Source organism: Eumetopias jubatus, unplaced genomic scaffold (genome assembly GCF_037043125.1).
Source record: "Eumetopias jubatus isolate StellerSeaLion01/CBP00866 unplaced genomic scaffold, mEumJub1_p1.0 scaffold_9, whole genome shotgun sequence".
Lineage (NCBI taxonomy): Eukaryota > Metazoa > Chordata > Mammalia > Carnivora > Otariidae > Eumetopias > Eumetopias jubatus.
Genome location: NW_028274815.1, coordinates 136,380,942 through 136,524,816, shown reverse-complemented (window position 1 = coordinate 136,524,816; position 143,875 = coordinate 136,380,942). Strand labels below are relative to the sequence as shown.

At 50.3% G+C, this 143,875-nt stretch overlaps 1 protein-coding gene across 1 annotated transcript; it reads left to right on the top strand.

The window, feature by feature from the left end:
• The first annotated feature begins 89,912 nt into the window (after window positions 1-89,912).
• Window positions 89,913-138,601, top strand: APCDD1L (APC down-regulated 1 like). The gene is made up of 4 exons (XM_088026291.1): window positions 89,913-90,179; window positions 129,564-129,702; window positions 132,548-133,100; window positions 137,834-138,601. Exons 1-4 carry the CDS (start codon window positions 90,131-90,133, stop codon window positions 138,599-138,601), a joined length of 1,509 nt encoding a protein of 502 aa, XP_087882417.1. The 5' UTR covers window positions 89,913-90,130.
• The last annotated feature ends 5,274 nt before the right edge of the window (window positions 138,602-143,875 follow it).

Here is a 143,875-nt window from a genome sequence, read left to right as displayed (position 1 = left end):
GTGCCCTAACCCCTTGCCATTCCTTGAATGCACCAGGCACCCCAGGGCCTTTGCACCTGCTGTTCCAGCCTCTGGAATGCTCTTCTCCCAGCTATGTTTACGTTCTATTGCAATGTCATCGCTGCAGAGAATCTTCCCTGACCAGTGTGTCTCTCTCTGTTCCCTCCCCTCACATTTTCTGTGGTGCACCATCGCTGATGGATCACGGGGGTGTTTGTGTACTGGCTAGTTTCTGCCTCTTGCACACAGACATCAGCTCTGAGAGGATGGGGCTTTGCTGATGTGCTCCTTGTTGTATTCCAGTGTCTGCACACAGAGGTGCTCAGTTGGCATTCGTTGGATGAACTAATTAGCATATCAGTTTGGTTTGTGTGGTGGTTACCCCATCCCATTTTCAAGATGAGCAAGCTCACACCACCAAAGAGGAACCAGGGAGAATGCAGTGTGGCTCAAGTGCAGGGAGCGTCAGGCAAGCAGATAGGATCTTATAAGCTTGCTGGGGGGACATGCAACCAGAAGGACCAAGACCAGCTGGGAAGCCAATGAGACATGGAAGGCAAGAGATGAAGGTGGCCCGGCCAGGGGAACAGCAGGCCTTAGGATGCCAACAGATGGCAATGGCATGCCTAAGGACTACCTGAGGCTTCCTTAGGGCCCCCTGACCTTGAGGGCTGGTTCTTGGAGCTGCAGCTGTGTGACCTCCAGTGAGACACTTACCCGCTCTGAAACTCGCAAGGGATGGGGATAACAATTGTGCTACGTGATACCATTGGGAGATCCTGCCTCTGTGGTCAGAGCACTGGGAAGGCTAGCTATTGTTGGTTACAAACATGAATACGGACTTCACTTTGAAATCAAGCCCAGGGCTTGGTCCCTGAAGTCAGAGGGATGGGGCTTTGGCCGTCCAAAAAGAGCCCCCAAAGGAGGACCTTACCTTTTCAGGCACAGATATTAAGGTCGCACGGGTGCCCCAGATATTACTGGTCTTTTGGGATGGACTCACAGCAACCAAATGTATAGGAGACTGAGGTATAACCCCCCAGCCCCCGTTCACTTCTCCATTTGAAGGGGTAAATGCGACTCTTGGCCAGATTGGAATCCTTGGGTTTGCTTGTGGTCGTGAAGGACTCTGGAGACTCAAATGGGCCTTCAAAGGGCTGAAGTCGGCACAGGAGTCAGAGGACTCCCTCCAGGAGATGGAAACACCCACGGGACAATCCATGGACTCCAGAGGAGTTGGAGGAACAATTTGATTCATGACAGAATGCACCAGGAAGCATGGCCCAAGACTTAGCAACCCTCCCTTGATGGTGTTGCCTAAAGGTTCACAAGCCCCGGTTCTCTGAGCCCTTCCTTTTCTCCTAGGTCCCCCTGAGACCTTCCCTCACCCTCTTGTTCTGGCCCTGGAGCTCCCAAGTCCAGTGGTGGGAGAGAGGGTGGTAATTGGTGTGGGGTCAAACGTTTCTCTTGGGCGCCTGGGTGGCTCAGTCGTTGGGCGACTGCCTTCGGCTCGGGTCACGATCCTGGAGTCCCGGGATCGAGTCCCGCATCGGGCTCCCTGCTCGGCAGGGAGTCTGCTTCTCCCTCTGACCCTCTTCCCTCTCGTGCTGTCTCTCATTCTCTCTCTCTCAAATAAACAAATAAAATCTTTAAAAACAAACAAACAAACAAACAAACGACAAACGTTTTTCTTGTGCTACTCCCAGAATGAAGGGAGGCAGGGGCAAAACTTAAGGTTTGGGCTGGAAGGCAGGCCTGGTGCTCACCATGCCCCATGCCCCTCTTCCTGCCCTCCGGCCCCCGTCCGCCCTCTCAGGTCTTTGCTATAATGTGAAGTGAGCTCACCAAAGCCATGACCAAGCGGTGGATTTTCCTTTAAGCCTTTTGTTCTTGGGAGCCCTTGTTTGAACCAGTGTGGGGGCAGGGGCTGGACTGGGAAGTGTGGGAGATGGGGAGGGGAGCCTCCGGGGCTTTTTTCCCTGTAGCTTTCCCTTCTGCCTCCCAGTGGCGGTAAGTGCTGGTGTCCTCTGGGCCTGGGAAGGGAGTCCAGAGCAGGATGTGGCGGGACGCAGGTGGCGACCCAGGGAGCCCCCTTTCCTTCCCACCGCTGAGCAGAGTCTGCCCCAGGTCCCCGTGCATCCAGCACACACGGGTGGCCCGTCCTGGCAAGCCAGCGGCTCTTGCTCGGTGGGAACAGGCTGATTGCTGTGTGGTCTGAACATCCCGAGCCAGGGGCCAAGGGAAACCAGAGCCGGGGCCCCAGCGTGTCCACAGGGCAGAGGGCTCTGCGGCAGCCAGGGAAGGGAGAGGCCGGAGGCGGGGACCCTGTCTATTTTGGCACAGGCCAGCCTCTGAAAAGTCACAGAGAACATTTTAACCACAAACTAGCAAGACCCGTGCAGCAAATGGCCTCCTCTGCTTCCTCCCTCGGATGTCAAATCTCTTGGTTGGTTATGGAAGGGACCCAGAGAGCAGAGGTGAAATGTAGGGCTCAGCACAGGATTCTTGGGCCTTCATCCTTCTGCCACCTTCTACCCAGGGACCCATGCGGTGTGAGGTGCTGGAGATCATGATGAGCAAAAGGAAACATGGCCCCTGTCCTCGCAGAGCTCGTGCACCGGGGTGGGGAGGGAATTAAGTAATTGCTCTGGGGTGGGCATCAAGCCACAGTTCCAAGTTCCATGAAGGAGAGGAGTGGGGTACCACTAGCAATTAAAATAGAGGGGACAGGCATAGTCGGTGGGCTCAGGGAAGAGAGGGCCTTGTAAGCAGAGGAAACAGTACGTGCAAAGGCCCTGAGGCAGGAGGAAGTGAAAGAGGCTGGTAATAGGGGGCCATGACTTGGTTTTGAATCAACCCCAGGTCATTATGGAGAATGGACCAGAGGGAAAACATGGGGATCTCGGAGGAGGGAGGATGTCAACACCATCCCTCCCTCAGCCAGCCCTTTGCAACAGACCAAGCTCTCTACCAGATCCTGTGTTCATTCCCAGAGCCACAACAGCCCTGGGCGGTGGGTTTTAAACCTCCACTCATCACAGGGGTAAAGTGAGGATCAGAGCTGCTTTGGGTAGAAGCCAGGACTTTAACCCGGAACAGACTGATGTTGGCATCCCTATCCCCCTCTCCCTGGGTGCACGGAGCGGATGAGGGCTTTCTGCGCCCCCACGGGCCATCTTTCCAGATCACACCCAGCCGTGGCACACATCTCAAGCCTTTCATAGCACACAGGTGGTGGGGGCTGGCCGGCCCACTCTCTTCACAAACCCCCACACCCAGGGCTAGTGGTGACCTGCCGGTGTGGCCACACAGGCTTCCCTTTCTCTTATAAGAGGAACCCTCCTGGGCTGGTGTCTCTTTCTCCCCGACCAGCCACAGGCCAGAGCTGCCCGACCAGTCAGTTGGGTTCATGGGACCCACCTCTGACTCTCACTGTCATTTTCCTGAATTTATTCCACAGCTTGTGGTCCCCTGTGTCCTCACTTACATCTGGACTTGGGAGCAGCACAACTGATTCTAACAGCCACAGGGTCCTGGGCATTTCGTGCCACGGTGAACCGTGGGGCCTTCGAGCCGTTTCCCACGCCAGCCAGTGGGGCTCTCACCAGGGCAGTAGCCTTGAGCGAGCATATTGCTCCTCTCCGGGCCTTGGGATCTCCACTTGTTAAATGGGATTGGCACAGAACTGATCCCTAGGCTGCTCTATACAGATGTTCAGGCCGTGCACTGCACAACCCCACACACTGTGCCTTGCAGCAAACCGGGTTGGGATGAGGATCCTCTGAGCTAATGTAAACAGAGGCCCTGTACCGACGCCAGGCATAGGGGCATGCTCAGTATGTATTAGCGAGGATTGTTATTATTACTGGGCTTCCATCATCAATCATCATTATGTTGCAGTGCTGGGCTCAGCACTTTCCACGTGTGGCCTCTGTTCTTCTGACAACCTGACATCTCTCCATAAAAACCTGGAGCCCAGAGAGGTTGACTTGTGCAAAGCCGCACAGTGAGTCAAGAAGCCAGGATTTGAAGCTTGGACCCCCCTGACCACATTCCAGAGCTTTCAGCCGGGACACAGAGCTGACTCTCGGTGCTGCCCACCCCAAGTGTCCCACGCCAGCCCTGTGACATTGGGGGTCGGGGGGCACACTGTGTTAACAGAGGAGGGGAGGGGAAGACCTGCTCCCATGTTCACTCTCGGCTGGGGGAGGTCCAGAAAATGGGAGCCAAGCGCAGATTCCTAGGCCTAGCCCCACACCCTGAATCTGACTCTGGGTCTCCGAGGGGCTGACACCTTCCCTGGGTGGGGATTTAGCAAAGGAAATGCAGGACACTCAGTTAAACATGAACTTCAGATGAGCCTCGAATAACTTTTTAGCATAAGTATGTCCCCAACAGTTCATGGGCTATACTTATGTGAAGAGATTCTTTGTTGTTTATCTGAAACTCAGATTTAACTGGGCATCCTGCATTCATCCTGGCAACACTTTCCCCAGGTGATACAGGTGCCTGAGTAATACTAACTCTCACAATGACTCATCCTTTAGGAACCCAAACTGGGGAGGGGGTGCTCCAAACGGAGTCCTCCCTTGTGCACCATCCCTGGTACACGCTCATAGCTCCAGCTTGAGGAACGTGGGTGCGGTCCCTGCTCTTCAGAACACTCACACTCCAGGGTCACAACTAGCTTGCACTGAGGCTCAGGGAGGGTATGCTCACGGAGGTGCCTCCGAGAGAGGCGAGTCAAGGAGGCCCAGAGGCCGACCAGAGCCCAGGGCGGAGCTCAGGCCCCAGGCAGGCCTTCCCGGTAGTCAAGGGCCATCTGGGCTCAGACTCAGACACCTGGCATCTCCCGAGCGGGAAACAGCCCACCCTGCCCACCCCAGGATGGCTTCCCGCCCGCATCGGCCAGATGGCCCTGCAGAGCAGGGGGGCTGCTGAGGGCCGGGGAGGGGCCAGGGGATCGCGCATGGGAGCCAGCCCAGATGCCTTTACAGGGCAAGTGGTTTCATTTGAGCCTTGGAGATGGGCCCTGTTTCTGGGAAAGGGGAAAGCATGCGCATGCACAACACCCCAGAGCCCTCTAGCTGCTTCATTTCAAAGAAACCCGAGGTTTAGAAAGAATCTAATTAAGCATCTCCTGTGCAGTCTTATCTTGCATGGAATGGAATTGCTCATGAAACTTGGCTCATCGTTGACCAGGTGCTGGGGGTCAGTGGCTCTGCTGAGACGGGGCGGGGGGCCTCTGCCAAGGGGCTTCTCTTGGACACTGCTGGAACTCATGGGCCAGCCCTCTTCCCTTTGGTCCAGCATCCACCTCAAGCCCTCCCAAACATTCTCAACAGCTGCTTCAGGTGTTTTAGGAGTTGAATCTCTTCCCCAGGTCCTCGGAGCCAGAAAGCACTGGGTTCGAAGCCTCTTGACTAAATGTATGGCCTTGAGCAAGTCATTATCTCTTTCTGAACCTTCATAAAATCTGTAAAATGGAGCTGATCATTCTTTTGTTCTAGGATTGTTGTAGGAAGACATGAAACACAGGCCCATGACAGCGTCGGTACCCTATGAGTCATAGATGCTATTCCGATCAGTTTTCATTCCCTGTTGGTTTTGGTCCCCCACCCCCACCCCAAGAAGCTCCACGAGGATGGGACCTTTATTTTGTCCACTGCTGGATCACGAGCACCTAGCCTCTGGAACAGCTTTGGGCTCATAGTAGCTCTTAGGAAAATAAAATGCACCAGAGAATGAACGCCCTAGGGTCTGGGCTGAGCCGTCGTTTAGCTTCAAGGAGCTGAATGACAACCTTCAAGGAGAATGGACTGAGGCGGGATGAAGGTCTGCACAGGTCCATAAAGTGCTTTCAAAAGTGTTTTCAGAGTAGGATTGTCATCCCCATTTTTAGATAAGAAAACTGCAGCTCAGAAGGGAAGATCAAATCCCCCAGGCGGCTGAGAGGATGTAAATACACACAGGGTCGCAGGTCACCATGGTTCCCAGGACTCCTGCCTCTTGCTGTTCATTCGTGCCCTGATATCATCTACTCCTATACTGAGTAGGGCGGACCTGTGTAAACCTCCATAGAATTTCATGGAAATGACCACATGTGACTTCTGAGGCTATCACAGAAGACATTCTGCCTTCCATCTTGCCTTCTCTTAGGTTGTTCCTCAGGGGGACACCAGCAGCTGCACTGTGAGGCCACTCAGGCAGTGCTCTGGAGAGGCCCCTAAGACCACCACCACCACGTGAGTGCTCCATCTTGAAGGCAGATCTCCAGGCCCAGTCGAGCCTTCAGACATCACCGTGGCTCACATCCTAACTGAAACCTCATGAGAGATCCCAAGCCGGAACCACCCAGCTGAGCTGCTTTTGAATCATGACCTACAGAAACTACGTGAGATAAAAAAATGTTTATCATTTTAATCACTAAGTTTGGGGTTAATTTGTTATGTGGCAATACATACAACAAACCACAGTCGGGAGAATACGTGCTTGCCAGGCACATATCTGAGAGCACGTATCCAGAACATATGAAGAACTCTCACAACACAGCGATCAAAAAAACAAACAACTCAAGAAAATGAGCAAAAGATTTGAACTGGCATTTCACAAAGGATATATGGAGAGCCAATAAACACATGAAAAGATGCTTAACATCGTTAGTCATTTGAGAAATCCAAATTAAAATCACACCGAGATACATCTACCCACCTATTAGAATAGAAAACATTTTAAAATCTGACAATACCCCATGATGACAAGAATATAGAATAACCAGAACTCTCACTTTTGCAGGTGGGAATGCAAACTGGTACAGCCACTTTGGGAAATAGCGGGGCAGTTTCTTATGAAGTTAAACACATATTAATCATATGACCCAACAATCCCGCTCACAGGCTCTTACCCAAGAAAAATGAAAACTCATGCTCACAAAAAACCAAACAAACCAAAACAAAACAAAACATGTGGACATGAATGTTTATAGCAGCTTTGTTTGTAATTGCCAAATCTGGAAACAATCCAAATGTCCCCTTCAAAGTTGTGGTCTATCCCTACAGTGGAACACCACTTGTCCAGAAAGAGGAACAAACCATTGATATACACATAACATGGATGAATATCAGATGCATTCTACTCAGTGAGAGAAGCCAGACTCAAAAGACTATGGCAGAACTATACGGACAGGAAACAGACTGGTGGTTTCCAGGGCTGGGGGTTAGGGAGAGAGCTTGACCACACCAAGGGGCAGAAGGCAACTTTGCGGGGCTGCAAAGCTGTTCTAGACCTTGTTTGTGGCCGTGGTTACTTGGTTGTATGTCTTTGTCAAAATTCACGGAACTCTGCACAGAAAGGGTGAACTTTAAGTAAATTGTACCTCAATAAACTTGACCTTAAAAGAGATCCCCCAAGAAGCAAGCGAAGAAAAATCTCTCCAATGGTGATTCCAACATCCAGTAGTCATAAAAGAAAGACTAAGTTCAACCCCATGATCAAAATTGCCGTGTGATACAACAAAACCAACCAGAGGATCAAACCCAGAACACCTGTAAGCAACATCAAAAGGCAAGTGACCAATTGGTAAAGATATTTGAAATTTACATTGCAGACAAGGACCTAATATCCCTAAAATATAAAGCACATTTCAACAAATAAAAAAATAATAAAAATAACTAAAGGACATGAATGGATAATTCACCAAAAAGGAAATGTAAATTGGTCTCAAATATATGAAAAAGAGGTATAATCTCATTCATAACATAAGGAATACAGATTAAAACTACATTGAACTGCTCATGTTTACCTGGCAGATGGATAAAAAGCCAAAAGTTTGATAATTCACTATGTTGGTTAAACTTGGGGAAAACAGGCACTCTTACACATCGCTGGTGGGCCTATAACTTGGCACAACCCCCAATGGAATGGAATGGGACAACACCTACAACAAATCTGTGGTGTAGTTTGGGAATTAGCAATCCCAATCTTAAAAGTTTATTCTACAGAAGTACTTGCATGTCTGAAAACTGGTGTTCATACATAATTATTTGCTGAATTATTTTTTAGTAGCATAAAATTGGAAACAATCCAATAAAATATTATGCAGCTGTAAAAGAGAGAGAGAGAGAGAGAGAGAGTAGGAACCTACCCTGTCTGCTCAGTGATTTTTTTTAGTAGCTCTTTACCCACCTCCCCTTGGAAGTCTCAAAAGTTGCTCTTTGGCATTTTGGGGACCTCTCAAGAATCACATCCAAGTACTAATGACCAGAAGCATAGGTTTTTAAATTTGACTTATAGGTCAATCTCTAAGAACAACAGCAAAACGGACTGGTTTTGCTTACTACAATCTGTTACCTATGTAAATTTGTAAAATAATTACAGTTAGATAAAAAGTCACTGACTACTCACCTCTATGTTTTAAAATATAGGAATGAAAAAGGACACCTCCCCTCTTCTGACAAGGGTGCCCAAATTATCCAATGGGAAAAGAACTGTCTTTTCAACCACACACACGGAGTCAACTGGATATCTACATGCAAAAGAATGAGTTAGATCCCTACCTCACACTCTTTACAAGAATTAATTCAAAATAGATTAAAGATCTAAATGCAAGAGCAAAACTATAAAACTCTTACAAGAAAACACAGGGACAAATCTTCAAGACCTTGGCCTGGCAAAAGATTCTTAGATAAGACACTAAAAGTTGAGCAACAAAAGTAAAAATAGTTAAATTGGACTTCTCAAAACTAAAAGTTTTTATGCCTGAAAGGACACCATCAGAAAAGTGATAAGACTACATACAGAATGGGAGAAAGTAGCTGCAAATCATATATCTAATACGAGACTAGTATCCAGAATATATAAATAATGCTCACAGCTCAACAATAAAAAGATAACCCAATGTTTAAAATGAGCAAAGGATCAGAATAGACATTTTTCCAGGGAAGATATACAAATGGCCAGTAAACACATAAAAAGATGCTCAGCAGCATTAGTCATCAGGGAAATGCAAATCAAAACTACAATGAGATACCACATCATACCCACTAAGATGGCTAGAATCCAAAAGTCCAAAAATCGGCGTCAGCAAGGATATGGACAAATGGAATACTCATACGCTGCCGGTGGGATTTAAAATGCTTCAACTGCTTTGGAAAACAGTATAGCAGTTTCCCAAATGATTAAACATAAGATTACCATATGACCCAGCAATTCCAGCCCTATAGGTATCCAAGAGACACAAAAACATACGCAACATGTATGCAAATGTCTATAGGAGCATTATGCATAACAGCCAAAAGCAACCCAGATTTCCATCAACTGAATAACGGATAAACAGAGTGTGGTTCATCTTAGTCATTCAGACTATGGCATATTAATTATTCGGCCACGAAAAGGAAGGAAGTACCAATTCACGCTGTGCCACGGATGAACCTGGAAAGCGTTATGGTACCGGAAAGAAGTCAGACACAAGAGACAAATAGTGTATGATTCCATGCGTGTGAGAGTCAAGAACAGGGAAAACAAAAAGCAGATTAGTGGTTAGTCAGGTTACTCACCCCCTGAATGGGGGGCGGGGGGCGTCAGGGGCTAAGGGTTTAAGAGCTCAAGGTTATGGGGTTTTTTTCTGAGACGATGAAAATACTCTAAAAATGACCAAAGTAATGGTTGCATGTGTCCGTGAGTGTACTAAAGACCACTGGGTCGCACTCTTAAAATGGGTGAATTGTATGACATATGAATTATACCGCAATAAAGTGCTTTTAAAAAAAAGTGGGGGGGGGTGGGGGAGGAAAGAAGACGATACCCCCAGGTCCTGCTGGGTGGGAGACTGGAATCCACAGGGGAATGGCCCAAGTAAGGCTTCTGTGTTCAGTGGGTGATCCTGCCACCTGTCTTCCTGGCTACAAATCCATCTTCATGGTAATATTGTCAAGATGTTCCCTTCCCACATTTTTTCCCTCTGGGGAACGTGTGCTCAGAAACCAGAAATCCTACTTTTGGGGTGAATCTTGGACCACACTAGAACTCTGTAACAACCCCTAGGTATGGCCCCAGGGGGTGTGATTTGGCCCATCTGCTGGGCAAGGCTCCCGCCTTTGGTTCTGCCCTGCCTTCTCCGGAGAGCTGTTTTAAGTGCAATTATCCCAGGGAGGACATAAGGTACCAGGCTCTTTGGGGAAGAATTAGGTAATCGGATCATTTTTTCTCCTTGACAAGGAAGAGCCAGGGACAGCTGGGGGATGCTGGAGGCCTATAAGCTCTTTGAGGGGAAAATGAAATCTTCATTACAACTCAGGTCCTGCTAATGGTTGAATGGGAGAACAGATGACCTAAAGCAAGCCGCTCAAAGCATGATCCCCTGCAACAGCCACATCACCTGGAAACAAATTAGCACTGCAACCCAGAAACTCTTGAGTGGGACCCAACAATCTGTGCTTTAAGAAGCATTCCAGGTGATTCTGATGTGAACTCAGGTTTAAGAAACCCCGAACTAATGGGTGATTTCATTCATTCATCCAGCCATTCAATAAACATCTACTAAATGCTCCCAGATGTGCGTGGGATTACTGGAGGCGCAAGGGTCAACTACATCAGTGAACAAGATGTCGTGGGTTGAACGGTGGTCCCCCAAAAGACATGCCTCCCCAAATCGTGACTGTGACCTCGCTCGGAGAAAGGGTCTTTACAGACATAATTAACGATCTTGAGATGAGAGCATTCTGGATTACCTGGGCGGGCCCTAAACCCAATGTCAAGTGTCCCCGAAAGAGACAGAAGAGGAGAGACACAGAGAAGTCCATGCCAAGACAGAGGCACAGGGTGGGATGAAGTAGCCACAAGTCAAGGAATACCTGGGGCCACCAGAGATGGGACCGGGCTGGGAGGGTTCTTCCCTCTGGCCTCTGGAGGCAACGTGGAGGGGCCGACACTTGGATTTCGGCACCTCTGTCCTCCAGGACTGTGAGAGGATAAATTTCTGTTATTTTAAACCACCTAGTTTGTGGCAAATAGTTATAGCAAAATAATCTACATGACAAATAAGGGTGGTGACTCTAACAATCTTATATTCGAGTGGGGGAGATGGATGAGATTATACATAGATAGATAGATGATAGGTGATACAGATCAGTGGATGGATGGGTGGATGGATAGGCAGGCAGTGTACATAAGTGACGCAGATCATCTCACGCCGTCAAAGCACTATCAGGGCAATAAAACAGAGCGATGTACCAGAGAGAAACCGAAAAGGGAACACTGAGTTGAGACCCAGAGGACTGGCTCTAGGCACAAGAGCTTGCAAACACGAGGCACAGGAGCACAGAGAAGCGCGCGGTGCAGAGGGACGGCCTGGGGGTCAGAGTGAATGCATCAGGGGAGTGGGAGGAGTTTGGATTTTTCCCCAAGGGCCATGGGAGCCATTGGAGGCTTAGAAGCAGGAAGCTGGTAGGAAGGCACGGGGCCCGCGGAGTAGAGACCAGGAGGTCAGACGGCGTCTGCAGGTGCGCAGGTGAGAGGCTTACGTGGACTGCCTCATAACCTCATCTCAGCAGCGGCCTCCCATCACGTCTGCCTCATGCTATGCATTACCAGGAGGTCACGAGGTCCCACCCACACGCAAGGGGAGGGGGCCGAGCAACGGTGTGAGTACCAGGATCCCTGGGAGCCTGCTTAGGTGCTGCCTGCCCTGCCACATGGGAGGGAAACGGCGAGTTTTATCTGGGGTATGGTAAGTTTTAGCTGCTTCTAAGTGGTCCCTTAAGATTGTAGCATGACTGATGGTAAGTAGGTAGTTAAAAGATGAAGGAAGGAAGGAAGGAATAGATGAGTGGAGGGCCTGGCAGACGAAATGATGGATGACCCATTGCTGAAGCCTGGTTGGTCCTGCCAAGAGCACTTAAAAGACCCCTGCCCCCAGCCCCCCAAGGACAGGCTTTTTCAGAAACAGTGGCCCTGCTCCATCATAGATCCTCCCTGCCCTCCCTCTCCCCCCGCCTGCGCGGAACAAGCTCTCGGGAAGATGAGCTCAGAGGTGGGTCTCTGCCCGGCCAAATGGAAACACGGGCTTCCATCCTGCCACAGAAACGTCTGCGGGCTGGGGTCCACAGAGGGAAGCGCGGACCGCCTTGGAAGGGCTGCTGGTAGATCCTGGAACTCCACCGCCGAGCCATCATCTTCAGGCCCAGGAGCTTGAATTATGACAGAGACTCAGGAGTGGTGGGAGCTCGGAGGTCACCCACGAAGACGTTTGCACATGTGTTTTCTATCTGCAGCCTCGTTTTCCAGCGGCATGGTGCACTTAATCCAACACCCGGTCCTGCATATTACATTTTCTCTCCGGGATCATAGTCCCTTCTCATGCTCCAACCATCTTTGGCACCTGATGGGTACTTTCTTTGATTTCTCTCGGTGTGTGGACGTGCGTGGCTTAAGCCGAGCCTTTTGTGTTCTGCCCTTGGTCTTCTCTCAGGAGTCTGTGCTGGGCTGCTGCCTGGGATGGGGGAGCCCGAAGCATGCACAGTACCTGTCAGTGAGGCGGGCTCCCGGGGTTGGGTCCCAGGGAGCGGGAATGCTGAAGATAATTGGTATGGTCAGGGCAAGACAGAGGCTTTTCCAGATGAACCGGGCTACTGGGGGTGAAGATGCTGAGCTTCAAAAGAAGCTTCCCGAACTTAAGGCTATTAAGTTATTACGGCTGATTACATGCAGAGGGGCCTCTAACTGGCAGCACTCCTGTGATTTTTATGGGAACGGGGCTGGGATCGGGGAGGCTGAGATCACCGGGAAAGGCGGCCCTGCCTGCAGAGGCCAGATGAACAGGGTTTTGAATTTTTATTCTGGCAGCCCGACTAGAGTCCCAGTGGCCCCCGGGTCTTCGCGGGTGGCCCCCTTCACAGGGTGGGGGAGGCCAAGATGAAGGTCAGGGGCTGCTGAGGACCAGGAGTCTCCGTCGGCCTTAGCTGGTCTCAGCGGCGCCCCCTTTCCCCTTCGGTCCTTCCTCCACCAGGAAATGCATGTTGAGACCTGGTGATAGGAAGGGAGCCAGATGAGGAGGGCAGGTGGTCAGAGGAGGAAGCCGTGTGGACCCTCGGGGAAGGGCAGAGCCGCAGCACTGGGGCCCCAGAACCTCCAACTGGAAGGAGCTTGGGAGAGTCATTTGCATGGCAAACCTATGGCTTTTATTTAGATCGCAGGTTTATTTAGAGTTGCCTTGGGGGATCTTATGGGTTTGGCTGTTATAACAAAAGAACCCGAAAGAATAGTGGCCTACCAACACAGAAGTTCATTTCTCTCTCCTGTGTAGATCTAGAGTCACAGTCCAGGGTTGGGAGAGCCGCTCCACAGTCATCAGAGATTCGGGACTCTGCTACCTCATGACTCCGTGTCTCACACACATACCTTCCATCCCAAGATACAAAGTGGCTGCCCTGGTTCCTGCCATTACTTCTGCATCCCAGCAGGTGGGAAGGAATGAAAGGGCAAGGAGTGGGCCCACCCCTTCCCTTTAAGAGCGCAATTTTGGAAATGGCTTACGTACTTCCACTCACATCACAAGGGCCAGAATCTATCACATGGCCACAGGTAGCTGCAAGGAAGGTTGGGAAGTGTGGTCTTGATTCTGGGTGATCGCACACCCAGCTATCTTCCGTTAATGCGGAAGAAGGAAACTCATGAGTGGTTCACAGCGGGGTACGATGGAGGTTGGGTGAGAACCAGAGTCTCCAGCCCAGCCTCCGCTGGGCACACACATCCCTTGAGCTACAGGCATGGCTCCCCTCTCTTCTTTCAGCATTCAAGGCAGTATGCAAATATCCTCCTCCAGGCCGACTTCTGGGATTAATAACTCCGCCTGCTGCCCAATGGTTCAACCTCATCTCCAGCCCAGCCTTCCCTCTGGGGGACCCCTGGCTATTCTGGAAGCTGGGCATTTCTGTGCAGTCTGCCCTACCATCCTTAGGAGACTCTACGCTTCCTGAGTCAGGGATCCAATTTCTTCCTCAGTGTATACCCCACCTACCATCCCTCCCCATGGGTGGGAGAGGAAGTGGTTCTCAGAGGCCGGAGAACTGAGCCAGGCCAGCAGCCCTAAAATGGATCTATTTCAGACCTGGCTCTTCCGGCACCTTCTCCCCTGTCCAGTCTATCACATCCCCCCGAGTTAGCGCCACAAGATGACATTCTTTTTTGTTTTGAATAATAAAGGGTTAGCAGACTATGGTCCAGTGGCCAGATCCGACCTGCATTTACTTTTGTAAATAAGTTTCATTGGCACACAGCCGGACCTGTTCATTTACATATTGTCCACAGCTGCTTTTTGAGACGACAATGATGAGTCGTGGGCACCAGAGACCTTCTGGCCCCCCCAAGCCACAAATATTTACTACCTGGCTCTTAGCAGAACAGGACGGCTGAATCCAGTTGTAGGTGACTATTGCCTAACGCCCGCCGGGTCACAGGGGCCCCCGGCAAACAGCGGGTGATGGCGGTGATCGTGGCGATCACCCAAGACGGCCTTCACTCACTCTGCCCAGAGCTCACCGTGCTCCACGGAACTGGGGCTGGACACCTGACCTGAGGGACATCTGGAGCTGGGACACAGCCCCTCGGTCCATCTCAAACCGAGGACACACAGACTTGGGAGGTGGGGAGCGGAGGAGGCCGCCTGCACAGAGCGGCCAGTGAGCAGAGAGGGGCAGTGTTGGGGGGCTCCAGGACTCCCCAAAACCTGCTGTATTCTGGCCCTGGGTGCCCCCTGCCCCTGGGACCGGTGGCGCCCCCTGTCTCCATTACTGAATGGCTTGGCTCCTTCTCCCGAAGTGGCCTTTTGTCATTTTCCGCCACGGAGCCCAGGTGAGATGGTTTCACCTCCCTCTGCAGGCGGTGAACCTTCCCGGGGGCAGCCAGCCACCCCCATTGGCCTCCTTTCTCCTGCTGGGGCCCCTTTCTTGCTGTTCAAGGGCTCATTTTTCTGGAGTAGCTCAGGACATTACCCAGCTAAATGAAGAATGTGGAATACTTGAAATTTCCACTCACACACTCCTTGGAAAAAACACATTAACCTTTAAGAAGGGAATAATAGCTTCGTTTTCAAGTGACCTTATGTATTAGCTCTTGCCGAGTACTTTCTGGAGGGAGCCATGGCCCATGGCAGGGGCCCAGCGGGTGCAAAAGATAAGAAAACATAAAGCCCAGCAGAATCCTTTGCTGGCTCTGAACTGAGGCAGACAATTGTTGACCTACAACAGTGATAGCATCCCTCACTCCTGCAAGGCACCAAGTCTGCCTAACAGGACGTCACCTGCTTTCCTGGATTTGCTCTTGACCTGGGGCTGAGTGAGCAGGCGGTGCTTGGCGGACGGGCCCTCTGCTCTTTCTGTTGTAGCTCCTTCTGCCAGACCAGAAGGAGAACCTTCCTCCTCAAAACAGCCTCCCCCGGGAAAAGCTATTGCCCTGGCTGGCTCTGCTGCAGCCCCTCCTCAATACGCAGACTCCACGGTCCACATGTTGCAGAAAACTGCATAATCCACACTCTTTGGGCGGGGGGGGGGGGGGGGGGGCGGAATTTGCAAAGCATATTAGCAAAGTAAAGGCTCTGAGAAGTCCTGCCAGGAAGAAACCTGTTTAATTTTGTGGAACACCAGTTTTTTCCAAACTATTCTGGCACGAGAAGCCTCTACCTTTTTGTATTTTTTGGATAACACCTGTGAATGTTTGGCCGCATTGCTTATCCACGGAGCACGCGTTAGAAACTGCAGACCATCGGAGCATGCCTTCTCCAGGATCATTTGAGCTACAGAAAAGACCAGAGCTCATTCTTCATTCTCCAATTCATCTGTTGATTTATTACACATGCGTTCATTCCTTCATCATTCATTCATCAACGCCGGGTTCCGAGGCCAGATGCCTCTAGGAGCACACCCAGACCTGAGTGCCTTTGCTTCTCCAAGCTTCCTGGACAGCAGGGAAGAGAAGCGAGGCCCACGGGTGGCAGAATATAAAAGAAAGGCACCTACATTGTGTTCCTGGACATCAAAGGCACAACTTCCAAAGATGCTTTTTGAAGATAATTAGGGGGCAATTTCAAAAGTCCACCACAAAGGGTCCGAATTTAGACAGTCAAGAAGCAGCTTGAAGGAGAGGGTTGGGAGGAGAGAGGGAGGAAGACCGAGCAGAGAGTGGGAAGGGGGACTGGCATGAGCTGCGCTGTCAGGCAGAAGCTGTGCCTGGCACTGTGCTAAGAGCTGTGTGCACCCACGTGCCTCATTCAGAGCACAAACATCTAGAAGGTGCTTCTCAATGAGCCAGGTGCTGGGGACACCCGGGTGAACATGACCTAGCTCAGAACAAGCTGGGAAGACAGAATCTCCCCAGTAATCACAAGGAATGTGTATGGCTGCTGAGGGCGAGGCTCAGAGGCTTGCTCAAAGCCACAAAGCTGGAAAAAAACAAAGCCAGGAGTCCAAGGCAGGACCCCTGACTCCCAAATCCATTTCCCTGCTGAACCAGGAGGCAAGGGGACAAGCTTAAAACACAAACCAATCCCATTAGAAAATCAGTGATATGCCCGAAAAGGAACAATGTTGGCAGAGAGCGAGCTGAACGCTCATGATGGATGTCAAGGTGGAAAGGTGCAGCCGGCAGGCAGAGCAGACTCTAGGGACACAGGCTGTCCCTGTGGCAGCAGCATCTCGCCCCCCGCCCACCTCTCACCCCAGGGCCAGCTAATTCCATCATGGTCCAGCCCCTTCCCAGCAAGCTGACCTCCAGGGAGCGCAGGCCCTACCACCAGCCCCCTCTGCCCTCAGCCCTTTGCAAGGGGGCTGGGAGCAGCTCCAGGCAAGCCCCTCGTTCTCCATTGTTGCTCTGCTCCTTTAACCGAAAGCCACGGCGCCATGGTCACGGGAGGAGCACGGGGAGGTGGGAGACTGCTGGGGGCGGGGCTCCACCCCCTTTAGCTGCCGATGGTGCCTGGAAGCCAGGGCATGGCCACTCCTGTGTGGTCCCAGAGAGGACAGCTCAGCCCTGGTGGCTGCAGTCTGCATCCCCCATGCCTCCCGGCTCCTCCAGCCTTCCCCCCTCCCCACCGAAACCCTGGTGGGAAACCCACCCTGCGATACCATGGTTTGGACATCATCTCTCCAGAGATGGTCGGTATGCGTTTCCTCTTGCCGCTGTAACAACTTCTCACAAACTTAGCGACGTAGAACACACATTTTTTTTTTATCCTACAGTTCTAGAAGTCCTAAAGTCAGGTGTCAGCAGGGCTGGTTCCCTTCCGGAGGCAGAGAATCCACTTTCTGTCTTTTCCAGCTTCCCCAGGTGCCTGCCTGCCTGGGCTCATGCCCCTTCCTCCCCCTTCACAGCCACCGTGCAGCGCCTGCTCATCTCCCTGACTCTGATCCTCCTCCCTTGTCTTATAAGGACCCTTGTGATGGCGTCGGGACCACCTGGATAACCCCGGATCATCTCCCCTTCTCCTTAATCACATCTGAGAGTCTCTCTGCCATGCGAGGTCACATGTTCTCGAGTTCTGGGTTTTAGGGAGTGGACATCGCTGGGGGGCCGTTATTCAGCTGACCACTGAGTTCCCCCCCACCAAGGCCTCTAGACTTTCCTGGCAGCTCTGTCCTGCTGCCGAGGACACTAGCCAGGGCCTGGGGTCTGGGGGGCTGCAGGTGGATGGCCGGATGCCTCAGAGAGCAAGGGAGGAATTTTTGCCTTGCCATCCCGGCTCCCCCAGGGTGCAGGGAAGCATGTCCTGGCCACATAGTGCCGAATCAGGCTGTCTGGATCCTCCGGCCACGGAATCAGTTTCTCACCAGCAAATGGAGCCAGCCGAGTGCTCACAACAGCACCTACTCCGGTAGCTGTCAGGAGAATGGAAAGATATGAGCACGCCGCCCAGGATTCCATGGGAGCACAGTAAACATAGGCTGAGTGAACGAATGATTCTGTGCTAAGGGATTGTTGGACTTTAGGGCAAGGCGCTTCCACTGTGAGCCTCGATGTCTTCATCTGTGAAATGGGGGCATTCAACCTCGTCTCCTCCTTCGCTGAAGGCCTGCTGACACTGTGGAGGTGAGCAAGAGATGTGGACACTGGTTAACAGCACAGCCCGAGAAGTCCAGCCCCTCTTCACCTCCCCAACCACCACCAGAGCCCACTGTCTGTCTGCCCGTGGGAACCCGGGGCAGCACAGCCAATGACTGTCAGCACTGACCCCGCGCCCCACACTCTGCCCAGCATGTTACAAAGGGTCACTCAGTTCTCCACCTTCCCAGGGCTCATTCCCGTTCGCACGCCGGGGACTTGGAGGGGGCAGTACCGGCAGTGAGGCGGCTTTGCTTCCAAGCCTTTGCTTCTAGCGTGCACCCAGTGCTCCGGCCGAGCATGGTGGCCAGCAGCTGTCCGGCTCGGGGCAGGTTTGCATGACCCAGAGTGACACGGGTCAGTTTTACTGGAAGCTGGAGAATAAGGAGATAGCGATTCATTCATTCATTCATGCATTCATTCATTCACGCATTCGCTTGTTCAGTCCACATCGACTTATTGAAAGCCTGCTGTGGGCCAGCACCGGGCTAGGGGCCGGCTTTACACGCCAGGCAATAGCTACTCGAGGGGATGGGGGAAGAGCACGTGACCCCTGAGTCCACGGCGAGCCCCCCGAGCACCGTGCTCCGGAAGCCGGGCTGCGCTCTACACACACGAGGGCAGGGAGAGCAGACGGCGTTGGGGAGGACAGCAGGGTATTTGGGCCCAGCCCCGCCTGGCTCCTTCCTCTCACCGCACCGCGGCGTGGACGGCCCGCGCACCCGGGGGCCTGTAGCTGCACGAACGCGCGGCCCCCCGAAGACCAATCGATTCCGTCTGCGGCCCTTTGCCTAGCAACCCGGGCAGATTGGATTCTCGTCACCGCCGTGTCGATTCCCTGGCTGCCCCAGAAACCTGTGCTCTGTCCCCACAGTCTCAACCCGTATCTTTTTGCAAAAAGGAATCACTCTTCTCTGCCGTGGGCTTGGACCGTCCCACTTGATTTGCGTTGAGTACTACCGGGAGGTAAATCTGAGCCCCCTTACCCCCTCTCTCGAGGGAGAGAGTGTCAGGGGACGTGATTGTCCCCAGGTCTCCAGCCATTTGCCATTCGCTCACTCATCCCATGGGTACTTCTTGCCGCTGGCGCTGTGTCAGCCCCTGCTAGGCACTGGGATTCCACGCAAACCAGGGGGACCGAAAGCCCGCTCCGTGGCCTGTGCAGTGCCAGTGGGGGAGGCATGCCAACCCCAGTCCCCCAGTACACCAGTGCCTTTCCTTGGCCTTAGGACAAGCACACGCATCCCCAAGGGCTCGGGGCCCGGCCCAGCACATGGCTCCGTGTCCGATCCATAAGGCATTGAGGGCCTTCCATGTGCTGACACTCCCACCAATCCGGGGGCAGGTAGGGATTATAACCTAAAGCTCAGAGAGGTGGAAATGACTTGCCCAGGGCCCCACAGCTAATGAGTAGTAAAGTCAGGACTCCAACTCGTTACCCGATTCCAGAAGCTCACGGTCTAAACTATTAGGCTGTATGGCCTCTAGACTCCAGCTGACCCAAGAGGAGGGACTTGGGTCCTGTCAACAGACAAGAGGCCATGTAAACAAAAGGACCTGGAACAGAGGGATCGTGTGTCAACAAAGAAACTCTGAAGGGGTCAGAGTAAAAGGCGGTGAAGACCCTGCATGCCGGCGGGCAGTGAGCCATGTGGGGCTGCAACGGGAGCAGCGGATGCCATAGACACCATGCCCACCGCACGCCCGGCCGCCGTCTGCTGAGAGCAGGCCCGGGGCCCGGGCTGCCCACACCGGCTCCACCAGCTAACCTGGTCCTCACCACCACTCTCACGGCGGCTCCAGAATCACATCCATCTTCTCACACCGAATTCCCAGTAAAAGTAATCCACTGGGGGGTCACTTTTTATTGATGAGGGTTACCATCCATCATTAAGACCCATCAGAATGTAACACCATCCTTGTAAGGTGCGCCTTCTTGGAGCCAGGCCCTTCCACTTCCAAGAATTGGTTCTACAGAAATCATTCTGGACGCTCCCAAAGGCCCATAAACAGGGATATTCACGGCAGCATCGTTTACAATAATGAAAAATTGGAAACAACCTCAATGTCCCAAAGAAAATCGGTTAAACTAATGACAATACATTCACACAGCGTGATGCTGTGCAGGCAGTAAACACGGGTGCATAGGAGACCCATATTTATTGACACGGAGCCGTGGCTGTAACAAATTTGTTAAGGGAAAGCAGAAAGTCACCCAACAGTGTGTTTAGAAGGATCTCATTTTCATTGAAAAGATGTGTATAGATAGATGATAAACAGATATGCTCGCTAGATGACAGAGAGATGGTTAGAGTAGGTAAGTAGGTGGGTGGGTGGGTAGACAGACAGACAGTTGCCGATAGAATGATGGAGAGAGCCAACAAATATTTGCTGAGCATCTACTAGGCACGAAGCACTTTGCCGTGCTGGGAAACAGTAACGAACAAAACAAAGTACCCACTGGCAGGGAGCTTACGTGCTAGATACATAGAGAGACAATGGATCAGGAGCAGAATAGTGGAGTCCTGGAGCACAAGCTCCAATGCGCACACGCATAAGTGATACGGGCTTCGGGATGGATCCGGATGGTGGATAGCGGGGGGCCAAGAAGAACCGAGCATAGCCAGCATTGGTGGGTGATGGGTGTACAGAGGCTCAGTAGACTCTTCCCTCTCCTCCTGCACATGTTGGAAATTTTCCAAAATAAAGATGGGGAGCAAGTGTGGGAGACAGCTCCCCAGTGAGATGGTCCAGGTGCAAAGGTCATCTCCTCGTTCCGAGTCAGGTGAGCACTGCCCTCTCCCTGCTCCTCACCTGTCAGAGGGGGCTGTGGGGGGCACACAGAGGGAGCCCTCAGCAGATGGCGGCTGGGGTGACGTGCACATTCATATAGGAAAAGCCAGGGGCCCAGGCATGTTCGCTGTGTGGGGAATCAGGGCAACTGGATTTATTTACCTGTACCTTCTGTGGTTTTGTCAATGTTCTTGGCTAACTCGGATGATGAAGGTGTAATTGGGAGTGTGGGTACGGGAGCCCTAGATGTGTCCGGTGCAGCCTCGGGGGGCGGGGGTGAGGAACGGCAGGCCCGGGGACGGGCGACCATTAAGGGTGTGGATTTAGAGCCCAAAGACCTGTGTTCAAATTCTGGACACCAGTTTGCTGCTTATTCTCAGTGTGACCTTGGGCCCCGGAGGTTCTTCCCACAGTCACCCCTGTTCTCTGCAACACAGTATCCAAAGCATGTTCCTGGGGTGCTCCGAGGTGACAGCAGTCTCTGGGCAAGTCAGTGTGAGCACCATGCAGCCTCCCACAGCCCCTCCTGTAGTACCACCGTTCACATACAGAGTCAAGGCTCTGGCAAGTCCTGCAGTGTAGACAGCTGTCTAACTTTGCTTAAAACCATGTTTAATCCCCAGTCTGAGGCATTGCTGACTTGGGTTGAGTCCCTAGAAACGTGCCTTGAGATAGGATTGGAGGGAGAGGGATTTGTTAGGAGACATTTCAGGGGCTTGTCCTATGGAGGGTAACTGACTCACTCCTGTAGCAGGCTCTGGAAAGCAGTGGGGATCGGCTGCAGGGTTGATCCCACTAGAGTGAGGGAGCAGGGTATATATACCCTCACACTCATATGCCCCAGTCATCAGTTAAAGGCCGCCCCTAGGGTGAGGGCTGTGAATTCCCAGGCACATTCCTGCTCACTATGTTGGCGGACAAAGTAAGTTCTGGAAGGCTGAGGGGGCCCTTCAACAGAGAGACACAGGTGCTGGACCCTGGGAGTGAAAGCTCCCAGGAACTGACAAGAAAGTGGCAGAAGGACCAGAGATAGGAGCAGGTTACTGACAGTGTGAAGGCTCTGACAAGTCCTGCAGGACGAGCCACTTTGTAACTTTGCTTAATCCAAACCTATCTGGCCACGGGCCCTGCTCAGCCTCTATCAGATGCTTCTAGAAGGGCTTTTCCATGATCACAAGCACACAGAGCACAGTGAACTTGCACTCAGCCAGTCTTAACTTTTCAGCTTATGCTAATAGAACTGCTCTGTTGCCGGGTGCTGTAGGGCAGAGATGATGACCTCTTCTCTCTGTGTCTTCCAGGCCTGGCATCCCCACGGAGGAGAAACAAAACAACTCTCTCCGAGAAGAAAATGAATCAATTCACCATTTCTTTAAGCTGCAGAGTTCTATAGCTGGCTTGGGGCAGGTGGGAAAGAACCGCTCTCCCCTTGGAAAATGTGAGGCATATGTATATTTAATAAAGTACAAACTTTCTGTGCAGATGGAACATAAACCAATGACGTCAGTAGAGCCACTGGCCTCCTGCTGGAGCTGCACAGTGGCCCCAGCACCGGAGAATAGAGTGCTCCGGGAGGCCTGGGTCCCCCAGCCCCAGCAAGACTGACGTCAGTGACAGGTCATGAAGGTGAGGCCACCAAGGGCCTCTGACCGCGGCCATCCCCCCTAAATCTGACCTTCATTAAGTCCATCATGATGGCCAGTGGGCCTGGGAGCCTTAGTACAAGGTGGGGGTGGGGTGGGGGGTTAGCCAGAGAGGAAGACCTTAGAGTCTGTTTCTCTGCTCTAACCCTTTAGAATAAAATCCAAACTCCTCACCAGGCCCTGTGGGACTTAGCCCTTGCCTGCATGCATCTCCACCTCCTCAACCCTCTACTCGACCCGGGATTGATCCCTCTCAACCCCATCATTCTCCTTTCTGTGCCTCCAAACCACCAAGCTTGCTCCTGCCTCAGGGCCTTTGCACTTGCTGCCCCCATGACCCAGAAAGCTCTGCCCCACAGCTTTACCTGCAGGCTCTTTCTCATCATTCAGGCCTCAGCTCCAACTCCTCTCCTTGGGGGTCCCGACCAGCAACCTCCACCCCTTGCAATCTAGCCTCCAAGCTCTTCCATTTTCTGAAATTCTTTCTATTTGTTTTCTTAAGTATTGCCTAGAATGGGCCTCCAGGGGGGCAGGGACCATGTCTGTCTTTGCTTGTCACTGCGTCCCTCCTGACGGAGGACAAAGGAAGTGTCCAACAAACACTTGAGACAACGGAGGAAGGAGGGAAGGAAGGAGAGAAGGAAGGAGGGAGGGAAGGATCATTGACTTTGCCTCCATTGCGTGATGTGGGCTTCTTGGGTGAGGCCAGGAACAGGGGAGTAAAGGTTATAAAAATGATCTACATCAGCATGTGTGTGGGTGTGGGTGTGTCCCCCAAAAGCAAAAGTACAGAACTAGAGCAATGATTGGGTGAAGTTGTTAGAATGTGCTAGGCACGCTTCTGAGCCCTTCAGATATATTTCAGTCATGCAAGTCGTCCTCCCAACAACCCTCTGAAACAGGTTCTGTTCCTACACCCACTTTACAGATGAGGAAGTTGAGGCGCAGAGAGGTTGGGCATGTCGCCTGACGTCACACAGCCCTGGGCACACTCACGCCTTAGTCCGCCTCCCCCCAGGACGGTCCAACCACAGCCCCTCCACAAAGATGCCTCGCCCTACTTGTTGGTGTCACCCCAGCCCGACTGGCCCCCATCTGTAGCCAAGTGACTGGAAGTGAACTAGCTCACACGGCTCTGGGAACCTGCGCGAGACGAGCAGCCCCTAGAGCCCACCGCCACGCAGGCCACAGTTCTGCCAGCTTCTCTCCAGGATTTATACCCTGGCGAGTGGATGGCATGTGTTGCCCCGTGGAGGTGTGAGGCGTGAGAGGACAGGAAGGAGGAGAGGCCGGCGTGAGGGCGCGGGCGCACCTGCGCTGGGGGAGACGCAGCTCCCACCTGCCCCTTGCCCCCTCCACTGGGGTCATGAGGGAAATGTCAACAGAAGCAATTGCTAGGAGCCCTACAGAGAAACTGCCCTATTGAGTTTTTTAAATTAAATCTATTTATAATTTATACCCTGCCTGCTTCCGAAAAGGATCTGAGGTGGTTTACGATAAACGACACATAAAATGGAAAGGCTGTTAAGCGGAAAAGAGAAAAATCAAGACCACCACGCAGCATGAGGGGGCAGAAAAATCTCCCAAATGCCCAGGCTTAGGGACAAAGTGACAGATGACATATTCCAGCTTGGCTCCCGGCATCCAGGCGGCTGGTGCAAAATGGGAAATCATTGTCACGGGCCGCAGGACTCTCTGAGTGACCCGGGGATGCTCGCCCCTGCTTCAGCAGGTGCAAGGAGTTTCCCGGCTGGCTAGGAGTGAAGCGGGAAGATGCCTGGTTCTGGGGCCTGGCTGCCGGCGTTTCTCGAAACTTTCTGCTCTGCTCTTCACTGGTTCTCAGCAAACGGGCTCTACATCCCCCGGGACCGGGTGGCACCAGCCTCTCTCCTCCCTGATGGCACCACCTAACATACAAGCCTGTGACTAGGAACCTCCCTTTCCTTGTTTTACAGGTGAGGGCATGAAGGCTTAGAGAGGGTAAGGCAAGTACCCAAGGCCACACAGCCAAGCAAGGGGCAGAGCTGGGGTCTGAACGCAGGCAGTCTGGCTCCCGAGCTAACACTTGCACCTTGCACACTCGTCCCCCCATCTCTCTAAATCGGTGGTCCAGCCCATCTGGGAAACTGAGCAAGTGCACAGACTGGCCCTGTTCCTGACTTGCAGATGGACACCTGTTCACTCCTCCAGCCTCTTCAGACTGAGCCACTGGTGCGACCTTGAACACTGTGCTATTCCCACTCCATCCCGTGGAAGGTTCTTTGCTTCCTTTTCACCTTGGCTAATACCTATTCCTTCCATTACATAGAAATACAAACTAAAACGAGGTGGTAGCACTTTGTGTATTGCTGGGACCACACATCCTATTAGCCTGGATGGGGACCGTGTGGGGGTACCCAGTAAAACTCTAAATGTGCACTCAGGTCCACCAGCAGTCTGTGTCTACAGAGCCACCCCAGAGAAGCATTCACACACTTCACATATGTGCATGGAGCAAGGATGATATACCAGATCGTTACACTGTATGCCTTAACTTACACAATGTTCTCTGTCAATTGTATCTCCATAAAGCCGGAAAAACAAACACATGAATGAACCGAAAGAACAATGTTTATAATGGCAGAACAGCAGAGCACCTCAGTCTCCATTGACAGAGGACTGGGGAAGTGAGCCCTGGCGATCCACGGCCTGGAATACGACGCAGCAGGTAAAAAGAACGCGGGATTCCTCTGTAAGTTCTCACATGACCAGCAGCTCCCCTCCTAGGTATAACCCACAAGAGATGAAAACAGTTGTCCCCACAAAAACCTGTACATGAATGTTCACAGCAGCACTGTTCTCCGGAGCCGAAAGACGGAAACACTCCAAAGATCGATCAACAGAGGGGTGGATGCACAGAATGTGGCATGTCCATTCGCTGGACAATGATTCAGTCATGATAAGGAATGGCGGATTTACACCTGCTACGACACGGGTGTTACACTCAGTGAAAGGAGCCAGACACAGAGGCTACATCTTGTATGATTCCATTCACATGAGATGCCCAGAACAGGCAAATCCATAGAGACAGAAGGTGGATTTGTGGTTGCCTGGGGCTGGTGGGGGTAGGGGTGGGAATGAGGAGGGCCTGCCTACTGGCACAGGGCTCCCCTTTGTGGGACGAGGTGCTGGTGCTGGTTGCACAGCCTAAATATGCTCAATGCTGTGAGTGGCATATTTTGATTACGGCAGTAAATTTTATGTTATGTGTATTTTATCAACAATTTAAATATGATAAAGAACAGAATAAAAAAGAGTCAGTGTGCTTCACTGAAAAAAAAAAAAGAGTGTGGGAAGCCTCTTGGTCCAAACTTGGGGAGACCTCCAAGACACCGTAGGGGTGAGGAATCCTGCGTTCTTTTTACCTGCTGCGTCGTATTCCAGGCCTCGGGTCGCCAGGGCTCACTTCCCCAGTCCTCTGTCAATGGACACTGAGGTGCTCTGCTGTTCTGCCATTATAAACATTGTTCTTTCGGCTCGTTCATGTGTTTGTTTTTCTAGCTTTACGGAGATACAATTGACACAGAACATTGTGTAAGTGGAAAACATAGGCTGCGGGATAACGCCGAGAGTATGGTCCAGTTAATGGAAGAAAATGATTCAAATGTATTTGAAATGCGAACAGTTCATGCTTGATAACCGGGGCAACCTTTGGGCCAGGGTAGGGGTGAAGGGGGTGGATGAAAGGAAATCTCCACTTTGAACTCTTTGGGGAAATGTTTTGTGACAAGAGCTCACACTCGTGCCCGGTGTCCATGGATAGTTCAATGCTCAATGCCTTTCCTCCCCGTGGTCGATCCCTCCAGGTGTCCTGGCCTTTCTAGGGACCCTGTCACCACCACCCCCCATGTTCTCTCCCTTCACGCATGTGGCTAACCTCGCTGAGGCTTACTCTGTATGGCCTCCCAAGCCCCCCATAGGGAACTTGAAGTCCAGCGGGGGGACCAGCCACCACCACAGGACCATCCCTCGTTTCACTCTCTGAAGCATCAAATTCAGTGATGCTCACCAGGGAGAAGTTTCTGGTAGAGCCCGCATTAGACTTGACACAATGACACCCACAATTAGAAGTTTGTTAAAGCCCCCGAATCCTGAGCCAGACCCCAAATCTGCTGAGCCAGAATCTCCAGCCTGGGGGTTCCTCCCCAAGGCCAGTCTGGGGAGCTCAGCTGTCAGCCACACAGCAGCTGCCTGCTCTCCTGCTATCACCTCCTACATCCCTGATGCTTCAAGCAAGACGCTCGGCCTATATCCACAGCCCGCTGTAGGTCCTGCTAGGGCCCCGCTGCCTCATATCTGCTTTCCTCCCTCTGGTCCCATGTAGGTGCCTGAAAAATATTAATGCCCCAAGTTGGAAAAGAGGCCCCTGCATCAAAGCAGACCACGCTCCTCAGCCGGATCGATAACCTGTAGCTGGAAATGATTTGGGTTTGGGAAATGAACGTGACATTGGATCCCAGCTGTCAATTAGCCTGCAGACCCAGCCCTGGGCGGCAGGCCTGTTTGCTCAAGGTGATAGTCTGCTTATGGAGGTTATGAGCTTTTTATGTGACGCCCTGAGCCCTCCTGGCCTCTTCGCGGGGCCATTTGGCTTTGTCTAAATCAAGACATCTCAGCCTGCAGCCACCGTGAGGCATTCATGCACCGGGCCGCCTTTCTTCTCCTTGTAATCGAAATCTAATTTATTGGCCCAGGGATGTAGGGAGCAGCCCACGTACATAGCTGGTGTGCAGTGAAGAATATAATATACAACGTTCCCGTGTAATAAGGCTCTTTATAGAAGGCATTAAGTAGGGGCTGGCTCGGAGCGCCGACGCAGCAATGATTAATTCCCGCCTGGAAAACATCTACGTTACAGACCTCAGAAGGCTCTGTGGGGGCAGCACGGGGCCTGGCGCCTCCGTATTCTCTGGCCGCTTCTACATCTGGATGGTTTATAAGATTAGATGTGATTAAGCTCCCTGAGGGCAGGAGTCATGTTTTATAGGTCCCTCTCCCCCGTCTAGCCATGATGGAAGGTGTGCAATAAACTCTCGTTGAATGAATCTGGATGGAATTGAAGTGAAAAGTTATTCTTTGTGCACTTGCTATGACTTTGGGTTTGGCTTCCTCGGCTGATGAAGAACGGCGCTCTCCTGCCTCCGGAGGGCTGTGAGCCCCTGTGGCACAGGGGCTGGGAAGCCTGGCTCCTCCCAGAACCACGGCGGCCGCTGGGCCTGAACAAATCCTTGAGCTCCTGGGGCCTCGGTTTCCACTCAGGTCCTGTGGGGCGGCAGTCCCCTGATGAGGAATAAAGTCTGCTCGGAGGACATTCCCAGAACACTCAGAGAACGCACTGCGCGGTATCTGTCTTCCCCGCAGAACACTTGGGAGCACAACTGGAGTGAACATTCACTCATTCACCCAACAAATACCAAATCTCCTTGACTCCAAGAAGCCTACTTTTTCACCTTAGAATCTCCTTGACACCAGGATGCCTTGTAACACTGATATTTTTGATTCAGCAGGAGTCCATAAACTAAGGCCCCCGGCCCAAATCCAGCCCATTGCCCATGTTTATAAATAAAGTTTTACTGGGACGCAACCAGGCCCCTGTGTTTATGTACCGACCGGGGCTGCTCTTGCATGCTGGGGGGCAGAGAGGAGTTGCGGCCAGAGACTGTAACGCGTGCACACACATCCACAATCCGGCCCTTCTCAGAACAAGGCCGTGAGCCCTTTCCTCGGCTGTGTATAAAGTCCCCACAGTGGGAGCTGTCGGCCCTGTGGTCAGAGCCAGGCCAGTGGCTCCAGGCACAGGCAGCACGGGTTTGAATCCTATCTCCACCTTTCAGCAAGCTCCTCTCTGAGTCCCACGTTCCTGATCTGTAAAAGGGGGGGGGGGGACACGGCGAAGATTAAAGAAAATCTGTGGGCCTGGTGGTCACTCATGAATGGTCACCCTCTCCTTTCTTTAGGATTATTAGGGTTGTTTTGATTGGTCCATGCCAGACACTGGGCTATACGGGGTTGGGAATGGAATCACGGACACAACAGGCTCTCTTGGGGCGTCTGGGGGGCTCAGTCGGTTAAGCATTTGACTCTTGATCTCAATCTCAGGGTCATGAGTTTGAGCCCTCACTGGGCTCCCTTCAAGGCGGACTTTACAATGGGGGTACAAGAAATGGGAAACAGGAAAAGGCAGTACAGAGACAGAAATCCTGGGTAGAGAATCCAGGGGCCTGGGGAGCCCAGAGGCAGCACCTGGTGGGTAAGCCAGGGAGGGCTTCTTGGAGGAGGCGGGATCTATGCTCACGTATAAGGGATGCCTAGGGAGGAGCTACTGTTCAAGCTCCGAGCAAGGGTCTTGAGAATCTGTCGGTCCTGGGTTTGCATCCCCACTCCAGTACTTCCTGGCTGTGCGATCTTCACGGAGTATCTTCACCGCCCGGGGCTTCTGTGTCCCCATTTATGGGTGATGCCCGCGGTGACAGCATCTAGCACTAGTACTCGTAACAATCACAATACCCCGCCTCCCAAGGGGTGCAATAGCACTTACTTAACCAACATCAGTCCCTGATTTTCCATTTGCCTGGCCTCAGGGGTTAGGTGGGAAACAGACACACGCCTGGTCCTCGGGCAGGGAAGGGGAAGTCAATGAGTAAAGCAGTGCGTGATGAGAAATTGGGATAAATGCTCTAAAAAGCAGAGTGGCGGGATGGAGAACGGGCATGTAGGGTGGGGTGGGGCCGGGTGTGTGAAGATGGGTGTGAAGACACAGCGGTGCCTGGTCCCCAGCCCCCAACCTGGCAGCGCCCCCCAGGCCCCCACACCCTCAGCTTGGTGGTTCGCACGCGTTCACCTCACGGCCCGCACTGACCCGAGGTCCCTAGCCAGCAACTCAGCAGTGACATCCAGCCCACAGACGAATTTCATTCGCCCTGCTTGCAAAAGGTTTCCTTTTCAAAAATTTGACTTTACTGCTAAAATGTAAAACCAAGAGCTCACAAATACCCTGATTTCAACTCTTCTAAAACCCTGGAAGATCTGGCCACCCCGGGCCACTTTCCCTCCTGGGTGAATACACTAGTTGGTCATATTCTGCCCCTTTCCCTCATCTTCACACACCTGTCTGGCTCCCCTCATTCATATTACCTGCCGGCCCCTTAAGCCCCTGTGTTTGAACCCCCCAAACCAGGTGCTGACAGTTCCCTGAGGGCAGGAACCCCACCCCCCAGATCCACACCTGCCCTCTCCACCTTGCTCTGGGCCCCAGGAGGCTGCTCCTTACAGACCAGTCAGCAGGGCCCATGCCTTCCGGCTTCGGGGTGGTTCAACCAGTGAAGGCACCCACAGGAGGCTGAAGGGGGTTGGGGACTGACCGTCCAGGCTCTCTTCCAGCCACACCTCCTGCCAAGCATCCCCGCTAGGGCTCAGGTCCTCCCTGCATCCCCTCCACCCTGTGGCTCGAGGTGAGACCAGGCCCCCCATCGCCAGACTGGCAGGACCACAGCAGACCTCCTCCCTTCTCCTGAACCCCACCCACACCCACACCTTATAAAGAGTCGCCTATCAAACCTTCTCAAAGGACCTTCATTCCCGCCTGACTCTGACTCGTGGGTCTGGCACGTGGTGGGTGCTCAGTGCAGGGACACTGAATGAACAAATGCGCTCTTGCCACCGGGTTCTCCCGGCTTCTCCCTAGGCCCGAGTCAACAAGGGAGCTGGTCCTCTGTGGCCCGCATCCCCAGTCCCCGACAACCACCGCTCCCGCCGCCGCAGACCCCGAGCTGGGCCCCAGGAGTGCCTCCATCCATCCCCAAACTGTACCCCCTTCCCGCCCAGAATTCGCCTGGCCGCTTCAAATGCAAGTCTCAGCCTCTCCGCAAGAGCACAGACAAAGCGTGCTTTAAATCATGTCGGGACACGGGGCCCGTGCTCATTACCAGGTCTCTGGGAGGGAGTTACAGCTGTTGTCAGGCATTCAACACGGCCACGGACAGCCACGGGCAGGTTCCGTCAAAGGCACGGCCTTTGTTGGGTGACACGTAGAGGCCGTCTCTGAGGCAGCGAGGCCTGGCCCCCTGGCCCAGGTGAGCGATTGCCTACAGCTTTGAGGCCAGAAACAGAGAAGAGGGCACCCGTCACCCGTACCTGCATCGGGTACCTGGAAAGGGCCTTGCTCCATAGCACGGTGAGTCCTCCTCTGAGCCCAAGCTTTGCCTTCGATCAAAGCACAGGGGCTCTAAATCTCGCTGGGGTGCACCAAGCAAGCACCTACTACACAGGCACCGTGTTGTCTCGGTTTACAGAAGCATTACCTGGGGCCCAGAGATGACAAAGCTCTCTCCCAGAACGGCAGAGCTGGCTGGAGGAGGGGTACAGTGAGACCGCCCGGCCCATCGGAGGGCGCCAGCCCAGGAGCGGGCAGGTGGGGCCCCTGAGAGGTCAGGACGCTGCTGGGAGCCCCGCCCGACCTGCTGGTGCTGATCTGATGGAAGACACCAGACCACAGGGCAGTGAAGCGGGAAGCTCCCCACCCATCGCAGGTCACCCGAGCCATTAGCAGATATCTGCTTTCGGGAGGCTCCTTGGATGGCCTTGAAGAATTGATGGAGGCAGAGAAGAGGCCAGCCTGGCGTGGGGAAGATGAAACTCCGACATTGAATAACCCGAGTGGGGCAGCTGCTCTGTTTCTGTAGGAGCGGGAGTGAGGTGAAGCGTGAGCCCGGAGAACATCTTAGGGGCATCTTAGAACTGCACCCTCCCTATACATGTCCTTCCCCAAGGCATCTTAGGGGGACGCTAGACATTCTGAGATTCAAATGCTCTGCCCACACTAAACACTTGAGCACATAGTAAGTGCCAGCCCTGTGCTGGGCACTGGGGCCAGAGACAAGCAGAGTCCCTGCCCTCCGACAGCACACAGGCCAGAGAGGGAATGCAGCCGGTAGGCTGAGGTCCCACTCATGCCAAGGTGATCCAAAGAGGGCAAGCCCATGAACTCCAGTGTCCCCAGCTCCTCATAGTCCAGGCTCCGTGGGGAGACCTACTCCGGGATGTGCATTCCAAACAGCCAAGCTTCTTCAAGAAATTAAAAAAGAATGCCACTCTACTTTGCATCTTTTGATAGAACAATAAAAATGGCACTCAAGAAAATGTCTTCCCCCCCCTCCCTCCCTTCCTTTCTCTCTCTCTCCTTCTTCCTCTCTCGCTCTCTCTCTCTTCCTTCTTCTCCTCCTCCTCCCTCTCTCAGTCTAAGACCTGTGTTTAGACATTTTGGGTCTAGTGGAGATCATCATGGCGACAGAGTAGAATTTGGGGTTGACACAGCTATAGATACTGGAACATTAATGTGTCCCCAAGAAACTGTAGATTGCATCACAGGTAAGAAAGATGTGTGAACGAAATTTCAGACCCCTTTTCTTCAGTGAGAGAAACTCAGAGTCCCGTCTCCAGAACACTGCTGGTGTTCACAAGTAGCTCTGGGGGACTTGTATTTACATGGTCTGTGTTTGGCCCTGAAATAAAAATGTCGGTCTCCAGTGAGCTCTTGCTGGCCCTCGGGCACCTGAGAAACAACTCTTGTGCCCTGTTCCTCTCCTGTGCACACCTCCTTCCGAGCACCTTGCTCACTTCATCTGCACAAACCTCACTCTTGCCCCAACACCCTTTCCTTCCTCTCCTAGTTCCCCTTTATGTTGGTGGGGAGCCCTCTCACCGAGGAAAAGGAGTCCCTTCCCTCCTCCTTGCCCTCACTTTCTCAGCTACTCCTCCCGATCCCAGCATCCAGGGTTACCATGACTCTCCAGTGAGCTGGGCCAGTCCCGCTTTGTGCCTGTCGCCCTGGAATCATTTTTAATAGCTTCTCGTCCTCAACAGTGTCTGTTTGAACAACGTGTTCTTTCTGCTAATACATCACCTTTTGGTGAGGACTGTTGCTCCCCAAAACCTTCTTTAGGTAGCCCCCCTGGTATTTTTCCAGATGGCCTGCTCTTTTTCCTCATGGGGCATCTCACTCTGAAGTAAGGATTTTGTTTGAGAGCAGGGCATCTGTTTTGTTTTCCACTTACACCAGGGCGTGGGTCCTAGTAAAGCACTAAACACACGTGTGGTGGAGAGATGGATGGATGGATGGATGGATGGATGGACGGATGGTGGGATGGATGGACAGATGGCTGGCTGGATGGATGGACGGATGGATGGATGGTGGGATGGATGGACACATGGATGGATGGTGGGATGGGTGGATGGATGGACAGGTGGATGGATGGATGGACAGATGGATGGATGGATGGACGGATGGATGGATAGCTGGATGGGTTCTAGGGAAACCAGGTTCTTAACTGAGAGAAGGTGGTGACCTGGAAGGAGATGCTAGTAGAGAGGATGGATGATTTGGAGTAATGTGGGGTGGTAGTTTGGTAACCCCTGCTTTAGGATAGAGAATAGAAATTCCTTAGGTGCCATTTTACCTCAAACATCAGTTGTCAGATTTGTACACACCAAAGAGTTAGAAAATGGGCAGTTACCGCAGTCTGTGTATTTTCTGTGAAAAGATGTATAAGAAATCTCTTCTTGATATTTCTCTGTGGGAGATACTGAGGTGGGTTTTCTGACTGAACGCTAAGCCTCCAAATTGTTACATCCACAGAGAGGCCTTTTTCCTTCCCTCTTTCAGCATGTTTTAGGAAAAACAAACCACTCTTTCTGCATGGGTGAGGAAAAAAAGCAGCAGTGGACTCAGAGAGTTAAATCATCTCCATTACTCAACCGGCTGCCATCTTGAACCTTCAACTTCTCCTGGGAATACATTGGATATGTGAGTAAATGTGATTTTTGGTGGAGAGAAAATTCAAATGTGTTCTTCAGATGAACATATTGCTTCTGGACACCAGTACTGAGCCGTCTTAGAAATATTTTCCAGAGGGTAGGGCTGGGGGTGGTGAGGCCACTCTATGACTAGACTTTAGATCTTCTGCCTTCTTTCCATTGAGTTGGTGGCTTCCAAAATCACCACTGCGTAGGTAGCAGGAGGGAATGGGGTGGGGGGAGGGGCACAGAAAACGGACTTTTTGGAACTGTCCGCACATTTATAACAGAATTGTAACTGTATAATGTTATTGTATCATTTAACTGACATGTCTACTTTGGAATGTTTATAACTACCGTAAATCAAGAGGCCGCCAAGCCAGGGCAGCGGCCGCACATAGACATTCCAAGGAAAACGTATAAAATAAATAAAACAATCACACAGTATCAACATTCCATTCCTGCTCAGAAAATGGAAAATTAACAGCTCCCGCACAAATGTAAGCGCCCAAAACCGAGTCTGGGGGAGCTGAGGTGGTCCGGGCCTCTTTGTTAGCGCTCAATAAAGATGTCAAGTGAGAAAAAAGTTATGAAGGCCTTAAGAACAAAACGCTTGACCCCTGACAGCAGCCTCCGCCCTGCCACCTGGCTCCTTGGGCATTCCCCTCTTGGGGGGCACCCTGATTTCTCCATCTTCAGTCTGCGATTTCCTGTTCTGGGAAGGGAAGCGGGAAATCACGATAGCTTTGCTCTTGGCCAATTTTATGACTTCTGTGCGACTGATATCGTCTAAAGAAAAATACAGAGTTGCTATTCCCAAGGCAAAAACTTCTGTGGATTAACAAACTGCTTGAGATTTCTGACCTTAGTGATGGTTTGGGGCTTTGGCTACTTCATGTTTTGACCAGCAGTTCATAAAATATGCATCTAAATGAAGTCTGGCTCGATAAACATCTGGTCATTAAACCTATGTGGGCCCCTGGTTTAAAGTCGGTCGCTACACAATTCTTCTGGGATCATCAGCTCTTTTAGGACACTTGTGCTTGCCCTTCTTTGGCTCATCTGCTGGGACGTGTAAAAGCACGGTCAGAACAATGGGTCCAAAAACTGTAGCTGGTTGGGGTTTTTTTAAGTGTTTGCAGAGCACCTGGGTGGATCAGTCGGTTGAGCGTGCGACTCCTGATCTCGGCTCAGGTCTGGATCTCAGGGTCCTGAGATTGAGCCCCTCACTGGGCTCCATGCTGGGCAGGGGGCCTACTTAAAAAAAAAAAAAGTGTTTGCAGAACTCTTCTGCTCCATCTTTCATGTCTTGGGGCCTTTGAGGTAGGAGGCACTAGCTTGGGTAATAAAAACTATTAAGAGTTAAAAATTAATAACCACCGGGGATTAATCACCTCTTTGAGGGCTTTGAAGGAGCTTTTCGTTCTCCTAGGGGAGGGTCTCTGCTTTCCAACAGCACTGGAAGAAAACGCCAGACTCGTTTCCCCTAAAGTATCTGAGAGCATTGCGAGGTATTTTCAAACACTCTATTTTCATCTTTTTAAGTTCAATTTGTCTTTGCTCATCAAATCAGGAAAATGGACAGACTTTGGATTTTTTCTGGAGCTTGGATTTGGGAGTAAGAAGGGGGGGCACATTTTGTCCCCACCTCTTTGGTGGCATGACAGATGTTTAGAAAGTTTAAAATCAAACACACAGAAAAGAGAATTTCCAGCAGGGGTTGGCACTAATAACAGAGACCGAGGGCCCGCCACAGTGGGCGGAACGCGTCTCCTTCCCTGGACCTTAATTTCAGAAGGAAAAAAAAAGAAATCTTCAAACTCGGGTCTAGAATTCATATTTCTAGCCCAGGACAGAAATGCAGGGACACGTGCAAATATTTGACCAAGTCTGGCTTCTTCTTTGGTGCTTTTCAGACCAAGTCGGTTCTGAGAGTGTTTTTTGCAGGTCTCTGCCCGTCTGGGTTTTGAATGCTCATTGCTTTGGACTGTGAGTCGGTGAGGACAGGGCCTGGTGGAGGGCCCCGTACCCATGGAGCATCTCATCTGACAATTGGACCAATAGAACTGCACCCTCCCTATACATGTCCTTCTCCAAATGCCATGCTGTCTGCCCGCGGACAGGAAAGAAGTGGTACCTGATTAGCATTCCATTTTGACACTGAACAGACAGGGGCTTAGATTGCAGAATTCCAGATGTTGATATTTGTATTATTGGATCATAATTACATTTTAAAAAAAAAATGACTGCTCCCTGGAAGTTAGAGTAATTGTCCCTTCTTTGTCCTTCGTCTGCCTCTTCAAGCGGCCCTCGGGTGATTTATTATTTCGGAGACCCAGAGGGGACACGGCACTGCCTGTCTGTAAAGGTCATGCGGTTAGAACAGACTTTATCCGGGTCAGAAGTTACCCTCGGACACCAAGGGGAAACTCCCGGGGAAGTTAATCAACATCCAGCCCAGAGCGGCTCAGTGAGTCCACGCTGGAATCTGGGAGGGGAACCTGGCCTCACAGTGATCCGGTTTCTCCATGAGCAGATTTTTGGCACCCCCACCCCATCCCCCCCAGATGAAGAAATCATGTTTTTAAAACATTTACAGTTCTGATCCTATAGCCCCACTCCCAAATGAAATCCTGGAAATCCATTCTCCATAGAGCGATGCCTTTAACAAATCAGTTACCTTGGGACTTGGTCTTTTTTCGTCCCCCCACAGCTGGTAGGTATGGGGAAGACTTCAAACGTCTCCATGGCCAGCCGCTGTAAGCAAGCTGAGGTCCCAAAGGTGCCCAACTTGGAGTTTGGGGACTGTTTATTATGATCAGTCATGCAGAGGTAAGAGGTAAAAGGAAAAACCAGCAGGTAAATTCCAAATTGTCCCTGACGTTTCTGGTTAGGGACACACGTTCTAAGGCCCCCCCCCGGGGCCCTCCGGGGCGGCACCTCTAAGCTCGGGCAGTGGGTGAACCCATAACCCAGCTGTTCCATCCGAGGGGCTCCTATGAGGCCCTGGTGCGGGGAGTCCCGTCAGCATCAACCCGGGCCACGACTCACAATTTAGACAAATTGTAACTAGCAAACAGCACAATAGGAGGACCTGTGGGAGTACTTTGTGTCTGAGTCAATCAGCCCCCGCCCCCAGGACCCCCAAAACTTCCTTTCCACGTAACTTTCCTCTGATGAAAGGGACACAACCAGGTGGGTGGATGTGACCATGAGAAACCCGCTCAGGATCACAGTTCTTAAGAAGATGGCGGGAGGGCAGGGATGTGAAAAGTAGACGGTGTTTGGAAATCATCCTTAATCCCATTTAAAAATGCCCAGAAACACCAAACGCAGCATCTGGCCCTTCCTCCCCACTCAGGGAAGGGAGGTAGGAAAGGCCCTCCGCTCAGATCTGCCAGGCTCCCGGGGTCCGCGAGGAGGGCTCCCTGAAGCTCAGGGCTGGCAGGCTTTCATGTAACTAAGCCGGTCTTACCAGCCCCGGGCACAGGCCGGATGGAGCTTTCATGCGGCTTCCAGCACCGAGACAATGTGGGCAGAGGAACCAGCCAGGATACGTACAATTACAGTGACTGACTGTCTCCAGCTCTATATTAATCTTTCAAAAAGGCTTCGCTCTGGAGGCAAGGTATTAGGTGGCTCAGCCAACTTCTTAAAAACGTTCCTCTTTCTTTACAGAATGTCAAGTGAGATTTCAAGGGGGCATACTTCATAACCGAAGTATGTTTTCCTTAGGGCAATAAACCACGACTACATTTACTCTCCCCTGTCCCCCCTCCCCCTGCCCCGCCAACCCTCCTGGACTTCCAGCCAAAACTTTCATCTGTTTTTCAGAGAAACAAGAAAAAAAAAGAAAAAAGAAGAAAGAAAAGAAAAGAAAAAAAAAAGAAAAAAAAAAACCTGTAGGTGTTTTTTTCAAGTGCAGCGAAGGTCCCTCCTGGGTGGCAGAACGAAAGTTAGACAAACTTTATAAATCTTGAGGGAGGGCTGATTTTGGCAGCAATGAGAAGTCGAATGGATTTTTCTGTCGGCATTATTTAACGCGGGACCAAGACGGGCCCTGCCTCCCACGGCCCCGGTGGGGGGGGGGGGGACAGAGGGCTGGGCGGGGGCCGGGCCCCCCCCCACATGGGTAAAAGGACAGCATAGAAGTAAAAAGTCAGGTTCCCTGGACTCCAGGGCACCCACTGGGAAGAGCAAGAACAGGAGAGGAGAGAGTGGGGGGGCGCTTACAGGAGCTGGACAGAAACCGAGAATCGATGGGTCGACGGGATGGTGCGCAATCCTGGGGACCCAAACAGGGCAGACCCAGATGTATTTTTCACCAATGGAATAGGAGCAAGTGCCAAAGGAAGAAATTTGGTGCGATGTACGTGTGCTCTAAACTGCCCGCCCCTCCCGGGGAAATCACAACATGAAAACCACGCTCGATGGAGTTGAAGACCTTCTCCTGCAGCCTCGTGACGCCAAGGGGACATCTCAGTGGCACGGGAGGGTGGGGGCTTGCTGGGAAGGGAGCAGAGCCCCGGGAGCCCATAGCCGTGTGGCTGGGGGTCCATCAGCAGCTTCCTGCAGAGTGGCCAGGACACGCCCAAGGTCACAAAGTGAGTTAGGAAGAAACAATCAGCTCCTCTTCTGTCCCCAACAAGCAGAATCCTATAAAGAAGAAGAAAACGACTCTGGGGACTTTAACAGAGAAGCCAGACTATAAATCCACTCTCCACACAGCTGCGGTTCTTCTTCCTAAAGTGCAAATCGGGTGCCGCCCCGCCGCACCGTGATGCCCTTCAGAGGCAGCCAGCGCCCACGGAAGAAGGACCTGAATCCTGAGCCCCCAGCCGAGGGCCAGGTGGTCTGTGGCTGGACGATATCCAGACGCCACGGCCAGCCCCTGGGCCCCCCCCTTCTGCTGTCTACACCCCCGGCAGACCACCTTTCTTGGAGTTCTCTCCTTTCCTTGTGTGTCTCTGTCTCCCTCCCTGTGTCCTCTCATCCAGAAACATTCATTCATGCAACAAAGATTTCTCAAGCACCGCCTGTCTCCCTGGCCCTGTGCTACCTCCAAGGATATAACAGTGAACAAATGGACACAATCCTGTCCTCCTGAAGCTTCCAGCGAGAAGTTAACCAAATAATCGCACAAATATTTTAAATGTAAAACTCTATACAGGTACATATTTTTGAACAATACCAGTGCAGGGGTGCCTGGGTGGCTCAGTGGGTTAAGCATCTGCCTTCGGCTCAGGTCATGATCTCAGGGTCCCGGGGTGGAGTTGGAGCCCCGCATCGGGCTCCCTGCTCAGCGGGGAGTCTGCTTCTCCCTCTCCCTCTCCCCCCTCCCGCCCCCACTCATGCTGTCTCTCTCGCGCTCACTCTTTCTCTCAAATAAATAAAGAAATAAAATCTTTATAAAAAGATACCAGTGCAGAAAAGAACAGGAGGACTGGATGGTACTGAAGAGATGCTGCTTGGGGGGGGGGGGGGGGCGTGTCCCTGGGAAAGGACTTCTAGGGACTGAAGAGTGACCAGACTGGAGGCAGGAGGGGCAGGTGGATTCCAGGATGAGCCTGGGCTGGAGCGGGAGGAGGCCTTGATCCGAGGGGGCCAAGAAGACCGAGGCTGGGCGGAGCCTGGGGGCATCGGGGGGCCCTGGTCTGGATGCTGAGCACCACGTGCGCGAGAACATCTTGCTCCAACCCTCCATATGGAGCGGCATCCGGTCTGGGCTTAGTAATTGTGCTCGTTCACCTCCTGCACTGTCCCCTGTCATTGCCTCCACAGCCCCTGGGGGTAGCCGGTGAGGAAACCAAGGGTAGGACAGGCCCGGAAACTTGCCCAGTTACAAACCTGGTCAGTGGCAGAGCTGGGATTTGAACCCGAGACTTTGGGACTGCAGAGGCAGCCTTCCCCGAGGACTTCTCCTGCCCTGCACCCCTGCCTCCTCAGCAGCTGGTGCCATCAGAGAAGGAGCATCCGTGGGAACGAATGAGCAATACTTCTCTGGGTGATGGCTGGGCCTTTGTTCCTGGGCCACGCAGTGCCCCTGGGCTGAGAGAAGGAAACAGCCTCCTGGAGGGATGAGAAGCCAGCTCACGCCCGAGCCTTCAGAGCCCATAGAAGAAAAGGTCTGTCTCAACTCACTGCCGGCCCTGCTGAGAAGCGGTGCGGCCCCGAGGTAAAGTGCGCGCTTGGAAGGAGCGTGGAGCCGCTCTCGGGCATGTGAATGATGTGCTGAAGCCCATCGATAGGAGGTGTGAGCCAGCATTGATCAGAAGGAAACCGATCGTTTTGGAGAAGGGCTTGCTCCGAGGGAAGACAATATGTTAAGACTGCAAAATCAGGGGTGGGGGAAAGTTGGGAACCCAGAATCCCACTTTAAGAAGCTAGAAAAAGATGCACACGTTTAAGCCAAAGCAAAAGAGAAGGGACACTAGGGAGAATGGGAAGAGAAGTCGAAGGAGAATCTAGAACATACATCCTCACCCGCTCGAGTCAAGGTGAGCTGGAAGCTGGCTGGCTTTGCCCACCTGAGCAGGGGGCTGGAGGCGCCCCGCTCAGGTGCCCTGCTCCCCCCGTCCTTTGGGTGATCGCCAGAGGCAAACAGCCAGCTTCTGGTGCAGGAAGGGGCTGGGCCCAGGGAGTCCGGGCCGGGCAGACACACGGGGCCTCACACTTCGGACGGGCCCGCACTTGGTTGAGGGGCCTGCTGTCAACACCTTGAAATTCTTAAATATCTTCTGAACAAACAACCCCGCATCTTCATTTTGCACTAGGCCCTGCACACTCTGTAGCCGGTTCTGCATGGGAGGCAGGGGACAAAGAAGGACACCCCCAGGGGTGGACGCCAACAGTGTGTTCAGACAGCCCGGGTCCTGCCATCTGCTCGGTGCCTCCCGGTGCAGCTGGGGGAAGGGTGGACTCAGCCGGCGTGTGCGATTTCACATTGCTGACGGACGTGCTTGCGAGCCACTGGAGCACATTTACTCCTGGCTTTTGTCACCTATCTCACGTTAATACTAATTGTGGCCACTTACTCCCACTGAGGAAGTCTGCGCTTCGAAAAGGGAGCGGACGGGGAGGAAAAGAGCGCCAGGCTTCAGTGAAGCCCTCCTGTCTGGAGAAAGGCAAGAAGGCTGACACCAGAGAGCTTGAGGGGCCCCCTTTGTCCAATGTCTGACCCCCGAGCCCCCTTCAGTTCTCCTGCAAGGCAAGGGAGCTAGGCCAGTTAGCGCGTCCCTCATTTACACAGGCTGCTTGCATTCTGAGAGCCTGGACGTGAGTGGAGGAGCCAGGGCGGGGCCCCCGGGCCTGGGGCCCCCCGCTGCCCATCCACGTGGTCCAACGGGACACCTTCACCCTGCATTCAAGGCCGGGCAGAATCTGGCACGAGATCTGCCATGGGATCTCCCACCATCCTGCCAGGTGACCGCTAGGCTGGGCCCCTGGGGCACCTCTAGCCGGGCCTGTGGCTCTCTGGGGTCAAGATCCCTTTCCGCCCGCCCGCCCAGCCCCTTCCCGCCCCTCCCCCTGCTCCTGTCTGAGCACGATGCAGAGCGCGAGCCAGACCCGAGCGGGGGCGGGGGGTGGGGGGAGGCGGTCACAGCCCCAAGGCTGTGCTGGAGCCCGAGCCCCCCGCGGGAAACAAGAGTGACAGTCTCTGGCCTGGCAGATGAAATGAGATAGTGTGAGAAGCCAGAAAAACAGCAACACTGACAGTATCCTTGCTTTTATGAAAAACACAGCAGATTAGAAGGCACCGCAGGAGAAAGGCTGCTACAGAGAGGAACATGAACAAAAAATCACTGTCAGCTGACGGCAGCAGGCCAGCCAGAAAAGCGATCAAAATCAGACACCAGCGCGTCAGAAGACCCAGCAGTCGGAGACTGAGCAGGGCAAACACAGCCCGAGACCCCGAAGGGACCACGGCGTGGCCGTGGCAGACCCGCCTGGGGGCGGGGGTGCAGGACCAGCAGCCCTCCCAGCCGTCAGGCGCCAGGGCACAGAGCGGGATGCTGGCTCAAATGATAATATATTTCAGTTCTTAAGAAACTGCTAGACCTCCTTCCCAACCAGCAGTGTAGGAGAACTCATTCTTCTCATCCTCACCACCACTTGGCATCGTTGGTCTTTTTAAAATGTAGCTATTCCGGTGACTGTAGTGCATTAGGTAGCACACTGTGGTTTTAATTTTCATTTTCCTGATGATTAGTGATGCTCGACATCTTCATGTGTACTGATTGGCCGTGACGTGTCTTCTTTTGTGATGTGTCTCTTCTAATCCTTCTCCACTTTCTAGATGGCTGGTCTTTTTATTATTGAACAGGAAGAGCTATTTACATATTGTAGAGGCAAGCCCTTCGTCAGAGACCTGCGCTCAATATTTTCTCCTGGTCTGTGTCTTGTCTTTTTGTTTACTTACTAGTGTCAGAAATTCTTTTTTATTTTTTCATTCCAGAAAGTTCCTTCATGACCAATTTAATCAATCCTTTCCCTCCGCCCGTGGGTTTGCTTTTTCCAGAATGTGAATTTTGTATAAACGGAATCTATGCATTGTGGAGCCTACTGAGCCTAGCTCCACAACCTCGTCATGATGCCCTCATATCCACCTGAGGGGCTGTGCCAGCCCTTTGTCCCTCACTACTACCAAGTAACTGCATTGTGAGAATTCCTTTCGTGTGGATACACTGCCCATTCATCAGTTGACACATATCCACTATAAACAGGCACGTACGTGTTTTTACGTGCATCTGTTTTCATTTCCTCAGGGCAAATACCTACAAGAGAGATTGCTGGGTCTTACGGCACATGTAGATTTAACTTTGTAAGAAACGGCCCGATGATTTTCCACAGTGGCCGTCCTGTTTGGCATTCCCGTCAGCAAAGGAGGGGACTGCTAGTCATTCCTCATGCTCACCAGCACTTGATAAAGTCAGGATCTTTGGGTTTTGTTTTTATGCTGATTTATCTTGGTGAATATTCCACCTGTGTTTAAAAGAAAGTGTGTTCTGCTGTGGGGTGGTGTTCTGTACCAAAAAATGCCAAAGAGACCAAGGAGGTTGAACACGTTGTCCAGGTCTTCCAAATCCTTACCAGTTTTCTTCCTACTTCTATTAATTCAGGGCTGTGGCAATTTCCATGTCTAATTCTGGATTTGTCTGTTTCTCTTTCCAGCTCAAGTACTTTTGTTTCAAGCATTTTGTATCTCTTATTTCTTTGTGTCTATTTAGGATTGTCATGCCTTCTTGTGAGTTGACTCCTGTGGCATTAAAGAATGTCTCCTTTTTAGCTCTGGTAATATTTCCTGCTCTGAATTCTACTTAATACACCACTTCAGCCTACTTTGGATTTGCATCTGGACAGCCCGTCTTCCGGCATTCGACTTTGACTCGTCTGTCTTCTTAGTAAAAGTGGCTTTCTGGAAGACAGCATGTGGTGGTATCTCGCTTGTATATCCAATCTGATCATCTCTGTCTTTTCATTGGGGTCTTTTGACCATTGCATTTCATGTTAATTTAATATTATTATTGATGCAGCTGGGTTTATGTCCGCCATCTTGCTGATACATGTTAATGATTCCATTTATTTCCACCATTGGCTCACAAGCTGGAGCTCTTTATTTTACTTTTACGAACTGGCGTCTTTAGCTTATCCTTGTCTACCCCACTCACACACGATGGGATACTTTATCATAATAGACTTTCATTGCCCCTCTCATCCTTTCGTGGTCACATATTTTACTTTTCCATGTTTAAATCCCACTGCACATTGCTACTGTTTGTTTGAAGTAGTGAATTATCTTTTTTTTTTTTTTTTAAAGTAGGCTCCACGCCCAGCGTGCAGCCCAACGTGGGGCTTGAACTCCCGACCCTGAGATCAAGACCTGAGCTGAGATCAAGAGTCGGAGGCTTAACCGACCGAGCCCCACAAGTGCCCCAGTCAATTATCTCTTTAAATGATTTCCGAATGTGAAATAAATGTCTCTTCTATTTACTCACACAGTTGCCTTTCATTCCTTTTTGTTGCTAAGTTTCTACTTGGCATCATTTTCTTTCTTCTCTGGGGCCTTGCCTCAGGCCTCCTTTCATGCCTATCCCCTGCGGCTGATTCTATCCGCTATTTTTTCTTGTCCAAAAAGTCTCTCTTCTTCTGCCATTATTTTGAGTAATATTTTTGCTGGGTATAGACAGGTTGTTTTCTTTCAGAACTTTAAAGACGTCGTGCCATCATCACCCTCTGGCTTATATATGTGTTTGTGGATTTCTTGCTCCTCTTTCCATAACGTGTCCTTTTTTCCCCTGGATATTTAACGTTTTTCTTCTTTGTCATTGTTTTTTGGCACTTTGATTATGATGCATGTCAGTGTGGGTTTTGGGGGGGCTGTGTTTCGTTTTCGTTTGTTTTGTTTCGGTGTTTATCCTGTTTGTGGTTATCTGAGCTTCTTGAATCTGAGCATTTATTACATTCATAAAATTTGGAAAATATTCAATCATTACTCTTTCAAATTAATTTCTGTCCCCCCCCCCCCCCACACACACACACTTCTCTTCTTGCGATTCCCAATCCCACATGCTTGGTATTGTCACACGGGTCGTTGAAAGTCTGTTCCATTTTTTTTTGCAGTCTTTTTACCTTGTTTCATTTCAGATTATTTCTGTCTTCAAGTTGACTACTCTTTTTACTGCATTTTCTAATCTGGTGTTAATGCCATTTGGTAAATTTTACATTTCTGATATTGTACTTTTCATCTCTAGAAATTCTATGATTCCTTTGCTCTCAAATTTCTTCCTTAAATATTGACTGCTTTCCTTAAATATTGAATATACGTTTAATGGTTGTTTTAATGTTCTTGTTTGCTAATTCCATAATCCTTGTCATTTCTGGGACTATTTCTGCTGACTCTCTCTAGGTTATGGGTCATGTTGTCCTCCTTATTAACATATCTAGTAATTTTTGATTGGATGTTGGACATGATTATTATTACACTGTTGAGTCTGGATTTGGTTGTCTTCCTTTAAAGCATGTGGGGCTTTGTTTTGGCAGGCAGATGTCAAAATAAAGACTTTTGTGGACAAAGACCTTTCAAGGCTTGTGTTTAAACTTTGTTAGGGTGGGTCTAATGTAGACTTTATTCCAGGATTGGTTTAGGCCACTATGAAGGTGTGGCCCTCTGGTTTCTCTAGTGAATGCCCTAAGTGGTCACTGAGGACTCTTTACTCTGGTTAATCTAAATTTGAATGCCCCCCATCCCCCAACACACACACACACACACACACACACACACACACACACACACACACACCCCTGTGTTAGCCCTAGGAACTGTTTAGCTCAGAGCTCCTGAGTCGTTATGTGCATGGCTTCATGAATTGTCACCCTATACACGTGTATCTTAATGTTTAGCTAAGATCCAAGACCAACACACATTTCTGGATTTCTTTTACTGCATAGCCCCCTCCTCTGTGTAATCTGCCCCACACATCCTAGGCTCTTCAGCCTCCCCCAGTTCCCACCTGTGCCTCCTCAACTTATCAGGACTGCTGTGTTTGCTTGGGATTCCCCCCTCCTGCTCCACAGACAGGGAAGTGGCTTCAAGCAGAAAGCCAGGGTGATTGTAGGGCTCACCCGTCTTGTTTCCTTCTCTGTGGTCACAGTCCTGGACTGTCTGGTGTCCAGTGTTTGACAACTGTTTTTTCACTTACTTTGCCCAGGTCTCTGGTCACCGCATTTAGCCCCCGTTATCCACCATGGCCAGAAGGCGACCTTGGTCTTCCCACAAGGTTAAATCACGTCATGCTTAACTCTTGCTCAACCTACTCTCCGTCGTTCCGAAGAGAAAGGCCACAGTCTACACCACTTCCCCTAAGGTCCCGCCTGAACTGACCCAGGCCCACGCCTCCAGCCGCTTCCCTCTCCCCTCTTCACCTCTGTGGGTTTTGAAAATGCTGGTCCTCTGCCCAGAACACTCTTCCTCCTCTCACCACTTAGGCAACTCCTACTCACTCTTCATCTCTCTGGTCAATTGCTTTTCCCTTCGGGAGGCCAAGAGCACTACGTCTCCCCATTATGTCCATTCATAACACCGTACACCTCTCCTTCGAAGAACACAGATTCTACACAACATGTGGCTGCTATTTGCTTATCCTACAAGAATGTGAGCCCCACGAGGCACAGACTTCTCTCTCCCCGGCACCTACCAGACTGCCAATCCCATGGTCGGCACTTGGTGAGAATTCGTGAAGAAAGAGGCATCTGCTAACAGGCCTACCGCCTGCCCCCTTCGCCCCATTCCCCTCACCTTAGTGTGGACTCTCCCCATGTGTTGCTTGGACCACACAAAGTCTCCTTAGTGATAACCACCTGATCACCATGTCGGCCACAGCTTCACCATTTCACACTGCAGCCAGGGTGAGCCTTCCAACACACAGGACTGACTGGGTCACTCGCCTGATTAAAACTCTGCTGGTATCTGTCTTTCTCTGACTGGCTTCACTCATATATGGAATTTAACAAACAAAACCGATGAACAAAGGGAAAAAAGAGACAAACAAAAAACCAGACTTTTACATACGGAGAACAAACTGGTGGCTCCCGGCAGGGAAGGGGAATGGGTGAAACAGATGACGGGGATTGAGCCACACTTATCACAAGGGGCACTGAGTAATATATAGAACTATCAGATCACTCTATTGTACGCCTGAAACTGGTATGACACTGTAGGTTGATTCTATTTGGATACAAAATCATTAATAGTTAAGAAAAAAAAAAAAGACACCTTGCGGAGCTTCCTGTAACCTCTAGGGGGAAAAGGGAGATAAAAAATTTGACCTTCTCAAACGGTCTGTCTTTTCACCTCCCATCCCATACTTGACCCTCTGGCAGCATCAACTGAGCTGCATCCCCCAGACACCGAGTGATCGTAGGCCTCTGTGCTGCTGTCCAGGTGGTCCTTGCCGCATGACAAAACACAGATGTGTCTCTGAGGAGGTAGCATATGTGCCGGCCTTCCCCCCACCCCCCGCCCCCGTGCCAGTGTGAGTCAGAATGGATCGGACAAATCATAGGGGTCAAAAGTTGCGACAGGAGGGCCCACTACCTCTGAGCCATGCCCCCGCTCGCAAGGCCCCGGAGCCGTTGGCCCATCGCTGAAGATAACCTTCTATCAGCAAGACACCCAGGGACCCTCACTTGGCCCCCACGGGGCGACCTGGGGAATTCTGGACCCCCTGGATCGGGCAGGAGGGCCTGGGAAGCAGCATTCTGTGAGTCTGAGGTGCGGCTCTCCGGTCCCATCACCCCGTTGGGCCTCTGTGGGTTTGCCTGCACTCCTCCTAGAAAAGCCTCCCTGAGGAGGTTGTGAGGGAGCCCAGGCCAGGCAGGCTCCCGTCCGAACCCGGGCCTCTGTCTCCCTGTTGCAGCTTCTCCCGACACACACGTGGTGTTAGCACGCACTGCCATTTCTTCCTTGAGGGGGCCAGGCTAGCGGGGGTCCTTGGCAACCACCGCGGCTCCCGCGCCAAGAGACTCGGTGGGCGGGTGGCTGGAGGCGTCTTGCTTTGTAGGGGCACAGGGACCAGTCTCGTGCAGCAACTCAAGGAGCCTGAGCTGGCTCGGCCCCTCTGGGAAGGTGGGAGGCCCGATCTAGGGGGGCTTCGATGAGGGGGGAGCAGGAGAGCCATTTAAGACCCAGCAGCAAGGCGGAGGCTCCCAGGCAAAGCTGGAAAGCCCCTCCCCGCTGGCTCTGCTGTTCTTTGACTCCCTTGGAAAAAGCAATCCAATAAAGTCAATATGACCCATGGCAGGAGTTGACCTCCCCGGCCTGGGGAAGGTTCCGGATGACCAGACAGGTTCCCGACAAATCGGAATTTCTCCTGCACACGGTGAGGGCAGGTTTGGAGGTGAGAAAGCCATAAACCACTGTGGTGCCTTCAAAAAATGAGATAATGCAGTCAAGCGACACCGGCGTGAGGCGAACTGAGGGATGCCCGACACGCGATTTCCTTGGAAGGAGGTGGGCGGCAAGCCCCGCCGCCTAGGGGGGTGCAGAGAGCAAGGGAGTCACGGGGCGGGGACGGGTGGGGGGCGCGGGGGCTGAATTCACAGGCGCTTGGACTCTGGGAACTTTTCCTTGAAGCAAATGATAACTTAATGGGGCGAGAAACTTGGGTGGTTTTGAAATTCAAGCACAACATCTGCCCCGCCCTGACTACCCCCCCTCCTCCCCTCTCCCCTCTCCACTCCTCCCTCCCCCCCCCCCCGCCCGGCACCCCGATGGAGCCAAGGGCACGGGCTACAGCCGTGGTCGCTGGTGCTTAATTCAGCCCACAGTCCAGATCTGACAGCTGGGGGGCTGGCCACGAGGGGACCATGTAGCACAGCGACAGAGGTAGATTTAACCTGAATGACGGCAGTGACCAGCCACGTGGCCGTGACTCAGGTCCAATTTCTCCCTCTCCGCCTCTTGCCTTGGATAAACTCCATGTAGGTGACACCAGAGTGATTGCCTGGCTGCCATTTGAAGGCACCGTGACATATAATAAGCCACTCAAACCATAAGTCAACATTTATCTGTAGGGAGCCACATTCTGCACATCTAGAAAAGGCGAATTTTCCAGATGAGAAGGACCTTGAAGATTTTCTACTTCAGTGGTTTCCACCCTCCTGGCTGCCCAGCATCACTTTTGTTCTCTTCTCCGCCAGGCCTCGTGTTTGCAAAGATTGTGTCGCCCAAACTGCCTCCGTTAAGTAATAATTAATTTGTTTCCCAATTGTTTAATTAATCAAAGACATAAATAACTGCCAACCTGAGCTTTTAATCAGTGTGGGGGGAGAGAGGGCCAAAATGCTGACACTTATTAAGCACCTGCCATGCACCATTCGCTGGCCAGACACTCTCCCCTGATGTCTTTCATCTTGTCCTCACACAACCCTTCTGCGGGAGGACATGGAGGGGCAGAGAAGCCCGTCTCCTTGCCCAAGGTCACACGGGCAGCCAGAGGCAAAGCCAGGACCGGTTCCTGGATCTGCTTGATGTCAAAGGGTTTACTCTTGGGACGCCTGGGTGGCTCAGTCGGTTAAGCATCTGCCTTCGGCTCAAGTCATGATCCCAGGGTCCTGGGATCGAGTCTCGCGTCGGGCTCCCTGCTCAGCGGGAAGCCTGCTTCTCCCTCTGCCTGCAGCTTCCCCCCGCCAACTTATGCTCCCTCTCTCTCTGACAAATAAATAAATAAAATCTTTAAAAAAGGGGGTCTACTCTTTCTACAACCCTGTTACTACCTCTATGCTTACCACCCTGGGGTGCTGTAAATCCAGCCCAAGGCGGCCTGAAACACTGAAAATGCCCCCTGTATTGGGTTAAGACTCTTTCCACTGCAAGTGACAGAAGCCTGACTCAAACTGACCCAGGAAAAACAAAGGGAATAGGAACTGGTTGGCTCACATGACTAGAGTCAGGTGGTCCAGCTTCAGGTATGGCTAGATCCAGGAGCGCAAACAAATTTGTATACTCTCCCGACTCCACCTTATCGTGTCCTGACTCTAATTGGTTCTGCTCCTCCTTGCCCCTGGTTCCCATTCTTCCTGTCCCAAATGTCCCCACTAAATCCAGACTTAAATATGCTACCGCCTCCTTGATATCTAAAATGCATCCCTCATCCAATGACATGGCCACATGGGACTCTCTGACTCTCCTGTCCTCAGATCTGTTCCTCCCCACCTTCCCTCAGCCCAGGAAATGGGGCCCCATCCACCCTGCTGCTCAGCCCTGTTGGGAGGGCTCCTTCACCCTCATTCTGCCGGAGTCCAATATCCAGTGTCCAGTCTCCAATCCTGCAGTAGGTCCTGCCGGCTGTATCTCCACAACAGATCCCAGATGCTCCTCTTCCCTCCGGCCCCCTGACACCTCCCCCCCACCCCAGTCACGCTGTCTAAGGCACCTGGCCCCTCCCTGACTGCTGGCCCCCAGCTTCCACTCCCACACCCAACCCTCTCAACTCCACAGCCAGAGCCAGATTCCCAAATGAACCACGGTTAGACTTTGACTGCACTTAAAATCAAAACTCCTTCCCGTTGACCCCGGCCTGCCTTCCCAGCAACTCTCTGGACCCTCCTTACCTTGCTGGTGAGCCTCTCACCACACTGACATTTCTGTCTCTCTGAACACCTCAGCTCCCACCTGCCCGGCAGGCTTTGCACTGACTCCCGCCCCTCAGCTGGCCCCTTGTCATTCAAGTACCAGCTCCGATATCACCTCCTCAGGAAGCCTTCCCCGAGCACCCCGCCTAAAATCATCCCCCCCTAAAGTTACCCTCCAGTCGATCCCTCAAATATTTATTGCCACATGGAATTATCATATTGAGTTATTTGGTGGCCCGCTGTCTTCCCCCAGTTAGTATGCAGCTCCTGGGACAATGGGTGCCTGGCTGTCTGGTCAGCCTCAGCTCCCCAAGCTCAGGACCTGGGTCCAGCTACACGCTCCTTAATTGTCTGTGGACTGTTGAGCAAATGGGTCTACTGGGCAAAGGTGTGATTTTTCTGCAGACTACCAAGGATCTTGTCTCCTTCTAGATGGGCATGGGGATGTTGCCAACTTTGTGGCCCCATAGTAAAATGTTCTGGAAAACCTGCATCTGGGACCCAGGTGAAAGGTGCGTGATGCCGGGCAGCGCCTCCTTCCCAGTCCAGTGCAGCTGAAGGTGGGTGCTGGGGGCCTGCTGTAGGTGCTGTGATGACAAACACATTTCAGCCTCTGATTTTGAATGGAACTACACATTTCTGAAGCCAGCACCAAAGGAAAGGCATGCCAGCTAAAGAATTAGGCCTCGTTAGGGACATTCTTGCTGGTAACGAGGCATCTGGGCAGTAGCCTTTTATCAACACTGTAGCCATGACTCAGCCAAGCAGAGACTCGAGGAAGGAGGGGCAGCCAGACCGGCTCCCCCAGCTTGCCCTGTCACACCACTCTGGCTCTCTGTTCACTCCGGGCTCATCTGCAGGGATCCCTGGCCCTCAGTTTCTAACTCTCCATGTCCGAATCCCTCCTCCAAGTAGAAATGCCACCTCTTCCACAAAGCCCTCAAGGATTCACCTGAGAAGAGGAGCTCTCTCCCTTCTTGAGCTACTAGTACTTAATTTCCCTAAGGACAAAAATCATTTTCTACCCATAAGTCTGGTTACTTGTATGCAGGAGATAGAGTGCGTTAGACTAGAAGCTCCCTGGAGACATCGTAGATGTACCAAAGCCCTAGTGTTTTCCCCAGAGTATGGAAAGGCCCATCTGGAAGATGTTTGTTGGCTGGATGCTGCTTGCTTGGATGTACAAATGATGAGTGGATGGTTGGATGGATGGATGGATGGATGGATGGATGGATGGTTGGATGGTTGGATGGATGGATGGTTGGATGGTTGGATGGATGGATGGATGGATGGATGGATAGATGAATGGATGGTTGGATGGTTGGATGGATGGATGGTTGGATGGATGGATGGATGGATGGATGGATGGTTGGATGGATGGTTGGATGGATGGATGGTTGGATGGATGGATGGATGGATGGATGGATGGATGGATGGATGGTTGGATGGATGGTTGGATGGATGGATGGTTGGATGGATGGATGGATGGATGGATGGATGGATGGATGGATGGATGGTTGGATGGTTGGATGGATGGATGGATGGATGGTTGGATGGTTGGATGGTTGGATGGATGGTTGGATGGATGGATGGTTGGATGGATGGATGGATGGATGGATGGATGGATGGATGGATGGTTGGATGGTTGGATGGATGGATGGATGGATGGATGGATGGTTGGATGGTTGGATGGATGGATGGATGGATGGATGGATGGATGGATGGTTGGATGGTTGGATGGATGGATGGATGGATGGATGGATGGATGGATGGATGGATGGTTGGATGGTTGGATGGATGGATGGATAGATGGGTAGATGGGTGGGTGACTGAGTGGATAAGTTGGTGGGTGGGTGGGTGAGTGGAAAGATGGGTGACTAGATGAATGGACAGATTGTTGAATAAGTGGTTGAGCAGATGAATGAACAGTTGCTCACTGCCATTTTTACAAAGTTATTACTGAGGACAACAATGGCAACAGGGCAATAATGTCAGTTTAAAGCTGGGTATCCCAAAGTGATTTCCATGAAATCCCTAGTCCATAAGATGTACCTCAAAGTAAGCATTCGCACTTAATTAAGTTTGAGAAACATTACATATTTTAAGTCCCCTATGGTGTGGTCATGATGTCCATTAGCATGTAATATAGCCCTGAGAATTCCCGCAGCAAGGGAACACGTTTAGCTCAGCATACTATGTTAACCATTAGCTTGAAGACTTTGTGATGAACTCACTCACAGAGCAGCCCTCACCCAAGGTTTTTAGGGCTGGTTACCATTTCAAGCAGGTGAATGAGATGGTGAAGACCCCGGGCTCGAGGACTGGGGCCAGCTAGCTGAATGTCTGCAACATGGTGGTGGGGGACCAGGGAGGGAGCTCCCTGCTCCTGCCCATCTTCCTTACTCCTGCACCCGGGCTGTGGGGGGGGGGGCGGGTGGTTGTTGTCTCACTTTCCTGAGCTTTCACGACCCAAAACTGAGTCACCCCACTTTATCTTCCCTTTGTTACATTGGCAAGCATTCAGATGGTTTAAGCTGTAGCTATGATACAATGCCGCAGTGATAAAATACTGTCTATTCTCCTTGGAACAAGAGGTCGTGAGGAATCTGATCGTTTTTCCTGAAGAAATCATCTTACATTTCACACTGAAGACTCTCCAACCTCTCCAGTGGCTACAGCGTACAAAAACTGAAGATGCAAAGGCTCAGAGACAGCAGGAGAAACCTACCTGTCTTCCCCCCTCCCCACACCCGGTAACGGGGGTGAAGGTGGTCTGTAGCCCCTGCTGGTAGGCGCCGCGAGGGAGGGTCTTAACTGTACCCACCCTGAAACAGGGACCCTGGACTTCCAGCCCTTCCCCACCCCCGTCCCTGCCTCACGGATGTTATGCCCGTCTCTCAAATGCCCCCGTGCCTTTGCTCACGGCTCTCCTTCCGTCTGGATTGCCTTCCCTCCACTCGGCAGAGTGGCCTCTGAGCATCCCTCGGTCAGCCCAGGTGTCCCCTCCAAAGCATGCTCACTCTGACCACCCTTGTCTGCTCCCTTCCTTCTTTCACAGAGTTTCATCCATTTTGGAGTTATTACACGGCTTTGCCTCTGGTTCTGCCCTCACAGACCACACTCTCATGATGACCAGACCTTTATCTATTGGACTTCACATCACCAATTACCTGTCCCTGGCACAGAGCTGAGTATATAATAGGTGCTCAATAAAGATTAGCTGAATTGATAACTACCCCAAAGTGGCATTTCTAGGCATAACGAGCGGACGGTATTTTTAGGATGGTGCTAGCCAGCATCTCTCACAAATCTACCTGCACACAGTACCGTCTCTCCCATCAAGGTCACTCATGGGGCCAGGTGAGGTCACTGAATCAAAAACCTAGCTTTCCTCTCTCCTTCCTTCTCAACCAGCGATGGGTCTGAACATCGATTCCTGGAAGAATTTTACTATTATCCTGAAAAAGAAAATGTCCCTTGTCCAGACCCAAGACTAGAGGCTGGAGCAGAATACTCAGCAGTTGGGGCTCCCTCCGGGACACCCCGGCACGTGTGTGCAGATTTCGGTAAAACCGTCCCGAGTCCACTGCAATTACTCTGGAGAGGGAAAGTGGGCACCAAGTCATGGCCTCTAGGTCTGCAGTTGGAGATAGCTCAGTCCTGATGACTTAGATGCTGAAGCTGCTCCACGCCCCCATCCTGCCTGCTGCCCACTGAGTAACCTCATCCTTAGAGAACGCTGCTCTGTAATTAGACCCCTCCAGCAGGACGGGGCTGGAGCCACGTCAGAATTATCTCTTGCTACTTCAAAGCTTTGGGGGTTCCCCCACCCTTCCTTAATTAGATAATGACAGAGGGAGGCTTTTCTGCTTGTGGCTTTGCTCTCGCTCCTTAGAGAATCCATTTTTAGCTTCCGGAAGAGGGTAAGGGCACTAAGCATAAAAATCTCCGAAGCAATTATCAGTTCCCTGAGCCCTAGTGAAATCCCATCCCAGGGAAAAGGCTACCCGTGCCCACTCTGACAAAGCAGGGCTGAACGAGGAGCAGGGCACCATGACGTTTCTTCCAGTTCTCTCTTCTTCCTCTGCTAGCCCCACCCCCAAAACATCAGCTACTCAGCAAGTCCTGTTGTTCCCTAGACACATGAACCCCAATCCCAGCTTTGAGACTTTGCATATACAGCTTCCAACCCCTGAAAGAGCTGCCCCTTTCCTGAACTCAAGGACTCCTATGCATCCATCAAAACCCAACCTCAATATCCCCCCTTCCATAGCCCAAATTGTCTGCCAGCCCAGCAATGTGGCAAAATGGTCTTCGTACAGTCCCTGCACAAAGCCCACATCTTAGGGCTTCCAAGGGTACGTCACACAATTTGGGCCCTGGTAGTTCCTACTTTGCTCCTGGCTGAGCGCTGCAGCTGGAGTTCCAAGTCTGAGGTTTAAGCCCTGAATCTGGCACTGATTGCCCATGAGACTTCAGGCAAGTCCTCTACTTCTTAGGCTCCCAAATTTCTTCCAGTAAAATGAGGGGCCACAATCTGCCTCACAGGACCATGGTGAGGGTGGGAGAAAGGAGGAGCATGGAAGAGTTACTTGTTTAGTACCCGATCTGATTAGGGGCTTGTTTTTCCCCTCCTCTCCCCTGGTCGTCCCCCCGCTTCCTGCACCATACAAACGGGGTCTTTGGGAAAATTCCCTTGGGCCACCAGGAGAAAGCCCAGCCTGAACCCCCACGGCCGCATGGCTCCGTGAGGCAAGCTCTCGCCCCAGGTGAAGCTCTGCTGGTGCTGGGAGCAGTTGCACCATCTCACCACTCTGTTAAGACCCGATCGATCTCTCCAGCAAAACCTCCTGCAACAGCAAAACCGCGGCCAACAGATGATGGGAGGATGAATCACAGCCGCCCCCGCGTGCTCCCACGACAGGCTGTACCCACCCCTCTAAGTGCAGTTAATCAGACAATGTGCAGAGGGCCTCCCCCACCCACCTCAGTGACTTCACTTTGTGCTCCAAGACGCCACTCAGGTCTGGCCTCTTGGGGAAACCTTCCCCGAGCCCCATCCCCATGCAGCGCCTGCCAGGGCCCCCCTCGCACGCACCCCCATTGTCATGCTCTCTTGCTGGGCTGTCCGCTGACCTCTCTGTGGCCGTGAGGGTCTGGGCGCCTGGGTAGCAGGTGCAGGGCTTAGAGACCAGCCTCCCGGTGTCCCCAGGCGTCCTTAGACCCACTCAAGAGGGATGTGTTATGACATGCAGGTCCAGGCATACCCCATTTCTTGAACCCCCGAGCACTTGTGTAAGAATGAAGGTTTCTGCAAAAGACCCAGAACATTTCATTTACCTTCTCTGAGCCTCAGTATCCTTATCTGCTAAGTGGGGGTCACGATCTTCTAGCCTCTTGGGGTTAATATGAGCTGTTGTAAGTAAGGCTCAAGCGTGAGGCCTGACCGCCCCCCACCCCGCAAAAGCTCAATAAATATGCGCAAATCCCGTTACTGTTATTATCAAGACAAATGCAAATTGATACATCTCATGGGGAAAACAGGAGCCCTGGAGGGGGAAAGAAAGGAATCACTTTATTTTCATGGATGAGATGCAGTCGCTTCAACTATTACCATGATTTTAAGTGGGGGTGTGGGAACGGGATAAAAGAGCTAAGGAAGCTCTTGTCCCTTGGGGAATTTCCACAGCTCAACCTCCCACTGAAATTGCGGTTGAATTTCACTCCCGTCAGGTTCGAGCAGGGAGTGAGCAGCGCCCCTGGACCCATCCTACGGGGCAGCATTGGACCCCTTTGACCAGCGAGGACTCTGAGGACCAGAAAGGGCCAGCTGTGGGACGGGACAAAGTACTGGTGCACGACACACACAGATGAACCGTGGGGACGCAGTGCCGAGGGAAAGACGCCAGACACGAATGGAGCAAGGCTGTAGGATCCCATTTATGTGAAATGCCTAGAAGAGGCAAGTCTATAGAGACAGAAACGAGATCAAAGGTTGCTTAGGGCTGAAGGGGATGGGGGCAGGGGTGGTAGCAAAAGGCTGCATACAGGGTTTCTTTTTGAGGTGCTAAGAATGTTCCGGCATCCACTGCGGTGGTGGCTATACCCATCCGAGAATATGTTAAAAACCAGGGACTTTACATTTTAAATGGGTGCACTGTATGGTATGTGAGTGATATCTAGATACAGCTGTTTATTTTGTGTTTTTTTAAGATTTTATTTATTTGAGAGAGAGAGAGAGAGCACGAGCAGAGGAGGGGCCGAGGGAGAAGCAGGCTCCCGACTGAGCAGGGAGCCCGACGCGGGGCTCGATCCCAGGACCCTGGGATCATGACCCAAGCTGAAGGCAGACGCTTAACGACTGAGCCACCCAGGGGCCCTTAGATACAGCTGTTTAAAACAAAGAGAGACAAGAAAAGGGAAGGCATTAGCTCAAGACCACAGAGCCAGAAAGTCTCAATCCGGGTCCGCTACCTGAAGACCCTCACCCTTCTACCCCACTGGCCTCACAGACAAATCTCGGCTCTCGGCACCTGGAGAACATCTGTCCAAGGGCAGAGCCCACCTACCCCATGTCTCCCGCCCCACCAGAGCCCTGTTTGCAAAAGTGCAAGCCGACGATCCATTTCCTGATCACATAAACAGTCTGAGGATGGTACTTTCTGGAATCCCCCACCTCCACAAGCCCCAGCTTATCTGATCTGGTGCAGACGACTCTAAATAAACAGTTAGAGACTGCCCTGTCTGGATGAGCCATTTTCCGAGATCATATGAACTTGCTTTTAAGTAGCAGCTTCTCACAGACCGGTTGCTATGAGGCACTTTATTAAAAACCACCCATTTGCAGCTAAAATCCGGCTCCGACCAAATCCAATTTTCGTATCTACTGCTTTTTTAGACATAATGATGAGGACATCGTTTCTGTTTCTATGGGGAAGAATGGATTCAAAGGGCTGTTTTTCTGTGTGTTTTCTCTTTCTTCACAGGCAGGTGGACTAGGCATGTTTCAGGTTGCTGTTTGCCACAGTCCTAGAGGCCTTCAATAGAGAACAAATATTTATGCTTTGTTAGTGCACAGACGTTCTCGGCAATGTTGATTAGCGCTTGGGGCTCATATCCGACCAAGGTCAGGGGCTCGTGCCCCGCCCCCCCCCCCGCGAACTGGGCCCATTAGCTTCTCTTAGAGGGAAAGTTTCTGCTTCAGCCCCCACGCCAACCTCTCTCTGACTAACACATATTACTGACCATGCTGGAGTTTGAATGGAAGACAGAGGTGGGTGGAAAATTCTCTGCACTATGGCAAAAACAAACAACATGCCCTTTTCATAATGGGTCCTCAATGGGACCTGTACATCATGCAGCCTTTTGAGAAGCTCAGAGACAACATGCGTGGCAGTGGGAGGCAGGGAGCATGGACTCGATGGCCCAGCTCAGGCAGGCCCCGGGCTGCGTGAGGGTGACTAAGGCTTTCTGACCTTCACCTCCACCGAGGGTCAGGGCAGAACCCGCTTCAGGGGACCATAGGAGAGCAAAACAAGCTAATAGGTGCAAAGCCCACGACGCGGAGCTCGGTAGGGACCACACGCTTAATCCATGGGAGCCGGGATGACAGTAATCATTGCTATGTCCCCAAGATGGCCCACGTAATACTGACAGTCTTTCCGACTTTTTTTTTTTTTTTTCTAAATCGTCATTTGGTCTAATCATTTGCAATGAAATAGATCAGCTCTGATTTGAGTTGGAAGCTATTTCTTAGCCTTCTGTTTATCAAATCCTCCTTCTGGTCTTTCTCCCCCATCTCCTGGATTTGAATACAGTTGCAGTCACATAATACTTATTTGCAGAGACCTACTGTGTGTCAAGCCCTCCCGGGGAAATTCAAATGAGCAAGAGCAGACCGTGCTTCGGGGCATGTGAATCTCCTTGAGGAATCAGAAACAAATGTGGGATTAAGTGCAATGATGATCAGATCTATACCAAGTCCAATGGAAGGTGGGGCTGGCTCTGCACTTGGGGGAAGGGGGTAGGGAAGGGGCTTCAGAAGTAACCCCCGGAGCAAGGTTTTTAAAATCCAGAGAAGAGATGTCACAGGGACAGGGAGGAACGTCCAACTGGAAGTCCAGTGAGGGGGTCTGGAGCTCAGAAGAGAAATGAGCCTTGGCACCAGGGATCTGGAAGCCACCGTGGTCTGCAAGTCGAGGGAGGGGGCGTGCTGGGGAAAAACTAGGTGGGAGGGATGTCAAGGGGATCAGGAAAGGTGCAGGGGAGGGGGCTTCGAGGTAGGAAAGTACGAGGTTTCCTTTCCAGAGGACTAGGGGATTCTCCCTGTAGGCGTTCTGCCATTCACTGATTCATTCACTCACTCCGCATTTTGAAAGGTGACTCGTGCTGGCTCTGTTGCCTTTAGGGAGCCCTTCCGTTCCTCTCTGCCCTCAGCCTCCCAAACCAGGAGCAACCCTGGGCTGCTTGCGATGGCTTTCTCCCAAGCTGGGCTCCACTTGGAGAGCAGCCTCTGGACTTGGAGGGATATGGCTCACTACTTAAAAAAATTAAAATACTCAGTCATCAGGCTGAAATAAAACTCTCGTCTCCGCCAACAACTTCAAAATAGAGATTAAAGGCTGATCTTAAGACTTAAAGGCACCTGGTTGACAGATTTGGGTGGGAGCCTGTTTCTGCAGAATTAATAGTAACGGCAATTCGAGAAACAGGTTATAACAACAGCACTCACCAGAGACACGCCGTGTACGGAGGTCTCTGGATGATAAAGTGGATGGAAATAGCTTATTTCCATCCCCAAATTCACTAACAGAGAGCAGTTAGCCAGGGCAGATCATGGGTAATGACGCTCAGTTGTCTGTGAATTAATTTCTGGATAGTACTGCCAGGAGCTAATGCATTTTTCAGTGAAGAGGAGAATCAAGAAATCTTGGTGCTGGTGCGGATTGGTTAATCATTATATTTACATCATCTCGGTGGGGTGAGGGGCCGGCTGGAATGTCCTCTGGGGTTAATGGACATTTTGGAAAATGTAAGGATGCAGGCTTAGCAGAGCAAAGATACATAAGCCGTCTATTTCAGCCCTGGGGCTGAGACACTCTGCCTGCTGCCTCAGGACCTGCTGATTTGCTGGTTGGTCGTTCTGGAATTAAAAATGCATCTACTTTCTGATTAGCAGAGTTCAGCTTCTTTAGTGAAACTTCTCAGTTCTATTCCCTGGTCACCTCCACATTTATTCTCAAATCTCTCCTTGGAGGAGAGGTTGGTGTCAGGGCAGAATTGATTTGGCAGCTTAGTGTTACCGTGATTTATCGATAGCCGTGTGAGATAGTATACAAATTTGGCTTATCATTTTGATGTATTGGCCATACCTGATGATAAGGTATGCATTACTATAAAAATAAACTCATTGTGGCTCCTGAATGCCTTTTTATTTTTTCTTTTTGGCTGCACAGCATTCCCGGGAAATGATTAATAAGATGTTTCATTTAAGTACCGAGCAATCTAGAAACTGAGCAGGAGCACGGGCGCCCGGATGCAGGAAACCTTGAAATTAACAGGCAGCCATAGAAAGTATAAGATTAATTTCATTTTCTTTTCTTATCTTACGCTCTCTTTTTTATGTCTTTCCCTATGTAAAGGGGAGATTAATTAATCCAGGAACGATCTTTTTGTTGGCAATTTTATATTATGTTTGACTACTTAATAGAAATCTGAACTATAGCAAGGCGCCGTGCAGAAAGCATGTCCCGGAGGACAGAAGGAGAAGTCATTTTTGAGCAGAGTCGGCAGGTTTCACGGCTACTGTCAGAAGCCGTGGCTGGGAGAGTAAAGCAAATGCCATAAGGCGTTCATTCATTCATTCATTCATTCACAGATTCATTCATTCCACAGACATTCCCTGACCCCTGCCGCGGGCCCTCCCTCTCTCTGCCCTCTCCTTGAGAAAACCTTTGGGCCGCACCTGACCAAGTTTTTAGGATGATTTGGAACCGATCTGAAATTCAATTCCATTCAGTAAATATTTATTAAGCAGCAACCGTATGTTCAGCACCATCCTGGCTGTGTGGGGAATATCAAAAGGGGCGAGACATGGTGGCTGTCACCAAGGATCTCGCATCTAATTGGGGAGATGAGATATACACACACAATACAAAGCAATTATGGTAATAGCATGCATTTAAATACCACTCTCCTGTTTACCCACATTTTCATATCACTCTCTCATACATTGTTGGAGCCTCTCAACAACTCGGGGAGGGGAGGCAGGGCAGATATGATGAGTCTCATTTTGCAAATGAGGGATCAGAGCCTCAGCGGGGTGGGGGGGATGGCCTCACGTCACCCAGCCATAAATGACAGTGGCGGGCTGCCAACCAGCGTCCATGACCATTCTGTGCTGTGTTTCAACTAATCAACTACCCTGATTAAACACCCAACGAGAGGCACAGAAGATGAGCTAGAGGAGCGCTGGGACCCCTCAGCTTCGAGGTCAGCTCTCAGCCCAGTTCTGGAAGGGGGTGGGAAGGGTGACGCCCATCTCACTTTTGAAACCTGCCTCAATTTTCCACCAAAGACCCTGACGGTAGCACTGAAGAAGGGCCCCCTTCTCTGGAGCCCCCTACTCCTAGAAGAATCCTGCCCAACCCAGCAGGAGGAGACCAGGCAGCAAGAAAACACGGGCCACCCTCAAGGCGGCCCAGGGGAACAGGTGGTTGGTCCAAGCACTGGGTGTTGAGCATTGGCGCCGATCCCTTGCAGACCCCTTCTCTACCATCAGGGGTAGGCATCAATTTTAGGGTACCATGTCAGCAAGGGCACAGAAGATGCCATAACCCAGGTCTTCCCAGGATCTTGGCATGGGCACAGCAAGGGAATGCTCAGTAGAGACTTCGGGACAGACGCCTGAATGCAGGAGCCTGGCCACCCTTGCTCCCAGGAGGGTGCTTTCAGACACCCAGCCCCCAGCCTGTCTTTGCTTGGTCTCTCCTGCCTCTCATTCTGAGTAAGAAGGACAGATGAAATCAGTCCTACTCAGGCCCATTAACCACATGGATCGATAGCAAGGAATAAAGTTTGGATTTTTCAAAAATCTTTGCAGCAGACGGCCCCAGGAGACCAATTGCAGGCTAAAATATGACAAGATTCCTAATTAAATATAATTAAATAAGCATTAAGAGAGAGACTGATGCTCTCTTCCACACATCACACCACTATGTGCCCAAAGAATACAAAACTGAGAATGTCATTCTCTGGGAAACACACACACACACACACACACACACACACACACACACACACACACACATAAATCATATAGCCCAACTCCCTGGTGACCCAGGTGGGGAAACTGAGAACAGAGGGATTTATGAATTCAACCAGGGCCGTTCAATGGAGCGCCGATTACAGAAAGCTGGTCGAGAAGAGCAGAACTCCCCTGTACAAGTCCCATTTGGGGGTGATGCTGTTAGCATCTAAAAGGCCCTGCCGCTAGCATGCTGTGTGACTTCGGGCAAGTTACTCAACCTCTCTGTGCCTCTTTTCTTCCTGTAGACCCGCACCACGCAATAGAAATAAAATGGGAGTCCCATCTGGCACTTGTTTTCTAGCAGACAAATTTAATACAGCAAAAACAAAAGCACAAAGTACAAATACAAAGTAATGATGCACTTTATGTAGCACAATGTGTCCAAAATGGTATCGTTCCACATTCCAGCATGTAATCAATATAGCAAATCATCATCGGTTAAATAGGTTTGGGTTTGGTTTGGTTTGGTTGTTTTCGCAGCGAGTGGCTGCCTCCTGGGACGGCCCCGGCCCCGGAAGATGGACCCGAGAACCGCGTCTAACCCATTGTTTCAAGTTTTAACATAAACATGCCGCGAAAGCCACGGAACAGCCCCCTCGAGGGTCATTAGTGCCCAGTGCGCATCAGCTGAGCCTGTTATCAGAAAGCCGGGGTCCCCACGGTTCACCCAGACAGGGCAACGATTCATGGCTCCCGTTTGTGAAATGTCCTTTTTCAAATCCCTTCCACAAAAACAACCCTGGACACCGCCACGAGGGCGGGCAGGCGGGTGGGGTGGATTTCTTCTGTCTTGTGGGTAAAGGCACTGGAAAACAAATGGGGGCTTCTGGAGCTCACCCTTCAAGCAGTCACTGGATCCCCAGATTAAAATTCAAGTGTGGCCAAATTCTGTTATAAACGGACTCACTCCACCTGGGGCCTGGAAGCCGGGCAGATGTAACCCCCTCTCCTGGGCATACGCTGATGGAAACCCTCCTCCCTCCGTCACCCCGAGCTCTAAATCAGCCATCATCCCGGGCCTGACTCTGCCGGCCCCTCCGGAAAGCTCTCTCAATTCTGTGGCCCGAGCTTCCTAAGGCTGGTTCTTACCAGGCAATCCAAATAAAAATAGCGCTATTGATCACAAAGGCATCAATAACGTCAGCCCTAAAGCTACTCGTGCACATTTTTAATTGTCCTGTCCCTTTTTATATCTTTAAATATTACCATAAGCTTCTTGGAGACGCTCCCTCGGCTTGGGAGGGAAGAAATCGCTCTCATGACTGGGTCCCACCCGTCTGAAGGCCGCTGGGAGTGTACCTCTGCACTGTGAATAATGGTGAGATCCCTTTTTGTAAAAAAGAAAATAAAACACCAGCTAATCCCATTTTGGGCTCAGTGTTCTCAAGCGTCAGGAAATGCCGCCCAATTACGCCTAATTTCTCACTGTTTTTCCGACTGGTTCGCATCCCAGCAATTAGGCTTCATTTGCTGTAACAGAGAAAAGTAAAATCCCCAGCTGGTAGGCAATTTCCCCATGATTAAAGCATTGGGCTGATCAGAAAGTTGACATCCAATAAATTAATCAAGAAATAAGGAATGAACACCCATGTTTGATGTTTGCAAATCACACATGTGGATTGCCAGATGTTTCGGCTTAATTTTTACCAGAATAAAAACTAAGAAAAAGAAAACTGAGAGTAACCCCCAAGGGCAGGCGAGGCCCCCCACTCACCCCCAGGCCCGGAGAGCACAGCGACTGGCCCAGCAGCCTCTGGAAACTTCTCACCTCTGCTGAGGGTGAGGCTCCTCCTCACAGCTGTAAGCGTGGGCCTTTCCAGGGCCTATGCGGGTTGTGTGCAGTGTGGAGAAAAATTATCGGCTCCAAAATTCAACAAGAAAGCAGCAAAATCAAAATTAATAAATGCTTCATTAAACGCCTGCCAAATGCAGCAATGAGGCCTGCTTGCCGTTGTTGGATGCAGTATTCATGATGTAGTAGTCATAAAAACTTCATTATATTTGAGAAAACAGTTGCAGGAATTCCTACGGATGCTATTGGTTGTGGGGGAAATCACAGGTAATTGCGACTTTGATGAATTACCCACCGCCAGATAATTTAAGAAGCAAAATCATTAAACTCCTTTCAAATATTTTTACTGCAAATAAATTATAGTTAAAGTAAAGTGTGGGTGTGTTTTAATTTGTCAGAGATGGTGGGGATCGAGGTCTCCAAAGGGAAGGCTGCCTGGAGCTTACAAAGGGCTTAGGAACCACTGAAGTTAGCATTCTGCAAGTGTTGCGCCTGGTGTGGGGCCCGGCTCCCGCCCTCCCCACCACACCTGGAAAGTGCAGGTGGCACTAGCCCCCTATAAGGACCCAGAGGCCGGCGCCTGTCTCCACCATCTTTGACATTCTCATCCTGCTTCGAAGGCTTTCTCCGGCCCCCCCACCCCCACCCCCACCCGGCAGAAATGCGCTGCCCATTTCTCCCACTGTCCTCCTGCGTGCCTTCGGCTGAGGGTGCAAGCTGTAATTACATGCTCGCTTAGGCAGTGACCCTTCCAAGCAGCGCTGGAGAGCTGATTAACCACCTGGTTTGCAGGCACAGTTCAAATGGGCCCCTGGGAGGCAGGCTACAATGACTGGTAGCACGGTTGCCCAGACGGACGTGTGCCCAAGACAAAAGGATGCTCTTTGAGTCAGAACAGCTCCACTATCTGCAGTCCCACAGTCTTGCTCACCCAGCCAGAGGGCTTGAGGCTTTTAACCTCTCCCGTCCCCACGTGGAGACACCAAAGGGCGGCCCGGGGACAGCGCATGGAACCCACAGCTCCACGAATTGCTCCCAGGGTGATTTTTCCCCTGGAGTCACTTGGTAATGGCGGAAGATATGCGAGGTTGTCACGGCCGGGGGGCAAGGCGCTGCTAAGAGCATCTAGTGGGGCGAGGCCAGGGATGCTGCTAAACATCCTACTACACACAGGACCACCCCACTGCCCTGAATGATTCGGTCCCTCGTGTCAGTAGCACCACAGGGGAGAAACCCTGCCCTAGGGAACCATCCCGACCCAAGCAGCCTGCCTCTTGGAGGGTCTTTCTCGTGGGCAGGCTGGGGGACCTCACAGATTCCCGGGAGACAGTACACCCAGATCTGCAGGCTGGAGGGCAGACTGTGTGAGGTCTTGTCAGCTGCAAAGAACCCACGTTTTCGGCAGCGCTTGCAACTGGACGTATTTCTGATGGAGTCAGACCCAGATGAGGTCGTGAATCACCAACTTTCAAGGAGAAAGGGCTCTCCATTTCTAAGCCATAAATTAAGGGCCAGGCCTCTCCACGTCCTCCGTAGCTTCCAACTTTCCCCCAGTGTGTTCACGCCCATTCCGCTCCCTGAGCAACATGCTCTTCTTCCACGGTGATTTCACCTTCCAGGAGAGTTTATTCTGTCTGAGGCTGGTTTTAGATTAGTCTCTCAAATAAAATAACATCAGAAGAGATTAATCATAGCCTGAAATTGAAAGGGATGGAGCCACATCCCATCGTGACCCTCATAATTTTCCTTGTGATTGCCTGCCCAAGCCTCAGATGAAGGCTGGCCCTGCGGTGGGTGGTGATTTTTTCAAAGTGGCCCTCAGCTCTGAACCCCACTCACTGCAGTGAGGCTGACAGCTTCTCGGATTTATGAATTAAGTGGCGACCTCATAAGTATTAGTTTGGAGCCTCACAATGGAAATGGTGATAAGAAAGAAGGCTCATCAGCAACTGCACTATCAGATATAATTTGGGGGCTGTTGGTGGAATTGCCTTCTGCTGGCAAAGGTATGGGATGAGCACCCTGAAAAACAGTGACTAATTCCTGCATTAGTGTGAGCAGGGTAGATATTAACTCTATTTTCCAGGGGATGAAGCCGACACAGGAAGATGAGGCAAGGCCTGCCCCGGGCCGCAGGGAACCGGTCCTGGGTAGAAATTAGAACCCCAATGTTATGGGCACCAAATAAGAGATAAAACCTTCATCCACATGATAAATTACAGTTTGAAAACTCCCTGCATCAGTGTTGAGGCATGAGAGCACACAACCCCTGATTCGAATAAAAATAAGGATGGAAGAGAGAAAAGGAGGAGGGGCTGATCCGGAGGGAGGAAGGGAGGGATGGAGGGAGGGAGGGGGAAGGGTCTTCTCCCAGCAGCCAGCAGATGTGAGGGTGTGGGATCCATCGGCCCTATGGTAAGCATCTCCCCATCCTACACCCAGGCCTCTTCCCTCATTCCAAACCCCTTCTCTAGAAACAGGAGACTCCGAGAGGCATCCTGGAAGTGGAGCCAGTTGGCTAATTCCAGAGCTCCCAGCTCAGCTGCAAGATGCAGGAAGGACTCAAGCCTGATGATTATAAATTGTGAGGAGCAGAGTCCTGAAAAATGGCCCCTTGCCTGCTTTCATAACTTTTCAGGAAACGTGGCACAATTATCCTTTCTCTTCTCTCGCTTAAAAGTTGAACTGAAATTAATTTTTTTTTAAACGAGCCAGTTATAAAAGAAAACTATAATGCCTTGCCACAGGGTAATTCCTTCTTGATTAAAGACGGGGGCTGTTGATAAAATTGATGCCCACTAAAGCTCATAATGGATGAAGACCTGTGTCTGATGTTCATTTATGACTGGATGGCTTTTCCAGGCAGGGAATGAACATTTTGTAAGAAAGCGGCACAAAGCAAAGCAAACCAAAGTGAACGGGCAGCGGGGGGGGGGGGGGGGGTGCCCTGGGGCGGGGTAAGGAAACGGGACGGGACAGCCAGTGGTTTTTTTCCTGCCTGGAATTAATTCACCCTTTTTCTTAGTAATAGCTCCTCCATTTTACTTTGGAGGCTTTCAGTCTGTGAGGCTTATATGAGGTGGGCCTGCAGCCACCCCTGCCATGGGCCTCCAGGCACACAACCCAGCCTGGCTATTCTCTCTCAAATTCCCTGCTCCAATTATTGGGAACAAGGTGCTGTCTTTTTGAGAGAGTTGTAAAACTGGCAGGATAGAAGCCTGGCACCACTGAAAATCATCATTGACACCCAAAGGGAGAGTCTTCTGGAAAAAGAGCCACTGTTCCTCACTCTGGAGGAATCCAGGAGCTGAGAACGAGCCAGGGCCACCACAGACAGCTGGGCAGGGTGTGCACTGCACAAGGTCTTCTGGCTGAAGGGGCCTATGGCGACCAAAAGCTAGCCCACACCCTGCTCGCCAAGCCACATGCCTGGAGGGGCACCTCTTTCCAACTTGCTCAAAGGCATGAGTTGCTTATCGAGGGGGGGGGGTACCTGGAGGGCTATGTCTGCTCAGAGGGAATACCTTCTTCAAATTCATACGAAAACACCATATGGGCTAGTATTGACCTGAATACAACTGGATTTGTATTCTGACCCTAAGAGCCTCAGTTAAGTAAGCCAGTATATTGTTGATTGATGGATTAAATCAGCCAGAGCGGGGTATTCTTCAGATGCACCAGAAGAGGAGAGATGGGGATGAGTAATAAGCACCAGGACCACCTTCAAAAATAAAAGGAGGGGAAAGGTCAGGAGGTCCTCTCTGGAGGAGAATCACCCAGTGGCGAGACTGACCAGTCCATAAGGGATCTCTCTCTCTCTCTCTCTTTCTCTCTCTCTCTCTTTTCAGCAAAGCCCAGAGATGCTGTCAAAAGAGCACTGAGAGAAGCTAGACTTTTTCAATTGTACCTTGTTTTATAGTTTTGGCTTTAGAACAATGAAATTGTTTACAAAATTATAAAAAAATGAGGAAAATTTAAATGAAAAAGCAAACAATTTAAGTGAAAATAATTGCAAATAATGAGAAAGTAGATGAACCTGTTCGTCAAGTTGGTGGTTTATGGTTTGCGATGGGGGTCAGCAAAATAGGACCTGCAAGCTAGCCAAATCTAGCTTGCTGCCTGTTTTTATACACAAAGTTTTATTGGACCACAGCCCTGCCACCCCATTTACGTTTGGTCTAGGTAACTACCTTTGTGCTACAATGGCAGAGTTGAGTGGTTGCAACAGACTGGAGACGGAATGGCCCACAGCTCTGAAAGTCTTGCCCCTTTGCATGTACATCTTTTTTTTAAAAATTTTCTTTATTTATTTGACAGAGAGAGAGACAGCGAGAGAGGGAACACAAGCAGGGGGAGTGGGAGAGGGACAAGCAGGCTTCCCGCCGAGCAGGGAGCCCGATGCGGGGCTCGATCCCAGGACGCTGGGACCATGACCTGAGCCGAAGGCAGACGCTTAACAACGGAGCCACCCAGGCACCCTGCATGTACATCTTGATAGAACAAACAGAACTACAAGGAAGTCTTAAACTGTGCTTAGGAATAATAATATTGTCAGCAATATTAGTGGTATTGTTATTTTGAAACACACACGCACACGCACACACACACACAAAGCCAATAAGCAATCATTGTGATGACTGTCAGCCTAAGAGAAAAATACAAATATAAAATGAAAGTAATCAAGTAAAAACCTTGTCATCTGAAGTTTGAAATGAAAGTATCAGTATGAACACGTTCTGTCTTTTCCTCTTATCTATTTCCAGGCTGTCCACTGAAACAGCCGAGAAACAATGTCAGTCTGGTCGCACTGAGCACCCAACACTCCACAGACAGCAGTCTCTAAATACTAATTTCCACTAAAGAGAACCAGGGCTCCTTGGAGAAATGTCTGGTTCCAAGCTTGGAACAGGACATGTACAACATGGGCCTGGAACATCTTGTCACCCCAGCAAGCAGGGAAGCCATCAGACTCCCAGGGGTAGGGAGAGGGCATCAAACGAACACAGAAAGCAACTTCAAGAGGCTCTCGCTGACCAAGGATGGGACAGTGTCAACATCAAGAAGGATAATCACTGCAATCAATTAAAGCACATCAAATATGTTAAAGTCATGAGCACATAATGATTCTTAAAAAAAAAAAAAAAAGCATTGGTCACCCTCAGAGGTTGCTAGGGATCTAACTCATTATTCTGAAAACTGGTAAACATGGAGAAAGATTAAAGCATTTATCCTGCCTTTCCTACACCAACTATATTTCAGGGTAACTGAATAGTTAATGAGGAAATGTTCTTCTTTATAGAAGAGTTCCAGCTAATAAATGCAGAAAGAATAATACAATTTGAATATTGCCATTTTGCAATCCCTAGTGATATGATTGATGTCGGTAATGATTGTCACTGGCTGATAAAACCATGATGTGAGAGGCTAATGGTCTACTCGTTAAAGGATGGACCAGGCTGACAACACCGGATGTGCCTGATCAATCTTAACATCACCAAAGACAGACAGGCAGACATCACATGCCTCCTGGTTCTGATGCAATGGGAAGTTCATAATTCCACCTCTGAAGCATTCTTGTCAAGAAATCTAACGAGTCTCGGGGCACCAGGGTGCCTCAGTCAGTTAAGTGTCTGCCTTCTGCTCAGGTCATGATCCCAGGGTCCTGGGATCAAGCCTCCCGTCGGGCTCCTTGCTCTGCGGGAAGCCTGCTTCTCCCTCTCCTCCCCGCTTGTACTCTCTCACTGTCTCTCTGTCTCTCTCTCTCAAATAAATAAATAAAATCTTTAAAAAGAAAAAAAGAAAATAAATCTAATGAGTTTCGTCAAACTTCTAGATCTAACTGAAAGCTAACTACCAGTGTGCAGGAAGCACAGAGAATGGAGGACATGTCAAAGGACATCATGCATATGGAACGAGCAAAATCCAGACTATGGCAAATACTACAGGACAAATGACATGGTTTTCAACAACAACAAAAGCAAGAAAATTAAAAAGGGGAGGGAGACTCATTAAAGATTTTTGAAGACAAACCAACTAAATGCAATGTGTGGATCTTGTTTAGATATTAATTTGAACACAGAACTGTGAAAAGACATTTATGAGGCAACCAATGAAATTGGACCATTGACTAGATATTATGTGACATCAAGAAATCATTGCTCATTTTTGAAGTACAGCAATGATATTCCATTATGTTTACAAAGTCCTTATCTTTTAGAGATACATAGTAAATTATTTTTTGAATGAAATGGTATTATGTGTTGGATTTCCTCTAAAATGATTGGTAGGGAGGAAATGGAGGAGTTAGATAAAACAGGATTGGCATGTTGTAACTGTTGAAGCTGGGTGATGGGTACATGAGGATTTACTATACTTTATTCTCTATTTTTTTATAGATCCAAAAATTTTGACAATGAATAAAGAAAAAAAAGGTATCTAAAGATGGCAGGATGAAGAATCCAGAACCTATTCCACTGTTCCTCAATGTACCTCAAAAACTGACTGGTACAGACTCTAAACTCCCCATGGAAGGTATTGAAAACTCAACTATCTACAGGGATCAAATAAGAGAAACCAAGAGAGAGCAAGGAACAATTCAAACAGGTCCCTTGTGGAATTCACATTCTTGTGCAGGAAGCAAATAATAATCAGATAATTACACACACACACAATTACATACTGAGTTGTGTTTTGGAAAGGAAAGCAGAGGATCAGAGCACACAGTAGAGTGGCCTGACCTGAGAGTGCACGGGTGAGGCAAGGTGTCATTTGTCTTTGATGCTGCTCTCCAAACATTCCAGTTCTTTCCCCTTCTGAACACACGGCAGGACTGAACTTCCTAGCCTCCTGTGGGGGGTGTGGCCATGTGACTAATTCTGGCCAATGAAGTGAGAGAGGAAGGCACATGAGTGTCATTTCTGGGCTGAGCACTTAATTTCCAGTGTGAGACTTGCCAGAGCCCCCCCTTTCTCTCTGCTGATATGCCTGGTGGTGTTCCAGGGACCAGCTGATCCAAAGGACCAGAACCTGGAGCAAGGATGTAAAAATTTGAGAGCAGAGCCCCCAGCCAACCCACAATGGACATGCAGTCTGAGTGGGAAAGGAATCCTTATTGTTTTAAGCCATTGAGAGCTTCAGGTTGTTTGAGAGCTTCACTGGGCTGTGCTGACTGATACAGGGGGCTTCTCTGAGGATGTGATCTTCACCTGATACTTACAGGATGGGTAAGGATTAGCCCAGGGGGACTGGAGTCGTGGCGGATGAAAGAAAGGGACATTTCAGAAAGCAGATTATCAACAACAGATCAATGATGCTAACAAAGATTCCCATCCCCCATACCACAAGCTAAGCACTGTTTAAGCTCTCCCATCATCACCTCCTCACAGCAACTCTATGAGGGGCAATTATCATCATCATCATCGTTGTGTACATTATGTACACGTGAGGAATGAGACCCAAGGCAGTCTGGCTCCAGAGTCTCTGCCCTCAGTCTCTAAGTTACTCTGCCTTTTGTGGAACTCTGGAGCAGAGGCACACAGTGTTCAAGAGAGTCCAGTGTGGCTGAAGGAGAGAAGCCAGAGAATGGGTGGCCCAAGGGGAGGCTGGAGAAGTAAGCAGGCCAGAACACGTAGGGCCTTCCCACGTGCTGATAGAAAGAAGGACAAGCCATGAGGGTGACATGATCAGATTTCTCTCTTGAGCAGATTCACTTTGATCACCGAATCAGACACAAATGATAAAGGACATATCCAGATGAAGAATTACTACAAGTCAAGGAGAAAAATGCAAATAACCTGATACAAAAATGGGCAAAAGACTTGAACAGGCACTTCGCAAAAAGATATCCAAATGGCCAAAAGCACATGAAAAGAGACTCAATCTACTTAGCCCTCAGGGAAATGCAAATTGAAAGTACAGTAAGATACTCTGCCCACCCAGAGAATGGCAAACTAAAGAAACAAAAATAAAACAGACACAAAACCGCTGGACAATAGTAAGTATTTCAAGGGCATAGAACAGCTAGAACTCTTACACCTGAAGCCAGGAGGACAGCACAGGACCGCTGTTCTGCTTAACTGTTGGGCAATGTCTGTAAAAACATACCATACCCTGTAACACAGAGAATCAACTTCTGCCCATCAGAAACAAAACTGTACAAGAATGTTTACATAAGTTTGGGTGGTAGTAGCAAAACGGAAACAACCCAAATATCCATCAAGCCAATGGATAAATGAATCACAGCATATTCATAAGCACAGTACTATCCAGCAAAGACAATGAAAGAACTAGGGCCACACACAATAACTTGCTTGAGACTCATCTTAAAAATGATATGCAAGGGGTACCTGGGTGGCTCAGTCAGTAGAGCATCCAACTCTTGATCTCAGGATCACGAGTTCAAGCCCCACACTGGGTGTGGAGCCTACTTAAAAAAAATGTTATGCAAAAGGAGCCAGATGCAAAAGAACAGGGTCTGAATTACTCCATTTAAAGAAAACCCAAAATCAGGCCAAATGAAACAATAGTGCCGGGTGTCAAGACTGTGGTTCTCTTTGGGGAATAAGGAGGGGGCAATTTCAAAGATGGAGCAAGGTGACCTCATGATCCAGGATGAGGATCCACAGAGGAACAGAGCCCCCAGCCAACCCACAATGGACATGTAGTCTCTGTATGATGTGATATTTCAACTGGGGAAAAGAAAACGTACCTTGGCTTTGGTCAGAGGTAGAATGTGGGTGGGGCCTGGGCAGGAATGGGAGCAAGGAGACCATTTCAGAGGCTGTGGCACTTGTCAGGCGAGAGATGAGGATGGCTCAGGCTGTGGTGGGACGGCAGGAAGACATAAGGTAGATGAGTGAATGTGGACTGGATGAGACGGACCTGATGTGCCAGTGCCAGTAGAGGGGGCCAAGCACGATGCCCGGGCTTGTGCATGCTAAGTACCTCTGCCCTCCTCATTTCTTTCGAGAGGGAGCCTGTTTTGTACCTGGGCTCTCTGGCCTTTTAAGAAAAGGTTTGCCAATTCCTCATTTAACCAATCCAAGAAGAATCATTTCCAGTGTTTTTAAAATACACCGATATGGGTGTGCATCCCTGGTGGGATAAACAGAACTGATAAGAAGTCTTAAACTGCCTTTAGGAATAATAATATTGTTGGTAATAACATTGGTATTGTCATTTTGAAATAGATAGACAGAGCCAATAAGCAAGTCTTTAAATTATTTTCAGCCTAAGAGAGAAAAGGAATACAAACATAAAACCAAAGCCATCAAGTCTCCACAGTTGGGACCCAATATTCGTGTGTTGGCTGGGACATCTCCCAGCACCCGGGCCCCGAGTGGGGTCTGTGCTTATGCCCGTCCTTCTCCCCAAGATGTGCTTCCATAGCTCACCCCCTCCCCCCACCACCCATGCCCTAGTACTCCCACTCATCCTTCAAACCTCAGCTCCAAACTCACATTCTCAAGGAAGCGTCCCCAAACCCCCAGACTCTGCTGGTCCTCTATCATGAGCTGTCAGGTTACCCTATAAAGTCCCTGTTTGTCATCAGCTCTGTGTGTGTGTGTGTGCGTGTGTGTGCAATGGCTTGTTCCCATAGGCCCCAGTCAGTCAACACACCATTATATCCCCGATTTAACAATGCCTGGCACACGGCAGAAGCTTAACACATATATATCGAGTGAGCTTTTGGAGCCATAATAAATAGCTACTGTTTTCTGAGCACTTGTGAAGTGCCAAGCTACCGTGAGTATTCTTTCATTAAATCCTCTCAGCAACAATAATAGCTGACATTTATGGGAATGCATATTCTCTGCCAGGTCCTATCCTAAACACTTTACATATAATACCTCTTCTATTCTGTGCATCTTCCTATACCATCTATCATGGTCAGTATCGTGGGCCAACTTGTCTGGGCTATTGGACTGTGTTAGTCCATCAAACACTAATCTAGGTGTTACTATGAAGGTATTTTATAGGTAGGTTAGCATCAACAGATGACTTTAAATAAAGGAGGTGATCTTTAATAATTTGGAGGGCCTCATCTAATCAGTTGAAAGGCAAAACTTAAGTTTCCTTGAGAAAGAAGAAATTCTGCCTATGGACAGTGGCCTCAGCTCCTGCCTGAAGGTCTCCAGCCTGCTGGCCTGCCTGCAGATTTCAACTTACCTAGCCAGATCCCCATCCCATAAGCTGGTTCCTTAACATGCATCTCCTAATATATATATATCCTACTGGTATAACCCTGGTATAACCTGACCAATACACCATCTAAACTTTAAACAGGGAAACTGAGGCAGCAGCAGGTTTCTATAGTTTGTCCAAGGTCATACATACAGGTATGTGTGTATATGCAGGAGCTGGGACTGGAACCGAAGCAGTCAGCCTCCAGAGCCAGCACCGTTACCCACCACAGTGCTCAGCCTCTAGCACCGAATCTTCCATCTCCACCCATTCTCCCTCTTGATAAAGAAAGGGATGGCCACCTGGGGACTGGGGGGGGGGGGCGGTGAGGAGGGGGCCGCGGTAAAGTAAGTGAAGTTCTACTACAGCAAAAGTTGAGTTAGAAATTCCTGCCACATTTGGATACGGGTTGAGTTGGGTCAAGGGTGGCAATCAATAAGATTAATAAAGCACAACTTGAGTTTTTATTCCCCCTGTTGTGATGGATGAGGCCTTTGAAGCAACTAGCAGAGGCCTCAGCCTGAGCATCCGGGAGAGATTTGTGGACACATTTATATGAAGGATCTCCTTCCAGCTCCCACGAGCGTTTAAGTTGACTTGCTTCAAACCAAGATCAAAGAACGGGCTGGAGATATTGTTTCGCCGATTTGTATAAATCAGCCAGACAAACTGTGGCCTCAACAACTACTGATGTTTCTCCAGTTGGAGGTAACTTGTTAAGAAACATGTCGGGCAGCTGCAAAAATCTGAGTGCCTCCTTGGGATAGAAACTTCTAGAAGAATTGATCACTTGCTGCCCGACTTTACCTTAACTATTTCTGAAGCCATAATTGAAAAGGCCCCAAGGTCCACTTTTCACGTATCCTTCAACCTTTCAGAATGGATTTGAGTGATCATTTTTAACACTAAGGCCTTATGTTTGTAGAGTTTTCAGATGGTCACAGACATCCTCTTGTCTCAACTTCATAACAATCATACGAGATGAGGGAGGGCAGCAGAGATTTCTGCCATCTTGCTGGTGAGAAATTGAGGCTCAGAGAAGTCAAGGATCTTGCCCAAAGTCAACCAGACACATGGCTGATGAAAATGAGACTATAAGCTGCTGGGGGTCTGTTTCCAGCCCCAGCCTCTCTCTTATCTGTGGATTTCTTTCTTGTCATTTTGCCAGTGTTTACTGAATGCTTCCTACGTGCCCAGTGCTGGGCTAAATACTTCCACTCTCTCTTGCTCTCTTTCAATATTTCCTGATCTATACATTTTCTTTTGCCTTAGGATATGCTTCCAAGGTGGAAAGAGTGGCAGAAGCTACTTCAGAGAATTCCATCAAAGCCTCAAACTAACATGCTGCACATACACACACACACACACACACACACACACACACACACACACACACACACACACCAGCCAGAGTCCAGGAGACATGGGAATCATACAGAAAACAACAACAACAACAACACCTCATTTCTCATCTGCGTACACCTGGAACTGCCTCCTATACCACAAATATGGTCTTCAGATCTGTGAAAATTAATAACCACCATTTACAGACACTTAACATGAGCCAAGCTCCATGCCAAGCACTGTTGATATATTAGCTCTTTTAATCCTCTGGAGTAGATTAAATTTGATCTCCATTGCACAAAAGAGGAAAAAGAAATTAAAACTCAATAAAGTCAAGGCTCTTACCCAAGGTCATGTGGCCAGCATGCAATGGGTGGGACACAGGTTCCAAAGCTTTTGTCCCTAATCTAACATTTCCCCAGATCACAGCTTCACCAACCACCTCTATTATCTTTGCTTATACTTTGCTTTGTTATCATTGCCTTATTATTTAAAAGACACATTATTTTTACTGAAAAACAATTTATTCTTTTTTTTTAAAATCAGACAACTTCAGATGTAGAAAGCTGGAAAGAGCATCACTCCCGTTCTTAACCATCACAACAAGAAAGCAGGCCAGATAATTTGAAATCTTGCAACTTTTCTTTAATCCAGCAGAGAGCTGAGGTTGCCAGGCAACCAACCAACCTGAAATATAAGGAAAGATAGGTGCCTCCAAGGAGAAACAGGAGCACTTGCTTACCTGGGGTAAATGCCACTGGACACTGGTAGGAAAAAATAAGCTAAAATATTTAACAAATTGCTAAAGATTGAGTGTGGGCTGGTGAGGCAATCTAGCACTTCTGAGAGCCACACACACAAGAGGAATTCATTCTATACATGGGTTTGTTCCCACGGCTGAACTGACACTCACAAAAAGATAAGAACGGGCAGGATGAAAATCCCAAGAACGTTCCCTCCCTGTGTGTGCCTGAGGGAGGGCAACAGCAGCCACCATAGGAAAAACACAAAGCCCCACCGAGATCCTTCTGCCCTATAGGACACTAGTGAAACCAATGTAGCTGACTAAAGGGAACTACAACAAAAATCCTCTCTATTCCTGGAGTGGATGGGATGGGCAGGAAGATATCCTCAGCCCAGACCTACAGCTGGGGGTTGGACAGGATCACACAGTGCCTGGATGAGACTGAGGCATATTCAGAACAGCAGAGAACACTCCCCACTAGGGCAAACCAGCATCTACTCTTGGCAAAGGGGCAGGAGTGTGGAGACAGGCACTCACTTTGGCAAAGTGAAAAAAAAAAAAAAAGACTTAAAACTGAGAGCAGAGCAAACATTGAGGAAAGCCCTCTAGCAAGCCAGCCCCCAACCTAAACCAAAGCCCAGATAAGAGGACTTTGAAGCTAGTGGTGCACTGAAGGTAACCATAGCTACAACAAAACCTCAGCCCAGCTCGACTCCTAAGTAAATTGACTCAACTCCCCCATACTAAAGGTCTAGCAGAAATAAAGGCATGCTCCAGTTCCAGACATGAAAATTATTTACCTCAGTCTCTACTGTCCTATACCAGATGTCCGGCTTTCCATAAAAAGTTGTGAGTCTTCTGAAGAAGTGAGAAAACACAACACATTGTCAAGGGACAAAAGAATCAACAGAATCAGACTCAGAAATGGTACAGATGTTAGAACTATCAGACAGGAACTTAAAATAACTGTGATTACCATGTTAAAGTCTCTAGTGAAAGTAAGGACACTATGAATCATCCCATCCCATGGGTAATTTCAACAAAGGAGGACGAACTGTAAGAGAAAATCAAAAGGAAATGCTGGAAATAAAAACCTAGCAACAAAGATAAAGCATGACTTTGATAAAGTCATTAGTAAACTTAACACAGGTAATAAAATTGAAGATAGGTCAACAGAAATTATTCAAACTGAAACTCAAAGAGGAAAAGAGTTTTTCACTATAGGAGAAGCAGAGCATTCAAGAATTGTGGGACAATAATAAATGGTGTAACAGAAATGTGATTGGATTCCCAGGGGAGTAGAGAGAATGAGGCAGAAAAGAAGGATTTGAAGAAATAATCATCTAATTGACATTTATAGAAAACTCTACCTAACTACAAAAGGAACATTCACCAGGACGGACCATATTTTAGACCATGAAAACAATGTTAAGATTTTAAATACTTAAAATAACTGAAATTGTACAATAAGCACTTTCCAAAACTAATGATGGACACCAAATCACAGATGCAAGAAGCTCAGAGAACCCCAGCCAGGGTAAGTCAAACAAAAGCAAACACCTAGTCTACCACATCAGCACTGCTAAAAATGAAGGATGGACATGGAGAAAAATCAAAGGTAGGCAGAGGGGGAAAAATGCATTACATTCAGAGGAACAAAGATAAGAATTATGTCAGACTTCTCACCAGAACTAGATAAGCCAAAAAAAAAAAAAAAAAAAAAAAAACGATGGAAATGATGTCTTTAGAGTGCCAAAAGAAAAAATTATCAACTCAAAATTTATTTCCAGCTTGTGGACCATATGCAGCCTGCTGTCCATTTTTGTAAATACAGTTGTATTGAATTTATAAAATTCGATATGTATTGTCTATTGCTGCTTTCACACTACAATGGCAGAGTCAAGAAGTTGTGACAAAGACCATATGGCCTGTAAAACCTAAAAGTTTTATTATGTGACTTTTTACGGAGTCTGCCAACTCCGGTTCTAAAGGATAACTGACTTTCAAAAGAGTAGTAGCAAAAGCAAAAGCAGTAGCAAGCTGATGCTGTGGGCTTATAGCATATGCAAAAGTGGAATATATGGCACCCATGGCACAAGGCATTAGAGGGAAGAATTATTAGCATATTGTCGTAAGTTTCCTAGACCCGACATAAAGCAGTATCCTATTATTTGAAGTCAGAATTTTTAATTAAAGATTCATATTGTAAAACCTAGGGTAACCACTAAAAATGTTTAAAGAGATATAAATAATAAGCCAATAGTGAAGAATCATGAACAGAAGGAGGGAAATAATAATGAGCAGAAATTATTGAAATTATCAGCAGAAAAATAATAGAGAAAATAAATAAAACCCAAAGCTGCTTCTTTGAAAAAAGATAAATAAAACTGATAAAACTTTAATCAGACTAGCCAGGAAAAAAGAGAACAACAGAGATGATTGATTTTAGGAATGAAAGATCAGACATCACATTGCAAAGATTAAGAGATAGTAAAAGAATATTATAATCCACTCTATGTCCCCAAATTTGAAAACTTAAATGAAATACAGAAATTCCTTGAAAGACACAAAATACCACAGCTGACTCAATAAGAAATAAATAACCTGAATTCTTTATCTTTTAAAGAAATTAAATGCATAGTCAAAACCTTCCAAAAAAAGAAAGTTCCAGACCCAGATGGCTTCACTGGTGAATTCTACTAAATATTTAAGAAATAAATAATACCAATTTTACACATATTCTCCTGGAATACAAAAGAGGAGGGAATACTTCCGAACTCATTTTATGAGACCAGCATTTATCCTGATGCCAAAATCACACAGACATTACAACAAAACTACAGATCAATAACCTTCATGAATATAGATAAAATCCTTAACAAAATATGAGCAAATCAAATCCAACAATATATAAGAAGGATAATTCATCAGGGCCAAGTAGGGTTTATCCCAGGAATGCAAGGCTGGTTCAACATTCAAAAACCAATCAATGTAATTCACCATATCAGCAGGCTAAAGAAGAAAAATTGTATTATCATCACAAGAGATACAAAAAAAGCATTTTATACACACACATCCATGATAAAAACTTTCAGAAATCAAGGACTTACAAACTACAACAAACATCATATACAGTGGTGAAAGCCTGAGTGCTTTTTCCCTAAGATCAAGAACAAAGCAAAGATATTGGCTCTCCTCACTCCTACTCAATATTGCACTAGTGCACTAAGTCGAAGGGGGGAAAAGGCATCCACATTGAAAAGGAAGAAATAAAACTATCCCTATTCAGAGACTACATGATTGCCTACACATAAAATTCCAAAGACTCTATTAAAAAACTATTAGACATTGGGGTGCCTGGGTGGCTCAGTCAGTTAAGTGTTGGCCTTTGGCTCAGGTCATGATCCCAGGGTCCTAGAATGGAGCCCCACATCAGGCTCCCTGATTTCAGGGAGCCTGCTTCTCTCTCTCTCTCTCTCTCTCTCTCTGCCTCTCCCCCGGCTTATGCACTCTGCACGTGCGCTCACCCTCTCTCAAATAAATAAATAAGTAAATAAATAAATAAATAAAATCTTTAAAAAAACAAAAGCTACCAGACATAAAAGCTGAGTGTAGCAAGGTCACAGAATACAAGGTCCACATACAAAAATTAATTGTATTTCTACATACTAGCAATGAACTGTTGACAATTTAAATATTTAGGGTACCATTTACAATAGCACAAACCCATGAATACTGAAGTATGAATCTTACAAAGTACATGCATACTCCATATACCGTAAACCAAAAAACAGTGATTAAAGAAATCAAAGAGGGGCACCTGGGTGGCTCAGATGGTTAAGCGTCTGCCTTCGGGTCAGGTCATGATCCCGGGGTCCTGGGATCGAGTCCTGCATCGGGCTCCTTGCTCAGCAGGGAGTCTGCTTCTCCCTCTCCCCTCTGCCTCTCCCCCTGCTTGTTCTCCTTCTGTCTCTCTCGCAAATGAATAAATAAAATCTTTAAAAAAAAATAAAATAAAGAAATCAAAGACCTAAATAGACAGAGAGATATATACCACGTTGATGGTTTAGAAGACAATATTGTTAAGGTGTCAATTCTTCCAAAACCAATCTCTACAATCAACACAATTCCAATCAAAATCTGAGCAGGATTTTTTTCTTTTTTTGTAGAAATCATGAAGCCAATTCTAAAATGTATATGAAAAGGCAAAGGAAGAATAATGAAAACAGTCTTGAAAAGGAAGAATAAAGTAAGAATAAAATAACAAATGTTAGAGAAGAATCATGCTACCTGATTTCCAGGCTTACTATGAGGCTAATGGCTAATGTAGTCAAGACAGTGGAGAAATTAATTGGAGAAAAAGTAGATAGATGGGTCAATGGAACAGAACAGGAAGTCCAGAAGTAAACCTATATCCATATGGGCCGATTAATTTCCAGTAAAGTTGCAAAGAAAATTAAATGGAGAAAGAATAGTCTTTTCAACAAATGTTATAGGAACAATATCCATCAAAAAAACAATATCCATCAAAAAAATTCGATCTCGTACCATATATTAAAAAAAAATCACTCAAAATAGATCAGCGATCTAAATGCAAAACTAAAACTATTTTTTAAAAACCTTTAGGAAAACACATAGAAGAGAATCTTTGTGATCTGGGATTAGATAAATATTTCTTAGGTGTGGCCCCAAAAGTACAATCCACAAAAGAAAAAAACGGTAACGTATATTTCACAATTAACAATTTACGCACTTCGAAAGACAGCATTAAGAAAATTAATAGGAATGCTACAGACTGGGAGAAAATACTTGCTAGTCACATATCTAGGAAAGGACTTCTATCCAGAATACATAAAGAACATTCAGAGCTCAATAAAAAGAAAGCAAACCACCCAAATAAAAAATGGGCTGAGATCCGAACAGCTACCTCATGAAAGAAAGTAGATGGATTCCAAAGAAGCCCACGAGAAGGTGCTGAACCTCATTAAGTCATCAGGGAAACACAAGTTAAAGCTGAGGGCTCCTTTCCCTTGGTTATACGGAGAGCTCGCAAGTGTTGGAGTTGTGTTGAAGACACACCAGCACCCAACAGAGACGTTCTCTTTGATGGAACACCTTAGAAAGAAAGCCATGAGATTTCATGCCTGGTCTGCACGGCACCTGCCAACCACTGGGAACAGACTTTTGACTTGCTGCCTCCACTCCGGGCTCTTCTCCCGCCCTCTCCCAAGCATCTGTTGAATGAATGGCTAATGATGAATAGACACCCTCTGCCCTTCCTGTGCATGCTTTTCTGTTTTTCTCGGTTTTCCATCATGGGAATGTGTTTTATGTTGGAATCAGGAAAAAAGAGAGGAGAGAAACCTGCGCCCCAGGTGTCTGAAAGTTTGGGGGTGTCAGTTTCTCAAGATCGGCAACTGGGCTTTACACTTCACACCTCCTTCCAATGTGCTGTGATGTTTTACGGATGAACAATCTGATCCAGAGGGGGACAGGGACCCGCCAAGGGCTCACGGGAGTCAGTGGTTCAGTGAGGATGGAGCCAGGACTCCCGACTCCCCCTGCCTCCTCCTCCTCCTCCTCCTCACTGAAGCTAACGTTATCCAAGAATCACCTTGTGCCCTGCACTGGGTTATGGCTTCACACGCATCTTATTTATCCAGAATAGCCCTCCAGGAAACACACAAACCCCACTCCTGGTGGCACACCACTCAGCTAGCAGAGGCCCACGGGACCCACACCGGTGCTGGGGCAGAGCTCCCTGCAAGAAGCAGGCCCACCAGTGGGATCTCTGTGGCTCCCCTCCCCCACTGTGACATTTCTGGGAAGGTACAGACAATGGAAACCCAACATACACTCTGCTTCCAACAAACCACGCAACCTTGAAGACACAGCAGTAGCCAGTGGATTTAGGTGGGGGACGTGGGGCAGGCCCCCCAGCACCGCCACCTTGGGGACCAGCTTCCAAGGAAATGCCCGCTGGTCTCAGGGGCCTGCAGGGGGCTCGGTCATGGCACAGAGACGCCCACCAGCTTCCCCTCCACGGCCAGTCCCCCAGAGCACTTGGCACCGTGGCTACCCTTCCATCCACCGATGCCTCTGCCCCGGCCAGCAGCTCCCGCACAGAGGGCCAGGGTCACTAAGAGCAGGGTCGGCATCAAGATCCTAGGCCTTCTCCCGGGTATCTGGTGTTAGTTTGTTGAAGGCGTTTGCTAAAACCAATGGCATGTTTCTTAATTTCCTGAAGCTTTGGGGAAAACAGGCCCAGGGGGCGGGGGGGTTGGAAATCAGACTCCGATTCATTTTCTCACCACCTTCCGCGAATGAAAGAGAAAGCTGAATGAGTGTCTGTGGCTGATAAATGTTGAGTGGCTTAAATCAAAGCCCGCCGTTTCCCATGGCGAGATAGGACTGCACAGCTCCCAAGGGACTTGGACGCCCGCTCTCTCAACAGGTTTCAATACGAGTACCCTGCCGGCCACAGAGGCGCATGCAAATCTCAGCTGCGTCAAACCCGTGTTTACCACCTTGAACCCCAGGTGGGAAGACTCTTGGAGTGGGGGTGGGGAAGGAGGAGGAGGAAGGAACAATATCCCATTGACCCTTTTTCTCTGGGGCATTTTGTACCATGACCACCATGCAACACACATTTACCTTGGCCTTGAAGAATTGGGACATTCTACAGTACAGTCTATAAATCCTTTTTTTTTTTTTAAAGCTTAGCAGGAGCCAAATATAACAGGTATCTGTCCGGACCTGTTTAAGAAGGAGAAACCCCGGGCGCCTGGGTGGCTCGGTTGGTTAAGCGACTGCCTTCGGCTCAGGTCATGATCCTGGAGTCCCGGGATCGAGTCCCGCATCGGGCTCCCTGCTCAGCGGGGAGTGTGCTTCTCCCTCTGACCCTCTTCCCTCTCGTGCTTTCTATCTCTCATTCTCTCTCTCTCTCTCAAATAAATAAATAAATAAAATCTTTAAAAATAAAACAGAAACCCCAGCTAAGCACATAAATAACCCCCCACCACGCTTTATCATAGAAACACGGCCAAACACAGGTTCTTACTGTTATCTCATTAAGTCCATTAAATATGTAGGAAAGAAAATGCCTTCACATCTTGGTCTGGTTTAAACTATCAGGGAACAGATTAGAGTTAATTAATGCCGTGAACTCTAAAACCGCCAGCCGGGAGGCTCCCATCGGAATCCACACCTGTCACAGACTCGATTTAGAAAATCCAAGTGGACATGGATGCGTGGCTGCCTCCCCGCGATCCCCGCATCCTCCACGCTAGAACCCTGAGTGCCTCATCTGTAACTCCTGAATCTGGATCAAGAGATAACCCCACCCCTGAGACAGAAAGTCGGTGGACTCCAAGCAGAAACTGTGCAAAGGTCTCTTGCTGGAGATCAGGAAATTGCCACGGGTTCCAGGCCGCAAGGTGAGCTGCTAAGTTGCTTCTGGCAAGTTGGAAAGAGCTTATCAATTATTCATGCAACTGGATAAACAGGGATTTTATCTTGTAGCATGAATCAAGAGATAAAAATTCCATTTCAAGAGGGAGGGTGCAGACGAAACCTTGAATGTTAATTGTAAACTGAAAAAAAGAAGGAAAGAAGAAATAAGTAAAGGTCTGACTTGGTTGTGCCAGAAGCACTTGTAGGATCCTCTGCCCCCAAATTTCTGTCTTTCACCTTGAAGGTAGCTCACCTCCTCACCGCACGAGGCACCAAACCTCTCTATTGACTCTCCGTTGACAGTGGGGGCACCTTTGGATGGATTCTTAAACTCCCAAGCAACCCCACCTGTCAGGTATTTCTCTTTAAAATCAATTTGCCGCCTCCAGCCTGAAATCAGAAGCAGAGGAAAGTTCGCTCGTACGGCGGAAGGTTCAGACAAAACAAAACACAGGCAAAGCCAACATGCAGGAAATCTGAATCAAAAAAAAGAGAATGACTTTGCTTTCTGCCCTCTGTGCCCCCTTCCCCCATGGCCTGGCACCTGTCCGGTCTTTAAAGGCTGGTAAATTAGCCCAAAAGACGAAATTGGGGGGATGAATGGTTTATTTAGACATTCACATTATTAAATTTGACCACAGATTGGAAAAAAAATTTTATGTAAGTGGAGGAAGAAAGTCATGGCGGCGGGGCGTGTCCCCAGGTGGTACTGTGCGTGACTTTCATTTGCATTCTTTCTCTCTGCATTTTCCAAAGAGTGTATTAAGAGCACTGTTAATTTTATAATGGGAGAGAAATAATAAACTTTGTGCTTTCTAAATGTATTAGATATGTTAGCTAATAAATTAGCTCTATTAGGTGCTTTTTATAATGGGAAGAGAACAGTAAACATTATTGCTAGGAAAAAAATCAACAGTTGGAAGCCATGCATGTCCCCTGCCTTCTTTTTGTATTTGCCTCTTCCGTGAGAAGCCCCTCAGACCAGAGGAATCGTCAGGAGAGGTTTGGGTCGTGCCACTCAGCTGGTGGCTGGCGGCTGTGGAAAGGGGAGACCCCTCTCTGGCAGCCCATTCTGCAAACACCTGCAGGAATGAGGAGAAAGCTGGCCCAGGCTGCTGGGTCTAGGCACAGAGGGGGCAATTCTGACTCCAGTGTGATACCCCACCACCACTAAAGCAAGCCCTCTGTCCCTTGCTGTGCCTCAATTTCTCCATGTCCGAGGAGAGGGAGTCGGCGGTTTCCCACCTCTTTTGCTCAGATGCAGAAAGTTGCAATAATATTACTGAATGTATGTGCACTAATAACCTCAGTCTGTGTAAGGACCCTCATGTGTATTTACGGTGATTTCTCCTTTCCCCCCTCCAACTTCCGTGCCCATTTCCCTCCTATAGGCATCCACTCAAACATGTCTGATGTCCTGCCTCAGATACACACACACCCCTGAAAAACATGTTGTCTGCTGTGTGCAGACCTGTGTTTGAAGTTTACATGAATGAGCCCTTCTGCTTCTTTCCTGAGACACTATGCCTTCTAGATCTCTCCGTGTTGTGTGTCTCATTCATTGCTCCAACAGCTCTGAGAAGCCCACGTTTGAGAGGCACACCTAGGGGACCGCCGCTCCCTTCCCCACAAAGAGCACCCTGCTGCTGCTGAGGCCTCCTTTCCTATCCCCTCCTGAGGAGGCTCCCAGGAAACCATCTGAAAAGGAGTGAGCTAGATGATCTCCTGAGGCCCTCCAGCTCCAACACCCTGAAGGACTGAGCCCAGCATGAGGTCTGGGGCTCACAGGGGTCATGCATCTCTGTGTTTGGGGGACACATCCACAAATGGTATCAGCTACCATCTAACCAAGGACCTTTCCACCCGCCAGGTCCCACACTAAGAGTTTCATTGCATCACCTCCCAGGATCCTCCCCGAAACGCCCTGAGGAGTCTCACTTTTGATGAGTCAAAGACTCAGAAACGTTGCCCAAAGTTGGGCACCTTGTCAATGTCAATGCCAGGACAGGAACTCCCTCAGACACCCAAAGCCTCCCTTCTCCTCTGAGGTAGGCAGCCTCTCCCCAACCTTGGTAGCAACCCTGAATGCTCTTTTTTTTTTTTTTTTAGATGATGCCACAGGGAAGATTCCTATGAATCTTTTTTTTTTAAGATTTTATTTATTTTTCAGAGAGAGAGCACAAGGAGGGGGAGCAGCAGAGGGAGAAGCAGGCTCCCCGCTGAGCAAGGACCCGATGTGGGGCTCGATCCCAGGACCCTGGGATCATGGATCTGAGCTGAAGGCAGACACTTAACCGGCTGAGCCACCCAGGCGCCCCAACACTGAATATTCTTGCTTCTCAAGTAAAATGGACTGAATCCCCATTCTCTCTACAATCTTCCTGTGAGCCCTGGTGTGTCTAAATAGCTCCAACCTGTCCATCAATCCTGAACAGTGATGATGGACTGGGCATTCTATGGACAAAGCTACTGGCATCCAGAATGGGTGGCTCATCCAGGCATCACAGAGGCTGGGCTGGGTGGAGGGACCTGGAGATTTATAAGGAAAGCCAACCCCAAGCCTCCCAGGCAAGCAAGCCTGACAATCTAAGAACATGAATCTGCTCCTCACTCAGCAAAGGTTTCAAGCACTTACCCACTATGTCCGGCTCTGTGGCTACTCCTAGGGGAACACAGGGTCCCACCCTGTGCAAGAGTGCCCTTTCAGGGCAAAGACTATGATGTATCTCCGCAGTCTGGAATTTGTAATCCAAGGGTGAGTGAATGCATTAATGATTATTACTAATAAATTAATAAATGTGATGATAAAATGAATAAACCATTCAGCTTAGGCACCACCCAGAACAACTGTGACAACTGCAGTGCTGGTCATTCTACCCATCCATCCACCTGCCCACTGTGCCTGCCTGCCATCCATCCATCCATCCATCCCCCATCCATCCATTGATCTACCCACCTACCTACCCACCCACCCACTCATCCATCCATCCATCCACCCACCCATCCACCTAATCATCTATTCATCCAGCTACCCACCCACATACCCATCCGTTCATCCATCCACCCATCCACCCACAACGTGTTCACTGAGCACCTATGTGCCAGGTGCTGGGTTATGCCCACTAATGCCTCCCAGCTCCCACCACAGCCTGATGGAGCATGAAGACTGACAGGTGTGAGGACTGGTGGGTGGGGGGAGTTTCTGGGAAACCCAAGGCATTTTCTCAACCTGCCTCCCCCAGAGGCAGGTGAACAAGAAGCCCTTCAGGACCCAAACAGTTTAGAATCAGGCTGAGAAGCCAGATTTTCGAGTCCCAGACCACATAGTCATCCAGGCTCCAGCTCACATCAGCTGTTTGACCTTCGAGTCCTCTCCAGAGTCTCAGGACCTGAGTAGACTGGATCCTCTATCCCAAGTTCATGTCTGCAGACACTGACTTCTTAATCCCACTAGGCAGCATGAGCATCATCCCCATTTTCAGAGGAAGAAACCAGGACTCAGAGTGAGTGGCAGAGCCGGGGCTAGGGTGAGGCAAGCGAGATACCAGGGCTCAACACGTGAGGGGGGCGCTCACTCTCAGGTGCTCATACAGGTGCAGGGTGGGCGTCTGAGAGTGAGTGACCCCTTCTGTGTTGAGCCCTGGGTGTCTTGCTTGCCTCACCCTAGCCCCAGCCCCAGTAAGTTGCTAAGTGGTAGCATTAAGATGCGCGACCACATTTTCTGAGGCAAACCCAGTGCTCATTCTGTATAGTTGCTCTGCTCATTCATTCATTCAGCAAATATGTAGTGAGCCTCCATTACACACAAGGCGTGAGCTGAGCACGAGTGTGCACTGGTACAATGGGGAGGAAGGCTGACACCATGGCAATTACCAGAGGGGACAAATGAATGTCATTTACCTGATGGCCCTGGGCTCCCCTGGAGGGCAGGAACATGGTTTCCCTGCCTCAGTTTCTCCATCTGGAAATGGGGGTTATTGTGGGGACCTGGCCAGTGTGACACTCTGTAGGCAGGAATGGTCATCAAGAGGGGTCCAGCCACCCTGGCCTGTCCCTCACTTCATCCAGAGCTGCCCCCACCCACCCTTCCCAACCAGGGAAGCCAGCCTGGTTGTTTATTTGGTTATTAGATAACCAGGTCTGGGCACTGTTTCTTTGATCAGAGCCCTGATAACAAGCAGAGCAAACAGACCATTTTATAGCAAGATTTCATGGGACGATCTTACCTTCCCACGGTGTTTTTTTAGCAGAAACAAGGATGAGGAGGTAAGTGTTTGGTGGGGAGGGAAAGGAAGAGCCTCTCTTCTCCAGTGCTTTCCATGACCCCCAGCCTCAGACTTGGATCTGGGGGGAGGGTGGGTGGGAGATAAGAGCCGAGCATGGAGGGCTGGCCTCCTCTCCCATCACGGACATCTGGCTCACGGCCACCTCCCTCACACTGGCTGTGCACGGCCCCAGAGCAATGGGCGCTGTGTCCCTCCACCCCCACCTCTCCCGTAACTCTGATCGCCTGGGGAGGGTCCCTGCAGTTAACAACCGGAAAAGCCCAGCTCTAGAGGCCAAAATGTGATAATGCCCATGGATGTGACTCAGCCAGAGTGGGGGCTTAAGAAATAATTTGCTTGTCCCCCGAACAGCCTCATAATTACTAGCATTTCAGGGACACCTGGGTGGCTCAGTTGCTAAAGCATCCACCTTCGGTTCAGGTCATGGTCCCAGGGTCCTGGGATCGAGTCCCACATCAGGCTCCTTGCTCAGCAGGGAGTCTGCTTCTCCCTCTCCCTCTCCCTCTCCCTGCTGCTCCCTGGGCTTGTGCTCTCTCCCTCTCTGATAAAGAAAGAAATAAAATCTTTAAAAAAAAATTACTAACATTTCAGATGTTCTCGGGGGATTGTTCTATATGCAAGAAAGGGGTCAGGAACCAAGCATATACCACCCTTCCTCTGGCAAAATGCACAGTCTGGACAATATAATATTTTTTGTTGTTGTTAAAAATAAATATATGTTTGAAGCCACTAAGTTTTAGCTTTGGTTCCTTCTTTGTCTTTTGTTTTATCTCCTTGTAACGAGAGCAGAGTCTTGTTCAAACACTGTTCATTTTCTTTCCTTTTTTTATTTTCGGGAGTAAGATCTGCCTCAGAAGAGGTAGCTTGCTGCCCTGAACTTCCGTTTCCTCACCTGCAGAAGGGATCGCACACCTGTCCTCTCCAGATGCCCTCTCCTGAGGGCCACCCCGCCATTCCCACGGAGAGAGATGGCTCCCACCCTCACCGTCAGTCTCCACAGCGGGGTCTAGCTAAGACATAGGAAGCTTCCCCTTCTTCCCAGAGCCTCTTCCAAGAAAGGCTGTTATTACGGAGTGGGCTTTCCCCTTTAGGATCTGCAGACTCGGAATGGAGTGGAACGGCTGCAGGATCTGCAGCCAGCGGCGCAGGGAGACAGGGCACCCCCAAGGAGACACAGAGCATCCTGGTCACCAGCAGGGACTCTGCCACCTTCCAGCTGTGTGACCTTGGGACAGTGGCCCAACCTCTCCAAACTCAGTTTCCCCATTCTATAAAGCGGAGCCACAGTAATTCCTACTTCTCCTCGGGTCGTTGTAAGGTATGTGCGTCTCAAGCACCCGGCCCACACCGGGTTCTCCATACGATTGGCAATTCCTTTCATTTATAAATAAGCCAATCCAACAATTCCTAAATGGGCCCCATATTTTGCGGGGAAGTTCCGACGTCTAAGAGCAGTACAGTAAGTTCTAAAAGTTATCACCTCACCCGGGACATCAATGTCACAGCCCCTCCCCGTGCCAAACCCTGTCAGCAGTGTGGGACTTGAAAAGGGCCGCATTCAGAAAGCCCAGAGAGTCTCCCACGGGATGGACAGGACAGCACGCAGGGCGTGCAACCATCGGGAGGTGTACGTTTTGCAGATGTAAAGACACATAATTGCCACAAATAATCACAATAACGCAACTATAAATAATCACCCCGAGCAACTCCTCTCCCACCACAGAAGTTACCCCTGCCATTTAAACCTTGTCTGTGCCATAGCCACGGTGCCCACGGGGGGCTGGACTGGCCCTGTGGCCGCAAGCCAGAGACCAGAAAAATGTCATTTTCAGGAAGGGAACTGATCGTTTCTCTCACATTTCCATCCGTGTAAGATCACGCCGTGGCCTCATTCTGCACTTTCTGCTCATCTCTGCTGCCTCCGAGAAGCGGGAAGCGACGGCCCACCCGGGGTGGGGGTGGGGTGTCCCCAGATTGGGGGCCCTTGGGATTGCAGTTAGGGGAGGGGCTCCCAGGGGCCTCACCCAAGCTTCTGGCAAGGAAGCCAAAGGTGGGGTGCTGTATTGGAACACCCCAGCACAGGTCTGGGCCCGTGGGTCTACGAACCCGTCAGAGGGCTTGGATGTGCACCCCGGGCACAGATGTGTCCCGAGGTCCCCGCGCCCCCCTCAGGGGACAGCATCTCTCATCTTCCCTCCCCCTCGCTCGCCTCTCACTTCCTCCCTTAGGTTCTGTCTCTCCTCTTTCTCTCTTTCCCGAGTCTCCTCCTCGTTCTTTGTTCCGGCCTCCTTGCTCTTTCTCTGTCTCTGTTGCCCCCCTTTCTCCCTTCCAGTTCTTTCCCTCCCGCCCTCCTCTCTGGGGCCTCTCTTCTTGTTCCACTCTCCTCTGTCCTCCCAGAGAATGGCAACCAGCGTCGATGGATCCGGGATCCACACGCCCCAGCCCCCAGGCCCGCCTCACACAGCTTTGCTTTCCAGTGCCCACAAGGTCGGAGCAGGGCAGGGCCAACCCGGCTGAAACCTTCCAGTCCAAGGGATGCTTTCTCTCTGCTTCATTCACAAACCCGATAGCTTGCGCAGCTCCTCCTTCCCAGATGTTCACCACCTTCATTCAAGGCTTGCCTGCCACTCGGAGAGGTGCCTGGGAAGGCCCCGGGCCTGGGGTGGGGGGCAGGAGGTGACCAGTTTGGGGGCAGGGTGTCTGCCCTCCCCCCCTCCTCCCTCTCCCCCCAGCTGCCTTGCCTCTGGGCTGCCACCCTAAACTGACTCACTGGGATGAGAAGGGGGGGTTGGAGGAGGAGTTGGGGTGGGGTGGGGGGAGGAAACCCGCCCTGGTCGGCTCCACACTGTTTGCCTAGATGCTCTCTGGAGCGGGACGACCTAATTACAGAGAGGCTGCCTGCCGCTGGGCACCCCAGGTTGGCCACTTTCACTGTACTCCTGCGCTCGCTGGGCTCCAAGTTGAGGAAACTTTTCCAAGAGTATCTGAAAAGCCTGAATAGAAACATCGGGGGTCCTGGGACCCAGCGGGGCAGAGAAGAGTCGCCCACCAAACCCCCTTGCCCTTCCAGGGATCTGCCTGCCTAGGGGGTGCGCTTTGGCGGTAGGAGCGCACCAGTCCGGCTTGGCCAGGACAAGAGTTTGAGGGAGGCCTCTGTGCTCCCTGCGAAGACATTGGGGGAGGCGAGGACCGGGGGACCGAGGGGGGTCGGCTGAGGGGTCTGAATGGCAGGAGGAGCCGCGTCAGAGGGCTGGGCGCGCTGCGCTGCAGTGCGCGCAACGCCTGGGGCTGTCTCCACCTCTTCTGGCAAGTTGGACCTATGAGTGCGCAGCTCGACTTACAACTATCAACAGCCCGGGCGGGTGAGCGCGTGCGAGCGCCGAGGGGGGCTCAGGACCCTTGCAACTCCTTCGCAGGACCCCAGCTGCAAGGCCAGCGTCCGCCGCCGCCGCCCGGGAGCTCCGCGCCCGCGCCTCCCCTCCAAGAGCACAGTGGAGGCGCCCCGGGGGGGGACCCGGTCCTGCCAGCCCCGACGGGATGCCCACAGCCATGCTCCCCTACGCTTGCGTCCTGGTGCTTTTGGGAGGTAGGTGCCGCCCTCCCCCCCCCCCCACCGGCTCGCTGCCTGAGTTCGGAAGGGAGGGAGCTCGCCGCCTGATGTTATTGGGAAGTCCGTGGGGACTGCTGTGTGGGCCTGTGCACTGGGCAGGTGATGCTGCGCTCTGCGCACTCTTCTCCACGCTCTTCTCTGGCCTCACCTGGCCGGCACCTGCAGCACCTCCAGGGACCTGCGTCCCCGTACCCGGGACCTCCAACAAGATTCAGGAGGATCCCAGGCCCACTGAAACCCCCCGCGGCAAGTTCTAAGCCCCAAATCCCTCAGACTAGGGCCGGCATGTTCTGGTCTGGTCCACTGAATTCTGAATCTGTGGGTGGGTGTTCAGGGTTTGTGCCCTGCAGCAGAGTTTAGGAGGGGGAATTTGGGGGGGTGCAGTGCCCGTGAGCGCATGCTGGTGTCCAGCAAGCCCGATGGCATGGAGGGAGGGCAGCCAAAGGACTCCAGGGAGAGGAGGCAGTGCCTTCTCCAGACCCACTGCTCTCCTGCTGACTCTTCGTAGGGGGTGGGCAGGGACAAAACTCTCTACAAATGCCACCTGACCACGGTGTCTCACCATTGGCCAAAAGGACAATAACAACCATAGTCGTGCAAGGGCATACAGCCCCAGGCTCAGCCCCAAACACCCTCACATGGTTAAGGTTTAAGAATTCTGGCCCTGGAGTCAGATCACCTGGCTCAGAACCCAGATCACCTTCAATCTGCATGGCCTTGGGCAGGCATGTCCATTAGGTTCTCTTAGCCTCAACCTTCTCATCTGTCCAATGGGCTTACAAAATCCCCCCTTCCCCTAGGACTGTGGTGAGGATACAAGAAGGTCTGCAGGGAAGCACCAGGGAAGTACTCAGTAAGTGGCAGACCGTGGGACGGGGCTGTCAGCTCCCACCGGGCACGCTGCTTCATTTACAGGCAAGGAGCATCTGGTCTACCCACAGGAGCTCACCAACCACACTCTTTGCTGCCCACCCTCAAACTTCTAAGCAAGATATCTGAAGGGGAGGAGAAAGGGGTGTGAAGGAAGGTCAAGGAAGGGTTGGGTTAGCAGTATGAGGAGTCTCAGCTGTATCCACCGGAAGGCGCTCCTTTGCCTCCTGCCGGGGCTGGAAGTGAGCAGTCAGACAGCTGTCCCTGGCCTCCGAGTCCTCCATCAACGCAAAACCATCCAGGGCCACCCTGCTGGTCCCCGGGGGGTGGGGTAGCGAGCAAGGGCAGAGGGCAAGGTGAGAGCCTGCCCAAGGAGGTCCGCACTTTCCTCTGGGCGCAGAGGTGGGAGGAGGGCAGGGAGGAAGCTCGCCCACCTCCCCAGGGATGGGGCCGTCAAGAGCAATGGGGCAGATTACCCCAGAAACCTGCAGTCTTGGTCACAGCACGGGCTGTTGTCTTTGGCAGGCCCCGAATTCTCGTCATGCCAATAAAATCACTGGAAGTTTAGCATCGCGGCTTGCTCTCGGGGAGCCCTGCTGTTTCACTCCCTGGCGACCTTTCGCCACAGCAAGTGCGACAGATGCCGCAGGAGAGAAGCCAGGGACGCCTAGTGGCCCCGGGCGGGTGGACGGAGGCCACTCCAGAGCCTGCCGCCCTTTGAGGCAGACACAGGCACTAGAGAGGGGGATGGTCCCATGCGGGCAGCCTTCATACTCCCTGCTCTTAACTCGGGCACCTTTTTCCACTGAACATTTTTTTCAAAAGTTCTTTTCACCACTGGCTGCATCACCAGGCAACCAGATCCTTTTGCTTTCGTGCAAGGAAACAGAACCCAGTTAATCCTTCAGATACTTACATAATTTAGGTACCTGAGCCAGGGCATGCCTGAACTTCGGGTCTCCGGTTGTTCGAAGTTGGTATAGGATGGCACATGAGTGGCCCCACCAAGTGAATTCCTACTGAGTACACACACACGCACGCGCGCGCGCACACACACACACACACGCACACACACACACACACACGCGCGCGCATGCACAAAGGGTTTCTCAGCCTCAGCACCACCGATGTTGTGGTCCAGATCATCCTCTGCTGTGGGGCTGTCCTGTGCACCGTAGGATGTTTAGCAGCATCCCTGGCCCCTCCCCCTACCAGAGGCCAGGGGCAGCAACTTCCCAGTTAGAACAATCACAAAGGTCTCCAGACACCACCCGATGTCCCCTGGGGAGTGGGGCTGGGGGGCAAAATCACCCCTGGTTGAGACCCACTGGTGTGGCGAGATTAGACTCAACTGGTAGCTTTTCAAATGAATCTGTCAAAATCACCAGGTCAGATGAATTTTGTTATTCTTGCTCTGAGCAATCAGGAAATCAAAGGCACAGTGGGGCCCCAAGAAAAACAACACAGCTTAGGTAGCTTCTAATTTGGACGTTGATTTCTCCCTCCCTCTAGTCTCTGAAAATGTCCTCCTTGCGGATGATGGGAGCAGGGCCGTGGGTTGCGGTCAGCCCCCCGCCGCAGCAGACCTTCCTCCAGACCGCGCGGTGCCAGACGCGTTTCGTGCCAGGTCACCAGCCTCCAGCTTTGGTTTGCTCCACAGCAATTTCTGGCTTTTAAAAATCTCCTTACTCAACAAGTTATGCTTGAGGGGCAAAAATGAAAAAGCCACAGCTTCTCCCCCCCCCCCCCAACTTGTGTTTCTTTTTGCTAATTTCAGTCCTGCTTTTATCTCGAGCCATAGACTTGGGGATGGCAAGTTACCATTTTGAGACAGATTAGCACCGAGTGACAGGCTATTCCATAATAAATGAGTCATTGATGTGGGACTCCGTTTTGAAACAGAATAAAAACTGGGAAGAGGATGAACTTAAATAGGCTCATCCGAAAATCAAATGTGAATAAAGATTGGTAATTGAATTAGTTACTCAAAACAAAGAAAATTGTCATCAGAAACTTTCCCTTGCCGGGGACGGGTCGTGGTGCCCAGCTGTTTAGCTTATCTCCAGACCAGGGCTCTAATCTCCGAATTCCAAATAACCAGCTCAAGGCAAATATAGCAGCTTCCTTAATTTCAAAACCATCTGGATGGCAGACCAGTTAGAAGCCACACATGAAGAAACATTTGTGCAATGTATTGGAAGTTAACTATGTTAATGAAAGCTTCAAGCCAGAATGAGCCCCTGATAAAACTTCCAAGATACACTGCTTTCACCACCAGAGCCAGTCTAGAAAATGAAGATCAATAGCCCCATGCAAAGGAAGGGAGGACATGGAAATCAGTTTGAACTTGACGACAATGGAGCCGAGCTAGGGGGATGGTAGGGAAAGACCTAAGTTCTGAAGCTGGCACCCGGGGGGTGGCCATGAATTGTGACCAGGGGCTTGGTGCAGTTGTTCCTTAAACCAGAAAGGCTTGCAGGAGCCCTTTGTGCAAAACTGGTCCCCTGTCCTCCTGGGATGCTCAGAGAGTTTCCCAAAAACCCTGATACAGCGCCCCGGCACTGGGTGTCTCGCAGTGTACGCATCACTCAAGGGGCAATGACGGGACCAAAGGAGGCAGGTCCTCGTGGAAGTCTGAGTCAGACGGGCGATGAAATCCTAAATGAGTGATTAATTATGGGAGTGATGAGCGCTACACAGAGTGTGTCCAGGGATATCTAGCTGAGGCTGGGAGGTGACATGCCGGCTGAAACCTGACAACAGAGGAAGGGGTAACTGGAGGAGGAGGAGCAACATCCAGGGAGAGAGACCAGCATGTGCAAAGGCCTAGGTGCGGAAGAAAGCCATGATGTGTTCAGGGACCACAGAGGAAGCCTCTGGGGCCGGCCAGGGCAGAGTGAAGGGCCAGGGGCCGACGTGGGTGAGCTCAGAGGTGACCAGGGCTCCATCATGGAGGAGGACCCTGGGGGCCTCAGGAAGGAGTTGGATTTTGTGTCAAGGGCAGTGGAGCATCCACCGAAGGCTTTTTGGCAGGGGAGGAATGGGATGCCTCCAGAATGAGCGAGTTTCCCATCACTGGGGGCATGCAAGAGCAAACTGAATGATGTGGGGTGGGGGTCAGCATCTGTAGGAAGTTGCCTGGATTTGCCTCCAGCCCTACAAGTCTCTGAGTCTAAGGAGCTCCACCAACCTCTTCGTTACAGGTGTGCTGTTTCGGCCCCCCACAGGTTCCCCAAATCCAGAGCCTGGTAGTAATGCTGGTAAGGGCGATGGGCTACACTACCCAGTGATCCACACGTCCGGTGGGCCACGCTCCATGTGGCAGCCATGTCAGCAACAGGCCCCGTGAAGGCCGTCCGGTTGTGACCCCACCTTACGGGGTTCCCGGGGTGAGGAGCAGGTGGGACACACAGCCTCTCCCCAGCCACCCCCCTGGGGCCATCACTCCGGCTCCCCGTTCCTCATGTCTTCTCTCCCCCACTGCCGATGCGTCTCACGGAGGCTCTCAGCCACTTCCAGGCGGCATGTTGAGATTTAAAATGCTCGTATTCTGTCAAGATGTAGTGTAGGAAAGTGCACCGACTGTGTCACTCATGAGGTATGGGACTCAGTCCCAGCCAGACCTTCTGTGCAGCTCAGCCGTGTTCCCCACTCGCCCCTCTTTCCAGCAGCTCTGTCTTCTCTCCTCCCCTTCCAGGGCTCCTCCGTCCCCATTGGACCCTCTTCCCCACACATGTCACAGACAAGCTTTCTCCACTTCAGAGAAGATGGAGGTCTCCAGCTACCACCGTGTTGCAGTCACATGGAAGTCCTTTCTACTGCAGTCTCCATGCACACCCATGCTGTTCCTGCTGCTTGCAACACTGTTCCCTTCCCCCAGCTCTCCCTTCACCTGCACACTGGGGTGTCAGTTCCTAGCAGTGGAGTTGCCGTGGCAGAATGTATGTGTGACATTCTTCCACTGGCCTTCCTTCCCGACGGGTTACCCCAGTCAACACTCCCCACAGATGGCCCAGGGGAGGGCCAGTTTCCACCCAGGCTGACCCTCGTCATCACCGTTCTTTAAAAATCTTGCCAGTGGTAATGCTTAGGTTTGTTTAGGTTTGCAATCCTTTGATTATGAGCAAACAGGAACGTCTCCTTGTATTTTTATGGTCCCCTTTCATTGATTTCCTCAGGGACTGTGTGGTCATATCCTTTGCCCATTTGTGTAGTGGACTTTTGAAAAAATCTTTTCTTCTTGTTGATCTGTTAGCGTTCTTTATATAGAGAAAATAAACTGTCTCCTGTGGATACTACAGTTTTTCCCTGCCTACCATTTGTCCACCCAGGCTTTCCTCCTCCTTCTCCCATCTGGTGGAGCCCGTGAAGAAGTACACACTATCAGCTAAATGTGCACGTTTCCCCACAGGGGTGAATAGATGGGCAGATACTCTTACCATAAATGACCACATGTTGAGTATATATGTGAGAGACAGACTGACTTTCCCTGGGGAGAGGACAGAGCTCGGGCGCTGTGCTAAGTGCACTGGACGCTTTCCCTCGTTTGATTCTCGTGACCCCTCTGTGTGATGGGCATATTTTACGGAAGACAGAAGCAAGACCAGGCACGCAGGGCCCATCCGGCAGCAAGCCCGGGGCCCAGACTCGTGGGCCACGGAGCTTCATGCCTCAACTGCCCCCTGCCAGTGATGGTCCAGCTCAAAGTCCAGGCAAGGGCCTCCCTGCCCTGCTGCCTTCCTCAAAGAGCCAGGGTTCGGTGCCGGGAGATGTGCTCTGCCGAGGCGTCTGGGCCGGTGGTTTCCATGCATGACCTCACTCGGGGAGCACAGAGCAGAGACTGCAGGCGTGCTGGCCGGACGGCTCGCTAGATCCGCAAATTACCTGCTAAGTCAGAGTCGTAGACGCGGGAAGGACCCTAACTGTCCACATCTGTGAAGATGGCAGAGTGGGCTGGGCTCTGGAAGCCCCTTCCCACATTCAAACTCCAGTTGCTCCCCTGACTTGCTAATTACTTAATCCTTCTTGCCTCAGTTTCCTCCTTTGCAAAATATGGGGTTGCTGTGAGGAGTAGGTGAGACTATCTGGGGGGGGGAGAGGTTAGCACAGTGCTTGGTGGGGTCACTCCCACCATCACTGAGGGACAGGACACTGACTGCCGGTTCCAGCCTTGAGAGCAAGCCACACCGCTTCCTCCCGGCAGCTGCAAGGCATTCTGGGACAAAAAGAGCATGGCCGGGGAGGAAGGGTCAGAAATGGTGGCTGGACAGGGTCAGAGGAGGGTGGGGGTGCAAAGTACGGGGAGGGGGGTCAGAAGCCCATTTGTAGCTTCTGCTGTTTGCTGGCCATCCGTGGCTTCCTTGACTTTAGATGCATCCCTCCCGCGTCTGTCTGTCCCTGTGAGTCTGTGCCTCTTCTGTGCTCTCCTCTGTAAGGAGACCAGTCACCCTGGATGAGGGCACCCTCATCCGTACGCCAGCAGGACCTCCTCTTAACTATTTACAACGGCAATGACCCTATTCCTAAATAAGGTCACGTCCTGAGCTACTGGAGGTTAGGACTTGAACATATTTGGGGGGTATGCAAATCAGCCCACGACACCTAATGTGGCATCTGAAGGGCCCACCGGCGGGTGGGATGGCAGTGAGTGTTTCCAGGAAGTGGGGAATCTAGAAGTTGCATGATGAACCTGCAGCTGAGAGGTTGGGGGGACAGCGTCAAGCCATATCCAGGGACCCAGGGGAGGGAAGGGAGGCCAGGAGACCAAAACCTACATATTGCACCATTAGGCAATGACCTGAAGAAATTTTGAGGGAATTATGCACCCACAAAAAGTTCTATGTCACAAAAAACACTGAATGATATGTAAAGATATTTTTGGGGGCGCCTGGGTGGCTCAGTCGTTAAGCGTCTGCCTTTGGCTCAGGTCATGATCCCAGGGGTCCTGGGATCGAGCTGTGCATCAGGCTCCCTGCTCGGTGGAGAGCCTGCCTCTCCCTCTCCCACTCCCCATGCTTGTGTTCCCTCTCTGGCTGTCTCTCTCTGTGTCAAATAAATAAAAAATCTTGAAAGAAAAGAAAAGAAAGAAAAGAAGAGAAGAGAAAAGAAAAGAAAAGAAAAGAAAAGAAAAGAAAGAAAGAAAAAGGAAAGAAAGAAAGAAAAAGAAAGAAAGAAAGAAAGAAAGAAAGAAAGAAAGAAAGAAAGAAAGAAAGAAAGAAAGAAAGAAAGAAAGAAAGAAAAAGAAAGAAAGAAAGAAAGAAAGAAAGAAAAAAGGTATTTTTGAACTAACGTTAGAACAAAACCACAGTGTCTGTACCTTTGATCTCGGTTTTATTTTCATTGGCATGGACATCCTTATTCTGTAAAAATAAACTAGAAGAGGGACGCCTGGGTGGCTCAGTCAGTTAAGCGTCCCACTCTGGATTTCGGCTCAGGTCATGATCTCAGGATCAGGTCATGATAGAGCCGAGTCCAGCTCTGCGCTGGGCGTGGAGCCTGCTTAAGATTCTCTCTCTCCCTCTGCCCCTCCTGGCCCCCTCTTAAAAAACATTTTAAGAAAATAAACAAGAGGAAAACATAGAAGGTGAGTGGTGATCTCTGGGAGGTGTGATTATGGGTGATTTCTCTCTCTCTGTTTCTCCTGTAGTTCCTGCAGGATCAGCTCCATCTGGGCTGGGTTTGCAGCCTCCCAGACTTGCAGTCCCCCCCAGTTTGCCAGGACCCCAGCAGGAGAGTCTGGTTAGGAAGTCGTGGAGGGTGGAGCTGGCCAAACCCACCCCGGCTGCAGGGTGGGGGGGGTCCTGGTATTGGAAGTAGACTCACCCCCGAATGGCACCAGGGTCCCTACCATCCAGACACTGGGACAGGACCCTGCCCCCTCCATGCTACAAGGCGACGGGGATGCCAAAGGTGTCCTGTCAGGCAGATGGGGCTTCGGGAGAGGGAGCTAGAGTCCATCTGTATAGGGTGCCTGAGGCCAGGCCAGAGCTCTGGATGGATCAGTGTCAGCAATAGCTAACGTCCCCTGGGCACCTGCTCTCATTGAGCTCTGTAGGGGACATCACATTATTTCTTCACAGCCACCTTGTGATTCAGGTCCCACTGTCATTGCCCTTTGACCCCTAAGGAAATAGAGGCCACTGGGTTGGGATGCTTCAGAAGGGCAGAGGCCTAGAAAGACTGCAGCTTGGCGGGCTCTTGGGTGCTCAGGAGCCATCCAGAGCATTCGAGGTGCCAGGCCCCATAAGCCCAGAGCTCACTGTTCCCTGGTGGCTCTGACGTGTGAACGGTCTCCCCATGGGCAGCCCAGGGGCCAGGAGACCCACCACTGACCACAGAAAGAAACCGGGGTGGGGGGGTTCTTCACCAACGCCAGGGAGATTCGCTGTACTACTTGTTGGTCCCTTTGCCCTGAGGAATCCCCACTCCCTGACTCCCTTCTCGAGTCCTCTTTCCTTGAAGCAAAATGCAATGGACACATGCCTCCTTCTGCTAACAGCAAAATTCCCCTCATTGACTCTTATCCTGGAGGACTTGGCAGTCAAGGTACCTCCTCCCCTCCACCTGGGCAGGAGTCTCAGGCTGGGCAAATAGGATGCTTGCGCCAGGACCTTGAATCTTTGTGCAGTGACCGGAAGCTTGAATGCATCACACCCACATAGGCTGTCCTAGAGAAACTCCAGAGTGGTTCTCACCAACTGGATTGCCAGGGCATCCCTTAGGTCGGTGAGCACCCACGCCCTTCGAAGGAGTTCCCTTTCAGTTTGCATGAGTCAGGAGTGGCTTCTGTTGCTTACAACCATAGCACCTAACCAAAGCCTCCAGTGTCCATTCTGAGACCATGCTCTTTGCGCGGTTAGCTAAATGGTGTCGACGCTTTGGTCCCCATTATTGGCTATCCCCAGAGCTCCATGTGCATTACAAAATCTGAGCTGCCACCCCCCAGTCTCAGTATTAAATTATACAGAGAACGGGAAGAAAAGCAATAGCTCACACCCAACCCCACTCTTTCCAAAAAAAAAAAAAAAAAAAATGCGTAAAAACAGAGAGCAAGACATGGATAAATTTAGCTTGGAAACACCAGTGACCGCAGTAAAACTAAATTACTTGTTCTTTGAAATATACAATTAGAGTTGTTTTAACATGTGTTTTTGGTGGTTGGGTGTGGTTTCTAGATAGTTTGAAACTTAAGTCTACTGTTTAGCCCGTCAGCTTTATCCAAATCTGTTGGGCTCTAATTTCCTTAACAGCAACCCACAGTTACTGAAATGAAAACCAACTTGCCAGTGATTAAGAGTGCCTGGCATTTTACAGTGATTGACGTTCGGACTTTTTTTTTTTCTTCTATGGTCTTCCAAGGCTTCTGCATCTTCATCCACCTTTTACAAAAAGGATAGATTTAAAGTAAACCATTGGAAAAAAATAATAATAAAGTAACCATTGAAATCTCAAAGAAGGTAACAACTTTGTGCCAAGTGACAGCTGCCTTTTTCTAGCAAACCCCACCCCCAGCGTCCAGGGACTTGTAGTTGCCTGCCTGGGGCAATTTAGAAACTGGGGGTCTGACGCTGGTGATTCCTACCCAGAGCATTCATTATTGTATTCGTTATTGCCCTGGGGGAAGACAGGCTGGGACCCTGAGCCCCCCACATCCTGTAAGGCCTTCACCAAGGACACAGATTCACCTGGAATTTGCATATGCATCGCCAGAGAGGTCCTCCAAGCGTTGGAGGCCGGGGCTGCTGGAGTTCATTATTAACAGAGTGAAACATACTCCGTTTACACAGATAATTTGCTCAGGAAGTTTTCTTTTTTTATCCCGCTTAAGTACAAACTTCTCTCCCCCGCCTCTCCAAATTCTAATTCGGGGAGCTCAGATGAATGAGCATGTATTTACTGGGTTTTTAGATAACTTCATGTCACTTCCGCTCAGGGGCGGAATAATTTCTCCATTCATCTACTCTGTTCCCTCAGCAGGCGTTCGGGGGGTGCGTACTGTGCGCCAGGCCCTCTTCTACACCCTGGGGTGCGGTGACACGACAGCGAACAAGAGGGGCCTGGCGTGGCCCTCGCGGGGCCCACATTCTGGTGGGTGCTGGGGTTGGGCGGCGAGGGGGCGCAGGCGGTAAATAAGAAAACAAATAAACGAGAAAATGACCAGTGACGACATCTCCGGGAAAAGAAGAAAAGCAAGGGGGTGGGGCGATCGACGGGGGCGGGGCCGCTGGATGAGGCATCCCTGGAAGGAGGGGACTTTGAAGCTCCCTCCGAAAAGACAAAATGTAAAGAAGTCGACCTCGGAAAGCTCTGGGCCGAAAGGAACCTGAGTCAGGGGCTCAGCAGGTGCGGAGGCCCTAAGACAGAAGTCACTTGGGCCGGTTTAAGGAGCGGGAGGACTCTCAGAACAGCCCCTGCGGGAGAGGGTGACGGAGACAAGTCAGAAAGGAGGGCAGGCCCGCTCGCGTGGGAGTGGGAGGCCTCAGACAAGGTTGTGGTCAAGTCCAGTGGCAAGTTTAGGGATTCAAAAAGGCTGTCTGGTCGCTGGACGGAGAGTGGGTCACTGGGAGGCAGCAAGGAAGGCTGGGCTGTACTGGCAGAGATGGACAGAGGTAGAACGATCTCCAAACAAATGTGAAGGCAGAACACCAGGACTTGTCACTGGATCGGATGTGGGGGCCACGTGGTGTCCCGGGGCTGCCGGAGCGAGGTACCACCAACTAGGGGGCTTAAAACAACAGAAATGCATTCTTTCCTCGTTCTGGAGGCGGGAAGTCCAAAGTCAACGTATCAGCAGGGCTATGCTCCCTCCAGAGGCTCCCCAGGAGGCTCCTTCCTCACCTCCTACCGGCTTCTGGGGGTTCCAAGTGTTGCTCGGCATGTGGCCATGTCCCTCCAGTCTCTGCCTCTGTCTTCACACGGCATTGTTCCCTGTGTCTTCCGGGTCTGTGTCCAAATCTCTGTCTTCTCAGAACACCAGTTATTGAACTAGGGCCCACCTTCATCCAACATGACATCATCTTAACTTGATTACCTCTGCAAAAGCCCCATTTCCAAGATCATGTTCACAGGTACTGAGAGTCAGGACCTGATGTATCCTTTTGGGGAACACAATTCAACTCATGACAGGGGATGAAGAGCTGACTCCCAGATGTGTGGTCCGTTATTAGGAGGATGATGAGACCTGGGGAAGGGGGATGGAGACTGCAGTGGTTGGACCACCATGTACTGTTGGGTGGGTTGTTCACTCTACAAGAGTGAAATGCTGTCTGTGCTCCACAAGCCCAGCCAAGGGCTCTGGTGGGGGCTGTGCCTGCCCAGAGGGTCACCTTTTTCTAACTCACTTTCTAACTTCCTTACTAGCCTTATGGGCTAGCTGTAGCCCATATGGATTGGGTTGGAGGTGGGGGAAATCAAGAATCCTGTGTGGCTGGATGGCGTTCTGGTTATACCAAGAGCAGGGCTGTTCTTAGCTGTGTTAGCACTCCCAGAAGGCTCCGTCTCCTGATTGAAGCCAGGGTCCCTCCTTCATGGAACTCACAGAGGCGGCTGCAGAGAGATGTGTGAATGGCAGCAATCACAAAATCCCAGTGCAGGTGGGGGACGCTCCCAGAGGGGGGGCTGCCCCCCTTGGAGAGCCAGAAAAGGTCTCCCCGAGCACAGGGGTTTGGGTGAGGTCTTGGTGGACGAGTAGGAGTTGGCCGAGAGAACGGGAGGAAGGGTGCTCCATGCCGCCACCATTTCTGGCTTGCAGCTGTGGGAGGAGGCAGACAGACGGAAGAGGGCCTGGCGCGGGGGCGCGGGCTCCATCCGAGGCCGGTGGGGAGCGTGTCAGTGTGCGGCCCAGGAGCCACACCCTTGGGTCGGCCCGGCAAGCTCGTACCAGGCTCACTCTGACAGCCTGCGTGGGCACAGGGGCGGCTTTCTGTGGTTTTCTAACTGGGTATTGTCTTTGTTTAAAAGCCAAAATACCAGATTACTCAGCCACACGATCTTGTGAGAGAGAGAAATGCCTGGTGCATAGTAGGCACGCACATAGGGCCGGACGAGCAGCTCTGGGAGGTGAGGAAGGCTTGTGACTAGGAGGAGCCCTAGCTTGATCCCCGGCACGTCTGGGGGCTGTTCTCCAGCAGCTCCGGGGGCAAGGGAGGTGGGGCTGGTGACTGATCTTTATGAAACCAAACCCCCAGGTGCTGGCTCCGGGGAGGCTGGTGGCGGATGAGAGTGAGAAATGGGGGGGGTGGGGCGGGGGGCTGGTGTGAGAGTGATTGGCAGAGGGGGGCGCCCCCAATACCCCTTCTCCCTCCCCTCCCACTGTTCTGGAGCCCCTCCTGCTGGCCTTGTGCCCGTCGGAGGCGGCACAGCGTCCTCCAGTCTCCCTCGCGGCTGGTGGGCCGCCGGCTTGGCCATGGGTGTCACTAACGGGACTGGCACTCCTGTCCCTCCTCCCTCCCCCGGTGGACGTGCAGACCCCTCGGGGCCAACGGTCACACCCAGGCACGGGGCAGAGCGGAGACAGCCTTCCACCTGGCGTCCTCGACTGCTCCTCAGCGTCCCTGCCTTGGCAGCCACCTTTGCGTCCTCGTTAACACAGGAGGTACAGGGAGGGAGGGGTGAGAGGCTTGTGGAGCCAAGGTGGGGACGAGCCACCCAGAGGGACACGCGAGGGACCTGAGACTCCAAGGAAGGGGAGGGAGATGCAAGAGCCAGCAGGAGGTGACACCACGGGGGGAAGCTTCCAAGGACAAGCTGCATTGGCCAGAGGGAGGAAGAGGCATGTTCTAGAAGCTGCACTAGCTTAGGGTCTGCAGTCGGGGATGCAGACCTGCGGGTGGAGACCTAGGTGATCGGGGACGGGGCTGCGGGTTTGGCTGGCGTCCAGACCTGGACAGAACTCAGGCAGCCACTTCACACGGACTCTCCTAAAAGTGCTCTCTTGGTCCTGCCAGCCCCTTAGGACCCTCTCCTGGTCAAGCACGTCCCTGTCCGCTCCCACCTGGACCAGTGGCACATGGCCTTTCTGTTTTCAGAGCCCAATTCAGGAAAACGGAGGATGGGAACAGCATCCTTTTTCTTTTGTTTTGAACTCCAAGAAATTAGATCCTTGTTAATCAAGCACTATGATGTGTGGAACAGCATTAAGCAGCCTTTCATAGGCTCCCAGTCAGCGAGGGGGTTTGTTCTGGAGGCTAAGACTTGAGCTGCGCATAGGCAGCCTACACCAGGCTCTGATTATAATGCTGGTCCCTCGGAACAAATTTCATTATTGAACAAGACACTTTTGAAGCTAGTTTACATTGTCTTTGCTTGGCTGACCTTGTACGCTATTGAATTGGAAAATGTAGTTTGTATTGTAAGGCCTCTTAATAATGTATTTTTTTTTTTGAAACAACGGACTTTTCCATTGCAAATGAGACAAAGAACACCATATTTAGCACAAAGAATGCCTCAGTCTGTTTTGAAACATAATTTTCATTAGCCAGGTTTTTCACCATAACAAGGATTTAAATTTATTTTAAAAACAGCCTGCCCCCTCCCTCAACCCAACAACACATATTTATGTATATTCCTCCATTTAAAAAGGTCTGGAAAGATACACAGACTAATAAGAATGGTTGTTGCCAGGAAGGAGGAAGAACGTTGAGTGTACTAACAGGAGATTTTGCTTCCCTACGTTGGATTATTTTTTAATAATGAGAATGTATCAATAGAGGCCGGATAGGGTCCTGCCTCCCACCAGCAGTGTGAGCTTGGGTAAGTGATACGGATTGAACCGTGTTCTCCCCCAAATTCATACCTTGAAGTGCTAACCCCGGTACCTCAGAAGGCAACCTTGTTTGCAATGGGGTCTTTACAGAGCTGCTGCAGTGAGACTGAGGTCATGGGGTGGGTCCCATTCCACCGTGGCTGGTGTTCTGAGGAGGGGACACTTGGAAGGCACATGAAGACACAGGAAAAAAGTAGGCGAGAAGCCTGTGAAGGAACCAACCCTGCCCACACCCTGATCTGGGACTTCCAGCCTCCAGAACTGGGAGAAAATCCATTTCTGTGGTGGCAGCCCCCAGTGTGTGGTGCTTTGTCCCAGGCATCTAACGAAGTCACGAGGGGGTCCGGGTCCCTCCTCTGTGGAGTAGGGTGTCGAGGTGGACCCACGGGGCTGCAGACATGACCCTACACAGATGCAGGCCTCCTGCTCGTCCCCCCACCACCAAGTCCTCCAGCCTCCACCCAGGCTGCCCTACACCTGCCCTTCCACCTGCCCTCCAACCAGCACTGCCGGGCCAGTGTCCTGCACACAACAGGAGCGATTTGGGAAGGCTCGGTATCCCTGGATCTCACCCACACTGGCCACTTCCAGGGACCCGCATGTTCTCTGCCTTCTCTCTTTCAATCCTCGGACAGACCCCTTAAGTCCCTGGAACATCTTGTCAGGCCTCCTGTGCCCTCTGCAAGGGTTCCCCGGACCGACCCCGTCCCTGCCGCCTCTGTGGGGCTCCTTCTGAGCGTGCCCTGCCCTCCTCCTCCCTCCCTGTTTCTGGAAGCCCCCAGCGCCAAGAGGTCCACCCAGCTCCCCATCGTCTGCTCTGACATCCCTGCTTCCTTGGGGTTTTGCTCCTACTCCCCAAATATGCTCCTCTGTCTCTTGCAGGCTCCTGCCCTTAAAGCAGTGTGGCCAGTGGGCACTGAATGCTGGCCACTTATGCAATTTTAAATGGTCTAGCAGCCCCCTGTTTAAAAGGTAAACAGAATGAGATGAAATTATACAATTATCTGTTTCAATTCATGATCAATTATATATTTAATTCGACATTTTCTCTAACCCAACAGAGCCCAAATATTGTTATTTCAACATGTAATCAATTTCAGAATGATTGAGATGGTTCACATTCTTTTTTCACAGTAAGTCTTCAAAATCTGGCACGTAGTTTTACACTTATGGCACATCCCATTTCAGACACAAGATTTCCATCAGAAATACTCCATCTGTATTTAGGTTTCACACAATTCACAGTTGAAAAGGACAGGCACCTACCCAAGGGGTCCCAACACAGATGTTCTCCAATCACCGAACTGAATTTTAGTTTTCAAATTTAAATTAAATTTAAAATTCCGTTTCTCAAAAAAAGGGGCATGAGGTAAGAACTAAGGAAATCTGAATAAAGTATAAACTTCAGTTAATGATGATGTATCAATATAATGCAAGATGTTAATAGTCAGGAAGCAGCGGGGTGGGGGAGACGATATATAAGGACTCTGTACTATCTTCCCAACTTTTCTGTAAATCTGGAACTCTGCTAAATTTAAAGTTATTAATAATTCAAAGTCTCAGCTCCTCGGTCACACTGGCCAGATGCAGGTGCCCACACAAACTGGCCCACAGCGCCTCTGAGCGTCTCTGCCCTGACTCCTCCCTGCTCACGCGGACACCCACATTGCCCAGACTGGCGTCGGACAGAGAAGGGCTCCGGCGCGTCCTTCCCAGTCCATTCCTTGGGCCCTCCCAGTGGGCCTCACCGCAGTGGGTCTCCCTGGAGACCCAAAGAGCAGTCAGTCCCCGGGGCCAGACTCAGGCCCGTACCTGCCCCTTGGGCCTCCACCCCTCAGGCACACTGGGGACCCCCAGACACCTCAGACTCAACTCCCCAAACCCCAATCACCGATCCCCCCGAAACCTGCTCTGCCTCCAGCGCTCTCGGCTCAAAGGGTCCCCTGAGCCGTCCCCCACCCAGCCCACCCGGTGGCCCAGGGCCATCCTTGGAGCTGGCCCTGCAGCCCCTGCTCAGGCCCTCTCCTGCAGCGTCGCTCTGCAGGGGGACCTCGTGACCAGGTCTGCGAGCTCAGGCATTATAATATGTACATGCAAATTCAAATAGTGACTTTTCTGTTTCACAGAGTTTGGGTAGCCTACTTTTTGTTTCATTTCACAGTAGATCAGAGTCTTATTACTGACACCCCCTTTCTTCCATGCACAGCCCAGGCCTCCCTTGCCAGAAAGCCCCCAGGGGTCTCCTGCCCCTGCACCCTCCACCCCGGAGGCTGAGGCTTCCTGGGCTGCCTCAGCTCCCAGCGCCCTCCAAGGGCTTCTGATGCCTCTGGATAAAGTCCAAACTGCCCCCATGCGTGAGCCTCAGGGCCTGTTCCTCCTGGCCACGGCTGGCCTCTCGGCCCACTCTCCCCCTTCAGGCAGGGCTGCGGCCACAGCAGCTCCTTCTCTTCCTTGTCCATGCCGGCTCAGCCCCTCCTCAGGGTCTTTGCACATGCTGTTCCCCTGGTCACGCTGGGCCCCACGTGGGCAGCCCCGCCTTACTCCCCATGCATCACACCCCAAAGGCACTTCCCGGGGCCCCAACCTTGGGGAGCCCTCCTGGCCCGTCTTCCTCAAAGGAACCGCTCTTATCTGCATGTCCGCACCAGTATTTGTCGTTATGTTTGATCCGCGAGATTATTTGAAAAACATCTGTCCCCATGTACACCTGCGGGCCGGACGGGCTCTCACGCGGGCCCCAGCAGGGCACCTGCACGTGGGCCCCGCTGCTCCACCGAATGGAGAACACAGCCCAGACCCCCCCTCATGACACCCCCTTCCTCTCGCCCACCACCCAGCCACGATTTATCTGGGGTCTGGCTTCCAGGCAGGGCTGGGAGCCCCTCTGGTGCCGCTACGTGTTTTATCCCCCTTCGTGGCGGCCCTCCCACGCCTGACCCGGAGCTTGGCGCAGGTTATGGCTAAATAAAAGCAGTAATTGCATACACTAAAATTTCTTTTCAGGATTCAGAAAACCAACCTGAACTCATTAACCTTGGGGGAAGCGGGACTGAATAGAAATGCCCCTTGCCCTCATCTGCTCGTAAAAATAGTCATAAAGAGTGAGCAGCTCTCTGCCGCCGTCTGTCATGTGGTCCGCACTCCCGGCTCTAGGAATGAGTGATGTGGCTACATCAGCCCCAGGCTCAGGATGAGGGAACAGGGGTGGGGAGGGGGCCGGGTGCCCACAGTCACGCAAGCAGTGACCTTTGCGCTGGGGGTCCTGGCCCCCGCGGAGCCAGCTGAGCGCCAGGAGGCAGCGGCAGCCAGGACATCACACCCTAGCCCAGAGTGTCACACCACAGCCTGCGCACAGGACCCCACACACGGGCTGAACCCTTCCCTACAGTTAGACACCATGGGAAGCCCCTCCCCTGTTACCCCTTTCCCCACAGCAAGCTTCTGAACCCATTGAACAGATGAGGAAATTGAGCCTTCCAGGGGCAAAGCATCAGCATCTCACGCAAAGCCACATAAGCTGGCCCAGCCTGGGCTCCAGCCACTGGGCCTGACGGCCATGGTCCTTGCCTTCAAGGAGCCTCAGGCACAGGGAGGATGAAGAGCTGTGTGTGCCAGGGGTTGGGAAGCAGGGAGGCTCCTGCCGGCTCCCCTCGGAGAAGCCAGCCTTCAGCAGGGAGTTAATATGCATTAACGGTTAGGTCACGCACTGAGACTCCAAGGCCCTGTGTTGTGCTAAGGCCTCAGTTCTTTCCCACATTTATCTGCAAGAGGGCCGGCCTGGTGGGTGTGTGGCCTGGGCATGCCCACAGGGTCCCACGCTTAGAAGGGCCCCACGCTGGGTTTAATGCTCTGCTGTCACCATCCTGAAATTCCTTAGTTTCTGAACATGGACCTTGTGTTTTCAAATATGCACTGGGCCCCGCAAACCATGTAGCTGGTTCCAGCAGCCAATGTTTGCTGTGAGACTCTGGGAGATAGGGCACCAAGCTTGGCAGATGACAAGGTGAGTGAGCCAGAGGCATCCCAGCCCTCCCTGAGCTCGCAGTCAGCTGAAGAGGCCTGTGATCAGCAAGTGCCCTGACCTGCACTAACAGTGGTCAGTGCTGGGAAGGTAGTGACCGGTACTCCCATTGTTCCCTATTGGGGGCGGGGGAGCAGGGACCAACAGGCTCTAGGAGGCACCAGAAAGCCCAACTTGAGATAGGGTCATGGGTAGGTTCTCACCAAAAAGGTGACACTTGAGCTGAGAGGATGAGAATGAGCCAGAAGATCCCAAAAGAGCATCCCCGGGACAATGCAAAGTAGAAAGGCCCTGGGGTGAGTACAAGATGGGAGCGTCGGTCATTTCAGGCCGCTCTAGCAAACACCATAGACAGAGAGGCTTAAACATGTAGTTCTCACAGTTTGGGAGCCTACAAGGCCCAAGATCGAGGTGCCAGCAAATTCTCAGTCTGGTCAGGGCCCACTTCCTGGTTTACCCTCTTGCTGTGTCCTTACATGGGTGTCTTGCTATTCTTGCAAGGGCACTAATCCCATCTGGCATGGATACTAATCTCCACCCCCACGACCACATCTCACCTTCATATCTCCCCAAGGCCCCACCTCCACATGCCATCACGTGGAGGGGGGAGCAGGGCTACAACATCCGAATTTGGGGGAGGGCACAAACATTCAGCGCATCACACCGGGTGTGATATAAAAAATTCACAGGAGGTCAGTGTGCACGGTGCGCAGAGCATCAGGAGCAAACGATGGGAGGAATCCCAGGGCAAAGACTGGATTCTGTAGGACTTACAAATGGGAAGAGTTTTAAATAGGAGAGCAACTTGATCATATGTCCATTTTTATTACACAATACTCAATAACAGCAAAACTCTGTGTCCTCTGAAATATAATATACAATGCGGCCCTGTGAACCCACCTCTCACACGACCGACCAGAACCTGGCCAGTGACTTTATCTACCTGTCAACTTCCCTTCCCTTCCTTGTGTTTGTCCCTTCCCTGCCTCTTCCGGGCAGGTGTGCCCTGAATATATGTTTTAGCTACGCTTGTTCTTGAGCTATCTCAGAGCTATTGCAACCTGCGTGTGTTTGTTCTTCTGGGCACACTTTTGTCACTCCATATTATGTGTCTGGAATGTTTCTAGGAGGTGGGTGTTGTTGGGTGTGGCCACAGTGTATCCATTTTTCGCTGCTGTCTAATATTGCAGTGTATAAGGCTGCTACAAGTTATTCCTTGGCTCTTGGGTCTACAAACATTCTATTTGTTTCCAGTCTTGGGCTATTACAAGCAAGTTTGTTACACACACTCCTGTAACTCGTCACTGGGTGGGTAATACGTGTGCGTAACACGTGTGCAAGAGTTATACAGTCGGAGTGGTGATTTATTGATGGGTTAGGAAATCACATTAGTGGGGCCCCACCAGTGTGTTTTCTTCAGTGGAAGAGAAGAGAATGCTACAGAGTAGATGGCTCAGAGTGAGAGCCGGTATTGTTTCCTAAAACTTCTATTTCCATTATATGTGTGTACACGTGTGTACGTGCACGTGTGTGCATTCGAGTGCGCATTCGAGTGCAGCCTAGTGGGTGTTAATGTTAAACATAGTTCTAACTGCGAGTCACAGAAACTGTTTGTAAGCCACGGATCTCATGTTGTAAGCTTTTATAAAGTTGATTTACAAGTGTTGCTTTACAAAGTAATTATCCCAATTTACACTCCCCCTGGCAGGGTTCCCACCAATCTCCAGCAACACTTGCTATTTTGGGAATTTATAATTTTTGCTAATCTAATGAGTATAAAATGCTACTTTGTTGGGTCTTAATTTGCATGGCCCTGACTATTAATGGGTCTGAGTGTCTCCACACAGCTCTATTTACTATTCCATTTCCTCTTCTGTGAAATACTGGTTTGTGCCTTATGCCTATTTTTCTATTGTATTGTTTGCCTGTTCCTTAAGATTTGTAGGACTTCTTTACATATTCCGTACATTAATTCTTTGCTGGTTATTGTTTTGCAAACATCTTCTCCTAGTTTGTGGCTTTCCTTCTCATTCTCTTTATGGTGTCTTTTGAGTAACAGAAGTTCCTAATTTTAATGTAATCATATTTATCAGCTTGTCTTTCAGCATTAACACTCTTCGCATTTTGCTTAAGAAATCCTTTGCTACCTTGAGGTCCTAAACATATTCTTTTACATTTTCTTTATCCACTGGAAATTCACGTGGGGGTATGGTGTGAGGAAGGGCTCCGATTTCTTTTCATTTTCTGCGTGGAGAACCAATCGTCCTGGCCCTGTTTGTTGAATAGACATCTCTTCCCCACTGAACAGGAGTCCCATTGTATATCAAGCTCATAAATTTCATGAGTCAGTATCTGAGCTCTTTATTCTATTGGTCAGTTTATCTCTTCACAGAATATACAATGTTATAATTACCCAAGTTTTCAATAAATCTTGATCTCTGATACAGCATGCCCCCATATCCTATTTTTCTTCAATTTCTGCCAACTTTGCTCTTTCATGTAAAATTTTATAACCACCTTGTCAAGATCCTTAAAAAAATGGGATTTTTTACTTAAATCCATTGTGTCTGTGGATCAGAAGGGAACAGACATCTCTCGATATTTCCTATCCATTAATATGTCACTTCATTTTTTATATCTTTGTTGTCTCACAATACATTTTTATAATTTTCTCCAAATCTGTCTTGCTTACTTTTATGAGATTTATTCCTAGGTACCTTAAACTTTTTACTACTATTGTAAATGGTGTCTTTTCCCTCCAACTATTTGTTGCTGTTATAGAATGTAATTGATTTTTTTACATTGATTTATTTTATCCAGTCATCTTGCTAAACACTCATATTGTTTCCAACCATTTTTCTGTAGATGTTGAGTTCTGTACAAAGATAATTATATCATCTACAAATAGTGATCATTTTATTTCTTTTCTAACCCTTATGCCTTTTTCCCCCCTTACTCCAAGGACCTTCAGTAAATGTTGAAACTAACTGGTGGCATCTTTTCTTATTCCAGATCGCAAAAGTTCAGTATTTCACCATTAAGAAATGTCACTTAATGTATAAATTTAAGTAATGCCCTTAATCAGCATAAGGATATTTCAAAACTATTTCTCTTTTGACAAGTTTTTAAAATTGTGAATGGGTGTGGAATTTTATCAAATGCTTTTTCTGCATCTATGAATAGTAGATCATATGGTTTTACTCTTTTAATCTGTGAATGTGGTGAATGACACTAACAGATTTTTCTAGTATTAAATGTGTTTGCATTATTGGGATAGGCCCAACATGGACATAATGCATGATCTTTTTACATACTACTGCATTCCATTTGCTAATATTTTATTTGGGACTTTTGCAACCATGTCCAAAAATAAGACTGTCTCGTAACTTTACTTTCTCACCCCATCCTTAATTTTCCTTCCTCACTCATACTGTCTTCCAAAGGCTTCAGGGTCTCTCTCTTGTGAGGGTCCTTTCCAAAACCTGGGAAGGGGCAGGAACCCTAGCCACGTGTTCACAGGGACATCAGGGTTTGCAGACATTGAAAATGGAAACTATTTTAACATTAACCAATTAGGAGACAGACTCTTCCTGCTCCTTGCTGGCTCTGCCCACCCTGACTTCCTTCCATCCCTTCCTCTTGCTGTAAAGTGTTGGAGTGACCATAGGCATTTTGGGGATTCAGCTTAAGGAGAAGTTGAGTTGGGAATCCTTTTACTTAGTGGGATATGATCACGGGCTTTGCAGCAACTTCCCTGTGTAGCTAATTCTTGCTATCTGAGCCCATGTGGGATTGGCTTCAGGAATACTCTTTCCTCCGGGTAGGTAGTGGCAGCTACTGTCACAAAGGAATGTGCATTTGGGTCTGTCCTCTGGCACCAGTCACCAAAACTATGCAGGTGGTGGAGAGACAAGTTGTGAAACATAGAAATCCAGAGCTAGTGTATGGAAACTTACTTCGCATCACATAGCTCATCTGTGAAAGAAATTTGGTAGAGATTTCCCAAACTTTGATAACACCCCGTGAAATGTATGACCTATAACAGTGAGTTCATGAGACTAAAAAAAAGTTTCTAAACTATTAGTAACCAAAAATAGTTTCAGCCAACAAAGGCAAAAGAATGACCTTTCTACTCTTGCCATAGAAAATGAAAGTACAAAATCTTTGTCATATGAAGAGGTGACCGAAGACGATATGATCCCCAAAATGTTGGAAGAAACTGCAGTTTGATTGATAAAGACAGTGTGCTGTCCTCCTGGCTGTTGTAATGTTTGTGGTCTCTTTCAACTTTATAAAATTTGTAATTTCTTGTGATATTTTTCTCCTTCTAAGTCAATATCTACTTTTTTATTTGTCGTTTGTATACATTTGCACTTTATTTTTTTTCTGACGAGGGTTTTCCAAATTGAATAAACTTCGGGCTCTGCCCTCGGTAGAGAGGCCTCACGTGGGAGGTGGGGCATGCTCCTTCTTTTTCTACTTTTTGCAAGAGTTTATGTAAAATTGGAAGGAACTCTTTCTTTAAAGTTTAGAAGAACTCATGTAAAAACACTCTGGCCTGGGTTTTTCATTCATTTGCTTGTTTTTTGTTTTGTTTAGTGTTCTGTTTTGTTTTCTGTTTATTTGGGGGAGGGGACGATTTCAAATCACTGCTCAGTTTCTCAGTTATGAGGCTATTCACACAGCAGCTACATATGCTGAATCATAAGCTTCTTTTCACAAAAATATCTCTGTTGGATCTGTAGTTATGCCCCCTTTCATTCCCGATTTTATTTCTCTTCTCTCTCCCACCCACCCACTGTTCTGTTCTTTTTTCTTTTTTTGGTAACTCTTACCAGAGATTTATCTAATTTATTAAGGATTTCAGAGAACCAACTTGAGCCTCATTTATTCTGTTTTTTATTAATGTCTGCTTTTTTTTTTTTTTTTTTGCTTATTTTCTCTTTTACCTTATTTGGGCTTACTCTATTTTTCTTGCTCTAACTTTTTAAGTTGGATAAGTATCTTTAATTTTCAGGCCTTCCTCTTTTAAATATAAGCTTATAAGCCTATAAGCTTACCTCAAAGTCTTGCTTTCTCTGCATTCCACAAGTTTTTATATGTAATGTTTTCAACTTTTGCTTAGCTGTAAGTTCTGTATTTTTTTTAACTTTTATTTTGATTTATTCATTGATAACTGGGTGTTTTAGAAGTGTTTTTAGCGGCGCCTGGGTGGCACAGTTGGCTAAGCATCTGACTCTTGGTTTTGGTTCAGATCACAATCTCAGGGTCATGAGATTGAGCCCTGCATTGGACTCTGCGCTCAGTGTGGAGTCTGCTTAAGACTCTCTCTGCCCCTCTTCACTGTGCTCTCTTTCTCTCTCTAAAATAAATAAATAAATAAATCTTACAAAAAAAAAAAAGAAGTGTTTTTAACTTCCAGACACACAGAATTTTTTTAATGTTTTTATTTCTCATTTTTAATTTAGTTGCATTGTGATCAGTAATTGGCCTAATACCAATTGTTTGAATTTGTTGAGACTTATTCTTTGACATAGTACAGAGAGAGTTTTTATAAATGTTGCACATGTGCTTGGAAAGAACGCACATCCTTTAATTGTTGGGCACAGTTTTATACACACAGACACATACAATACACATGCATATGCACACATGCACGTGCATGTGTGTACACACACACATAAAAAGAATTAGATTTGTTCATTGTGTTTTTAAATCTTCTGCATGTTACTAATTTTTGTCTGCTTGACCTATAAATAATTGAGAACATTGTGCTATATAATCTTCCATAAGGATGATGGATTTGTCAATAGTTCTCTATGTCTGTAGCAATTTCTGCTTTGTATGTTTTGATGCTACTTTATGATCATAACTTCCTGGCAAATTGGACCATTTATGGAGTGACTTCTATCCTTAATAATGTTTTTTACAGTATATCCTGTGTTTTTTTTTTTTTTAAAGATTTTATTTATTTATTTGACAGAGAGACACAGCGAGAGAGGGAACACAAGCAGGGGGAGTGGGAGAGGGAGAAGCAGGCTTCCTGCTGAGCAGGGAGCCCAATGCGGGGCTTGATCCCAGGACCCTGGGATCATGACCTGCGCCAAAGGCAGAGGCTTAACGACTGAGCCACCCAGGTGCCCCTAGTATATCCTGTTTTATCTGACATCAGTTTCCTTTTATTTAGTATTAGTAAGTAAGTGGCTTTCACTCACTTTACTTTCAACCTTTTTGTGTCCTTATGCTTCAAGATGTAAATAACATATAGCAGGGGTTCTGAAAATCCAATTTGATCATGTCTGCTAACTGGCAAGTAAATCAGATTTGTTTCTATTGTCTTCTCATTTTCTACAAATTCTATTGTCTTGTTATTTTCTACAAATGATGCTTTTATGCTTTTTTCTTTTTATATATGCTTTTTATATATGACATATATATTATATATGTCATAAATCATATTATAAATAAATGATATATATATATTTAAAAGATGAGTTGGGTTGTGTTTGTTCCTATTACTTTTTTCTTTCTTCTGGTTTAGAAGTTATACAGTATTTCTATTACTTCAGTGGCTACGTCTGAAATTATAACACCCTAACACTTACTATCTTCATTGTTTTCCCGATAATGCAAAGAATTTAGAACACTAACCTAAATATTCCTCTCCAAAATCACATACTGCTGTTTTCCAGTATTTTAGTCATGTCTGGGTTGTTTTGTTTTGTTTTGTTTTTTTGACCCCCACAAAATTAGAGATTATTAGTTTATTTGTTTTGTGTGTGTGTGTGGATTTACAATATTTTCAAATTCTTTACTCATTAAGTCTTTCTAAAAGCCAAACCTTCCTTCTCCAGTTTCCCTTGTATAAAAGGTCATTAGAAAAGCAGTCCTCTTGGTACCACACTCAGTATTGTTTAACTGAAGATGCCTTTGTTTTATCCTTGTTCTTGAAAGGTTATTTGGCTGGGTGCACAAAGCTAGGCTGATGGTTCTCTTCGCCTCTTTTTACCATTAGTGTTCTAGAGGTTCAAGGGTTAGTTTATTTTTATTAATCTTGCTTGGTACTCACTGTTCTTCCTGGCACCCATGGTTTGGTGTCTTTTATCACTTCTGGAAATTTTTCAGACATTGTCTCCCCACCTGCGGCTTCTCTGCTACCTTGCCTTTTCTCTCCTTCTAGGAGACATTAGACTTCCTCCAAACAGCTGCTATGTCTCTCGACCTCCTTTCCTAAGTTTTCAGCCCCCTCTCTTTCTTTCCTGAATTTGGGGTAATTTCTATACATCTATTTTCCAGTTCACTAATACCCTTTTCAACTGTGTCTAACCTGCTCTGTGATCCAGCCACTAAGGTTTTGTATCAACAGTTATATTTTTTATTTCTTAAGGTTCTATTTGGTTCTTTTTCCAAATCTGCTTGGTCATTTTTTTATAGGCTCATGTTTGTGGCTCATTTTTTTTATTCTAAATTTTAGTTTATTAAACATCTCATACATTTCTTTTTTTTTTCCCTGTGATAGTAATTCCAATATCTGATGCTCTTGGGATGTAAGTTTTTTCTTTCTGCTAACTCTTAGTCCATAGCGAGTTGTTTACTTGTGTATTTGGTGATCTTTACTTGGGAACTAATGTCTGTTTGGTCTTAGTCCATGGAAACTCTTGGAAAAAGTCATCATGCTCTTCTCAAGAGAACATTCATATTTGTTTCTCCCAGGAGTCAAGAGGCAGCAGCAACTTGGGACCACCCTAACCTCTGATTTGTCCCCTGGTTCTCACCACAGCAATGCTGACTTTGACATCTGCCCTCAGGATGGGCTCCATTGGTCCCACTTCAGCTCGGTCTGGGGGCCAGGGAACTCAGGGGCTTTCCTACTATCTAAAAAATCATACTTTACCTCAAATCTTCTTGTGCACAGTGAGGGTGTCCTCAGAAGAGTCAGAGAACCACACTGCAGAACCAGGATGTTTATCCACATTTTTTTTTAAAGATCACACTTGCTGCTCCATGGAGAATGGATTACAGGGGGCAGAGGGAGGATGCTGGGAAAATGGTGAGGGGTAACTGTCAGGTTTTCAGGTGAGAAAGGATAGTGGCTTGACCCAGAGTGGTGGCAGTGAGAACAAACAGAGGGTGGGAATCAAAGTTAGTGGAGTATCTGCTTATTAACTTGTGTCCCTTGTTTATTTACAGGCACAGAAATGTGTGATTAGCCACAAATGTTCATTAACTTGTAATTTCTCTTCCACTGTTCATATGCAAGATAGCAGAAAGTGAAAATTTTGATCATATCCAGTGTGGTCAAATTCTCTCTATACCATTGATGGAGAGTAAATTGAAATCGCATTTTTGGAGGACTGTTTGGTCCAATCTAGCAGAATAGTAAATGTGCAATTTCTTTGTTAGGAATTTCTCCAAAGGACACATGCAAAATGTGCACCAAAATACATTAAAACATTAAAAGGATGTCCAACATACTGTCGTATGTAATAATAGCAACAGACAGACAAACTGACCAAAAAAAAAAGACCACAATCTAAACGACCATCTGCAGAAGACTGGCTAGTTAACTCAAGATTCATCTATAAAATGGAATACTCTCTTACCTTTCCACAAAGGGATACGTCTACAGTGGAAAGATATCCCTGATAATTTAAGTGTAAAAAGCAAAATGCAGAACGATGTGTATAGAAAGATTGCATTCATAAAAAAATTTTAATAGCCAAATAAAAAACATATACATTTATATGCAGAGATCGGCATGAAACCATTTTCTGGGAGAATGCACAAGAAACTTAAAATGATTCACTTTGGAGAAAGCAACCGGGGCTTCAGGGTAGAAAGCAACTTTCGCTTTTCATTTCATACCTTTTTATACATTTTGAAAATTCCACTGCAAGCCACGTATTGCTTTTGTTTGAAGAGTTTAGCCCGTTTTTATTGGACTCTTCTTGATGAGGGAAGCTGCTTCCTCTGGTTATTACATCTCCTGCTTGTGGCACTTCATTATCTCCTCCAGTTCCTCCCTTGAAAACTGTGAATATGCCTTAGTCCCTCCAGTCCTAAAAAGCCAACCTTCCTCAAAGATTTCTAAAATCTATTATGAAGTTAAAAACATAGGTTTCAAATAATATGCATAAAATGGTCCCATTTTTGTAAACAATAATGGAATAAATGCATGTATCTGTGTATAAAAGAAAAAAAGTCTAGAAAGATTTATCCATTCATTCAGCAGAAACGTATTGTGTGCCTGCCATGGGCCAGGCATTGTTATAGAGACAGAAGTTCAAAAGGCACCAGAGCCCCTGCGCTCTGCCTCTCCCTGCATCCCAGCCTCTAGAATCTAAAGGGTAATGTGTACCAGCAGGTTAATGGCAATGCACTGTGGGTGAGGTGATTGTGAATGAGCTTTTATATCACCTTCATGCTTTTCTGTATCTTCTGATTCATTTTTTTCTTGCCCTGTGTATGGCATAAAAGATCTTATATAAAAATAATAATTAAGTCATAAAACACAATCTCTCTATCCCTCTGGTTTTGTCTCTCTCTCTTCCAAACGCCTACACTCATCCGTGCGATATTTGAGATACACTGATACTAAAAAATGTTGCGTTATATATCTGGAAATCAAATTTAAGTGTGCATCTTGTGTTTTATCTGCAACCCCACTTTTGAACAACCTGCTCCCAGCACTTCTGCTTCCCTCTGAGTGGCCCTCCTTGGGCCCCACCTGGCCCTTCCCTTGGGATGCTGCCCCTGGCCGACTTGCACTCTCGCCCCCATGTGTGCACCATGGACAGGTGGGTGTCCCCAGTGAGCCCTCCATGAGGGCTGCCTCCTCCTGGATGCCCCATCAGCTCCTCAAACAGCACAGCCCAGAAACAGAGCTCCCCAGTTCTCAATCTCAGGAGTGGCCCCACCATCCCCTCTCGGCTCCAGGCTCAGAACCCACATACCCACAGCACCTCTCCTCCCTGCCCTCACCCCACATCTCAGCAGCGCCAGCCCCTACACACCACCTGCCCAGCCTCGCCTCCGTGCCTGGGATTTGAGGTTGTCTCTCACGGGTTCGAGCCCTTCCTTCCCCACCTCACCCCCCCCCACCCCTCCACACACACACAGTAGATCATCCTTAACACGAGCCAGGAGGCCTTCGAGCCCTGGCCCCCGCCTGCCTGTCACCATACGCCACCACAGCAATTTGGCCACATCTGACCGCTACTGTCCTGTAATTGGGTCGCCGTTTCTCTCTAAAGCAAGTAACTCATTTTCACTTTTTTTAAAAAAACAACCTAACCCTGTATGCGTTAGCCTCGTGCTAACAAAATCCCAGGCCCAATGTGCCAGTTATCGAACCGAATCAAAATGGACATGTCACTAATCAGATGTAAGCTGTCCATCGTGCTCCCCCCCCGAATCCTGGCCAGTGTCCCCCAGGTAGGCACGGCGCCCTTGGAAAGCCCTGCCTTTCAGAACGCCCACCTGCTCTCAGCCTCCCGCGTGGCTCCCTCTGTTTGAGGAACACTCCAGACCCCCCAAAGTGGCTCCCAGGGCCCCCCGCGTCGCTCCCGCAGCTGCCTGCCTCCCCCCTCGTCCTGTGCCCGCCCATCCCGGGGACTAATTGAGTCTTCCTCAGACTGCCTGCTACTTCACACCTCCCTGCTACCTTCACAGCCTCTGCCCGAGTGCCCATTAGGGCTCGCGTCCACCTGTCAAGCAGCTCCTCACCCTGCAAGGCTCTCAAGGCGCATGTAGGCGGTGAGGCCCCTCCTGGAGGCCCCTCCTTGTATCTCCCATCAGCAAAGGGGATCAGCATTGGGCAGAACATCTCCAAGGTTCTATTGATTGCCCTGGCTCGGAATATCAGACCCTGAGCCATCATAGAAGCAGCTTTGCCACCAGGGGAGGGGGGAGGGGGGGCAGGTACACAGTAGGTGCTCAATAAATGGCGAGCAAGGACCAGGGGCTCTGTGGGGGTGGAAAGAAGCCAGAATGTACAGGTAATGGACCTGGTCTGGAGTTTGGGCCTTTCCACCCACCGACCTGGATGTGACACACTCTCAGACTCTCCTTTCCCTGTGCCTCTGTTTCCCCGTCTGTAAGATGGGGCAATGACGGTTCCCACCCCCAAAGGCTTGTTAGCACGACCAAGCGGAGAAGTAAATGTGGGCTTTGGCTTTACAGAAATGTGGGCCCATTCCCGGGACGGTCACAGGACACGGATGACAAATCGGCGGCAGCTGTCCCTTGCGCACTGACTGCGTCCCCGCCGTGAGCCGTGTGTGCCTCCCCGGCGTGAGACTGCCCTGGCCCGGGGGTCGCAGGGGAAGGCAAGAATTACAAGCCTGTTTATTTAACATTTAGGAACCAACGCATTTTCCTGGACCTCGTCTGCAACACTTAAGCCAATATTTGCGTCTTTGGGATTCTATTTGTATGGTAATTTAAAAATAGGGTTCGGCCTTACAGCAGGCCTTTCTCCTGAAACGGAAAGCACATTAATTTTCTAGACGGTAAAATAATGCCATAATTAAATATTACCATTTCTCTTAAAATAAAATCTGGTAACTCCTAACAAAATGGGTTTTTCGAAACATGATGTAGGTTTTCCCACAAAATTGCTCTCTAGGGAAATTCGTTATTTTCAATGTATGGAAGAGACCACGAACTTAATCTCAACGCAATGTAAGAAAAATTGATTTGTGAAATTACAATAATTTTCCTGCATTTAAAATCTCCGCGCTTCCTGTCGCCGCTGACCCAAAGGCCTCCCCTCCCCCATCTCTGTGTTTAAGGGAAAGGCTCAAGGAGCCAGGATGTTTTGTTTCATTGTTTATGAAGCTTCCTAGATGCTCTTTCTTGTGGTTCCCATTGGAGTCTTTGTTCCGCGCTGCAAACTTCTTGGAAAAGAGGCAAGGCTAGGTGACCCCATTACCCATGTCCTTCAGTCTCCAAATACGTTCTCTGTGGGAGTAGAAACGACGCCCCGTGGGAGAAGGCATGGGGCCCAGGGCTGGACTTCCATGGGCTCGCTCTTCACCGACGTCAGGGTGGACGAGGGAGCCTCGGTGGCCCCGGGCTGGAGGCCGACGCTGGAGGACGTGGTGCCCGGTCTCACACGGGGCGCCCAACCGCCCCAACCAAAGCTCAAGAGGGCCCCCTTGTGGAGACTCCCGTGAACAGCCCGGTAAGTGGTGTACTTCCCCCAACGCCCGGGTTGCTCCCCGCGACCCCCCACATCTCCGGGCAGTTCTCAGGCCCAAAGACACTCAACAGACCAACCTCCGTCGTTCTCTCTTCAAGACCTAACATTTCCGTGGGACAATACGTTCTTGGCCCCTCCAGGGAAGAGCTGGTGGAGAACCAGCTCCCAAGGCCCCATGAAGAGCTAAGCTCCTCAACGGTCGGCCCGAAGATCCCTTTTCCTTTGCTTTTTTCCAGTCTTCACCGCGATGACACACACGTCTTCTTTCTTATTGAGTGTGTCAAAACCTTGTGATTGTCTTACCAAATTCCTGTTCTGTAGAACAATGAAAGCTTCAATCTTCTACCAAGAGGGCGAACGAGGGAGACTTCTAAGACACACGTTCTATTGAGCAAATACTGACTTGGAACTATATACCCTTATGGCAGGCACCAGGATGATCGGCCTGGGCACACCCAGAAGCCCTGGGGAAGCCCACGCTCCATCCTTCCGAGCCCCCCACGCCCCCCGCCCCCTCCTCAAAGCACGGGTCGGAACTGCTGATATCATTGGACAGCACTGACTGGATTTGGCATAAATTATGAACATCGAGGGGCCAACGTGCAGATCTGGGAACACAGGCGCTACAGTTGAGCTGATGAGGCCTTGTCTCCAAGACACCAGAACATCTGGGTGAAAAGGCAAAAACTTCCATCAATCACCCTAATGCCTTGGCTATTTGGAAACAGCTGGGCTTTGGCTGGGCTTTCCCAGTTTTCATCTGGGTGGAAGCCCCAGCCAGAACGAGGAGTAATTAGCATTATCATGGGGCCGAGGGAGGGTTTTGATGTGAACCGTTTGTGTACCGGAACATTCCTAAACAAACAAACAAAAAACACTGGCTGATGAGCCAGGCCTGATGGGGCAGACTTATCTCCCAAACCACCCACCCCCCATTCCTTTCCCATCCCAGGAGCTATACATTTCCTTTTCCCTCTGCAGGAAATGCTCAACACTGTGGGGGGGATGTCTGCATGACCAGCCGCTCCCCATTACAAAATGTTTTCAATTTTGGAAACACAAACATAGAGCAATCACCTCCTCCAGGTAACACCAAGTGAGGCCCACCTTTTCCACCCACCCTGTCCGTGGTCTGGCCTGACCTGGGACTTTTCGTGGAGAACTGGGTAAACAGGGACAAACCAAGCTCTGCCCTTCACTAGCCTTTCAACACACTGACATCTGACTCTGATGCCCTCTTCCTTCCTGCCAGCTGGGAATCTGCTTCTCCAGGCACCCAGTCCCTCCAGAATTCCTCGGGGCGACTTTCCACTCTCCGAGCTCAGCCAGCAAAGGAGGGCGTGCTTCAAAGTCCAGGATGCTGCAGGGAGTGGACAGTGGAGTGTACTTTTTCTAGCGCACACCATCTCTGAGGTTTCCAAGAACGCAAAGCCCATCTCTCCCCTGTCCCCACAGCTCGGCCTTGAACACAAAGGCCTCGGATTAGATGGATGATGAGTTTCAATTATGGCCAAATGAGGGACATGTGAGGGATCTGAAGACCAGCCATCCACACCAGAGGGGAAGTTTAGGCTCCTTAGGATTCAGAGTTTGTCTTCATATTTCTGCGATTTGCTGGTACTGCCATAGCATGACAATCTGTAACCTTCTCGGGGGAGTTTAAATGGAAACTCTGCGTGCCTTTTGTGCAATGACTTCATTGGAAAGCACATCTTTTGCTGTAGCAACACAGTGACGGCTGCCATTTCAACAGCCGGTTTCCGAAGCTTGTTGGCCAAGCAACCAGCGTGTACCATTGCACGCCAGCACATCTCAATTTGTAAAAGGCAGCCACCTCTAATCAAGAGAGGTTCTTTCTTGGGGTGGGGATTTTTATTTAAAATGTGCGTAAGCTTCCAAGTCCAAACATTCTAGGTGAATTACCTCAAGCTGAGGGTTTTGAAATAAACCAGAGGAGTTCAGACTTTTTTTTTTTTTAAGCAAAAGAACACTTTTTTTTTTCAAAGCAGATCTTAATCAGCATCCCACTATATAAACCAGGGGGCTACTTGGGCTAAAGCTGGGTGTGGGGGCTAGAGCTCCACTCACCGGGTCTCCCCTTTTCTCCCCCCAAAGCTGCCAGTGGTCTTCAGAAACCAGCTTGAAAACCTCCAATACAATAAAATGTGACACATGCACTCCATGCTTGAGCCAGAGTTAAGCTGTCTAGTATGGTGGCCACCAGCCACATGTGACTCCTGAGCCCCTGAAACGCAGCCAGTCTAAATTGAGTTGTGTTAAGACTATAAATACACACCTGATTTCCAAGCCTTTTATGAAAAAAAGGCATATAAATAGTTTTCATATTTACTACATGTTAAAACATAATATTGGGGGCTGAATAAAATATCATTAAAATTAATTTCACCTGTTACTTTCTAGCTGTTTTAATGTGGCTACTAGAAAATGTAAAATCACATGCATGGCTCACATTTGTGACTCCCATTCTATTTCTATTGAACAGTGCCATGAGCTAGGTGGAGCCTTCCCTGGGGTGTGCAACTACATCAGGGTCCTGGTTTGGCTGGGATGGGTTGCTACACAAAGGCTTTCAAGCAAAGCACCTGGCATCAGGTTCTGTTGCTGGATCCAGCCTGTCCTCGAAGCTCTCTGCAGGATTTGATGCTCACACTTAAATCTCCACCTACTCTTTCCTCTCTATTTGCATGGATCATCCAAGATCCCCAGCCTGCTGGGAACTCCCTTACCTACTATCCTTTCACCCCTAGCCAGATTGTTAGTGATCCCAAGAACTATAAGCCTTCTCTTTCTCTGTTTCAATTCAAACCTAACTCGAATAGCCACACATGTAATGGAGATCACCAGCTGATTTTTAGGAGGGGAAACCCCAAAGGGTGGGAGAAGTGTCAACAAGGAGCTCATGTGCATCAGTCTTATGGTTCACAAGTCATTTATTCATTCATTCAACTAAAGGAGCAATTATAGCTAGCATTTATTGAGCACTTACTATGAATAGGCATTGTTCTAAGTGCTTTCGTGGCTTGACAACAAATATGAATTGAGCATCCATCAGGCATCTTGCTACATGCTGAAGAATCAGCAGTAAGCAAGAGAGATAAAGACCTGTCCTCATGAGCAGGCAGACTAGTGGGGAAGACAGTAAGAGACAGGAAGGAAGAAAGGAGAAAAGGAAAGGAAAGGAAAGGGAAAGGAAAGAAGAAAGAAAGAAAGAAAGAAAGAAAGATAGAAAGAGAGAGAGAGAGAAAGAGAAAGAAAGGAAAGAAAGAAATGGAGAGAGAGGAAAGGGATGGAAGGAAGGAAGGAAGGGGAGAGAGACAGAAAAAGAAAGAAGAAAGAAAGAAAGAAAGAAGGAAGAAAGAAAAAGGAAGGAAGGGAGGGGAGGGCGGGAGGAAGGAAAAGCTGAGGGACCTAGAGGGATGCCCCAGTAGCAGTGAGCACACTTAGCACCCAGATCTTGGTTTCTAAACACCATCCTCCAGAAAAAAGGACCCAGGACTCCTTGAAGAAATGGTTGATTCCAGGGCAAGGGCAGGGAAAGTACAAAATGAGCCTGGAAGATCTTCCAGCACCAGAAAATGAGGATGTGCTCACAAAAATGACAAGGTCATGTAGAAAGATACACAAGAGCTAAGTTGAAGGATCTCCTCCGGACCGAATCAGGGACAATTCAGCAACAAAATGAACAGATGATAGCAATGGATTGTAACCTATAAAATAAATATATCTGGGTTCATACTAATGCAAATAACAATTAAATAAAGAGATAAATGGGAGAGGAGACCATGCTTCCTTACAGCACAATTCCAATCAGTAAATTCAGAAGGGATGATGGAACTAGGGAATGCCCATTTGGAAAACACTGCAGTAATAACTGTCGTAGACAAGAATCATCAATGGTCATCAATAGATGCCAAAATTAGTGGGGGGAAGTATAATGAAAAACAAGCCGTTTACATGATCTAAGTCTATCCCCATAAGATAATTATTAATTACAAAGAGAAAAGTAGTAATTTAAAAGTGGAGAAACCTGGCAGTCACCTCCTGAAGCAAGTAATCAAAGTGAACATCACCAGTATTGGGACAAAGGGACACCATGTACTGAGAGTCACACAATATCACCTCTATGGCATTCTTACCAGAACTGCATAAGCTGAATTAAATCGTGAAGAAACCTCAGACAAGCCCAAATTGAGGAACACACTACAAAACACCAGCCAGTACTCTTCAAAAGGTGTCAAGGTTGTGAAAGACAAAGACCGAGGAAGTTCTCAGTTAAAGGAGACGGGAGATGAGAAAAATAAATGTGATGTGTGATCCTGAATTGGATCCTACACCGAAAAAGGGACACTGATGGGGCAGTCGGTGAAACCTCTCTAGGGTTTGTAGATTAGTTAGTAACACTGTGTCGGTGTCAATGTCCTGGTTTTGATCAAGTACTATGTCTGTGGGTGATAGTAGCATTTGGGGAACTAGATGAAGGGTATGCTAGAACTTTCTATCGCTTTTGCAACATTTTTGTAAGTCTGAAATTATTTCAAATGGAAAAGCCAAAAAATAAAAGTAAATAAAAGAAAGCAAGTAATTAATTGTCCACTGCAATGAGTGCCACACAGAACAAAAAGGGAGCAGAAAATAGCAGAAGGGGGTGTTCGGCATCAACCTGCCGGGAGCTGCCATTCATCCTCAGACCTCAGTGCAGAGGAAGAACCCAGCACAAAGCAGAGGGAAGAGTGCTCTGGCTAAGGAACAGCGTGTGCAACAGCCCCGAGGCAGGAAAGTTTCCTCCTTGTTCTTCCCTAGGAACACCCCATAGAGAAATATGGTGGGATGTGGCGGCTGACGACGCTGGAAAGACAGAAAAGAAGTCCACGTGTAGATGGAGGCAGAAACCCGAGCGATGCATCTACAAGCCAAAGAATGGTTGGAGCCACCAGAAGCCGGAAGACACCGGAAGGATCCTCCCCTGGGGCCTCAGGAGAGCACGGCCCTGCCCACACCTTGATTGCAGACTTCTGGGCTGCCGGTTCAGATAGAATGAAGTTGTGTTGTTTAGGTCACCCCATCTGTGGTCTTTTGAAACAGCTGCTCTAGGACACACAGCCACTGTCCTTCTGCATTGCTGAGGTGCAGTGATGGGTTAACCTCACGCCTGCCCCCCTTCGTTCTGTGCACCTCCCTCGGGCTATCCATGAGTCACTTATGCATTTACTTATTAAAGGTTATTCACTTAAAGCATTCCTTAATATTTTCAAATCAAGCACAGACCAACCCCCCCTTTTAAAATGTAGTCTTGCCCTGAGCAATGCGGACCACACAGCACCAGTTTGCTACCTTAACCGTGGCTGCCTTTAACACCCTCTAAAATCAGTGCCTAACCCCCGGGATAAGTGTTCGCCGCTGCACCCAAATCACCTGGCACCCGTCCCGGGGCCACAGTACAAGCCAGTTAGGGTAGGAAAGATGACTGCTTTTCTGTTGCTTTTTGCCTCCAAAAGAAGGATCTCCGAAGACCTGTTTCTCTGGCTACAAACCCCGTGTCTTTGCTCCGCCTCCTCCCCCTTTCATTCGGGCCCACTCTTGTCGCGATCTTTGAAGAGAACGCGCATTGCGGAGCTGGGTGTGAACCTTTCTGAGCCTACGTTTTCATCTCTAAAATGAGGATCACCATGTCCACTGCACAGAAGGGCTCTGAAGGCTCGATAAGAGGAGGACACCTATTTTTAATGCCATTTCTAGGAAATATCCAGAATAGGCAAATCCATGGAGACAGAAAGCAGATTAGTGGTTGCCAGGCTTTGAGAGGAGAGAATGGAGAGTGACCACTGATGCGTACAGGGCCTCCTTTTGGGGTGATAAGAATATTCTGGAACTAGACAGTGGTAATGGCTGCACAGCATGAGGAATGGCCTAAATGCTGCTGAATTTTACTTGTACGCTTTACAACGGTTAAAATGATGAGTTGTATGTTAGGTGCATTTCACCAAAATTTTATTTTTTAATTAGATAAGACGCGTCTGCCTGGGGTAAGTGACTCCACCTCTCTGAACCTGTTTCCTCATCTGCAGAATGGGGGCATGGACAGAACCTATGTGCTGGGTGGTTGTGCAGATCACCCCAGCTGGTCCACAGATATGATGGGCATGTGGAATGCACGGACAGGCTGCTCCCTCTGGGATTGCTGGAAGGACTCGCCACCAAAATGCAGACGATCTCAGCCAAGTGCCTGTGCTTGGTAGAGTAAAGCAAGCATCCTTCCCCCTTAAGATCCCAGGCAGGCTCCATACGGTGTGGGCCTGTGTAGGCTGTTTCTGGCATTCTGACTCACGGTAACATGTAAAGGTTGGAGCAGATCATATTTTAAACCCCAGAAGCTTGGTCTGAGCAACTGGGCACTCTGGATGTAATTCTGCAGGTAATTTGAACGATGCTATCTAATTTCAAATGTCCCTGCTCTTACGAGTGCAAAAGCAGCATAATTTTTAATTAGTGGGTAAACAGTAAATAATGGATGGCGGTAAGTGGACACCGCTGTTAATTAAAAATCCATGGTTGATAAAAATCAATTTGGCCCATGCATTGAACTCAGTCTAACAGGTCCCTGTGAAAAGTTGTGCAATTGGCCCACAGCACCATCTGCTTTCAGATGTTCCTTTAGCTAAGACTTTTCAGGGGCAGTGGGGGGGGGGGCAGGAAGAGGGGAGAGAAAGAAAAAAATCAAAAAGCTACCTCAAAAGCTGCAACAGAACAACTTGCCCGGATTCATTTGTAACGGGTTGATTGAATTTTTGCAACCTTTACATTGAAGCTCTGCAAATGGCCAAGGGGCCATGGTAGGCTCTACTCTGGTATTTCCACAAAGAAGGTCTCCAGTTGTGTTTTGTGTTTGGTGTGTGTCTTGTTCTGAATACAGGGAGACTTCGTGTAGTCTCCTGACTTCATTAAATCATCGAAAAACAAGACAAACTAAAACACACTCAGCAGGAACACGCGGTCTGAGGATTCACAACAAAATGGAACATCTAGGCGCCATCTCTTCTCGGTGCCTTCAGAGCGTACAGGGGGAAAAGGCCTGTTTTCTTTTCAACAGAAAACATTTCCTCAAGAAACAGAGCTTTGTGGAAACAATGTCAATATAATGTTCAGGGCCCGTTTGCTATTTTGCTCTGAGACACAAGCTCGATTTTTAAGTAATGCTGACCCCTTTGGTCCTTTTCTTCTCTCTGCTTCTCTGAATCAACATTCTCCAAATCAGCACATCCAGGTAGGTTTCCTTGACTCTGGTAATGTTCACATTAACCCCGCAGAACTGAGTCCAGGGGACCCCGCGTCTCCCAACGAGGGTGCTTGCTGGAGCACGAGAAGGTTCCAGATGCTGACTCGGAGGCACACCCTGGCTCAGGACCCCTGACAGGGCCATGCTAGCCATTTGGCCCAATTTTCAGCGCCCGCCCACGGGCCACAACGTACTGCTTCTGGTCCTCCAGAAATGAGATGCGCCCAAGTTACTACGGACCTACCCACAGGCTTCTTTTTCAGGACTCCCCTTGCTATGCACGCACCCTGAAGGGTGGCACTGAGAGCCCTCGGGTGGCCCGAGTGGCCACGTGTCCCTTTGGGGCCAGGTCAGCCCTAGCTGGCTGGGAGGTGGTTTTCACTTCTCCTATTTGGCTGGTTAAAACCAGGTAGGACACACCAGGAATATAGCAAGGACCCAGGGCCGGCATTTTTACATGCTTGCTCATTCATTCGTTCATTCATTCATTCATCAAATTCATCCCCCCAAGTCTTGAAAACAGCACCTACCCCGGCTGTGATGGAAGGCGGCCAACGGTGGAAACATCGGGCCAGTCTGACCACCTGGGCTTTGTCCTTTGTCACATCTGGGCAGCCTGTGCCTGCCTGCAAGCAAAGCCCAGCTCACCCAGCTTGTCTCTCTGCCCCTAAGAGGAAGCTAATGCTCACACCTGTCTCCGAGAGTTGTCGCAAAGATCATCAGGCAGCCACTAAAACCCGTGGGACGCGGTTAACAGAAACCATGCCTGCCATCACTGCTGTGGCGGGCCTCACCTGCGCTTTTTCTGCAGGTCTCTGGGGACCCCAAGAGTCTCCACATGAGACCCCAGGCCTCCAGGAAGTGAGAAATCTACTCTGTCTCACTTTTCTGAGATGCTGCTGGGGTGCAGCACGTTTGGGTGCCACACGCCCCATTAGACAGCTGCCAGGGGACAGTGTGGGGACCTCAGGCTTCCCCAGGCCTTCTCTGGTGTTGCCAGGAAGGTGTGGTGTGCGGTGGAGAAGGGGGCAGAGCGTACCTTTCATTTGCTTCTCCAGGCAGCCCACAAGCCTTCCTGGGCCCCCACCCACACCCCTCAGGGCCTGTGTCCCCAAGCCGGCCCCCAAACACTTGGCCCACAGGCTCGGTGGGAGGAAGTGCCTTTGGAAAGCCTACTGCAGGGGCCAGCCAGCGGGTCAAGGCCGGCCGCCCCTGAACACAGCCCGTTGCTGTAATATTTGGACCTTGCTCGCCGCCAAGCTTCCCACACATCCCGCCATCTGGGTTATGTCAAGCCTAAGCCTCTGAGTGGAAATGACAGTTTCTGGGGAAATCGCTGCTCTTTAGCAGCTGAAGACCCTGATGCTCTCGCCTTGGGACAGCAAGTAGAAGAGATTGAGCACAGTCCCAAGGCCAAGCCTGGCTTGTCTCCATAAGATGAGCATACGTGGGGGTCACTCAGGAGGGCCTGCGGCCCCTGCTGCTCACAGCCACCCTCCCCGAGCCTCCGATTCCTCCCCTGCCCGACCGTCAGCGGTGTGCATCAGCCTCGGTACCCACCACACATTTCCTGGGCACCACTATGTGCCAGGTGATGGCCTGGGGCCCGTGGTGTGCAGACGGACAGCATGCGGGCCTGGCACCAAGGAGGGAACGTTACGTGAGTGGCTTCCAGAGGCAGGTAGCAGTTCTGGCCTGTTCCATGGGGCAGAAGCCAAGGAGGACCTGGGCTCTTTGGTGCATGGGGGGAGGGAGGGTGAAGTCCCACTGCCCCAGCACCTCATTCTGAGTCTAGAGGGCCCCTTGTCCTGGAGTGCAGAGTCCTTCAGCCACCACGTGGCAGTGCCTGGCCACGGCAGGTGAGTCTTCGGAAGGTCTGGCCCTCTGGGAGTCTGGCGTGGCCCAGTAATTCTCAGAGGCTTTCCAGCTCCGGAGCCTGGGGCCGTCTCCCTCCAGGAGGCTAGTATTCCATGGGGGTTGTGTCTGGGATCCAGGAGATGATGAGCCCAGATGCTGATCGAGGCACCCTGACTTGGGTGTGGCTAAGGCAGAGCTGGGCACCCCGGGGAGGGGCCAAGGTGGAGGTAGAGGCAGACCCTGGCTGGCTCTCTGACCCTGCTGTGGCCCAGGATGGGCTGGGAGGGCGGGCCCGGCAGGCAGAGTTTCTGGAGTGTGTCAGGATCACTCACGCATGTCTGCCTGCTTTGCAGCCCGCACTGCAGAGGTGACTGGGACAGCAAGGGGTAGCCGCGTCCACTGGGAACCCCGCTGCCAACAGCCGCTGCCCAACAGAGCGCCCATCGCTGCACTGCTGCCGCCACGCCTCGACGGGCCCTGGGTCTCCACCGGGTAAGACCCTGATCACAGGCCCCTGGGCGGGGAGACTTCACCCTCTCCGAGCCTCAGTATCCACACGGCACGATTCATCCAGTTGTCCAAGAGGCCCGCTACCTGCCCAACACGTGGCTTTGCCGGCCCCCCTCCGCAGCCTGGCAGGCAGGACGTGCCCCAGCTGCACGCGGCCGTGGATGAAATCCGTGCAACATATTGAGCGCCCAGGATACCATACTTACTGAGTGCCCACTAGGCATGGGGGAGCCCCTGTGAGGACAGAACCCAGACATGCGAACACAGAAGTAAGTGTTGTAAATTGAGATGGTGCTAAGCTCTGCCATGAAGGACACAGAACCAAGGATGTGACAGTCAGTGACCAGGGTGGGGGCTTCTCAGAGGTGGTAACATTCAGTTGAGAGCTGAAAGAAGAGTCAGCCAGGGGAAGAGCTCCTCTGGGGAGGCTGGTGCGAAGGTCGTGAGGCAGGACGTGGCAGGCCAAAGAGGACCCGGGTGTCTTGCTTGTCCGTCGAATTCTCTTCCTAACCAGACAGGCTTGCCTGACATTTCAGACGTCCTGTTTGCTGCTCTGGGGTGATGGGCTTTGTGCTCTAACCCTCATCCATGGGGCACAAAATCTACAAGAGCTGTCTGAGTCCTCCCTCCCGGGTGAGGGAGAAGGGAGGCAGTGGCCTTCTGCACACCTAGTACATCCTTTCCTCCCCCGCCATCCCCTTGGGGCCAGTCCTGTTCTGGGGTCAGGGACTGGCCTCTCCACGTCCTCCAGGCACCTCCTGGGGTCAGGGAGAAACTCGACTGCCAAACATCTGTTAGCACTCTGGGTGGAGGGAGGGGACATGAGCTCTGTAAAGCCACTTTGGATGTGTTCCCAGGCTCTGCCCCCACCCTGACTGCACAGTCCAGGTAAGATCCAGGTGCCACTGGTGTGGGTCACCCCGAGACAGAACTGGGCTGTGGGGAAGGTCAGAACTGGGTGCAGTCTGCTTCTGCCCTGAGACAACAGCATTCCAGGACAGTTCCTCTAGAAACTTCTAGAACTTTCTCCCTAGAAAGTTCCTCTTCATGCTCTCCAGACAGGCTTTGCTGCTTCCTGGAGGCAATGCAGGGAATGATCCAGAGTCTGGCAACCACTGAGGTTGTCCACTGTGGCCTGCTGCATCCCACTAGGCAAATCTCTCTCACCCCCAGCCCCGTCCAAGAGGCAGGTGAGGACAGGACTTTAGCCCACCCTCAGGTGTATGAGTCGCCCCTCTCTGTCTTCAGCGACCTCCTGTACTGGCATTTCCTTACCATTTTTCTTTAAACCAGCTTGCTTTTGTTTACCTAAATATATTCATTTATTTCTCCAGCTTTATTGAGGTATAATTGGTATACAGTAAAACTGCACACCTTTACAACGTACTGTAATTATTTTTAAAGGAAGTGTAATATCACCCCGGATAGGGAGAGCAGAGCCACCTGCCATAAATAGGAGGTAACTGTAAAAAGAAAGTCAATGAAAACAAAACAACATAAGTAAATTCTCGCTAGATTCTTTGCCTGCCTCAGGTCCTGAGTCTGTTTTTTTTCTGGGAGAAAAGGGAGGTTGGCGTTAAAGACATGTTAGCTCCAACAGAGACTTTCTCCTTAACATAATCAGAAAGATTGAAAGAAAAGAAAAGGGAACTGTTTTCGTGCTGGGTAAGAACACGTTTCCTCTGCTCCATCAGCCTTGCTATGAAAACTACTGAGAAGGTAACCATAACGGTGGTGCGTGTTCACAGCGGCGAGTGAAGTGGGCCCCGCCTGCTCTGTTTCCCCCTGGAACTCACCCAACATCCACCCTGTCTGCACCCTCAGTGCAGTCTCAGAGGCTCCCCTGCCCCCAATCTAGGCTGCGGCCGTGGGTCTAGGAGTCATTTAGGTTCCCTTTGTGCTCAACCTCACACTGTGCTTTCTCCAACACCAGCAGAAGCCATCCTGGGGGCCAGGTCTGGCCCACTGCCTGTTTTTTTTTTTTTTTGAAATAAAGTCTTATTGGCACACAACTGTGCCCCACCCCACCGCATTTACTTATTGTCTCTGGCTGCTTTAGCTCTAGAGACCACCTGACCCACCAAAACAAAAATACTTATTATCTGACCCTTTACAGAAAAAGTTCGGTGACCTCTGGCTTAGATCAAGTCTGTCACAGGCACGAATGAAACTTGGTCAGGGAAGTCAACCTACCAAAGGGGAGACTGGACGTAACTGCCCATCAACCATGATTCCCTCAGTGAGGCCCCGGGGAGGGTCCGCTGGATGCCAGGCTCTGGGCCAGGTGCCAGGGATCCACGGGGGAGAGAACGGGGAGGCCACTGCCTCCTCGAGCTCACGGCATGGAGTTCCCCAAATGGTGCAAAGGAGCCTCTGTTTCCTAAGCACCTCCCGGGCACTGTCACTGCGCCTCGCGCTTCCAGGAAACCCTGACTGTGGGTCTGATGCCTCCGTGTCACAGAGGAAGGAGCTGGACAGTACCCACAGCTGCTGAGGGACAGGAATGGGATCTGAACCCAGGTCCTCTGCTACACAGTCTGTGTACTTCCTGGGCCAGTAAGTACTCACAGGTATGAGGACCCATGCCACGAGGGAGGATGTTGGCTGAAGAAGGCTTTCGTGGAGGCCACGAGGCAAGTGGATGGCTCTTGGCCTCAAGGGTGGGGCTGAGACCACTCAGGGAAACTGAGGCTGTAGGGGCCGAGGTCTAAAATAGAGGCTATGGGAGCAGGAGCCCAGGACAGAGGGAGAGAGGCTCACCGTGCAGGTTCTCCCTGCTCTGCCCAACCCCCATCTCTCTCTCTCTCTTTCTCTCTCTCTCTGACAGCTGTGAGGTGCGCCCAGGACCCGAGTTCCTTGCCCGCTCCTATACCTTCTACCCCAACCGCCTCTTCCGAGCCTACCAGTTCTACTATAGGGACCCCTTCTGCCGGGAGCCTGCCCACTCCCTGCTCATCAAGGGCAAGGTCCGCCTGCGCCGGGCCTCCTGGGTCACCCAAGGTGGCACTGAGGCCGACTACCACCTGCACAAGGTGGGCATCGTCTTTCACAGCCGCCATGCCCTGCTCGATGTCACCAGGAGCCTCAACCAGACCTGGGCAGGCCGGGACTGTGCCCAGCGGCTGCCCCCAGCCCGGGCCTGGCTGCCCGGGGCACTGTATGAGCTGCTGAGTGCCCGGGCCAAGCGGGACTGCACAGAAGCCCTGGGCTTCAGCATGCATGAGCTCAGCCTGATCCGCATGCAGCGCCACCTGCAGCTGCAGCCCCGGGCTGGGCCCCAGCTAGTGGAGGAGCTATACCTGGGGGACATCCACACCGACCAAGTGGAGAGGCGGCACTACCGGCCCACAGGCTACCAGCGCCCGCTGCAGAGTGCCCTGGTGAGTCTGGGGCCCTGGGAGGGCGAGTTCTGAGCCCCAACCCAGTGGGCCCTCTATGGTCTGGTCCCTGCCTAGGACCCTCTCTGCATCCCCAGGCTGGCCTGCTTGCCTCAGGACATTTGCACATGTTGTTCCCTCTGCTTGAGACATCTTTTCTCGGGTCTTTACAGGGCTGGTTTTTCCAAAGGAACCACTGCTCAGCTTGTCTGTGTCTGATCCTCCTGACATCCTTCTTGTGGGCCCCACAGGGTCCTGCCCTTCTGCCCCTGCTAGGCACCTGGGCATGGGCAGGTCTCTCTCAGTTCTCAGATCTCTCAGATTGTTCCCTCCAATCCCCACTCTGCACATTTTCCAGCACTCAGCTTCCCTGGGCTGCATGGTTCGTTTGTTAATTGCTACTTTCTCCCCTAGAAGAAGGCTCTCTGCAAGGGCGGGGCCCCGTTCTCTCCTGGGTTCCCACTCACCGCCCAGGGTCTGGCAGAGTCAGGGCCAATAAATGTTAGTGAACGAACAAGGGAGAGGTCAGCCCTCCTCCAGGGCTCTGCTGGATGGCCACAGAGCCCATGGAAGTTTCCCCCAAAAGCTCCGTGTGGCCCTCTCTAGAGGGCCTCCATTATCTGGAGCTAGAGATGTTGAGTGTACCCCTTCACACGAATGCCGGGGAGAGCAGCACTCCTCAGACTCAGCTCTCAAGATGCCATCACCTGGGGTGGGACCTGGGACTCTGCATTTCCAGCAGGCTCCCAGATGACCCATGGACGGCCCTTGGGGCAGGAGGCTGCCCTATAAAGGGAGATTTACTTCCTCCACCCCAACTCCAATGTGAATTTCACTTGAGGTGCTTAACCTCGATTTTAAATTAAGTGGTCATAAACACACCGCCCCCACTCGGGGGAGATCTGGTAGCCCTTCCCTGCCTGATGAGCACACAGGCAGAAAGATCTGCGATTCATTTGTGTGATGTACTCTTGGCAAGTAGAGCAGCGCCTGTTCCACACGGGAGGGAGGCTTGGGACTTCTCCGGGGCGGCTGGTGAAGCCTCGGGACCACCCCCCACCCCCAGAAAAATGTCTGTAGGAGCATAAAATAAAATACATAGAATTTAAACAGAAACCAATTCAATTAAAACTGCTTACCCACGTTTTAAAGCATTAATTTGTGACCCAGGAACACTAGGACTATGAAGCCTTTATTCTCCCTAATTGAGTGCAAACATGTTCCCAGTATCTGCAACACTGTTACTAGGAGACAGGCAACAAAGTCAGAGGTTCCAGAAGTTACAGAGGTTTGTTGCCTACAGTGGCAATTACAAGAAAAGTTAACTTTTATCAGTTAGGGTTTATTGAAAATGAAGTCAAGGTAGGATACCATGTGAAGAATGTCTCTACTAAGTACCCAAGGAATATTTTTCAAAAGTGAGAACGAACAGACTGGATGCATGAGTTCAGGAGCCCCTGTCAAGTGAGCCCTTAGGCGACCCTCACGCCATTCAGCATGTACTGAATGCCTACTGTGTACTCAGCACTCACTAAACCAGATGGGCAACTTCTCACCTCTGGGAGCGGCAGCTTGTTAGAGGACCCCAAAGAAGGGCACTAGGGATGAGCCCCGCTGCCCTCTTCTCCTCTCCCACCCCCTCCTCCCAACCCAGGATCTGGGGAGCAGAGAGGAAGCACAAGAAGTTCTCATAATCAGAAAATCAGCCCGAGTTCTTTTCATGACCTCAAAATCGTTCTCTTTTTGACAGCCAATGTTCTAGGCTGGTCTGACGTTGATCCTACTTAGACAGGGGAAGGCACTGGCAGCGGGATGATTACTGGCGCCCACCACCTCATTAGGAGGGCAAACTGCTCTGAACACAGAAAGGACGGACCCCCGGGGCGCCGCGGATAACAATTTTCATGTCTCCCCAGGCAGGGCTCTGGGGCCGCAGACCCCTGCCCTCCTGCTGCCTGACCAGCCAGCATGGCCAATGCAACCTGCCCCGTGATCGAGAAGCAGAGCAGGAATGTGTGCATAGATGAACAGTGCCAGATGTACAGACATTAAATTAAATATCTGCTCAGCAACTACCCCCTCCCCGGGAAAAAAAAAGAGAGAGAGAGAGAGAGAGATAATTTCAAAGAAGAAAATGCTGCAGATAAACCCCCAAGTAACGAATTAGTCGTTACCTTATGCTCTCTGGGGTCCAAGCCTTGCCCATAACCCAAACCAGATGGTAAACATGAACATTTTTAGAAGTTAATTTAAAACCAATTTGATCCCCAAATTCATTGCCTGGATGTAGAATCCTAATCAATCAGCCAACACTCGACCAAAATCATCTAAGCCTGGTGTCACCTCTGGGGGTTAATTAGAAACTGTTATGTGCTGTTTGAGAAATAACTTTATGTAACAGGTTTGAACCAGTAAGAGTTTGGCTCCTGCACAAGTGTGAATTCTGCTGGCTGGGGCCTTGTTTATTAACCCGTGCATCTCCAGATCTCTGCAGAATGATGCCAGAAAGGGTTTTCATCTTCCATCCCCTTCGAACGCATCGGAGGAGGAGATGCCTGTTTCTCTCATCTCTCACCTGAAAGGCTCACTAGCTCTCAATTTGTTTCTGTTATGCAGAAATCCACTTGCCCCGAATTACCAACCAGTATCTCAAATGTCCCGCCTGCAGAAGACCTCTCTTTTGCGGGGGGCGGGGGGGGGGGGAGTCGGGGAGGACAGCCCTGGTGTTATTTTGATGTAATGCATTCTGCTCTGTCAATACGCATCAGTACGGCACCAGTCAGAATGTGGGTTAAAATGCCTAAATTAGACTCTTATCAGCCAGCCTTCCAATTACCGGCACTCCAGCTAACTACCCAGCCTGCTCATTTCTTCCCATCACACTTCTGCAGCCATTTACTAGCATTTCAAAGTGCCTTCGAGGCCTCTGTCCTCGAGTCAAAAATCCCCCCAAACCAAAAACAATATAATCTTCCATATTATGGAAATCGAGTCAAGTTTAGGTTCATCACAGACACAAATAACAAGAGCCGAACGTGTGGCAATCTGAAAAAGAAAAAAGCCAAACTGTTTCTTAATCATCCAATAGTTTCTTTCTAGACGAAAACTCCCAAAAGCCACTTGTTTGGCATAAAACTCACCCAACAGCAATCTGTGGGAATCTTTTGTTTTTTGCAAGAAAAAAAAATAGAGCTGATTTCCTGGCCGGGCTCTCCAAATACCCTTCTTTTCCCTTGCCTGTCCTGCCTGCGCCTCTGGCCTGGGGTTTCCTTCTGAAATGGCAAAAGCAGGGGACGTCTGCTAGTTCCCACATCAACCTTGCTTGGACAAGTGATTGTTCCCAGGACATTTACCTTTCAGAGTGATGCTCTGGACTAAATTCTGGGCAACAGCTCCCTTTCAAAACACAACACAAAACAAAAACAAATGCAAAAAACCCCAAAAAACAAAAAACCCACACCAAGATGTCTCTATCTGGTTCCTGTTTGGCCTCTGCTGAGCTTTTTCCCTCCAAAATGCAGACTGACTTCTCCCACACACTGTGGTTTGGCCCCTGTGCCCCGTTGATGTGTTTTACTGAGAGCCCAGCTCTGTGACTCTGGAAAGCAGGGCCAACTGTAATAAGGCCAACGAGGGAGCAAAGCCAATGCACAGCCTGGGACAACTGAGGGCCGAGGCCGTAGCTGACCACTGGAGGGTGGCTGGTTTCCCCTATTATAAATAACCCTATAATGAACATCTCGGTGCTATATCTCTTTCCCACCATCTCCTCGGTGCAGGCTCTAAGCGATGGGGTTCCACGGGCAGGAGTATTTTAATGGGCCTCCGTCCCTGTCAACACACGCACTTTCCAAGGCAGTGAGGGAACGAGGCTCACCCTCCCTGGCGGAGGTTCTTGAAGCTCCAAGAGCCTTCCTTCTCCACCCCAAGGTGGGGATGGCACCGCTGTGAGGACAATGAAGCTCTCAGTGTGGTAGGGATGGGGAAGAGACTCTAGACGGCACATTCTAGCCCATCTCTACCACTTCCAGGCTGGAGACCATGGCAGGCTGCCAGGCCCACTGAGATCCAGCATCTTCGGCCAGGACATGTAACACCTGCCCGAGCAGGGCTGAGCACAATGCCTGGCGCTTAGGAGGCTCCTAAACGTGAGGGCTGGAGGGCAGGGGGGGGGGGGGGTCCCAGTGGGCCAGGAGAAAGGCAATAAACTTGAATGGTCGAATCTCAGGACCAAGCAGGATGGGTGTGGGGAAGTCCCCTTCCAAACCCCAGGGCATTTCTCCTGCATCCGTCCAATCATTCATTCCATCAGTATATGGCAGCTGTGAGCCAGGCACCATGCCAGGCCCTGGGGATGGATGGAGTAGCTACCAGGGCCTCCCGGCTTCGGGAGCCTACCATCGAGTTAAGGGGTGGGGGGCAGGGACAGAAGAGGACACAGGAAGCGGCAGGTCTATGATCTGGAGAGTTCTCGCTAAGGCCTCGCTGAGCTGAGACCCAGACTAGAAGGAGCCTGCCAGGCCATATGTGGGGGCATTTCCAGGTAGAGGGCCAGCAGGTGCAGAGGCCCAGAAGAGGGAGGAGCTGACTGAGATCCGACAAGAACAAAGTGGCCGTTGGGGGCGGGAGGCAGGGAGTGACCCACGGGCGGGACCCCACATACCCCCATTCCCGGCCGCGCCCTGACTCCTCCTCCTCGGACAATCACTGTTCTGTTTCTGTTTGTCCTCTGCCAGCACCACGCCCGCCCCTGCCCAGCATGCAGCCTCATTGCACGCTCCGACGAGCACCACCCGCCCGTGCTGCCCCCCCAGGTGGCCCTGCCCCTGCGCCTGGGCGGCCGGTGGGTCAGCCCCGGGTGCGAGGTGCGCCCCGCCGTGCTGTTCCTCACCAGGCTCTTCACCTTCTACGGGCACAACCGCTCTTGGGAAGGATATTACCGCCACTTCTCAGACCCCACCTGCCGCCAGCCCACCTTCACGGTCTATGCAGCCGGCCGCTACACCAGGGGCACGCCCTCTAGCAAGGTCCTCGGTGGCACCGAACTGGTGTTTCAGGTCACACAGGCCCGAGTGACTCCCATGGACCAGGTCACCACGGCCATGCTCAACTTCTCCGAACCCAGCAGCTGCGGGGGCCCGGGGGCCTGGTCCCTGGGAACCGAGCGGGACGTCACAGCCACCAATGGGTGCCTGCCGCTGGGCATCAGGCTCCCCCACGTGGAGTACGAGCTTTTCAAGATGGAGCTAGACCCCCTCGGGCAAAGCCTGCTCTTCATCGGACAAAGGCCCACAGACGGGTCAAGTCCCGACACCCCGGAGAAGCGTCCCACATCCTACCAAGCACCCCTGGTGCTCTGTGGCGGAGTGGCCGAGGGAGTCCCTGGGCCCCCGCCACACAGGCCTCTGCGGAAGCCCCTCAGTGGTGGGGGGCCATGTCCTCCAGCAGCCCCTCTCCCCGTCCTGCCCCTAGCTCTAGGGCTGGCCTTCCTCAAGTGGTTATAAAATTGGTCTCTGAGCTCTAGGCTGCCCCTCAGGGACCCCCCCCCCCGGGGGCCTCCCTCCGGGCACAGACTCCTCCAGGCATCCGCGAGAAGGGCCCCTTCTTCCCTCTGCTCTGCTGTGGATCGTTCCACGGCCCCGCTGACATCCGCCAGCCTGGGTCCCGGGGCAGGGGTGGGGGTCAGTGCCCGAGTCCGACAGCACCCGCCAGGCCTGCCCCACGGTCAGCAGTCCAACCCGAGTGTTGACCGTGAACCTGCGCACGGCGATGTCAAGGGCTTCAAGGCTCTAAACGCTCGCTCCCGGTTTTCCTGGGCAGTAGCCCCTTCTCCCGCCCCGTCCTTGGCATTTTGTGGCATGGGAGCGAGGTTCTGCACGGGGATGCCACCGCCGCCGCTCTGCCAAGCCTGTGGAGTGTTGTTTAAAGATTATTAATTTGCATTTAGCAATACAAACGCAAACCAGGGCCATGAATTAAAGATGCTGCTTCGGGCCTTCGGTACTTGGCAGCTTTCTGGAGGAGGTCTTGTCTCTTCAGGGGCAGCTCAGCTTTCTTGAGTTTTCACTGCTGGCATTTGTCTGCACTTGCCGGTGCCTCTGCGAGTCAGGCCTCAAGCTGTCAACGCCACACGTGGATGAATCCGGCCCTCCCGGGCCAGGTTGCAAAGGAAGCCGCTCCTCCAGAGCCCCCAAGAGCGCCCCACTCACCCACACCCGGCTGGCTGCTGGGGGCAGGTCTGTGGAGGAGCACTGCATTTCCAGGCTTCGGAAAGTAATTAGTACTAATGATAGGAGGGACACTAAGATGCTCTGTAATTAGCCCTGTACAGGCGTCCTCTGTTTTCAAGATTCTCTGTGCTCAACTGACAAGGAGAGAGAGAGAGAGGCCTCCAAATGTGTCTTTGGGACCATCCTAGGGAGAGGTCGGGGTCACCAGGCTACACGGCAACATCTGGAGGGGGAGGTGGCCTGCTCGCCCGGATGCTAATGTGCCGATGTCCTCCTCTGCTTGGAGGGGACTGTCATCTGGTGGGGACAGGCTGTGCCTCTGCAGGGACCCTGCCCGTGTTCCCGAGGCCTTGTCTGTACACTGCGAAATTGAATGGCATCCTGGTGGGCTCAAGGGTTTCCGGGACTCTGTGCCTATGATTCGTCCCGTCCTTCCTCTGCCCGATCCCTATCTCTGGCTCTTATCACTGATCTTGAACCATTGTCTGTGAGGCTAATGAGGCTTTCAGAGGGAAGCCCTTGTCCTCTGTTAGATTGTGTGGGGTCCCATCAGCCCGCCGAGATTGTTCTAACTTATCTACCCATTGTTCTTAAAAAGAAAAAAGACCCACCAAGTTAATAGTCTCTGTAGGTCTGAGAGCTATGAGTGTTCCTGGCATATTTACCAAAGTACAAAAAATAATTAGATTATTTACGGTCTCAGACTGCATCGGGGTGGGGGGTGCGCTGCCTGGTGGGGATGAGGGTGGGTGGCGATAATGTGTCCATGGCTGAGCAAGTCTTGTATCCGAAGCTCGAGGCAACCATGACACCATTTGTCATCAAATTTGAATCTTTTAATAAAATTAAACAGCCTGAAAAATGTTCTTGCTGGTTATTAAAGTCAACCAAGGGGATTATGGTTCTAAAGAAAGGAAGTGAAGTGTCTTCCAGGGAATGTGTGAAAGAGAATAAAACCAGTGGAGGTTAACCCCAGCTCTCTGCTATGCCCCTTCGGTTCAGGCGACTGCCCTGCCCTGTTACAAATTCTCTAGGAGCTTCCAATGCACTCAGAATAAAATCCCCACTCCTGGGTCAGTGATGTCTGCAAGATCCAGCTGTGCCTCCCCACATCCGGGCTTCACCGCCCTTCCTTCTGGCTCTTGATCTCAACAAACTGGTTCCTACCTCAGGGCCTTTGCATGTGTCACTGCTGCCTCTCTTCCCCATGATCCTCAGAAGCGTGGCCTTTTCAAGTCTCAGACCAGATGTCACCTGCTTAGGGAGGCCGACCATCAGCAACCCCAAATGGCAGCCTCCCTTCCCCTTCTGTCCTTCTGTCTATCCCCACCTGTTCCGTCATGCAGTCTCTATCTTGTAGTGCTTACTGCTCACCGTCAGAGATGACCTCATTCGTTCATGTTTATTCTCTGCCTCCTCTACCATAACTGTAAGCTCCGTGGAACAGGGAAGGACTGAGTCAGTCTCTGCCATCTCATCCAGCACTGCCTGCACGCACTCAGTAAATACAGTCGAGGAAACCTATGTTTACGATCCCAGCTAATTCTCACACCAAGACCTGTGACAAGGCCACAAGCACGTACCAGACACAGCATCCCTTCCGGGGTGGCGGGGTGGGGCTGGGGGGCAACATGGGAGGTGAGGGGTGTGACTCTACTCCTGAGGATGCTAACAGCTCAGAGAGGAGAACGGGCTTTGCCCAAGGTCACCAGCAGCTGGGCCCCAGACCCCGAGGGCTGAGCACCTGGCTTGGGGTGTCCTTCTGGGATTCCAGTCCCCTCATAAGGGTGGGATTCCTTGACTGTGTTTGGGGAAAGCAAGCCAGAGCTCCTTCGTGGGGCCCAGCATGAGCCACTTCCAATTAAAGGCTCCCCTGACTGGACTGAGGTGCCCTCCCTCCCAGGGCCTCTTGGTTCTAGAGCAGTGGATGCTGACAGAAAGAACCATGGCTGGAGAAAGGACAACAAGCCCTTCTCTCCTGAGCTGAAATAAGAAGGCGTCATCCGGGGGCCTGGGGGGCCGAGGGGGCTGGGTGAGAAGCCCACAGACACCAGCCTTCTGGCCCCTTTCTCGGCTCCTTGTAGAGCCCTCCACATAAAACCCAAGATAGCTTTAATCAACAGAGGGGAAAGTAAAACCCATAGTTCTAGTTCAAAACAAAACAAAACAAAATTAATGTTCTCCATTCTATGTTCAGTCACGTTTAAAAGGGAAGGAAAAAAAACCCCCGTGCAGTTTATAATTTCATAGTGCAAGCTCCCAGGAGAGTAAATGAGGCTTTTTTTTTTTTTTAATAAAAAGTTTAAATTGTATACAGCTCTCAGAGGCCCATTAACTAACAGATGCTGGTTATCAAAAGAAGCTATTTCTTTGCTTTTTCTAAGCGAATGTGTTTAATCTCCCAGCGGTGCTACCGGCCTGAGAAAGAGCAGCCCACAGTGACGCGGGCTCTGCCGCACTCAGGCTGGTCTCATGGGGCCTTGGTGACTCAGGCATGAGGGAGGCTGGAGGGGACAGGGCTGGAGCAGCAGCTCCTGACGCAGAGGAGCGGGGGAAGCGCATCGGGGCCAACAGTGGGGCCCTGGGAGGGGTGGGGGGGCCGTTCCTGCTCCCTGGGCGTGAGCTTGGCCCTAAGTGCCTAGAAGCCGGTCCTCCTCACACACACCCCACTGGATGGATGCGACGACCAAGGGCTGACCTGCACCCCCCCCCACCCCCGTCAGGGTCTTCTCTTCGCCCCTCCCTCCGCCTGGAATGCTCCAGCACCTTAGCTTTCACCAGTCACCACTAAGGACCCTGTGCTTCATTTCCCTGTTGTCAGCCTCTCTCCTCCAGGAGCCCCCTGACGGCTCACTCTTGTCTGCCTTGTCCCCCACCGTGCCCCCAACGTGTGGAAAGCGCCTGACACACGGTAGGAGCTCAGTAAACACTGGCTGAATGAGTAAACCCACTGAGTACTGATTTGGAGGCTCCAAACTCAAGCAGCCAGAGGACAGCCACATACTCTAAATCCGGCTTAGAATTTTGATGTTGCTTTATTATTATTATTATTATTTTAATAAGATGGGCAAAGCAGAGCCCAGAACTGTGAACTTGAGGAAATCTATTTTCTCCTACCCAGGCTCTTCCTTCCCCCAGGCATTGGGGCCAGCTCTGTCCCAGAACAGGGGGCCACACAGCCTAACATGGGCAGGATCCTCTGAGAGCCCCCCTCAGGTTTCACATGTACAGAGGTCACGGAGATGGGGAGACCCTCAGCATCATGCAGGCACCTAAGACTTTCCACCCTTAGCTGTGGAGCCCCCGGCTTCAGCTTCCTCCCCAGGAAAACGAGCTGAACCACCTGGAAAGACCATGCCTGCCTGGTAAGAGATTCAAGAAGCAGCAATGTCATGTTCTAAGACGAATGGCTTTAAACAAAAATCTCAGTGAGGATGGGTCTTCTCCCAGTGATGTCGTATTTACTTCCTAAGGATTAGTAATAACCTACTACTCTTGCTCCTACATTTGGTGTTTTTTTTAATCCCTCAGGAGAAAAATAATTAGCCAAAAACCTTATTTTTCTTGGTCATCACTGCTGTTAAAATCAACGGTCAGTTTATTAAGAACTATGTGTAGGTCCTGAGTACCCAACACGGGCCGGGTGGGACACCAACTTTCACGTCTACTCCCTTCTGAAGCCCCCTGTAAATTATGGGAAAGGGACAAAGAGGCACAAGGTCACGTGGATACACAGGAAAGGAAAAGAGTCAAGTAGAGATGGTAGCAAACCTCTGGAGTCTGGAGGGCTGATGGGTAACATGTTGAGAGCAGGTGACAGAGAGCAGAGAGAAAGGTGCTGCCTGGCCGGTTTAAGGGTAGGGGTCCGAAGCAAGTCCACTTGTGCCCCCAAAGGCTTAGGAAGAGTGGTCTAAGGAACCCTAGGGGTGGGAGAGCACTGGGGCTGAAAACAGGACTATGTGAAAGTCTTCAAAGGCGTTTTACCCCCAGATCCTCTTCCTAACCCCTGTATGAAACTGGAAGTGCAATCAGGGTGTTTGGACTTGCAGACCGTCCAGGGCAAGGTACCATGCTTAAAAATATAGGTAGCAAAGAAAACTCTACCCATTAAATGGTTGGGTTGCACAGCCTCCTTCTTCTTGAGAAATAGTGGTCAGGCTTCTGCTACCAGGCAGGAGACAGGAAGATTCCAGAGAAATGAACCCACATTAAACCAACTACAGATACTGACAGCTGGAAGTTCCCCCAAGGAGGTGTCTGTGAGGTCCCCACCCATTAGCTTGCATAGCGACCCACCATTCAGCAAATCCCACCTGCACAGATGCCCTTCTTTAGTGCTTCACTCCTAAAAACATTAAAGGATGGTCAAGGATCACCAGGCATTTAAGGAAAGCCTCCAAAATGATAGAGACAAAAACCTAGCCCAAAGTGACTAGTAAGAGCCCCATGTTGGGTGTAAAGATTACTTAAAAATAAATAAGCTAAAAAAAAAAATTCAAAGTGACTATTAAGAAGCAGATAATACACGGGACAGAACAACAAAAAGAA

What these genes read in the sequence shown, in the direction of transcription:
- APCDD1L (XM_088026291.1), top strand. Translation starts at nt 90,131, where the DNA reads ATGCCCACAGCCATGCTCCCCTACGCTTGCGTCCTGGTGCTTTTGGGA. An exon ending in CGTCCTGGTGCTTTTGGGAG is followed by an intron (nt 90,180 to 129,563) that starts GTAGGTGCCGCC and finishes CCTGCTTTGCAG; the next exon opens with CCCGCACTGCAGAGGTGACT. An exon ending in GGGCCCTGGGTCTCCACCGG is followed by an intron (nt 129,703 to 132,547) that starts GTAAGACCCTGA and finishes TCTCTCTGACAG; the next exon opens with CTGTGAGGTGCGCCCAGGAC.